At 36.4% G+C, this 144,179-nt stretch overlaps 8 protein-coding genes and 1 non-coding gene across 11 annotated transcripts in view; 5 read left to right on the top strand and 4 right to left on the bottom strand.

Annotated features, from left to right (window-relative positions):
* LOC134841683 (putative GTP-binding protein 6) overlaps positions 1-490 on the top strand; it is a 4,690-nt gene extending 4,200 nt beyond the window's left edge. Inside the window, exon 7 of the mRNA XM_063857719.1 lies at positions 47-490. Within this exon, the coding sequence (XP_063713789.1) occupies positions 47-458 (412 nt within the window). The 3' untranslated portion in view covers positions 459-490. The remainder of the gene's footprint in view (positions 1-46) is intronic.
* Positions 1-7,280, top strand: part of LOC134842670 (vesicle transport through interaction with t-SNAREs homolog 1B-like) — a 543,554-nt gene extending 536,274 nt beyond the window's left edge. Inside the window, exons 2-7 of the mRNA XM_063859117.1 lie at positions 5,031-5,198; positions 5,629-5,739; positions 6,036-6,122; positions 6,433-6,606; positions 6,897-6,958; positions 7,087-7,280. Of these exons, the coding sequence (XP_063715187.1) occupies positions 5,034-5,198; positions 5,629-5,739; positions 6,036-6,122; positions 6,433-6,606; positions 6,897-6,958; positions 7,087-7,177 (690 nt within the window). The 5' untranslated portion in view covers positions 5,031-5,033 and the 3' untranslated portion in view covers positions 7,178-7,280. The remainder of the gene's footprint in view (positions 1-5,030; positions 5,199-5,628; positions 5,740-6,035; positions 6,123-6,432; positions 6,607-6,896; positions 6,959-7,086) is intronic.
* A 19,817-nt stretch (positions 7,281-27,097) lies between these two features.
* On the top strand, positions 27,098-35,021 carry LOC134842033 (S-formylglutathione hydrolase-like). 2 transcript variants are annotated; one of them, XM_063858180.1, is made up of 5 exons: positions 27,098-27,184; positions 27,245-27,336; positions 29,024-29,247; positions 30,470-30,592; positions 34,562-35,021. In XM_063858180.1, exons 1-5 carry the CDS (start codon positions 27,114-27,116, stop codon positions 34,922-34,924), a joined length of 873 nt encoding a protein of 290 aa, XP_063714250.1. In that variant the 5' UTR covers positions 27,098-27,113; the 3' UTR covers positions 34,925-35,021. The 2 variants fall into 2 exon arrangements, with proteins under 2 accessions (XP_063714250.1, XP_063714251.1); XM_063858181.1 differs by having other exon boundaries at positions 27,106-27,169.
* A 21-nt stretch (positions 35,022-35,042) lies between these two features.
* LOC134842035 (S-formylglutathione hydrolase-like) lies at positions 35,043-39,238 on the top strand. Its single transcript, XM_063858182.1, has 5 exons — positions 35,043-35,162; positions 36,325-36,416; positions 38,022-38,245; positions 38,430-38,552; positions 38,763-39,238. Exons 1-5 carry the CDS (start codon positions 35,098-35,100, stop codon positions 39,117-39,119), a joined length of 861 nt encoding a protein of 286 aa, XP_063714252.1. The 5' UTR covers positions 35,043-35,097; the 3' UTR covers positions 39,120-39,238.
* Positions 39,239-77,016: 37,778 nt separating this feature from the next.
* On the bottom strand, positions 77,017-101,272 carry LOC134841682 (meiotic recombination protein SPO11-like). The gene is made up of 5 exons (XM_063857718.1): positions 100,906-101,272; positions 94,494-94,646; positions 88,204-88,462; positions 87,006-87,234; positions 77,017-77,433 (listed from the first exon to the last, which is right to left on the bottom strand). The coding sequence occupies exons 1-5, from the start codon at positions 101,270-101,272 to the stop codon at positions 77,017-77,019; spliced, it is 1,425 nt and encodes a 474-aa protein (XP_063713788.1).
* Positions 101,273-101,327: 55 nt separating this feature from the next.
* On the bottom strand, positions 101,328-103,444 carry LOC134841154 (uncharacterized). The gene is made up of 2 exons (XM_063856957.1): positions 102,793-103,444; positions 101,328-102,578 (listed from the first exon to the last, which is right to left on the bottom strand). The coding sequence occupies exons 1-2, from the start codon at positions 103,361-103,363 to the stop codon at positions 101,509-101,511; spliced, it is 1,641 nt and encodes a 546-aa protein (XP_063713027.1). The 5' UTR covers positions 103,364-103,444; the 3' UTR covers positions 101,328-101,508.
* A 50-nt stretch (positions 103,445-103,494) lies between these two features.
* Positions 103,495-125,553, bottom strand: LOC134841153 (uncharacterized). Of its 2 annotated transcripts, XM_063856956.1 has the most exons (5): positions 125,237-125,553; positions 125,109-125,162; positions 123,316-123,431; positions 108,505-108,791; positions 103,495-108,423 (listed from the first exon to the last, which is right to left on the bottom strand). In XM_063856956.1, exons 1-5 carry the CDS (start codon positions 125,549-125,551, stop codon positions 103,709-103,711), a joined length of 5,487 nt encoding a protein of 1,828 aa, XP_063713026.1. In that variant the 5' UTR covers positions 125,552-125,553; the 3' UTR covers positions 103,495-103,708. The 2 variants fall into 2 exon arrangements, with proteins under 2 accessions (XP_063713026.1, XP_063713025.1); XM_063856955.1 differs by having other exon boundaries at positions 103,495-108,791.
* Positions 118,581-118,653, top strand: Trnav-cac (transfer RNA valine (anticodon CAC)). Its single transcript has one exon. It is a non-coding gene; the product is annotated as a tRNA-Val (tRNA).
* Positions 125,554-138,787: 13,234 nt separating the features above from the next.
* Positions 138,788-144,179, bottom strand: part of LOC134841681 (nucleolar complex protein 3 homolog) — a 9,820-nt gene continuing 4,428 nt past the window's right edge. Inside the window, exons 5-10 of the mRNA XM_063857717.1 lie at positions 144,160-144,179; positions 141,455-142,267; positions 141,086-141,236; positions 140,548-140,727; positions 139,944-140,204; positions 138,788-139,151 (exon numbers count right to left, since the gene is read on the bottom strand). The exon at positions 144,160-144,179 is cut by the window's right edge and continues 548 nt beyond it. Of these exons, the coding sequence (XP_063713787.1) occupies positions 138,788-139,151; positions 139,944-140,204; positions 140,548-140,727; positions 141,086-141,236; positions 141,455-142,267; positions 144,160-144,179 (1,789 nt within the window). The remainder of the gene's footprint in view (positions 139,152-139,943; positions 140,205-140,547; positions 140,728-141,085; positions 141,237-141,454; positions 142,268-144,159) is intronic.

The following is a 144,179-nucleotide window of genomic DNA, read 5'->3' as shown; positions in this document are numbered from 1 at the left end:
TATTTAAGGAGGATTTTAAAGTCCGCTCCAAATGTTTGTGTTATAGCGAACTTGAAAGTCGCCTCTCCGATGATCTCATAACTGGCAACCAATCGAGTAGAGTAGTGACTTCAGCCACCCAGTTAAAAGGAGTCAACTCTCTCAAAGAAGCAATATTCTCTCGTTTATTATCAACTGGTTTTCTCAGAGAAGAAACAATAGTGATTCCCAACTACAGTAATGGAGAGTACGAATATCTGAATGAACATGCATGTATTGCCGAAGAGATAATTGAAGAACATTTTTCAAATGAGAATGAAGATTTTATCGCCGAAGATTCGATTCGATTGAAGATTTTTGTTAATTTCGTCGTTTTGAGAAAGTTTGCTTCCTTGTTTCCTGAAAACGAAATCAGCCAAATTGTGCTGAAAGAGATTGAGACTGAAAAAGTATTCAGCTGGGAAAATATTGGACCTTGAACCTGTTACCCCAATGTGCTACCTCAGGACATAAGCTTACTTCAAGTTAAATTGTATGCGGTATTTATTGTTAGTCAAAAAAATGTTTGTTACCTATTCAGTTTATGGAGTGAACAGAATACTAGGAAGTCGAAGTTGAACTTCTAGAACCTTCTTTTTTTTCCAACCTAAGTCGAAACCATTAGTGCGGCTCTTACAGATTTTTTGATAGTATGTGCTTTGACATTCGAATAGTAATTAGTTAACACAATTGATGCATTTTTATTTAATCAAATGAACTGAAAAAAGTGATTTGTTTCAAACAACCTAACAATAATGAAAACTCGATATCAGAAATTTTTAAACTCAATATATCTCGCAATTTTTTTTGAAATGCATAATTTATACATAATGAGGCTTTATGCTTTGCAATTTGTTGCATGCAAAGTTAGTGTGGATGCTTTCAGTTTGTTATATTCCCAATTATTACATGCTAAATTGAGTCTATTTGTATTTGGAGCCAATTTTGCTGAATCGCATTGGCAAGTTATTAGGATATCTAGCTGCTTTATCCGTGAATTGTGTTTATCGGTTGTTAAGCTTGCGTGGCTGAGTGGACAGTGCTTGAGACTCAAAATCCCTTGATTGCAGTAGGTCGCAGCTTCGAATCCTTCAGGTAGCCGAGTTTTTTGATAATTCGAGGCTTATTTCTACTTTTCTTATTTCACTTGATTGAGCTGCTTTTTGGTCGTGTTCTCGCAAGTGTTTGCCAAGCGCAGCGTCGCCTCTGTGTAAAATAGAAGTCTACACGTGTTGCAACTGCAACCCACAATCCAAGTGCACTTGTTTCTTAAACTTTCGCCGACCTTGTTTTGGTGCTAATAAATGTTGAGTTTTTTAGCACCCGACAAAAGCTTTAAAAAAACCTCAGTATGTCACTATGTATAACATCCAGAAATTAGAAAAATTAGCCAAGTTGCTTCTTTAAAATAGTTTCCGTGAAATCAGAGGTAGGGTTTTGTCGACTGTCGAAATTTAGTCGACCTTGTTTTGGGGCTGTAAGTTATTGAGTTTCTTAGCTTCTGCTGAAATCAATTGCAGTTAATCATTAGCTCGCCTCTACTATCTTTTGAGGATAACAATGCGGCTTAGTTTATGGAAATAATTCAAGGCAATCTGAAAGAAATTTTGGAGCTGTTTGTAGAGGGTAAACCAATTGTTACATTTTTTGTTTGCTCATTTTTGTAAACTTTGTTGTATTTTCTTCTTGTGCCTGGAGAGATGATGAAGTTCAGGTCCAGGAATTGGGCAGTAGATACTGAAACAATGAGAAGTGAAAATTAGATTGCGATGATCAATTGACCGGAATAGTTAGATATACAGCTGTAAATTCTGGAAAACCGAAAATTTCAACCAGTTCCTCTCGACAGAACTTTTTATTTTCTACGAGCAAACGTAATCAAATCAGACTATAGATTTTTTTTCGGGTTAACAAATTGTTCGATACCTTCACTTGGATAATTTGAAATGATCAAATCTTGAAAACTCAAATTATACCACTGGATTACTGCTATTACTGTACAGTTAAGTAATTAAATCAGTACTGTTGATAATGAAATTTTTTGGAATAGTTGAATTGTCGGTCTATTATCTGTCTGCTTAAACTTTTTTTCTGCTCAATTTCAACAACATGGACTTATTCAGATTCAAATTAATGTCACTAAAACTGATAGTCATTTTGATTTATTCCAGTTAATTATTTAATTGGCGTTTCTTGTGACACATGTTTAAGAAGTCCCTATGCTAACATGTTCAAGATAACTCACGTTTGCATGTTTAAATTTTTCAACGTATTATTTTTTGCATGGTTAACGAAAGTGTTTTTGCACGTTTTAGCTATATCGTATAATAAAACGCTTAAGAAATTTCATTTGGCACATGTTTGAGAAGTCCCTATCATGGTCTGTTTAAAGGCCAAAACATTTCAAGTGTTGAAAAGTTAACTCAAATCAGCGTTTCCGAATCTGTTGGAGCTCGAATGCTTTAACTCTTTCATTTTCTTTGCTTTTTTCGCAACGTAAAACTATCAAAGTTTATGTTTCACAACTTACTTAATTATTTTTGAATTTCTCAACTCAATAGTAGGGTGCTATCAGGGGCAACTCAAGGGCTGCAATTTTTGCGTCTAAGTATAATGGCTCCAATCTTTTTGGTTTTCGAGATATGGCGATTTTTTTTATAATTTTTAAATTTTTTCTGACAATAAATTTAGGTATAAAAATTAACCGAACAAGATTCTCTCAACCCTATAGTAGGATGCTATCAGGCTTTAATCAGGGGTTGCAAATCTAGCGTCCAATTATGACTGCCCAAGTCATTATGGTTTTCGAGATATGGAGTTTGTATGATTTTTCAATTTTTTAAAAGAAGTTTAGATATAAAACAACCAGCGGAACTTGAATTTCTCAGCCCTATATTGGAGTGCTATCAGGGTAAGCTCAGGGATTGCAAATCTGGCCTCCAAGTATGGCTGCTCAAATCTCTTTGATTTTCGAGATATGGCGTTTTGTATGATTTTTTTTTAAAACTTAGATATAAAAAAACCAAACTTGAAATTCTTAACCCTGTAATGGAGTGCTATCAGGGTACATTCAGTGGTTGAAATTTCAGCGTCCAAGTATGACTGCTCAAGTCCTTATCGTTTTTGACATATGGCGTTTTATGATTTTTTTCAATTTTTTTTTTCAAAAGGTCAGGTATGAGAAAAAACTAGCCCAACTTGATTTTCTCAACTCTAAAGTGGGGTGCTATCAGGGTACAATCAATAGTTGAAAATCTAGCGTCGAAGTATGACGCCTCAAATCTTTTTGGTTTTCGAGATACGGCGTTTTTTATGATTTTTCATTTTTTTTTTTCAAAAAACTTAGATATAAAAAACTAACCCCAAATGAACTTCTCATTCCTATTGTATGGTACGGCCAGGGTATAAATTCAGGGCTGGCAAATCTGACATCCAATTGTGACTGCTGAAATCCTTTTGGTATTCAAGATATGGTGCTTTCTTATGATGTTTTCATTTTTTTTTTCTTCAAAAAACATAGAAATAAAAAAAACTAATCCAAAATGAAATTCTCAGCCTTATAGTGGGTAGCTGTGCAGGTAAATTGAGGGGTTGAAAATCTGATGTCCAAGTATGACTGCTCAAATCCTTTTGCTTTTCGAGATATGGCGTTTTGTTTTTTTGATTTCTTCATTTTTTTAAACGTAGACAAAAGTAATTAATCTTGAAATTATCAACGCTGTAGTGGGGTTGCTGTCAATGTTAACTCAGGGCTTTCAAATCTGGCGTCCAAGTATGACAGCCCACATCATTATGGTTTTCGAGATAAAGCGTTTTAAAATTTTTTTTCAAAAAGTTTAGATATAAAAATTATCGAAATTGAACTTGTCAACCCTAATATCAGTGGTTGCAAATCTAGCTTCCATGTGTGACTGTTCAAATACTTACGGTTTTCGAGATGGTGTTTTTCATGTTTTTTTTTCCAAAAAACATAGATATAAAAAACTAACCGAATTTGAATTTCTTAACACTATTGTGGGGTTCTGTTAGGGTACATTCAAGGGATGCAAATCTGGCCTCTAAGTATGACTGCTCAAATCATTTTGGCTATCGACTATGGCGTTTTATGATTTTTTGATTTTTGCATTCGGCGTAGCAAATCTGCCCTTGAAATTTGACTGCTCAAATCGTTTTTCGAGATAGGCGTTTCTTATGAATTAGAAACGCCTGATACATGAGCCCAGTTCATCTTCATGGTCGCAATAAGTTTTTTATTACATGTTTTAGGAAGCTCCTCTAACGTGCAATGATCTATTTGAAGCACCGTAGGTGCGGGTCATGCGCTAGTTCCAGTTAATTGCAAATTTCAGAGCTTCGGTTCTCTATAAATTTCCGTTTTTTTTTCGCTACAAAATTTTATTCGGCCTAATAAAATTCGGCCCTGGTTTTTTTTTTGTCGCAGAGACCTCATATTGCGTGATTTTGGGGTTTTTGATAGATTTTAAAACCCGTGCATTCTTTGGGGTGAGGTGATGTAAATGATCTTATGGTTTATAGTTGCAACGCTTTGTTATAGCTAAATTTGTTTCGTGACAATAATTTTGTTTTTGTTTCAACAGACGTCTGTTTGAGTTTTTTTGGCTATTTACTGCTAACTAATTTAACGCTGGCAATTGTTTTTTGAATATCAAGTTGAAATCCATTTGTCGAGACATGTATAAGTTTTTGGCAGAGGCAGTTTTCCGCCTTGAGGCGGATGACGCTGGGACCCCTTCAACAGTGAATCCCACTTCGGTGAGTGTTGGAGGAATCCGAGTGTCATCCGCATTGAGCCGGACCGGGGGCTAATAAAAAAAGCAGTTTTTTCGATTTTTTGTTGATGTTATCTTTCTGCTTTGTAGTTCTCGTCTCATTTTAAGTCTCCTAGCTTGCCATGCCAATTTTAGGGTGTATCGCAGATGCCAAGGAAGCTCGTCTCTACCGCTGTGTGTAAGATTTCTCATGTTAAAAACGAATATTTTGTTTTCAGATTAACCATGTCTTCAGAGAATTTTGAGCGGACGAAAGAGAATGTGGCTTCATTTGTGGCAGACTACAAGAACAGAATATCTCGCAAACTCAAGTCCGCCCAGACATCTCCGGATGAATGTGAGAGACTGCTTGGCGAAACGGAACGAGGAGTCGAAGCTGCTTACAGACAAGTTAGTTTGTTTCGGGAAATAATTGCTCCGAGAACTTCTTGTATCAGCAATGAGTGTGATTGTCTTTGGTTGGTCGGCTGCTAGGCATGATCGTATTACAAAAGTATTTCTAATATCAATAACAAGTTTGTTCTACTAAGTTCATATAATGTGTTAAAGTTTGTAAAGTTTATGTAATGTCTTTAAGTTTTCTAACTAGGCAGCTAACTAGGCTGCATGCTTTTCTTCCAAGACGGGATTGTTGTATTGTTATGAGTTGTGTAAAAAAATCGAGTCTGTTCCCTTGTTGAAAACGAATTTTTTCAGTGGACTTGGTCTTATTTTTGAAGTTGTGTAGCTTAGTTAATGAAGTCACCGCTTTTTACTGCTTGCTTCTGCTGTGTCAGGGAGTCTGAAAACTATAAGTGATTAGACTGATTGTTTGTTTCAGCTGCAAAGCATGGAAAGGGAGGTGTCAGTGGCACCAGCAGAATACAGGACCATGATGAATGCCAAGCTACGCTCGCTGCAGAGAGACGTCGACACCATCAACCGAGAGATTGTTCGTGCATCTCTCTTTGATCAATCAATTTTTCACTAGGGCTCGTATGATGGGCCAGCAACAGCCAATCAACTATATGGGGTTTTCACTTCAGGAACAAAAGTTCAAAGAGACTTCGTCCTTGCGTGGCATAAATCATAACTAAAATTTTTAATTTTTGATGCTATTTTCAATCTGATATTTTTTTGCCTTATGATATGCTGATCGCTACTAACATTTACTAGACATTTCGAATGTCTGACATGCTTTCTGCAAGTGAGCAGGTGTTTTTAATTTGTGCCATTTTTATTTTGTAGAAGTCAGTGCGAACCAACCAGAGTATATCGAGGGGCGGAGGGTTTCCTGGAAGTAGCAGTATCTACGACCCAAGAGCAGACATTGCAGTAAGTCAGCTGAGAATTACTGCTGCTAAGTTTAGGATTGTCTATCTTCTCTCTTTCTACTGTGTTTGTTATCTCTTCCAGATTTGAAATAGCCATTTTTTAGTTATCGCTACTCGATTAACTCAATAACAAATTTTTCATTCCTTGAATGATTGGTTTTTGTGAAAATTCTGGTTGTGCGACAACTGAATCCAGAATTTCAAGCCATTTCATCGTTTTGTTAGAAACTTTTTCCATGTTTTGGGAAGTAAAAAAATCACTAGATACTCATGTCTTTGTTGAAATAAGCTACAAATGATGAGATTTCTAGACTCTTGAGGATCGACAGAGACAGCAGGTGATGTTTGGCACAGATGTGTTGAACAGAGCGAGCGAGAGTGTGGCCAGGACTCAGCGGGTGGCGGCCGAGAACGAGGAGATAGGCGTGGAGATCCTGGGCGAGTTGGGAACCCAGAGGGAACAGCTCCAGAGAACCAGTCGAAAGGTAAACTATAGTTCTTCATTGTTCTGGGTTGCTCGTTGTTTGAGGCTGAGTAAACATTTCCTTGTCCTGAGGAATGAGCTGATTGTAAATTTGTCAATCCTCTCGTATATGGCTCAGTTTCGTCATGGTCTTAGTTGAAATTTGGTACAATCATTTTCATAGTCGAGTTTTCAACCTCTGCAAAATTTTTTCCTTTCGGTTTTAATCATAGAGCACTATTGCTACAACAGTACTCAGATTATGAATAGAATAACTTCAAGGTAGTCAGACACGTTTTCTTTTTGCTTCAGCTGGATGACACGAAAGCCGAGTTGTCAAAGTCTCGCAAACTCCTTAACACCATGCACCGCAGGTTAGACAAAATGCTTCTTCATTTTGATTTTTCGTCGTTATCATTTTATAATTAACGACTCAGTTTGTAGCTGCGAACATTTTGACTTGATATCGAGATGTGTCAAACCGTGTATGTTTGTGTTTCAGAGTAATTTCAAACAAGTTGTTGCTGATGGGGATCATTCTGTTCGAAATCATCATCTTGTTCGCAGTTATTTATATCAAGTTCATCAAATGAGATCAGAAATTGTTAATATTTATAGCACAGAACAGTCGCAATCATTCTTCTGGATTTAGAGTTCCTATTTTCTGAATGTCAACAACGCTCTATTGTAGAATTAATTTTTATCCTGCTTGATTTTTTGAGTGCGAGACGGTTTGTTTAAACGAAAAGGACCGGCATGCAAGTTGGTCAGATCTATACAGCCAACCAGTGTTTTACCACATATGCGACACCGTTAGCGAACATTCTTTTGAAAACCGATCAGCGCTAGCTATTTGGTAGAAAATATTATGTACGAAAATTAGTAAAGAAATGCGTTCTGTCTTAACAGTTGATGAACGTACTCCAGTCTCGTATATAGGTCGCGATGGTTTTTTTTTCGTTTTTTTTTCCAGGAAAAGTCTTAAAACTTTTTCAGTCTCAAATATACTTTTTTCGCGGCTGGACTTTTAAATTTCTTTTTCAGTTCAGATCATTTACTTTGTTAAAAGGAAGGCAAATTCCACTATCGAACAGCAAAAGTGTAAAGGTCACGAAAAACGTGATCGACTTCTAGCTCCGAAAGTGGAATTAAATTCTCAGATTTCCCAGCGAAATAAAATTTTTACTATCTCGAATTTGGTTAATTTTATCAAAAAAAAGGCCAATAATAAATTGTTTTAGAAAACCAAAGAGCTTTAAGGGCATCTATTTTTTCTTGAAAACGAAAGTTTTTCAAAAAACAAGTCAGCTTTTTGTTTCCGTTTTTTTTGTGTTCATTGACTTTTTTCTAACTGTCTGTTGGCTATGTATAAGCTGAACCTCTAGTAGCACGAGCTCAGTTGCTCAAATTATTTTTTCTCTATGTCTACTAAAGTAATCTGTGGCCATAGTTTTATCCATGTAATTACCCTTGCGATAAGCAAGGGTATTGCAATTGGACGTTGGACTTTTTTTCCCGTAAATAACTTGGCACAGAATATAATTATTTTCGATTAAACGGTTTTGGTTTGTTTTATGGTATGATGAGCTTACATTGCGTTAATTCAGGGGCAAAATTTCCTGTTTGACAAAGTCAGCTATTATTACTCTTACGAGAGCAAGTGTCTTGAAATCGGGAATAAAAATTCCAAGTAAACATCTTTTATTACATTTTTCAACTTTTCTTCAATTGCTTTTTTTATTGAACCTTCACAACCTCCAGGTTCTTTTGCACTTGGCCTAGAGTTAACGTCGTAACCTTTGTGCTCAAAGATATGGGGTTCGACTCTTGGTCGGGCCTCGTTTTTTAAGTATGTATGCAATTGGAAAAAAATAATTGTAAAAATTGAATTACTAGACTTCCGTTTACATCACACACTTTGTTTGTCCTGTAGGCAACTTTCCTTGCAAGTGCAAGTGTTGTTCTTTGTAGGTCCAGGGAAGTGGACTTGAAAGTTTTCAAAATTTTTCAATCATTTTTGGCGCAACAGTTGTCTGCTCAAAGATTGTCGGCTTAGTTGCCACAACACTGATTTTTCTTTTCTTGTGCTGTAGGCAACTTTCCTTGTAGTTGAAAAGACAACTGTTGTTTATTTTAGTCTCAAGTGGGATTTGAAACCATATTTTCTTCTGGTCAACTTGTGTCGGGTAAGGTTTGTTCCGTTGCTAATTTAATACTCAAATTTCAGCCATGTTAGCCTTGACTGAACTTCTATCGAGGCTTACGAAAATTTAATTTTTGGTAGAACTAATTTTTTCGTTTTCCATTTTTTCGACCTCAGGGTTTGTATATGTTTGTGTTTAATCGCAAGTGGTGCGAAGCTCCGCTTCGCCTCTGTGTAGATTTTGTTGTTAATATACCACCAAGCATGTCGAAAACTTGGTTAACTTTTGGGTGAAAGATGCATAGATAGAGAAAAAATCCGGTTAAAGTTCAGTTGAAAATTGCTATCAGATTGAGCAATTTTGATTAGCCAAACATTTGTGGGCAACTTCTGCAGCCCCAGCATAAATAGAGAAACGTGTAGGTCCTAGACAGTTCCCTCACTCGGCGGTTCAACTCTGCAGTAGAACTTTCTTCTCTCACGTGCCCATATTTCTCTGTCTCTCTCTTCCTATCCTTCTTTTGTTACTACTTCTTGTTTTTAACCGTTGCCAAAGCAGCGACTCTCTCAACTTAGAATTGCACCCTCAGTAGCAGTGCTTGGGTCAATAGAGAGGACCCAAGTGCTAACGTAAGTCAACATAGATGTAAAAATTTACTACAGATAAGAACGGCATTCTACAGAGGCGAAGAGAAGCCTTTGGTCATAAAATTAGCGGTCTGAAAAAGTGCTAGTTGTTGCCTGCTTAAATTTGAAATAATAATTTAAAATTGTAGCAAACCTTCGAAACATGATCAGCATAACAAAATAAATATTTGGTAGACGTAGACTATACTGATTGTGTGTTTTTTTTTCTAAATAGGTTGCCTATAATTTTACTACACCCTTTTTAATACCAATTATTTCTAAGTTTCAGCCCATTTTGTTTGATTTTGAATTTTTTTAAAAGGTACATTAATAGCCAGATAAAAATCCCAAGACAAAACATCCCCGGTATGATGTAAGTCATAACTGGTTTCGCGATGTCGCAGCAATCAGGCTACCATGCTTGGCGGGCATAAGACTTGATTTGAAATGTATCTGGGCGCGTCAACTCATTCCTTAGAGGTAGAAGTCCCAAGAATGAATTATACGTAGAAATTTAAAGATCATGGCCGATAAAACTGAGGCATCTCTTGTTCCGACCCTCCCGATATCTTTAAATGGGAATGTTTTTTGCTCGTATGGAATCAACTATCGTAGTACCAAAACATGCATTTCAAGACATTTCGAAAAAGATAGAGAAGTCAATAAAATGGGTCGGTTTTTCCGTTTACACTAATTTACATTGAAATAAATACGGATTATTACACGGATTTTACACTTATTTCACAGAGTCATAATTAATTCTACTGCATTTGAAGCTGCATTTTACCCATAATCAGTTCAGTTTTGAAAATTATCTAATTTAATCCTCTCTCAGTGCTTGGCAAAAAAGTTGATTGGAACATTCTGTGCACAGCAACCTGCTATTGCTTTCTTTTTGAAATTTATATACCCTGGCTCAATCCTCCAGTTGCCTCATTGCTCCAAGCATGTGTTCCGGAAGCACTTCGGAGGTTTTTTTATTACACGCTAACTAAGGTAGCATAGATGGATGCTAGTTGAAGTCCAGTCATATATGTTCCAGTCCAAAGTATCAGTTTGTATACAGTTTCTCGGATCTGTTGGCCAAAAAATAGGCTGCAAATTGCTGTTTAGGCCGTTCAGAGTTGATGAATGTAGTTCAGACTCTTATATAGGTCGCGATATTTTTTTGTTCTTTTTTAGGTAAAGTCTTAAATTTTGTTCAGGTTCAAATTTACTTTTTAGCGGTTTGGTTGTTGTTTTCTTTTCAAGTTCAGCTCGTTTCCTTTGTTAAAAAGAAGGCAAACTCCACTATCGAACAGCAAAAGTTTAAAGTGCCAATCATAAACAACAAAATGCCAATCATAAATTGTTCTAGAAATTCAAAGAGCTTTCAGGGCATGTATTTTTTTTTTGAGTTTCAAAAAATCCGGTTAAAGTTCAGTTGAAAATTGCTATCAGATTGAGCAATTTTGATTAGCCAAACATTTGTGGGCAACTTCTGCAGCCCCAGCATAAATAGAGAAACGTGTAGGTCCTAGACAGTTCCCTCACTCGGCGGTTCAACTCTGCAGTAGAACTTTCTTCTCTCACGTGCCCATATTTCTCTGTCTCTCTCTTCCTATCCTTCTTCTTGTTACTACTTGTATTTAACCGTTGCCAAAGCAGCGACTCTCTCAACTTAGAATTGCACCCTCAGTAGCAGTGCTTGGGTCAATAGAGAGACCCAAGTGCTAACGTAAGTCATTATATAGATGTAAAAATTTACTACATATAAGAACGGCATTCTACAGAGGCGAAGAGAAGCCTTTGGTCATAAAATTAGCGGTCTGAAAAAGTGCTAGTTGTTGCCTGCTTAAATTTGAAATAATAATTTAAAATTGTAGCTTATCTTGGAAACATGATCAGCATAACAAAATAAATATTTGGTAGACGTAGACTATACTGATTGTGTGTTTTTTTTCTAAATAGGTTGCCTATAATTTTACTACACCCTTTAAATACCAATTATTTCTAAGTTTCAGCCCATTTTGTTTGATTTTGAATTTTTTTTAAAAGGTACATTATTAGCCAGATAAAAATCCCAAGACAAAACATCCCCGGTATGATAGAAGTCATAACTGGTTTCCCGATGTCGCAGCAATCAAGCTACCATGCTTGGCGGGCATGGGACTTGATTTGAAATGTATCTGGGCGCGTCAACTCATTCCTTAGAGGTAGAAGTCCCAAGAATGAATTATACGTAGAAATTTAAAGATCATGGCCGATAAAACTGAGGCATCTCTTGTTCCGACCCTCCCGATATCTTTAAATGGGAATGTTTTTTGCTCGTATGGAATCAACTATCGTAGTACCAAAACATGCATTTCAAGACATTTCGAAAAAGATAGAGAAGTCAATAAAATGGGTCGGTTTTTCCGTTTACACTAATTTACATTGAAATAAATACGGATTATTACACGGAGTTTACACTTATTTCACAGAGTCATAATTAATTCTACTGCATTTGAAGCTGCATTTTACCCATAATCAGTTCAGTTTTGAAAATTATCTAATTTAATCCTCTCTCAGTGCTTGGCAAAAAAGTTGATTGGAACATTCTGTGCACAGCAACCTGCTATTGCTTTCTTTTTGAAATTTATATACCCTGGCTCAATCCTCCAGTTGCCTCATTGCTCCAAGCATGTGTTCCGGAAGCACTTCGGAGGTTTTTTTATTACACGCTAACTAAGGTAGCATAGATGGATGCTAGTTGAAGTCCAGTCATATATGTTCCAGTCCAAAGTATCAGTTTGTATACAGTTTCTCGGATCTGTTGGCCAAAAAATAGGCTGCAAATTGCTGTTTAGGCCGTTCAGAGTTGATGAATGTAGTTCAGACTCTTATATAGGTCGCGATATTTTTTTGTTCTTTTTTAGGTAAAGTCTTAAATTTTGTTCAGGTTCAAATTTACTTTTTAGCGGTTTGGTTGTTGTTTTCTTTTCAAGTTCAGCTCGTTTCCTTTGTTAAAAAGAAGGCAAACTCCACTATCGAACAGCAAAAGTTTAAAGTGCCAATCATAAACAACAAAATGCCAATCATAAATTGTTCTAGAAATTCAAAGAGCTTTCAGGGCATGTATTTTTTTTTTGAGTTTCAAAAAATCCGGTTAAAGTTCAGTTGAAAATTGCTATCAGATTGAGCAATTTTGATTAGCCAAACATTTGTGGGCAACTTCTGCAGCCCCAGCATAAATAGAGAAACGTGTAGGTCCTAGACAGTTCCCTCACTCGGCGGTTCAACTCTGCAGTAGAACTTTCTTCTCTCACGTGCCCATATTTCTCTGTCTCTCTCTTCCTATCCTTCTTCTTGTTACTACTTGTATTTAACCGTTGCCAAAGCAGCGACTCTCTCAACTTAGAATTGCACCCTCAGTAGCAGTGCTTGGGTCAATAGAGAGACCCAAGTGCTAACGTAAGTCATTATATAGATGTAAAAATTTACTACATATAAGAACGGCATTCTACAGAGGCGAAGAGAAGCCTTTGGTCATAAAATTAGCGGTCTGAAAAAGTGCTAGTTGTTGCCTGCTTAAATTTGAAATAATAATTTAAAATTGTAGCTTATCTTGGAAACATGATCAGCATAACAAAATAAATATTTGGTAGACGTAGACTATACTGATTGTGTGTTTTTTTTCTAAATAGGTTGCCTATAATTTTACTACACCCTTTAAATACCAATTATTTCTAAGTTTCAGCCCATTTTGTTTGATTTTGAATTTTTTTAAAAGGTACATTATTAGCCAGATAAAAATCCCAAGACAAAACATCCCCGGTATGATAGAAGTCATAACTGGTTTCCCGATGTCGCAGCAATCAAGCTACCATGCTTGGCGGGCATGGGACTTGATTTGAAATGTATCTGGGCGCGTCAACTCATTCCTAAGAGGTAGAAGTCCCAAGAATGAATTATACGTAGAAATTTAAAGATCATGGCCGATAAAACTGAGGCATCTCTTGTTCCGACCCTCCCGATATCTTTAAATGGGAATATTTTTTGCTCGTATTGAATCAAATATCGTAGTACCAAAACATGGATTTCAAGACGTTTCGAAAAAGATAGAGAAGTCAATAAAATGGGTCGGTTTTTCCGTTTACACTAATTTACATTGAAATAAATACGGATTATTAAACGTAGTTTACACTTATTTCACAGAGTCATAACTAATTCTACTGCATTTGAAGCTGCATTTTACCCATAATCAGTTCAGTTTTGAAAATTATCTAATTTAATCCTCTCTCAGTGCTTGGCAAAAAAGTTGATTGGAACATTCTGTGCACAGCAACCTGCTATTGCTTTCTTTTTGAAATTTATATACCCTGGCTCAATCCTCCAGTTGCCTCATTGCTCCAAGCATGTGTTCCGGAAGCACTTCGGAGGTTTTTTTATTACACGCTAACTAAGGTAGCATAGATGGATGCTAGTTGAAGTCCAGTCATATATGTTCCAGTCCAAAGTATCAGTTTGTATACAGTTTCTCGGATCTGTTGGCCAAAAAATAGGCTGCAAATTGCTGTTTAGGCCGTTCAGAGTTGATGAATGTAGTTCAGACTCTTATATAGGTCGCGATATTTTTTTGTTCTTTTTTAGGTAAAGTCTTAAATTTTGTTCAGGTTCAAATTTACTTTTTAGCGGTTTGGTTGTTGTTTTCTTTTCAAGTTCAGCTCGTTTCCTTTGTTAAAAAGAAGGCAAACTCCACTATCGAACAGCAAAAGTTTAAAGTGCCAATCATAAACAACAAAATGCCAATCATAAATTGTTCTAGAAATTCAAAGAGCTTTCAGGGCATGTATTTTTTTTTTGAGTTTCAAAAAATCCGGTTAAAGTTCAGTTGAAAATTGCTATCAGATTGAGCAATTTTGATTAGCCAAACATTTGTGGGCAACTTCTGCAGCCCCAGCATAAATAGAGAAACGTGTAGGTCCTAGACAGTTCCCTCACTCGGCGGTTCAACTCTGCAGTAGAACTTTCTTCTCTCACGTGCCCATATTTCTCTGTCTCTCTCTTCCTATCCTTCTTCTTGTTACTACTTCTTGTTTTTAACCGTTGCCAAAGCAGCGACTCTCTCAACTTAGAATTGCACCCTCAGTAGCAGTGCTTGGGTCAATAGAGAGACCCAAGTGCTAACGTAAGTCAACATATAGATGTAAAAATTTACTACATATAAGAACGGCATTCTACAGAGGCGAAGAGAAGCCTTTGGTCATAAAATTAGCGGTCTGAAAAAGTGCTAGTTGTTGCCTGCTTAAATTTGAAATAATAATTTAAAATTGTAGCAAATCTTGGAAACATGATCAGCATAACAAAATAAATATTTGGTAGACGTAGACTATACTGATTGTGTTTTTTTTTTCTAAATAGGTTGCCTATAATTTTACTACACCCTTTTTAATACCAATTATTTCTAAGTTTCAGCCCATTTTGTTTGATTTTGAATTTTTTTAAAAGGTACATTAATAGCCAGACAAAAATCCCAAAACAAAACATCCCCGGTATGATAGAAGTGCATAAATGGTTTCCCGATGTCGCAGCAATCAGGCTACCATGCTTGGCGGGCATGGGACTTGATTTGAAATGTATCTGGGCGCGTCAACTCATTCCTAAGAGGTAGAAGTCCCAAGAATGAATTATACGTAGAAATTTAAAGAACATGGCCGATAAAACTGAGGCATCTCTTGTTCCGACCCTACCGATATCTTCAAATGGGAATATTTTTTGCTCGTATGGAATCAACTATCGTAGTACCAAAACATGGATTTCAAGACATTTCGAAAAAGATAGAGAAGTCAATAAAATGGGTCGGTTTTTCCGTTTACACTAATTTACATTGAAGTAAATACGGATTATTACACGGAGTTTACACTTATTTCACAGAGTCATAACTAATTCTACTGCATTTGAAGCTGCATTTTACCCATAATCAGTTCAGTTTTGAAAATTATCTAACTTAATCCTCTCTCAGTGCTTGGCAAAAAAGTTGATTGGAACATTCTGTGCACAGCAACCTGCTATTGCTTTCTTTTTGAAATTTATATGCCCTGGCTCAATCCTCCAGTTGCCTCATTGCTCCAAGCATGTGTTCCGGAAGCACTTCGGAGGTTTTTTATTACACGCTAACTAAGGTAGCATAGATGGATGCTAGTTGAAGTCCAGTCATATATGTTCCAGGCCAAAGTATCAGTTTGTATACAGTTTCTCGGATCTGTTGGCCAAAAAAATAGGCTGCAAATTGCTGTTTAGGCCGTTCAGAGTTGATGAATGTAGTTCAGACTCTTATATAGGTCGCGATATTTTTTTTGTTCTTTTTTAGGAAAAGTCCTAAAATTTGTTCAGGTTCAAATTTACTTTTTAGCGGTTTGGTTGTTTTCTTTTTAAGTTGAGCTCGTTTCCTTTGTTAAAAAGAAGGCAAACTCCACTATCGAACAGCAAAAGTTTAAAGTGCCAATCATAAACAACAAAATGTCAATCATAAATTGTTCTAGAAATTCAAAGAGCTTTCAGGGTATGTATAATTTTTTTGAGTTTCGAAAGTTTCAGAAGTGAATAATTTCTTTTCTTGCGTTCATTTACTTTTTTCCAACTGTCTGTTGGCTATGTTTTCGTATATCTCCAGACTCCAAACAAATCAAGTTTTTTAAAGTATTTGTTCATTTATTACTACTTAGATTTCGAAGCGGAAGTCGAGTTTTTGTTCTGTTTTTTTTTGGTCGGAAAATTGGGTACCAGCTGTTCTTGCTCTGTTTTCTAGCTCTCCTGAAATAGCCGTAAGTTGATTTTGGTCAAGTAGTTAATGGAACCGCTCAATTATGCGAGCAAGAAATCTTCAGCTTTGAACCCAAAAAGTTTCGAACTAAATTGTTAAGAGCTGTTGTTCCGAGCATGTTGTGGCTAGGAACTTCAGAGCTTGTTGTTTTTTTTCACGTTAAAGCAGGTACAGGGCTGATTTGAGTTATATTGACGCAAAGAAGAAAGATGGAATTTTAAATGCGGTTTTCTCAAATTTGGTTGAGATTGTACAAAGTGGTCAAAGCAAAAGTTGCTCAGATTTTTACCACAAGTGATATCATCACTTTATTTAGCGAAGTTCGGACTAGCATTTCACTCCGCTAAGTTTACTTGGTCACTTTCTGACCAAGTTATATGAAAATCAGGATCTTATTCTTATGTAGACCAATCACAATTAAGTGGAAATGATGTTAAAATTTGGAATTGACGTTCAAAATTGTTTTAAAATCTCAGATTGGTAGTTTGCATAGTCAATACTCTGTTTTGTGTCTGACAAACGAATTATTCGTAATAAAAATTATTACATGCTTCAAACTTGGTTGGTCTACACAGGAGGCTCACTTTGATATATCTTGGCCAACATATGTCCCGCATACACATGATATATCTTGGCCAACATATTTTCAGGGTAGTTGTTTATTTGGTAAAAGGAGCCTAAAATTGCCCATAAATTCTGGTAAAATACTACGCAGCTTTCGTTGTCATAATTTTGGTCCTAACTCAAGAACCCAGATTGAGAAAAAAATGTTTGAAGTTTGCAATTCGGTTTTTTTTGTCTGGATAACTTAAATGCGTTGATTAGCGATGAAAAACATCATTTGCGAGTTTTCAAATAATTTGGTAGCTAATTGGCTACAGAGAGTGTTAAGTATAATAGAATGTCATACCGCTACTGCAGTAGCAGTATTTATTATACGTATGTACATCTAACCTCTGGTGCTCAATCATTATTTTATGGTATTCTCAAGGTCATACGTAAGTGTTGACACTGAGATTAAGCGAGAGATCAGAGTACTTAACAATGATCTATCTCTCAGTACATAAGAAACCAAGAAAAGAGAAAATCTAAATTCAATATTCAGAATACAGTATTGAATTACAACTTGTTTTCAATTGATATCGCAACGCATATCACATGGCGCAGCCAGCAGGATTCGCAGCTCAAGACAACAGAACGGATATGGGAATTCCGGTATTTTGGGCATCAGCGAATCTAGACCCTCCGTGGCAATTCAAAATTTGGTTCGAACAATTTCTCATGGCGGTTACGGTCAAAGAAAATGTGAACCCAGAGATTATTTTGGAAGAACCAAAAGACATATTAGAGGAACCACCACCACGCCCGGAAACGCGCAGGGAAGGGGAGAACGAAGATGCGAGAAACGCTAGGATTCTTAGAGATAAATTAGCAAGCGACAGAGTAATATTGGAGAACGAAGAAAGAAAAACAAGAGGCCCACGAGTTGGACACAATGTCTTCTACAACGAAGTACAAAAGAAACTGGTGTCACGATTATTTCTATCTTTGGGCACAGAGGGAAAGAAGAGATTCCTACAAAAGAATCCGCACGCAGAAATATCGAAAATGACGTTCAGAGAAATAACAGAGTTGGCAGAAGTCTCATTTCAAAAGGTAAAATGTGTAACATACGAAAGATACAAGTTATTTACGAGAATGCAAGAATCTGGAGAATCTCTAGAATCATTCCACGCAGCATTAACTGCTCAAGCTGCTCGTTCAGAACTGGGGACATTGGAAAATGAAATAGTGCGAGACTTGTTCATCTCGAAAATGAAAAACATGACATTGCAGGACACGTTGACATTCGAAACTCTGAATCCAGAGGAAGTTCTAAAAAGGGCTATAAAATTCGAACATAGCAAGTTAACCACAATGGCATTTCAAAAGACTAATGCTGCGGCTACAGGAGGATCAAGTAACAATTACACATCGGGTGTGAGAATAAAACAGGAACCTGTAATGGCAGTTCGAAATTTGGGGGGGGAAAACCAAAACTCCAAATAGAAGAGAAACAAATAACAGACAGAATAATAACAAAACTCAAAACACGAAAACAAAACCATGTAATAGATGTGGAAGGACGTTTGAACAGGGACATCTAAAAAATTGTCCAGCGATGGGGAAGAATTGTAAACACTGTGGTAAACCAAATCACTTCGCCAAAATGTGCAGATCACAACAAGTAAGTGAAGTTGCGGAAGATTCGGAAGGATCGGTAGAGGAATGCGACCAGATCAGTGAAGGTGTTGGGTCATGTAGTGAATTTGAAGTTATGTCAATACAAACCTACCAACCGGAAAATGAGCGAGTTTCAAATTATGTGAAAGATCGAATCAACGAAATGAGAAAAAAACACAAACGGAAAAGTGATACGAGTTCAGAAAATAGATTCTATTCGCGATCCAACATTGAATCGCGTAAAATCACTAAAAGCCATGGTACGAATAGATAACCAGATAATTCAATTAACAGTGGACACTGGAAGTCCTGTTTCATTTCTTAACTGGGCCACGACAAAGGAAATCATGGAAAAATCAAACAAAGTGAGATTCATACCGTCCGACAAATTGAACTTACAAACCAAATTCGTGGATTACAACAAACAACCAATCAGTATCCTGGGAGCCCTGAAAACCAATCTGAGGTCAGCGGGCTGGGAGGTAAAGGGCGCAACCTTTCTGGTATCAGAACGAAAAACTAGATGCATCATGGGATTAGATCTGCAAGGACAAGTGGGAATAGTGACTACACAAAGACCGGCGCCAAAAGAACTCACCAGGTTTGACGTGCTCATGTGCGAGCATTCAGAAGGTTGGAAAGAAAAAATTTTCACTAAATTTAAAAACTTCTTTGAAAGGCAAGGCATTTCAAAAAATCACATTGCCAGTTCAAAATTCAAATACCCACTATGTCCGATTCAAGAAAAGGGGAGAAGAATCCCAATTCACATACAAGATAAAGTCGAAAAAGAAATCGAGAAGTTATTGACAGAAGGTCATATAACAAAACTTGATAAATGTACAAGTGATTGCTTTATCGCCCCGATTGTGATAACAGTAAAGTAGGACGACTCAATAAAATTGGCAATGGATGCAAAACCAATCAATAGACAATTGTTCAAAAACAAATACCAAATGCCGAATGTAGATGAACTTATTGATGGGGTAAGCCAGATTGTAACTGAAAACAAAAAGGGAACGCTATATTTTTCGGTGTTAGATTTGAAATATGCGTACAGTCAACTAAAATTGGCTGCTGATACAGCTAGACAATGCAATTTTAACATTGTGGGTGGAAAAGCAACTGGAACTTACAGATTCTTGACAGGGTTCTACGGTCTAGCAGATATGCCAGCTGAATTCCAAAAGGCTATGGATAGAACAATCAATCACGCTAAAACACGTTCTGTTTTCTGGATGACATACTTATTGTGTCAAAGGGAAGTGAAATCGAACATGCAAACTTAGTAGAAGCAGTACTAAAGAAATTGGATGCGGAAAACTTGGCACTGAAACTCTCAAAATGTGAATTTTTTAAACAAGAAGTGAATTGGTTGGGTCACCATCTCTCAGAAGAAGGGGTTAGACCGAAAATAACTAAAACGGAAGCCGTAGTAAACTTGAACCAGCCGAAATCCCTAAAACAACTAAGGTCATTTCTAGGAAGCATAAATCACTTAGCTAAATTTATACCTAACGTAGCCAGTCTGACTGAAAAATTAAGACCACTTCTTAAAGAAGAAAATCAAAAGAAAAAGTTAAAAAACATGAAACTCCCGGTGAAAAAATTCGAGTGGGGGGATGTTCACACAGTAGCATTTAATGCTATAAAAGGAGCTGTGGCAAATATTACGAAAGTGCATTATTACGATGCAAATCGTGAAACACGAGTTAAATGCGATGCTAGCCATGATGGGCTAGGGGCTACTTTAGAACAACAAAATGATGAAGGGTTGTGGGCCCCAATTTCGTTCGCATCCCGATACTTAAATGCCCAAGAAAAAAAATATTCAACAAATGAGTTGGAATTATTGGCAGTTGTTTGGGCAGTAGATAGATATAAACACTACCTTCTGGGGAAACCATTTACCATCGCAACTGACCACAAAGCGCTTACAACAGCATTGGATGTTAATCAATCGAACAAGACCTACCAATCACGTTTAACCCGATGGGTTGACCGGTTACTGCCATATCAGTTCAACATAGTTCACATTCCGGGAAGGGACATGGGCATAGTTGATTATTTATCGCGTGATCCTTTCAATGATCCCTGGCCCGAATCAGAATTAGACGAAAAGTTTGTAGTAGCGACAATAAACTCTTTTCATGAAGCGTTCGACTGCTGGAACAGTAGGCTTAAAGACTCAAGGTCGCTCAACCGGAACGAAAACGTTCTAGAATGTTCTAGAAGGAATGTTACGAAACAGTCATCAAGTAATGGTTGCTATAGCAACCAAAACGGTCAAAACCGAACAAGGCTCGACCGGAACGAGAGAAAACAGTTTCCACGACTGCAAAAACAGCTAAACACAACAGTTCAACAGAAACAAATCACTTTTTCGTCAAATCAACCCACTAAACAGTCAGTCTTAAATAATTGCAAAATCAAAAAACGACCAGTAACGAGCAAAATAGAAAAAACAGACTCAAGGATCGAGATGTCAGAAAATAAAAACAGAGCATACGACTGGTGGTCGAACTCACCACAAGAATGGCGGAATGAGGAGCGCGAAGAAAGCATAATGGACCCAAAGTGGAACCGATCACTTTCCACCAATAACGAACTCTCGGAAGAGGAGGAGATCACAGAGACAGTCCAACGCACGAGAAAAATAATACGAGGAGGCAGAAAAAATAGGGACAGCTCCGACAGCGAAACACGTCATGCACAACGAGTAAAATGGTCGTTGGAACCGGAACAACAACGAGTAGCGGATCAAAGACTGCTCTCATTCTGGCAGTTAATAGGCGGAGAAAACAATGTTCAGGAAAATCGAGAACTGGTGGCTCATACCCAAGAAGTCAGGGACAACTTGGAACACGAATCAAGTTCAACATCGCCAAAACCGAGCGCATCGACGGAACGAAAACTCAGTGAGGTGAATGTAATAGAAGTAGACCTGACAACCACAGAAGAGGCGGAGAGTGAGGAGGAAGTGTGCTCAATTCAACCGCCAAAGGGACTAGGAAAAACAGGACTGCAAAAGCAGCAACAAGTGGAGACCCTGGACAACCTCGCAAAACTGTTCGACAAAAACTTACTAGCAGAACTGACCACAGAAGACACGTGGCTCTCTCTAGCCTCAGGAGAGTGGTAGAGAGAGGGGATAAACAAGGATTCGAATTGATGGGATCCTATACAAATCCGTTGTGGTCACAGATGGCAGTTCAGGACGACTGCATCTTGGTGAATAATCGGCTCGCAGTACCAGTTCAACTACGACAAGCTGTCCTGAAACGAATCCATCGAGGACACCCAGGTCAGGAGGCTATGTTGGGAGCAGCGCAATATCTGTGGTGGCCACACATGAATAAGGACATCGTGAATTTGGCAGAGGAGTGTCGTAGTTGTACCAGATATGGTAAGAATGTAAAATACCTTATTTCAAAAAATTCGTCAAAACCATTGCCACTGCTCACGCAGCCGGGACAGGAGGTACAACTAGACTACGCGGGGCCTATAGAAAATCAAAAAGGAAAAAAAATCTATCTTTTAGTAGCTATTGATCGATTCTCAAAATTTCCATCAGTGAAGGTTACAAAGTACACAAGTGGAAAGAGCACAGTAAAATTCTTGAGATCATATATCGACACACATGGAGTCCCTGAATCAATTCGATCGGACCAATTTTCAGGATTTAAGGGAAAAACTTTTAAAAAATTCTGTTCGGAACTCAATATCGAGCAAAAATTCTGTCCGGTGGGGGATCACAGAGGTTGTGGTTTGGTTGAACGTACAATTCAAACAATAAAAAGAAGACTGGGAGTGATGATGCTCGATGGAAATAATAAATCAGTCAAATTATGCCTCAGCATTATAATGAGAGACTTACGGTGGAACAAGCAGAAAACAATTCAAGTATCTCCGTTCCAAGCACATTTCGGCAGACTACCAAAAACAGAATTTAAAATTGTGAGGGATAAATTTTTAAATAATTCTGATTCTTTAGACAAACAACACTTGGAACGCTCAGCACTGACTGCTTCTCAAATGAAACGAAGAATTGATCAGTCGAGAGAGAATCTAAAGATAGTGCGCAAGGGACAACTGAGCAGGGATACAAGCCCACTGCACAAGCAGCAGATAACATCGGACAGAGACAAAGAAAGAGCCAAAGCCCTAAAGGAATTGTTGGAAGCGAACGCCCGCTGGAACTACGAAAGAAGGGACGCGGCTAAAAATGACATCCGGAAATTAGTGGACGAGACAGGGCAACTCAATCCCGATCTCCGAAAGGAAATGATCTACTCTTGGGAGAAGGGATTTGTGGAGGACAAAATAGAAAACCAATGCAAGTCACCAACCAAGACTATACTTCGAAAGGACCCTCTCCGGAAAAGCGGACAAGCCTTAACCAGACCACTAAAGGGGAAAATCGTTTCAGAAACGGACTCAACAATTAGGACATCAGCCGGTTCGATCTATAGGAAATCGGATATAGCTCAATCAAAAACGGTACTGACGCAAGAAAACCAGCGAAGCACGAGTAAAAGTCCATCGCCAGAACCTACCAAAAAGTTTAAGCGAGTCAGCTCTCCAGAACGACTAGAGGAGCTGGGATCAGAGGACGAACTTCAAGGAGAAATGGAAATCGCTGATACAATGAATCCAATAGAGCGCTTTCAGAGGAGCCAAACAATAGTCACTTCAAAGGACACAGAAGCCGGGGGAGGCCTGAATCTTGCAGTCAAAAGAGCAAAACCCAATTTGGCGGGACCAAAACCAAATACAGAGGAAAATATCACAAACAAGCCGGAAAAGAGCGGAAAGGAAAAGAAAGGCCGAAGCAAGAAACAACAGGGGACAAATCAAGCTGCGACTGCAGCAAACTCGGAGCAAGAGCAAGCAACATCTAAGCCGGAATCAGACACAGTAGATACCAAAATTCAGTCAAGTTCTACGCCGAAAGCAAAACAGCGTCCGAAACTGAAAGGCATTCACTCTCACACTCCTCTTGAAGATATCGTGGACACATTTCACAATCGAAATTTGGCACCGTCTGAATGGGAGAAGTACGCGGACCAATTGTTAAAAAGAGGAGTGCAGCGAGTTGCGGATGAACTTCGAGAAAATCCTCAACAAAGCTCGGAACTGGACACAAACTTCGAACCACCACAAGGATTCTCGGACGAATCAAGTGCAGAAGAGTCAGGTATTAGACGAAGTTCGAGACAAACAAAAAACAAAGAACCCAAACGATTCGGAGATCCGATAAAACATTCAATCAAAGAAATATCTGAAAACCTTACAGGTAGAGGTCTTCTAAAGGAGGCACTTAGACAATACAGAAACGAACTGAGAGATTTTAAAGATCGGGACGACAGACCATTAGAATCGAAAGTGCGACGACTCGAAAGACATCTATTTATGCGAAAATTCGGATATGCTACCTTGGATGAGGGAGTCGATTGGAACCCGAGTTGGGAAATCGAGCTGGAGGAAAACTGAAAAATACATAATCTAAAATCGTCAATTACCAGAAAAAAAACTTTTCTTTGAACTGAGTAAATTGAACTCTTTAAATAAATTATCCTACTGATGTTGTATAATTTATTTCTTTCACCGTGGGGGGTGTGTCATACCGCTACTGCAGTAGCAGTATTTTTTATACGTATGTACATCTAACCTCTGGTGCTCAATTATTATTTTATGGTATTCTCAAGGTCATACGTAAGTGTTGACACTGAGATTAAGCGAGAGATCAGAGTACTTAACAATGATCTATCTCTCAGTACATAAGAAACCAAGAAAAGAGAAAATCTAAATTCAATATTCAGAATACAGTATTGAATTACAACTTGTTTTCAATTGATATCGCAACGCATATCACATAGAAGATGACACAGTATTTTTTTTTAGAAAAAGAAGATATGAAAAATATTTTTCGATATAAAAATTTTTATAGTTGGCTGTTTGAAGATGTTTGAAGACTGTTTTTTCTAAAAATCAAATTTGCTTAAAGATGTTTAAAGACGGTTTTTTTTTCTAAAAATAAAATTTGTTTCATCATGTCCAGGAAATTAATTTTTAGCATGAAAATTTACGAGTGCTTTAGTGATATGAGCAGTTTTAAGCGATAGCATGGCGGGATTCTGGCTGACAATTTAGCGTTGCTTAGCCTTGGGATTGCCAGGGATTTTATTATCGGGTGTTAGGTCTTTTTCCCGTGAACAACTTAGCTTACAGAATTCGCACGTGAGATGTTGGTGCTTCTTAATAAATTCAAACCTAATGACGGTATCTGCAAATATAGCATGGAGGTAGCGCGCATGATAGGGACGTCAAAGGTGGTTTTTATATAACCCCGGTCCTACTCAAGGCAGGACCATCCCTGGTGTAGGGGGATGTCATTAGTTTCGCCGTAGCTGATTCCCCCTTGAGGCGGCGAATGACACTGGGACTCCTCCAACTCTGACAAATGTGGGATTCGAACGGACTCCTCGTATTCAGACACGGGCTGTTTTCTATTCGCTCCCCCTCACTTTTCGAACTTTCTGTTTTTTACCGTTGTTTTACCTGTTAAATCGCTAAACGCCTGATGTTACCATGTAAAATATTAGGAAAAATTATGTCACATTGTTTTTTGGTCACCATGCCAAGTTTCATTATATTATTCAAAGGTGGAGGAGAAATTATTCGAAAAGAACCAAGAGACGTGTGCCTTACTTTACTCGGCCACGACAAAGGTTCTGGGATCGATTACTTGCAGAAGCCGATTTTTCTCGAAAATTGGAAAATTTTCTTGTTTTTATCGGACTATTGTTCTGCTGCTTATTTTTATCGGCTGTCTTTTCAATATTACGTATTTCTGATGTAGTAATATTTACTTCATTTGAAAACATGTAATTTCCTTTATATTGTAAATTTATCACCTATAATTATGTATAATGTCCACTTATGGTTTTGTAAATTGTTATAAAATATACTAAATTATGATTTTTATTTGCATGAGCAAGTGTGCTGTAATCGTCGAAAGTCTTTTTTCCCGTAGACAACTTTTCTTACGATTTTGTTAGAAGATGAGCTTGCTTTTTTAGTTAACCTTATAACTTTGAGTTTTATCCGAGAAAAATTGCTTTGTCTACCTATTGCTTGTCTGCTTATGTTTTATCGGCTAAATTACGCATCAATTTTTGCAAAAGTTCAAAAATTTAAACTTAATAGTTTAAAGTTTTCGGCCCGACGGTAATCTACCCAATTATTGTCGGCTTAATGAATAGTTAAAGCGTATTAAATGTTGGTATTTTTGTTAACGACTGTTTTTCTGAAGTTTTTCATTTGCTTAATGAAAATTTATTTTTTAGTTTTCTTTTCCGACTTAGTTGTTTCCGTCTTTGTTCGCTAGTTTGCACTGATATGCTTGCGTTGTATCGCAAGTGATTCGGAGCTCCGCTTTGCCCCTGTGTAAATGTTCACAAATCTTATAGGAGGTAAAATTTTAAATTTACCACCAATGATTTTCATTATTTCCTTTTTTTGCCCTAAAAATTTCTTCGGATTTAATGATGCTGAATTATATTAGATTAGTTAGATTGCATCATAATAGGTCATTTAAAATGCGAAGTATAGTCTCTAGCGTTTCTGATTCGGTGCAGGTAGTTTCAACGCTTTTTTTAAAGCTCATGACATTTTTTTTGGCTCAATGGTAATATATTTTGAGACTGCTCGATAAGTTTTGTTCCGATACTAATTTAACGCTGGCGATTTTTCCCTAACATGTTTTTCTCGACCGAATTGAAAATCACTCATAAACATTTTGTAAAAATTTTGATTTGAAAGTTTTGCTCGACATTTTGTGCATATTTTAAATGGCTCTTGGTTGTGTCTTTTAATTGATTATTAATTTTTAAGTGAATATTAGACCTCTTCGTTAAAATCTCTGTTTAGAGATAAGACAAAGCTGCATCAAAAACTTCTTGATTCTCGAAGAAAAAACGGAATAAAATTGTTGCTTTTTTAGACATTTAATTATTTTTCTGAATCTGCAAGAATAGCCGTAGCTGTTGGTCCTTTTTTTACTAGCACAGAATGTTAGGGACATGCAAACATTGCCAAATTGAGAAAAAAAGTTGATTTGTCTTTGAATAAAGTATACATATAAACATATATACATATATGCATATATACACATATACATGTATACAAATATACATATATATACTTCGCGTAAGCAGGCGTTCTTCGAAATTTTGAAACTGAAAATTTTGGTAGGTGTTTTTAGAAAAAAGTTTTGATCAATTAGGGATCCGCATCCCGCATGAACTTGCTTCCATATGTTAGCACATGACCACCTAAAGTTTTTCGTTGCGAATCCTAAAATCGCGAAACAACTGACCCTGGTCATTCTATCAGTAACCAATTAAGTTAGTTCATTCCGCTTGAAATCTGAATCGTTATTTTGAGAACCCCAAAAACGTAAATTCAGTTTCCACTCTTAAAAGTTGACAAAATTCAAAAAATATAATATTTTTACTCAAAACATCGACTATTCTTGTTCAATTCTGTCTTCAATCTTTTTCAATTGTGTAGGCTCGCATGAAGTCTCAGTGACCTGAAGTGCGATCAAAATAAAAAATAGTTTCATCTGAATGCTGAATCAAGAACCGCGCTACAGCAGCGTTTGAGCTAAGAATACCAAATTCTAGCTTGAATTCGTCCTTATTATTGCCTTGAGAGAAATGCTGCTATTCTTCAGATTGGTTTAGTTATGACCGGGGCCGAAGAAATAAGTTGCGAGAAATTCTTCGGAGGGTTGCAGAAAAAGTATACCGTGTTCAGGTTAGATGCTAATTTTTTAAATTGAATTTATGTATTTTGAATAAGTATGCGTTGTTTCAGCAAAGAGCTGTCCTTGAAAACTGAGATAAATTTTTACTTGCCACCTAAAGCAGTTGCAGGCGGAAAATGCCCAGTCATATACTACATAAGCGGTGAATAATTATGATTACTTTGTGAGCTCTAAAAATTTGATGTTTTCAGGTTAAGACACTATAAAGACCTATTGCCAAAACTTTTGAAGAAATGAAGAAAAGCAACAGGCTAAATTTGATTTTACCACTCAAAATTGGTATATATTGGCGCGTTCAGGAAAACTTAAGGTTCGGTTGGCCGAAAATGGATGGCGTAAAATAGTGCATAAGGGGCCGTAACGCGTCTAGGAAATCGAATCACTGAGGTGGGAGAATGGTGCATGAGGGATTCGACCGCCTCGTTACCCTAACCCCTGTGCGCCTAAATTGGCCAGATATTTTTAACCTATCTTTACTTTAAGTTTTCAACTACAGAGTGATCCAAAACCTGTGGACGATGTTTTTCGAAGAATACGCCATACTGAGTAGGCAAAAAAGCAAATTTACGCTAACAGATATTCGACGCGAATGGGAACCTTTCAGAGACAGGCTTTTGGGACAGGTTACCGGCAGAGGTGGTCTTTAAAGTTTTGCAATGCTAATTCTCAGTCTTTTAAGAATTCTCAGTGTTTTAAGCACAAAAGTTGAAAATTTTTGTCTTATGGCCACACGAGATCAAATTTGATCAGCTACAGCTTCAGTGCATGAACGCATAATTAAATTTCAATAAAAAAAAATGGCGGGAAACATGTCCAGCACCTTAAAGTGATTATTTTTTATGAGTTATCAAATTTCCACACCTCTTCTATAACGTGTTAAATTTTTACGGGTCTACGTCATATTAGTTAGAAATGACAGCCATTTCAAAAGTTCCATAGGTTTTGGATCAGCCTGTAATTTTCCTCCAAAAGTAGTATTCATTAAAAAAGCATTTGAAAGTCTCCTCTCAGTCTTCCTTCCGCTCAAAATGTTCGAAAACTTAATAATCCGACCATTGAAAATGGGAAGGAACTTAGTATTCAGGTGTTTTAGTTTCCTTTTTCCACGCATAATCAGGTAACACAAATAATCATCGGTCTGAATTGAGTGATACATCATAATCAAGCCCTTTCAGTCGTGATTTAAACACATTTAAAAATTTCCAATAATATTGCTCCAATCGATAAAAATTTCCAATCGATCAAAACGGTTTGAAATTTTCGGTTTTAGTCTATTTTGAGCGAGAAAAGCGAACGAGCAGGCTTGTTTATGCATAATTTAAGCTGTTTAAAATAAATTGGTTTTGCTTAATTTCAGTTTTACTCGAGTGAAGTTAGTTTTTGGAGTTTTTCAACGCCATTTTGGGAATTCGAAAAAGTTGAAAAAATTCGCAAAAAATGAAAAAACTTCTGAATTTTTCTATGTTCTTTTTCTAATCACTTTTCTTCAAAAATTGTTGTCCAATTTACCTATTTTACTATAACTGTCTAATTTCTAGTTTTTTGTTCAGATCCTTTCATCACACCACACAGAAATAACTACCCTATCTTGAAAAAAGATTTTTTGTGTATTTTTCAAAGACTATGGTGGGAACATTCTGTGCTTGTTGCAAAGTAAGCGGATATCCTTGTTTTCGTTTGTGGAAAATTAACTGAGGTTTAGAACCTTCAGTTCTAGTTTGACAACAAGTCTTTTTCTGTTGATAGTTTCATTGTATCCATAAATTTATCGTTTCATTGATAGCTTTTGTTTATCGTAAAAGTTATTAATCGCTTTATCTCGTGGCAAGGAATGACATGCGATGTCGATATTCATGTGCAGAGGGCGGGATACCAGAGATATGCTTCGGAACTGAATCTAATCATAGTCAGTCCCGATACGAGTCCAAGAGGGGCGGGAGTGGATGGAGAGGAGGGCGAGAGGAATCTGGGAACGGGCGCTGGGTTTTACTTGGACGCCACTGAAGAGAAGTGGAAGAAACACTACAGAATGTATTCATACGTTGTCGAGGAGGTGAGAATCATTTTTTTCATTATTCTATTCAGAAGGTCCGTTTTTTTCTAAGACACATAATATATTCCATTTGCTATATCTATTTTTGCATTAAAAATTTGTAAAGCAGCATAAAATGATCAGCTTCTCTTATAAACTCAAAAAAAAACTCTTTTTTGAGTTTTTCCTTAATATTGTTTCTTTTTCAAGTCCATCCAATATTTATTTCATTGTGTGGTCTCGAATTTTAGAGAAAAATTTATATGGTTTGCTTTCTTTTTATAGTTACCAATTTTCGTTTAATCATTTTTGTAAACCTTTTGTTTTTGTCCGATCGAAATTACTTTTGTTTCGAAATGAAAATAAGTAATAATTACCGGCTTCGTAATTTTTAAAATTAACGTGTTTTTGTTTGTTTTTTCTTAGTTGTGTTTTTTGTTATATTAGGTTTTTTGGGATTTAAAATTTTGAAAATGTAGTTACCTGATTTTGTTCAACTTTTCATTGCTAGGTCTTCATTTTGTGCAATTTACAAATTGTTTGATTGTTCGTCTTCTGAGCAGTTGATGCATTTCAGCCTAGTGTAAAATGGTCGTCTGGAATCATACTGAATCATCTTGCTTGTTTATTTTTCTTCGAATGTTTGTTGCCTCAATGTTGCAACGCGCGATAGTTTTCTTCATTTTTCCCTATCATGTACACCTTGCAGCATCGAAAATGGGTATTGTAAAACGGGCACATGAACTTTTTCCTGTAAAACACTTTGCTAACAGAATTCGTACGTGAAATGTTACGTGCTGTATAATATGTTCAATTTCAATTACGGCTTCTACGCATCAAGCCCGTAAAATTTTGGTTGATGTTTTTTGCAACATTGTATTTCAACATGTTTCTATTCAGTGGCTTTCGTCTTAAGAATTTCTGTGTTGCAGGCTGTGTCGACAAAAAAAACGAGGTTCTAGAGCATTTTTATTGACGGTTTTAACCGATAAATTCCTTTTTTGGTGCGCGCTCCCTCTTAATTGGTATTAGTCAGCCAAACATGGCTGTCGTATAATAGTATCAAACGGAGGACCCTTGAGAAAAATATAGCAAACTGAATTGAGGAGGGCCCCCTCGGCAGGCTATAGCTCGCATAGTAGAACATAATGCTTTTTCTGTTTGGATATTCATTCGTTGCAAAACAATTCAGAGCCGACCTCAAAGTTTCAATTTAACTGATATTAACTGGTATTTTCTTTAGTTGCCCGAGATAGTGAAAGCGGCTATTCCACAGGCTGACCTCGACAAAGTAGGCATCATTGGACACAGTATGGGAGGCCATGGAGCACTCTCTATTTATTTGAAAAACCCCGACAAATACAAAGTTAGTTTTGTTATTGTTCAGAACTGCCCCTAGTAGCGGGAAGGAGCTGTGGTTTAGGTAGGGCTTCAGTCAAGAAAATTTAGGCACTGAATTTTTGCTATAGAAACTCAGTTAACGGCGCGGGAATGGATGAGGCAGTGGCTTACAATGAAAACCATTAAAGTTTGTTTTCAAACTGCTTGTTGTACGGGCAATAATTCGACACACGGATCGCCAATTCTTGTGCAATTTGCACAAAACTATTTAAAAATACTCAGTAATTTAAGATAAACAGTTAGTTAATTAAAACATCAAAATTGCCTCTGAAATTCGGTTTAACCTGCAAAAATCACCTTGTCTTTCGAGTCAACTATTATTTGAAGGTAACGACAAATGCTCTGTGAATGTAAGGTTTAAGCAAGTTTTACTGTTGACAATTGTTAACAAAATGCGTTAAGGTCGACGTCTACCCGAAAAGCATGCATATTCTAGAAGTTTCTTTTTTTTTGTAGTCTGGTTTGAACTTGCGATCTTTTTTAGGTCAACGCCGAATGTCCAAACAGATTGTATTGCCGTCTTTACTTTCTAGATATGAATCACTAACGCCAAATCTTTCCCAACATAACTCAAACAGAAAATTTTGATCCAGACTTTTAAATAGAGCGTGTCGATATATATTCTTTTGTTCAATAAAGGCTCAGGGTCGGCAATCTGAAGGTGGTTCAAAATCGTTAACTTTCTTTCGCTTGGGTGATCTCAAACTAACCATCAAGGTAGTTAGAGCAAATGAAGCAAATTAATAAGATAAGAAAAAATTATTGAGAACAACCGAGTGGTGTATGCTGATTTCTTTAATTATACTCATTGCTCAGTTTGAGTGATACGACGGACTCTCCTCTCACACGTGCTTCAACTATGGTCAGCTCTATGACACTTCAAGGGTACAGAAGGGAAGCTACAATGGGATAGAGCCCTATTCTCGATGTGTTTAAAGATTTATCGAAACAAACTAAAAAGTTTCAAGGTTTATTGGTTGAAGGCTTCATTTTTTTTTAAAAAAGGCTTGCGATTTTATCCAATCTACCAAAACAACTACATTGGTTCAACCCTTTGATAGCTACCGTCCGGTTAATTTATTTCGTTGGACTCATCAAGCCAGCAAAGCAAAATTAAATGTAAATAAGTGATAGATAGTTAATTAAATAACTAAAGCAATGGTTAAATAAATAACTATCTATAAAAATTTTGAAGAGCTCAAGTTACTTTTTGTAACGATACACTCTCTTAATTTAGATCGGTAAAAACCGTAATGTTTCTCCGGGAAGCATGCTTTTGATAAATAATTGCTGAATACGGCCGGTTCTGTTCTGCATAAAATGTTTTTAGGAACCAAAACTAAGAAGATAGTTTAAACATGGCGAGATAGGTTTTTGATATAACATGTAATTTTTGAACAATTAAGAAGCCTATATTTGTTCAAGTTTTTGTGAGATGAATTTAGTAAGTTGATTTTAAAGAGTCAGTTGGTGCGAGCGAAATAAATTTTGTTTTCATGTTTCGGTTATTTGAATAGCTTGCAACAAGAAGCCAAATTTTTGCTTAGCGTTCAAAGCCATCAAAAACAACTTGAAATGTGCTAAAGTTTTTTTTGTTCGAAGTTTGTGAGTTTATAGCTAATCAAGTCATGTTTTTCAAGATTCCGCATGATTTTTTTGCTTCAAAAAGTAAAGCAATTACTCAATAATTTAAATTCTAATTTAAATTCTAATTAATTTCAGCAATTTTATGGCAAGATAGCTTAGTTTAACTTTTGAATGAAACATTTTACGCCTTCAAAAACAACTGAGTTGGTTCAAAGTTTTATCGCTTGAATAATTTGCTTTCAAAAACTATCCCATTTAATTGAATTGCTTCATTTTCCTGTGGTTGAATGCTTGCTTAAAGGTTCTTAGTAATTTACTGCTTACTTCAGGCATTTGGAACATCTCGAACCTTTGCTTTTTTATCGAAATTACTTCAAATATGTAAAAGTTTTTTTTTGCGTATCAGTTGTTCTACAAAACCATTCAGGTCAGCTGACAACTTAAAACATTTCAGGTACAAAGCTGCGTATTTGCCTCAGAAATTTTAAAGTTTTGGCACGCCGTTTTAGGCGTTCAGGACAAATTGAAGGTTGAAGTTTCATCGCTCGACAAGCTTGCTTGAAACTGTTTTTTTTTGCGAACAAGTTCAAGCCATCAAAGCAACTTTAAAACTTTCAATGTCTCATGGCGTGAATGTTTGCTGAAAAAAATCTTTGTTTATTGTGAGTTTTTGCTTGCTATGCAAACAGCTTGACAAATCCAAGTTTCCAATGCTTCAATTGAATGCTTCAAAAATGGAACTTTTTGCGAACCTCTTTGAGCCATTGAATTAAATTGAAATCAACTCACTGTTGGCTCTCTGATATAAATCAAGTCGAAAATTTCATAGGTAACCGGAATTGCTAGTATTTTTTGATAACAAACGGAAACGGAATTGCTAGCGATTTGATAAAAAACAATGTGTATCATTTTTTCTGTGTGCGCGGCAGAAAATTTTGGCTAGATTACGTTTTTGAAATGTTTATTCTTTACCCCAACCGACTTTTACGTTAAATTTAAAACCGCTATTACACATCAACGCTTGTGTTACGAGTTGGTCAATCAATTTGCAATTTCGGTTCATATTTTGGGATGTTATCTTGAGTTTTCACCGACTTTTTTTTGTGTTTTCTTGGTTTTTGAACTCATTTTTGATGTTCTTTTCTTTCAAACAAAGTCGAGCATTTTTGCGTTTAGTCTTATGTCTTCGGTTTGTGCACAATTCCGTTCCGCGTCGACAAATTGAAATAATAACAAGCATAGTTGGTTGCTGTGCATGTAGTACAGAATGTTCCGACCACATTCTCAGAAAAAAAGTTTTGTGTGATGATGCAACTATACGAACGCTTAGAAACTATGTGAGTTGGGCATAAATGGCTCCAATTGTCTTCAAAAAATAAGTTAATAAAAAACACGAAAACATTTTAAAAAATTTTTGCACTAAATATTCTTTATAAATTTTTTTTGCAGAGAAGAGCTGATGAAGCTTCTAAACTAGTTTTACTTTCAGTAAAATCAAGTTTTCAGACGTAATTGCTAAATTGCATATGTAACAAATTTTACTCGAATGCTTAATTCGTTCGAAATTAGACGAAAAATCAGAAATTTCAAACCAGTTTTTCTCGACACTAGAAACATTTTTTGGGAATTTTTATAAAAAATGTTTGAATCACGACTGATAAGATTTTTTAATGATATATCATTCACGGAATTATCGCAACAACAAGGGCTATATCTGCTTAATCAGTGTTCAATAGCTTCTGTTTTCACGGTTTGTGCAGAAAAATTTTATGGAGAAACGGTCGAGGCAAGTGGTTTTTAATCAAGAGGCCGACAGTTGGAACCCAATAATCGGAATCCGGTTTTTCGGGTGCTTACTTTCTTTGGGCTTTTTTCCTAATTTTTAGAAATCTTTTAATTGTGGTTTCTGCTATTCGCTGAAGATCTATGAAAGGTTATCCAACCTGTCTAGGTATAGCCCGTTTCTCTGTTCCCCACATTCCAGACAGATGTTTTTGTGAGAGAATTCAAGGCCGTTTTTTATCTAGAATTTTTATGTGGTACCACTATTGCAGTTAAATTGGGTCAGGTTGTGATAGACCTGAAGCTAGAAACCAAGTGAAAGCTCGTCCTCTCAAAACAGCGGAACTAGAGGGGCGGACAATCCGCCCCTGTCCTAACACACTATCATTGCCATGGCAAGGAATCGAGTACACGATCTGACTATTTAAAATGAACGCTTATGCCTCTTTTTTAAAATGTTTTTTGACTTGAGCGTGTAGACAGTTTTTCAGGCTTTGAGAGTAATCTATAACAATTATCGAAAAGTTAATAAAATTATCAAAGTATTGAAGAATAAATTTTTCAGAGTTGTTCAGTACTAGCTCCAATATTGAACCCAATCAACTCCCCACTTTGTCAGAAGCCATTCACGAGCTACCTTGGATCCGACAAAAGCACATGGGGACAATACGACTGCTCGGAGATTCTGAAAAACATCTCTGAAGAATCTTTTAAATTGCTGCGGCCGATTCTGATTGATATGGGAACTATGGACAAATATTTGATTGGTGGTGAATTGTTGCCTGAGCCATTCTTAGAAATAGCAAAGAAAAGAGGCCTGGATTTGAATTATAGAATGCAGGATGGTTATTACCATGCGTATGGACTTGTGAGCACTTTCATGGGAGAACACTTGGAGCATCATGCAAACCTACTGAGTTCAATATAATCATGAGCATCTGCTAGTCTGAAAACTATATTAATGTACATTTGTTGCATATCTGATTCATTTTGATTATTTCATGCTGTCATACAAATCAGTTAATTCTCATGGGACTAAATACATAGGAAGGAACCGTGATCGATAACTTGATTTTTCAGATTGATTTGTGTGTTGTGATTATGGCTGAGGAAACAAGCGTGGAAAAATATTTCGGAGGACTACAGAAAACATTCTGTGCTGAAAGGTTAGTATCACAATGTAACTTCAATGTTGAGCAATAAAGAGCTCAAACTTCTGTTCCTCCTGCTCATAACTTATATGTATAATTGCAAAACAAGAACCGATCACGGATCTACTTAACAATCCCCCCTATGGTATGGTGGGTATTCACAAGTACCAAAACGATGAATCAGTCCTATTTGAATCAAAATAAAAAATCATTTGCGTTAGTACCAAAAATATTCAATTGGCCAAAGACAACTGAGCCGACTACCTTAAGCTCTTGATTTAAGGTTGCCGGTGGGCGCGCGTCGCTGCTTCGCGGCGATAACCGGCTCTTATTTTCGTATAGAGTCCTACCCTCTGTTGACAAGCTCGCAACACGTTGGCGCGACTGCGGCAGTCACTATTCTGCTGTTTACTTTTTTCTGTTTGAACAGTAGAAAATTAAGGTAATAATTCGATGGTTCACAATTCGACCAATGAGAAATTGAGTTGAATATTTTTGGTACAAATGGGACCGATTTTTCATTTCGGTACAAATAAACCTTGGTACAAATGTGACTTCACCCTATGGTATCTACTACGAATTTGGTACTAGTTCACTTGTTTGATCCCTCAAAAATGCCGTAGTTCCTAATGAAAACCGAGGTACAGTATGTGGCTAATTCTAACAGTTAGCATTTTTATTTCTCTATATTGCTTTCAAAACGGGACTAGTAAGTCTAGCGGGTACGAATCCGGTTACCAACCCCAAGGTATAGGTTCAAATCCCGTGCTGGTTCTTCTTTTTAGAAAATTGGCGGGACCAATCATCTAAACTAGTTCTGTCATGGGACCAAAGAAGTAAACTAGTACCAAGAATTTCCACCCCTATAAATAAAAACAGTAAAAACTACTAGAGCGTTTTATTGAGAATTCTAATTTTGCTGCATTCTGATTGGTCGAGAATTCGACGAACTGAATTTACTTAACAATCTCTCCCTTTCTTTGAAAGAGGGGATTTTTAAGTAGATCCCCGATGCCTCTAAGGTGTGACTGGATGATTTTTTTAATATGGGCGTTTCATGAAAAATAAATTTTTAGTTGATGTTGATTTCCTAGTTACTGAAGTTTTAAATTTTGAATGCAAATCATGCACTTTTCGTATGGTGCCGGTGTTTTAAATATTGTTGGTTTTGTTTCAGCCAAGAGCTATCTGGAAAAACTATTTTCGGTGTCTATTTGCCCCCTAAAGCAATAGCTGGCGAGAAGTGCCCAGTTGTGTACTACCTTAGTGGTTAGTAAAATTGAAGGGTCTCATGCACTAAACGTCCCTAAATAAGTATTTCTACATCTTGATCTTAAGTCAATATATGGTTCAATCTGATTGGCTCATTTGCCAATCAAATACAAACAACATGGTCCAGCATCTAAATTGAAATTTAAAGCAGATAATAAAGCTATTGGCCGAAATGACCGAAAGGATAGAAATTTTTTCGCGTTGAAACTATTTTACTGAACTTTTTTTTTGGTATAATTTCACAAAAAAAAAACAAGAAATTAATTTTATTATTTGACTAAGATTCAGATTATCAGGTAACTCGGCTGATATTTTTTTTCTGCTGGAGCAGTTGATTGACATGCCTGACCATGTTGCTTGAATTTGATTGGCTAATATTAGCCAATCAAATTGTGCCGCTTTAAGTTAAGCAAAAAGATAGAAAGATTTTGATTTTGGGCCGTTTTTTGCATAAGACCCAAATTGAAATAGTGCTTTGCACGGTAAATTCGGGTCACAAACAATTGAAATGCCGTGAACTTTATCTTGACCAACGCTAAAGTTTTTTGTCATCATTATTGCCATTATATGATTACATTGAGGCGGAGAGCTTCGGTACATGTTCTCAAAAAACTTTTTCAGTTGCATACTTTTTTGACAAAAAGGTTATTTGTGTCTTCAAAAGCTATTTCCATTGGCCTGAAAAATTTTCTAAGGCTTCCTTCTCTACTAGTGAATCAGCTCTATCGATTCTATCTTATGGGAAAGAGGTGTCTAAAATCGGTCATGTTTACACTTGCGAAGCTAGTGTATTAGTACGATCCTTCTTTTTTTTCCAATCTAATTCGCAAATATTGGTGCCACTTTTCGTGCAGCTGTACAGCTTTTTCATAGCATGTGCTTTTACATTCGAATACTAAAAGTTAACACAGTTGATGCATTTTTAATTCACCAAATGAACCAAAAAAGTGATTTGTATGAATATTTGTAAAAATAAGATATGTAAGTGATTTATCAGAAATTTTCCAACTCAACATGTATCGCAACTTTTTGAAATGCATAATTTATACATAATGTGGCTTTATGTTTGCGATTTGTTACATGCAAAGTTAGTGTGGATACATTCAGTTTGCTATATTCCAAATTATTAATTGCAAAATTGAGTCTATTTGTATTTGGTGCTGAATCGCATTGGCAATTTGTTAGCATATGTAGCTACTTTATTCGCGACTAATGTTTGTCGGTTGTTAAGCTTGCGTAGTTGAGTGGATAGTGCTTGAGACTCAAAATCTCTTGATTGCAGTAGGTCGGAGATTCGATTCCTACACGTTGCCGAGTTTTTTCTAATTCGAGGCGCTTTTCTACTTTTTTTTAATTCACTAGATAGAGCTGCTTTTTGGTGGTGTTCTCGCAAGTGTTTGCGAAGCACAGCTTCGCCTCTGTGTAATTTTAGTGAGTAGGATGTAAGAGTTAGATTTACTGTTGCGTCGGAATCTGGGAGTACTGGTTTGTAATATTCAGTTGGTGTGCCTGTCTATACATTGACCTACATACATGTTAGTTACAATCAAATTATTGTTAGTTACTTCAGCTTAATTGATAATAGTTGATTCAATATTGTAGGTTTGACCTGCACAGAAGCGAATTTTATTCAAAAGTCTGGCTTCCAGAAATATGCATCTGAGCTGGGCTTGATAGTTGTGAACCCTGACACCAGTCCCAGAGGAGCCGGGGTAGACGGTGAGGATGAGTCATACGATTTAGGCTCTGGAGCCGGGTTCTATCTGGATGCGACTGAAGAGAAGTGGAAAAAACACTACAGAATGTACTCATACGTGACCAAAGAAGTCAGTTTTGGAAGATACGATTTTTGTATCAACATTTGTAAATAATTTTTGTTGAATCCTTAACTCTGTGAACATTTCGCTTATGGCTTTGAGCCAATGTAGTAGCAGGTGAATATGTCAAATAAAGCAGTACATAGCTTTAGTTTTACTACGTGCAGCATCAACAATTCTTTGCTTATTTTAGTTGCCCGAGATTGTAGCAGCAACTATTCCGCAGGCGGATATCAGTCGTGCGGGTGTCTTTGGACACAGCATGGGAGGCCATGGCGCTCTGACCATCTATTTGAAAAATCCCGACAAATACAGGGTATGCTTGACAACTTGAAGTTTTTAACACCACGCACCATAAGAAAATTTGACATTGAAAATGAGTTAATGCCAGCAAACTACCAGCCTAAGGGCAATTATTCTTTCATCACGGCTCGCCTTTAAAGTGCAACTGGGGCGGCAGGAGAAACAAAAGCGTTTTTGTTCATGCTAACTGAGAAACTAAACTGTATAAATTCTGTCATTTTAGAGTTGTTCTGCTTTTGCCCCGATTTGCAACCCAATCAACTGCCCATGGGGACAGAAAGCACTGCCGAGTTACCTAGGGTTGGACAAAAGTACCTGGGGACAGTACGATGCCTGTGAACTTATTAAAACTATGTCAGATGAAAAGCAAAAACTGTTGAACCCAATCTTGATAGACCAAGGTTCTGCTGACAATTTTTTGACCGGAGGTCAATTATTGCCTGAAAATTTGGTATCTGCAGCGAAGGAAAAAGGCGTGAAGGTTGATTATAGATTGCAAGAAGGCTATGGACACGCTTACTCGTTTGTTAGTACCTTTACTGGAGATCATTTGAAGCATCACGCTGACCTGCTCAGATGAACACCCTATGGAGCTGAAGGAAATTATCCATTGAACTGGACTTTTCAAACTACTTTATCAAAAACATTTATACATTTTTCTTAAGATATTATACGAATAAGTTAAACTTATAAGCGAGAGCAAGTGTGCATTTTTATTGAGACGTTATGTGGATAAGTTAAACTTATAAGCGAGAGCAAGTGTGCATCTTTATTGAGACATTATGTGGATAAGTTAAACTTATAAGCGAGAGCAAGTGTGCATCTTTATTGAGACATTATGTGGATAAGTTAAACTTATAAGCGAGAGCAAGTGTCCAAAAACATTTATACGTTTTTCTTAAGATATTACGTGGATAAGTTAAACTTATAAGCCAGAGCAATCGGGAACTAGACTTTTCTCTGTTAACAACCCAGTAAGTATACTCATAAGAAATTGATCTTGTTTTACTATAAAACCTCTATAATTTTCAGGGCCTTCTGACTTGTCTAAGATAAATCAAACGCCTTTTGGTCAATACATTTGCGAAGCAAAGTCTATTAGTACGACCTTTCTTTTTTTCCAACCTAAGTCGCAAAAAATTGGTGCAACTTTTGGGGCACCTTTACAGCTTTTTGATAGAATGCGCTTTGACATTCGAATACTAATAAGTTTACACAGTTGATGCGTTTCAAAATCATTAAATGAACCGAAAAAGCTATTTGTTTCAACCAACATAACTGTAATTACACAAGCAAAGCTTATTTTATAGCATGAACTCTCTTTTTCCCAACCTAAATCGTAAATATTGTTGCGACGCAAATATTGTTGCGACAAAATGTGTTCGTTTTGATCAATAGCCAGCTATTAAGTACAGCGAATGCTAAGGATACTAACACGACTATTATTATATTTCAAATAGCACTTTAGCTTCAAGGAATCATGGATTTGTAGCGTAGAGGTAGGGAAGGAGACTCAAAACAAAAAAAGACGGTTCAAACCTCTGCAGGGTCTGATGTTTTTAATGAATTTTTTCGTATACTAGTTAAAATGTGTCCGCTCTATAAATTGAGGCTTGTTAGTTTTTTTTTCAAATTGACTGTGTTGTTAATGCGTCGTAATTGGCTTGTGTCAATCAGCAATTATGTAGGCTCATAATTGGCGTGCGTCTTTTAAGAAATTTTGAAGACTCAAAGTCTTACTCATTCAGTTTTTCTCAGTAGCGTTATCGGCCATATCTTTGATTGCGTATGCGAGTGCAATTTAGCCTTTGTGTTAAAACTCAATTTCAGAATTTTTTAAACTTAATATATCTCGCAATTTTTCGAAATGCGTAACTTTTACAGGCTCGTTTCCAGTTCCCCACTCCTTTTATTTTTTTCTGAAAGTCTTCTTAAAATGACTTTTGACGTTATAAACGCAATAAAACGTGTCAGCGTGTTCAGGTGAAGAATTTTCTACAACATTTCTCAGTGTGCAACTTGTAGTGTGAACTATTTTCGAACATTTTTTTTAAATTTTACGAGGGGGATGGGAAACTGGAAAAAAGGCTTTATGCTTTCCGATTTGTTACATGCAAAGTTAGTGTGTATGCCTTCATTTAGTTATATTCCAAATTATTCATTGCAAAATTGTGTCATTTGTATTGGGTGCTCCTATGCTGCATTGAATTGCCAATTTATTAGCATATGTAGCTTCGCCTCTGTAATGTCTTAATTTCGAGTCTCAGCTCTTTTTGCCATGTATGGAAATAGAATTTTCTGCGCCAGACTATCGTTTTTCGTGTCAAACTATCGTTCGTCTGCTTATTGTGTCAAATTTCTGTTTTTCTGCTTTTTGTGTCGGCCTGTCTTTTTTCTTGTCGTTAATTTTGTCGGCTTACGTTATAAGAAATAATATATTTTGTTCGAAGCAACACATTCCTCCTGATTCAAGCAAATTCATCCATAACTGCACTTGCGATGGCTTTTTTCTCGTAAGCAACTTGCCTTACAGATATCATTTTTGGAGTTCGAGACCCGGCCGGACCTAACTGTTTTGCCATGTATGAGCGTATGCATACCTTTTTTCTGGAACCTTTTTTTTTATCTAGCAGCTCCCTTTAGACGTTTGTCTCTGAGAACATTTTGTTTTTGACTCAACTGGCGTTCAACCGAATATTGTTGACCTAGTCACTCCTGGGAATTTGGTTTTGAATGCTTGTATAATGGCCGCGATTGTGTTCATTGACATGTCTCCCTCCTTTAAAATGATTTCCTCAGCTTAGTAATTTCCCTCTCTTTTTTGATGCAAAGCGCTGTATAATTTGTAAGTTTTCTGTCATATTTTCTTTTTGGCTCAAGTGTCGTATACCCACGAAATGTCTGCCCATTAACTGCATCGAGATAAATTTCGAAAATTACTCATTGTTGTCGAATGTGTTTTTTGTTATACACTAATGAAATTTAAAATCATGCAATGGAAACGTAAAATTTCGGTGAATCTAGTTTTTTAAATCAATTTCTAGTCATAGTTGCCTCCATTTCACGTTTTGTTTGATGTCTTGCACTGCTAATTTTGTGCTGTATCGCAGGTGTTATGAAGCTCTGTTACGCTTTTGTGTCCACCTTATCTTCTATGGAAAAAACTAAAGTCGAATAATGAGGGCGACAAGGACCGAATTATCCACGAATAAATTTTTGAAGTTGGAAAAATTCAAAAAACCAATCATTAAATGCCGGTAATGTTTATCAATAATTGCAGGTGAATTTTTTTCAAGATCAGATTTAATGGTCGAAGAAACTAACTTGTTTTTGTACGGTCATATTATTTTGCCTACTGGTATTATTAATGTATCCGATTGCTTAGAAAGCAGATGAAAATACTTCATTTTTGATATTGATTCAAGAGAACAAATTATTTTGTATCAAGTATTTTTTTGAGAGCAGAAAAAATTAAAACTAGCTCGAAAGAAGATGCAAATTTTCTCAAATCATACTAAGTGTATGTAAAAGAATCAATTTTAAAATGAGCAAACCAGAAATGAATAGCCGGTCGCTGGGCAAGCAGCAGTGAAGGTTCGACCAAACTCATAAAACGTACAAACGTGATCAAAACAGTGCTGAAATATAACAGTGCTGAAATATCTAGACAACTAGCACATTTTGACTATCAGAATATCGTAGCGTCTATCGAGAGAATTGAAAAATTTCACTATGAAGGTCATTAATGTTACATTAAATTATTACTAGTTAATTGCAGTAATAAACGTAACTGTTTAAGCACGCAAAATGAAGCGCGGAAGATGAAACATAACATAGCCAAGCAAGGTGTAGTACACATTAAGGCCTTTTAGTCTTGATTTGACTGCAATTAAAAAAAGCTCTATGGTAAATAGTACAACCAAATTACAATGCAACCGGACATTACGTTAAAAAAATGAGCCGGTAAAATTTCGTGCAATTAGGGGGTTGAAAACACGGATGTACTTGAGAGGGTACAGATATTCAAGTCTCGAAGTTTTAGCTCAAAAACCTGATGGAAATAGTTTGGAAAATTGTTTTCAATAGTTAGCGAAACTCTTGTGATGTTTGCTTACCAAAATGTTTTCATTATATTTCTATCTATTTTCTCTTAAAAACAAACAAACATCGCAATTATAATAGTTAAGTTTTTTCAAATTTTTTGTGTTCGGAAAAAGTGTTGAAAAAGCTGCCAAAACAGTTGAAATAGTACAAAGAATTAGTAAGTCAATTTTCATAAATGATTTTTCATTTGTTTCTCAGATACGGTTTTCCAACTAAAATAAATTAATGGGCAAACTGTAATTTTCCCAAGTCGTAATCTATGAAATAAATTGAGCAACATATTCAAAAAAATTAAAACGTTTGTTTTGACATTACGCAAATAGCTGTCATACTGCTACTGCAATAGCAGTAATTGATTTGTGTACTACCAACCTGCGGTGTTATAGTTATTAACTCTATGGTGTACTCAAGGTCACAGTGTGTTGTGACATTGAAACTTAGTTGAGAGTTCAGAGTTTTCAATTCTGACTTATCTCTCAGTAACTAATCAAAAGAGAAAACAAAATTCAATATCTCAGAATACATTATTGAATTTTAATTAGTTTTCACACAATACCGCATAGGATATCACATGGCGCAGCCAGCAGGATTCGCAGCTCAAGACAATCGGACGGATATGGGAATACCCGTATTTAGGGCGTCAGCGAATTTAGACCCTCCGTGGCAATTTAAAATCTGGTTTGAACAATTTCTAATGGCAGTAACTGTTGAAGAAAACGTAAATCCAGAGATTATATTAGAAGAACCAATAGATATACTAGAAGAACCACCTCCTCGACCAGAAACACCATGAGATGGAGAGACTGAAGATGCGACGACTGCTAGGAATCTTAGAGACAAGTTAGCAAGGGATAGAGTGTTGTTGGAGAACGAAGAAAGAAGGACAAGATGTCCACGAGTCGGACACAACGTTTTCTATAACGAAGTACAAAAGAAACTGATGTCCAGATTATTTCATTCGTTGGGTACAGAGGGAAAGAAACGATTTCTACAAAAGAACCCGCGTGCTGAAATATCGAAAATGTCGTTCAAGGAAATCACTGAATTTGCAGAAGTTTCGTTTCAAAAGGTAAAATGTGTAACATATGAAAGATATAAACTGTTTACACGAATGCAAGAATCCGGGGAATCTCTGGAGGCATTTCACGCAGCACTAACTGCGCAAGCAGCTCGATCTGAATTGGGAACACTGGAAAGTGAGATAGTCCGTGATTTATTCATTTCGAAAATGAAAAACATGACATTAAGGGACACGTTGACATTCGAAACTCTAGATCCTTAAGAGGTCCTGAAAAGGGCGATAAAATTCGAACACAGCAAATTAACCACAATGGCATTTCAAAAGAAGAATGCTGCGGCTACAGGAGGAACGAGTAACAACTACACTTCGGGAGTGAGGATAAAACAAGAATCTGTAATGGCAGTTAGAAATTTGTCAGGAACAACAAAGAATCAAAACAGAAGGGAAACAAATAAAATACAAATTAATAACCAGAACCCCAACACGAAAACGAAACCATGTAACAGATGTGGAAGGACGTTTGATCAGGGACATTTGAAAAATTGTTCAGCGATGGGAAAAACTTGTAAGAATTGTGGTAAACCCAATCACTTTGCCAAAAGGTGTAGATCTCAGCAAGTAAGTGAGGTTGCGGAAGGATCTGTAGAGGAATGCGACCAGATAAGCGAAAGCTTTGGGTCATGTAGTGATTTCGAAGTCATGTCGATACAAACATATCAATCGGAGAATGAAAGAATCTCCAAATATGTGAAAGATCGAATCAATGAAATGAGGAACAAATCAAATGGAGAGACGATACAAGTTCAGAAAATCGATTCAATTCGAGATCCAACACTGAAACGAGTAAAATCACTAATGGGCATGGTACGAATTGATAATCAAATAATACAATTGACAGTGGACACGGGAAAGTCCAGTTTCTTTCCTAAATTGGTCGACGGCGAAGGAAATAATGGACAAATCAAGCAAAGTAAGATTCATTCCGTCGGAAAAACTGAATTTGCATACAAAATTCGTTGATTATAACAAACAACCGATCAGTGTATTGGGAGCTTTGAAGACGAACCTTCGGTCGGCAGGCTGGGAGGTGAAAGGTGCTACATTTCTCGTGACAGAACGCAAGACCAGATGCATCATGGGATTAGATCTGCAAGGACAAGTGGGGATAGTTACTACACAAAAACTAGCGCTAAAGGAACTTACCAGGTTTGAGGTGCTCATGTGCGAGCAGTCAGAAGGTTGGAAACAAAAATTTATCAATAAATTCAAAAATTTATTCGAAAGACAAGGAGTTTCAAAAAATCACTTTGTAAGTTCGAAATCTAAATACCCTCTATGTCCAATTTAAGAAAAAGGGAGAAGAATATCAATTCACATACAGGACAAAGTTAAAAAGAAATCGAGAAACTGCTGACAGAAGGTCATAAAACAAAGCTTGATAAATGTACGAGCGATTGCTTTATTGCTCCGATTGTGATAACAGTAAAAAAGCACGATTCGATAAAATTGGCGATGGACGCGAAACCAATAAATAGACAACTGTCGTAAATAAGTACCAAATGCCTAACGTCGATGAGCTCATCGATGGAGTGAGCCAAACTGTAACTGAAAACAAAAGTGGTACCCTCTACTTAACGGTGTTAGACTTGAAATATGCGTACAGTCAACTAAAATTGGCTGCAGATACAGCTAAACAGTGTAACTTTAATATTGTTGGCGGAAAAGCTACCGGAACATATAGATTTTTTACAGGGTTTTATGGATTAGCGGACATGCCAGCCGAATTCCAAAAACCCATGGACAGAACTATCAATCACGCTAAAAACACGTTCTGTTTCCTGGATGACATTCTCATTGTGTCGAAGGGGAATGAAAGGGAACATGGAACACTGGTGGAATCGGTACTTCAAAAACTGGATGATGAAAATCTAGCATTGAAAATATCAAAGTGTGAATTTTTCAAACAAGAAGTGAATTGGTTGGGTCATCACCTCTCAGAGTCAGGGGTTAGTCCAAAATTCACCAAAACCGAAGCTTAAACATTCAAGGTCATTTCTGGGTAGTATAAATTACCTAGCAAAATTTGTACCTAACGTAGCAAGTCCAACTGAGAAATTGAGACCACTTCTCAAAGAAGAGAATCAAAAGAAAAAGTTGAAAAACAGGAAATTACGAGTAAAAAAGTTCGATTGGGGGGATTGAGCACACTGCAGTATTTGACGCTATAAAAGAGGCAGTAGCGAATATTAAAAAAGTACATTACTATGACGCTAACCGAGAAACTCGAGTTAAGTGTGATGCAAGCCATGATGGTTTGGGCGCTACATTGGAACAACAAAATGATGAAGGTTTGTGGGTTCCAATCTCATTCGCACCCCGGTACCTAAATTCACAAGAAAAAAAATATTCAACAAATGAATTAGAATTACTGGCAGTTGTTTGGGCAGTAGACAGATACAAACATTATCTTTTGGGAAAACTATTTACCATTGCAACAGATCACAAAGCGCTCACATCAGCGTTAGATGGTAATAAGTCTAATAAGACCTATCAATCTCGTTTGACCCGGTGGTTTGATCGATTGTTGCCACATCAATTTAATATAGTTCTCATTCCAGGGAGGGACATGGGTATAGTTGACTACTTATCGCATGATCCTTTCAATGATGCTTGGCCAGAATCGGAATTAGACGAAAAGTTTGAGTAGCGACAATAAACTCGTTCCATGAAACATTAGACTACATGAGCAGTAGGCTGAAAGGCACTGGGTCGCACAACCGGAACGAAAACGTTCTAGAATGTTCTAGAAGGAATGCAGAAAAACAGTCAATAATTAATGGTTGTCATGACAACCAAAACGACCAAAAACGAACAAGGCTCGACCGGAACAAGAGAAAACAGTTTTCACGGCTGCCAAAACAGCTAAACACAACAGTTCAAGATAAACAGATCACTTTTTCGTCAACTCAACTCAGCAAACGGTCGTACCCAAAGAAATTGAAATTCACCGAGAAAACAGAATCCCAAAATCAGAAGAAGATAGAAAAAACAGACTCAAGGAACGAGATGTCAGAAAAATTCAGTAGATCTTACGATTGGTGGTCGGATACACCACAGGACTGGCGAAATGATGATCGAGAAGAAAGTCTCCTGGATCCAAAGTGGAATCGTTCAATGTCAAATGCAAACGAATTTTCTGAAGAGGAGGAAGTCACAGAAACATTACAGCGCACGAGAAAGATAATTCGTGGAGGCCGGAAAAATAGAGATAGCTCGGACAGTGAAACACGACACGCATCAAGAGTCAAATGGCAACTCGATCCAGAACAACAAAGAGAAGCAGATCAGAGACTACTTTCGTTCTGGCAACTAATCGGAGGAGAGAGTAACATACCGGGGAGCATTAACAGAGAGTTGGTAGCAAACACAGAAGAAACCAATGACAGCCCAGGAGACGGTCAAGGTCCAATTAGCATCAAACCAACTACACCGGTGGAAAGAAAGCTGAGTGAAGTGTAGGTAATTTAGGTGGATTTGACGACTACCGACGACATTGAGAGTGAACAAGAGGTATGTGCAATTGAACCACCGAAGCCGTCCAGTAAATAAAAACTGCAGAAGCAGCATCAAGAGGAGGCCCTCGACAATTTATCAAAACTGTTTGATAAAAGTTTGCTAGCTGAACTAACAACCGAAGATACCTGGATGGATCGCCTTAGACGAGTAATAGAGAGGGGAGATAGGCAGGGCTTCGAATTAATGGGACCATATACGAACCCATTGTGGTCACAGATGGCAATACAGGACGATTGCATTTTTGTGAGCAATCGCCTAGCGGTTCCCGTTCAGTTGAGACAAGTCGTTCTAAAGAGGATCCACCGAGGACATCCAGGCCAAGAGGCTATGTTAGGAGTATCACAATACCTGTGGTGGCCGCATATGAACAAGGACATAGTGAATCTAGTGGAAGAGTGTCGTAGTTGCACTAGATATGGTAAGAATATAAAATATCTTATTCCAAAAAATTCGTCAAAGCCACTGCCACTGCTTACGCAGCTTGGTCAGGAAGTACAATTAGATTACGTGGGGCCTATAGAAAATCACAAAGGAAAAAAAATCTACCTCCTAGTAGCTATTGATAGATTCTCAAAATTTCCGTCGGTGAAAGTTACGAAATCCACAAGTGGGAAGTGCACGGTGAAATTCTTGAGATCGTATATAGATATACATGGGATTCCGGAATCGATACGCTCCGATCAATTTTCAGGATTTAAGGGAAAACTCTTAAAATGTTTTGTTCGGAACTTAACATCGAGCAGAAATTTTTTCCGGTGGGGGATCATCGAGGCTGTGGTTTGGTAGAACGAACTAAACAAACTATAAAGAGAAGATTGGGGGTAATGTTGCTCGACGAAAACAATAAATCGATCAAATTATGTCTTAGTACCATAATGCGAGATTCACAGTGGAACAAGCAGAAGACTATACAAGTATCTCCATTTCAAGCACACTTTGGCAGACTACCAAAAACCGAATTTAAAATTGTAAGGGATAGGTTTCTAAACAATTCTGACTATGGAGTGTGTTTCCCCAACAATTCTATCAGAGGGTTTGACAGGGGGAGCGCTACTCAAGATGGCACTTCAAGAATATTGTAGAAGACTAAGGGATTTCAAGGAACGAAGTGATCGGCCCGTAGAATCGAAATTGAAGATGTTAGAACGACTTTTATTCAGGCGGAAATTTGGCTACGCAACGCTGGATAAAGGAGTGGACTAGAATCCGAGTTGGAAAATAGAGCTGGAAGAAAATTGAAATAGAAGATCATGAACTAACCTTTCAAAAACCAAATCATTGAACTGAGTGTATTAAACTCTTTTTAAGATAAATGAATCCATATATGTTGAATAATTTATTTCTTACCGAGGGGGGTGTGTCACACGGCTACTGCAATAGCAGTAATTGATTTGTGTACTACCAACCTGCGGTGTTATAGTTATTAACTCTATGGTGTACTCAAGGTCACAGTGTGTTGTGACATTGAAACTTAGTTGAGAGTTCAGAGTTTTCAATTCTGATTTATCTCTTAGTAACTAATCAAAACAGAAAAGAGAAAACAAAATTCAATATCTCAGAATACATTATTGAATTACAATTAGTTTTCACACGATACCGCATAGGATATCACAAGCTCGAAGCTGATAAGTTTTGGCATGCTTTCAAACAATTAGATTTAGAACTAAAAAAGTGAAAATTGTTTGTTTTGAAGCTGCAAACTGAAAAATCTTGGAATAAAAAATAAATCATCAAGGAAATTTCGTACCACATTTTTCTCCCATGAGAATTCACAATTTCATAAAGCAGCAGAAAACTGCATTATTTCTAAAAAACAAACAAAATCTTGCTTTTACAGTTTTATACTACTTTTTTAACAGCAAAAATCTTCAATTTTCTATTAGATGTACTTTTTACTAGTACTAAAATGGCTTTCAATACCTTTTTTTTGATGTAATGGATTTTTTGGCGATTTGCTCTATTTTGCTTTCAAGGGCTTGAATTAGTGTACAATGTTTGGTTTTTTTTTCTTTTCTCAGATATAGATTTGGTGCATTGTTTTTTTTCGATCAAATACCAGTTTTGTTCTCAAAATTTTCCAGAATAACGTGTTTAACTTTTAGCAAAACTCCTACAACTGGAAGTATAGTGTTCATAGACTGGAACACAACTCATTTTTAAGTTTCTTGATAACTGGTTGTTTGGTAAAAATTTAAATAAATTACGGTCTTTCTACACTTAGGCCCTGGCGTGGGGACCCGGTTATTGGAAAATTAAACGGTTAAAAGTATTAACGAATTAATCGATGATTTTTTTGCACATAGGGGAAACCTTTGTGTGTTTTTGAAGTACAGGGACATTTCTGCAAAAAGTATGCATTTCACGTTTGTGATCATAGTCAAAGAAAGCTGAGCTGGATATAGAAACACTTCTCCAGTGGGCGACAGGAAAGCGACCTACAACTTCTTCAATGCAAACTTTGCATTCTCCGTAGGCAACGATGCCCTTATATATCATGCGAAGAGCGTCCACAAGTTGTCAGGCCCTAACGCATCGACATTCACTCTCTTATCTGCGCCCACTCAAGTAAAACTCGATGCCTCTGGCAGATTGGTGAATTAGACGCCAGAAGCTGCAGGACTAGTTTGCACCTAAGAGAGAGACTGTTCAAGCTGAGCGAGCGCAGATTATTACGCAGTAGGTTGTGGACTGCGGTTCAGAATAGCTTCGGCCGCTTTCGTTTGGCAAAAGTTAACCGCCCCATGCACTATCTACACAAAAATTATTTTACAAAGAAAATCTGTTCACCGATAGGTGGTGCTACATAAGTTTCGAATTTTCCGGGCGAAAATTTCCTGAGAAAACTTTAAGATCCAAAAATTTTTAAATCAAACATTGTCCTTACAAGATGTTCGTTCGCCAATTTGAAAATCAGCGCAAAACGCTCCAGTTAGAGAGTTGGATTGCTTCTGTATTACGCTGTAAAATATTTTTCAAATTTCTGAATGTCCAACCAAAAATAAAAAAAAAAGTCCATTAAGGGTGCCCGCATCCAAGTTTAGGCGTAAGTAATCGATTATAACGGATTATTATGATGATTTTTTGACAATTATAATTGATTATAATTACCAAAATTAGGTGTTTAAAGGATTTATAATTGATTATAATCGTGATATTTTTAAAAGAGATTATGATCTCTTATAATCGATTATAATTGATTATAGTTCTTACAAAAAACCCTTAAAATCAATTATAATCGATTATAATCTCTTATTTTGCCGAAATGTGTCAATTCAAAACTATATTTGAATTATATCTTATGGGTTTTTATAATTTTTTTGTCAATAGGAAAATCTCTAAAAAAGAGATCTCATGAACACTTTGGCTCATCTGAACACAAAGTTTTACCACGAAACAAAAATTTCATAGAGATCCTTCCATATGAGTGGAAACGTTCCCGCGGTAAATGAAAAATAAATCTTCCGAATCAAACATGAAACTAAATTAATTTGCTGATGTTTTGGTGTTGAAAAAAAGCATCACAAAACAACTCTAATGGGGAAGAAATGAAAAAAAACTTATAAACTTGAATTAATTGGAAGACTTTTTAAAAAATTTCATTATTTTCATAGAAACCAACGTCTACGAAAAGCATAAAATGTAAGCAATTTAGATGCAACTTCAAAGACAAAATGGACAAACAAAAGAGATTGTAATCAATTATAATAGATTATAATGGATTTTTTGGCAAAAGAACTAGAAATTTGAATAAAAATAATGTATTATAATCAATTATAATCGATTATAATTGTATTGAGAAATAGATGAATAAAAAATTGATTATAATCGTTTATAATGAATTATAATTAATTATAATTTGATTTTAAAAAGAGAGATTATAATCGATTATTAATTGATTAAAATCGATTGTTTCTCAATTTTAGTAAGACTGGTACTACAATTGTAATGAAATGATACTAATTTTGCCAACAATGATCCTCCTCGCAATTTCTATATGAAACTTCAATGGCTAAGACGGCTCATTTACAACAGTTTTTGTTGCAGTTTTCATACGGAAAAAATCAACTTTGGTCATTTTATAACGACAATAAGCGATCGTAAAACAATAACATAAAAGTGAAACAAAGGTTAAGGTGAAATATTTTTTTTGAGAGTACTAGCCTATGCTAAGCACTAGTTAGTTGAGCCGTCAATTTAAGGCCAGGTAAAAACCAGCTTAAACCAATAAATATTCCGTTTTCTTCGAAAGTCGGAACAAAAAAGACAAAAACCGTCCGTCTATGGGGGTTAACCAGCTCTTGTACCAAAATTTTACTTCTTATAACATGAATATAGGTTGGAATCTAATCCGTCTTCGATATCTCTATACGCGAGTTTTTTGACGCATGAATATAATAGCTAAATTTTATAATTACCATATTAACCAATCAGAATCGAGATGAGAAAGCAAATTTACTAAATAAATAATTATTAATTATTCATTTCTTCCTTGTCTCGATTCTGATTGGTTAATACATTATTTGTTTAATTACTGACGAGTCTAAATACGCGGTTGTCTAAATACTGCTACAGTAACCATTTTTTGCGAACTACCTTTGATGGTTACATGACGCAGATTAAAATAATCCATATAACAATTAGTAAACGGGGGGCTGCTGAAAATCGGGGACCGATCGTTTAGCAGACCAATTTTTTAGCATAAAAATTGAAGAAGGAGTCTTTTAGCAGACCAACGTAATAAAGTGTTGGATGATTGATTGACAGAATTAAAAAGACGCTCAGTCTGGGGCCAAGCTTCCACAATTCAGGTAATTATGTCGCAATTTGTAAACAAAACTTTCAACTTCAAAAACACGACAGTCTAATTTAGCGGTAAAACAAAGATTAACGCGCACAATAACACTCGTGATGCCGCGTTTGAAGTTAGCTATCACACTTTAAAATTGTTCTGAGACTGCTAAAAAAACCGACCTGCTAAAATCCCTAGCACCCTGAAAATCAAAGCGTTCAATTGTAGATTCCAATTTTATCGGTTTGGTTGTAGAGCTTTTTGAATGTGGCATAAAATACAATTGCGTTCAATAGTCCGCTGTACCAATCGCAACTTGAGAACAGCAAAATGATTATGACAAACTACACGCAGGAGTCAATGCTCTACTGGCAAAAATATCTGTGAAACTGACAGATAAAAAATTTTATGAGTGGATGACGACCATCTAATTTCTAATGATAACACGACTGCTCGTATATCAAGGGAAAACCCTGAATGTTCCGACTGTCCCTTAATTCATATCGAATAGTTTTTGGGAAAAGAAAACGTTGAAAACCTATACATTTTGGACAATATCCAAGTGTTAAATTGATACAAAAAACTAGACTCAATTCAATTTGGAACGATTTTGTCGTGCGGGATAATTTGCCACGCATAAACAATTCGCGTCAAGCTATCAGCATTATGAAAAAACTCTTCAAAGCGTGCATAATGTAGTCCAGAACATGGCAAAATTGGCAATTTTCAAAATTTTCCAAACGCCAGAACTTTACAAAAAAAAATCGGAGGTGAAATATCTTTTTACATTTGCATTCAGGTAATTGATATCTTCATTGATGTAAAAAAATTTTTGAAAATTATTGTTTCGATCGGAGAAAATTGACTGCATTAAAAAAACACACCGAGCATAAATATTCCGTTTTCTTCGAAAGTCGGAACAAGTAAGCAACATTCGAAAGTCGCAGCAATATTTAATTTTGTCAAGCGCTTGATAGTATCAGTGGACATAATAAAGATAAACAAGAATGCTCGTATCAGGGCGAAGCCCTGAATGTTCCGACTGCCTTTTAAGGTTTATGGAGCAGTAGTAACATTTAAAAACTAAATAAAATAAAACAAAACGAAATTTTTTTCTTCTGAGATTTGAAATATTTTCAAACGCCACGCCATATAAAGTACAAAACGATAAATTTTGCTCCTTGTAACAAATCAATTATGGCAAATAAGCTTCTTTCAGCCAATTTGGAATGATTTCTAAGACGGATTAACTCTCCGCTTACGCGTTAATAGCGCGAAATATACCGCGCGTTAATTGTCCCAAATCGGCCAAAATGGCAATCTGTAAACCCCCGTAACTTTACAAAAAATGATCACAGGTAAAATATATTTTCAAATTTGAGCTCAAGACAACAATACCTTGCGAATGATGTTTAAAAATTCCGTCGAAAATGGCTAGTTAAAAAGCCGAAATTTGTCTGAAGAAAAAAAACCACCCGAGCACAAATATTCCGTTACTTTCGAATCGAAAGTCGGAACAATAAATCGCAATGCGGTGATTCGGTTCTACTTTTTTTGGTAGAAAACGTTGGTTTTCTTGCTTCAAATTTTTTGTTCAATTTCATTCAGGATAGATTCCAATCGAAAAAACTAAAAATTTTTTCATCCGCAGTTTCGAGTTTATTAAATCTATTATTGCTCCCCCGATCTACAAATTGGTTTTTTACGTGGCAGTAAACGAAGCTAAAATGGAAGGACTCAGAAATAGGGAGGAAAGAACCAATTTTTTTTAAAACTGTGAACAACTATGCAGGAGTGCTCGCACAACCTAAAAATTGAACGGCCGTTGTCCAAATATGCCATCAACATGATGTCAACTTGATGACGTTTGTCAAATTGGTCAAATTGATGACAATTTGCTGACCTTTATACCAGACCCAAGGTTCTCCGGGAAATGTAGACCGGCAGCGCTAAATAACTTTGTAGCTTATAAACGTCTATCATGAGCTAAACCTCGTGATTCAGGGTCAAAGACAACCGAAAGCAAAAGTACCGAGGTATTACCCTCGAAAGAAACCGCCACAACCACCAGCCCAATACGATTGCCACCAAACTCGATCCAGGAAATTTTTCAGCATTCGATGAACCGCAGGGGCCACAACAGTTATTCAAAGCTTTTGTATCGATGCCAAAATGGGCTAGCAGTGTGCAACATCGAGGAGATCGACATTAATACCAAAGCTCCCGACGATACCGCATCAAAACAAAATAATCCACCAACGGATTCAAAAAAGACCATAACGCCTCAAAACATTTTAAACGAAATCATCTGTACAAAAATCCAAATTGATACATCCACGCCAGAAAATGCGAGAGTCACACTTACAACCACAGAGCCCACATTGCCCACCCACTCACCACAAAGACCAACAAGTTCCAGATGTATTCTAGACAGGCCGAAAAAAAAACAAAGGAACCATTGAGCAAAAACTTCGAGGCAGCAATGAACATTCTGCAATCTATCTCCCCGGTCCGTGGAAATTCGATGAAGTTCCAAAAAGAACGTGAAATACAAACAGGACAACATGACAAAAAAAGAAAAATTTTCAAAAGCTATCAGCCACAAGATATTCCGAATAAACGATACAACGAAAAAAAAAACCTCGACAAAAAAGTACCAAAGGAGGACAAAAGCTCAGATGATCAGAAAGAAAACGAGATGAAAAAGAAAGGAGAGCAAATTTGATAGACTCAATTATTGAAAAAGAAGGAAAAACTATCTTTACGGATTTTGTAGTAGAATATCCAAAAGTAATGAACCATGCTTAAACAACCAATGGGTAACTCATACTTTGCTAATAATCTTTATTTATTAATAAATAAAAGTCTGATGATTAAATGAATATCTATTTATAAGCACAACCATATGCAATAATTTAAATAAGGGACTGTCTCTCAAATGATTTGAGGTCATCGTCAGCCGGACTTAAACATAGAGATTGAATTTAACTTGCTATTTGAACTGTCTTATTCAAAGCAAGGTTAGACGTTTCAGACTTAAATAGAGTTTACCTTTCACGGAACTAGTGAGGGTATAACAGATGTTTAAGGCAGAGAGGCCTAAATTATAATAAGATTTATTGGTCACTTTATCTTAAAAAATTTCACTACTGTCCGCGTTTGCAATTTTTGTGCTGTTAGGTTTTAAAATGGTCTGTATATTTACTTTAGCGATACGCAAATTCTGCCATAGCGTTTTTAACCTTACCGGTGACCAACTTTATCAATTTTTTTACCTGTCCACGGTGAGGTTGCGATTAGAGTCGTTGGCTTTTTTAAATTTCCACACCTCTCACACCACACCAGGATAATGCTTTTTAATTGCAACAACTTCCATTCAGGTAATGATTTCGACGAACAAAGACTTCGGCTAAATCTTGTTCGGCAATGGCCTTCAATCTGGAGCTCCATGAGGGGGAGGGTTCTCATGCTTGAAGGACCGATTGCTTGAAAAGTTTCAACCAATCAAAATCACTAAGCGTTCCTATTGGCTAAATGCCTTTCTCTCAAAATTGAAGTCAATATTAACAGAAAATGTTTTAAATCAGTGGAAAATAATCAAAAATATTACAAATTGCGGGTTACAACCGCAATACTATTCAGATAAACATCAAGATTTATGAGTTCAAGTTCATAAGAATTTTTCAATCTTGAAAAGTCATCTGCTTATTATCTAATCGATCAGTATTAACACTAATGGCCTGGACTTATTTTCTGACTTTGAGATTTTCACAATTTACTTTGAGATTTTGAATACTCAATTCTGATTGGCTGAAAGTAAACTAAAATAAATTTCAAGCATTCGGTCCTTCAAGCATGAGGGACGCCGCCCTCTATGAGTATGTGCTCTAGCTCATTGATTTGCAATAAACGACGGGCGTTCTGTACGGTACTGGAGAGAATTACAGCGAGTGAAAACTTAACGCCATGTAGTAAACGATTCACCCACTGGAAAACGCGTACGGCACACTAAATTGCCGAGTGCTTGCTGAAAAGCACGGAAAACATTATAGGACAGCGTGGGATGCGTAATATGATTATGTTGATTATCGTCTAAAAAAATTGGACCTGGAGTACATATGTACTCTACTTCCAGTTGGAGCCTATTCGGAGAATATATTTTTTTACTGGAGCCACTTAACCGATGAAATTTTTGATACAAATTTTTAACTTTCATAGATTGAAAAGGTTCTCGAAAAGCTTAACTTTTATAAGCAAGCTAATATTTTATTTTTATAGCAATATTTTTATTTATTTAATAGACCAAATCGGTTAGCGAAAAGCTGAAGTTTTTTCTAAGGAAGAGATTCCAGCTTTGAAACTTTAAAAAATTTTGAAGTTATTTCATAGACTAAATCGGTTCGCGAACATTTTCAGTTTTTGAATTGGAGCCATTCAACTGATGAAATTTTGAATTATTCAAAATATTTCAAAGTTCAAAACGTTTTTCGAAACGCTCAAGTTCTTCTAAGCAAGCTATTCAAGCAGAAGGTTTGAAAATATTCGAAACTACTTCATGAAAAGAGTCAGTTGGGAAACGTTTTTATTTTTTGAGCCACTGTTCAACCAATTAGATTTTGATGTAAAAACACCAACTTTTTTCATAAACTGAATTTGGTCGCGAAAAAGTTTTTTTAAGCAGGCTGGCCCAGCGATGAAAATTTGAAAGACGTTAAGCTTTTTCATAGCGCGAATCGGTTTGCTAAAAAATGGTTTCTGTAATTATGGAGGTTGCTGTTTGTAGGTGATTCCGTCCAGACTAAAATATACTGCATACGCATACTTTTGTTCAAAATTGGGCAGATACTGTCTAGCATTGAAACTGAACCAATTTCAACTTGTTAAAGAGTTTAAAATGATTGAAAAATCTTTAAAAAATCCTTTTAACGCCGCTTGAACATTAAGCACGATGTTTGCTCAGAATGATTCTTAAACATTTTGATCTAAGCGTTCTTAAACGTTGCGCCCGACAGAAAATTTAAAACATTGCGTCCATAGCGCATTCTGACCTTCAATTATTATATAAGATTGTCAGACACCTTGTTTTCATTGTTGTCTACGATTACCAACTCATGAAATGACGTTTCAGTTGTTGATTTGATATGGCAAAATCATAGTCACAGACAGTTGGACAAGAGTGAATGAAGGCAAGTACACAAAAAAAACTGACTTTTGGTGCCCATTGTGTTCTTTGAACTTCTAGAAAAATTTATGGTTGGAGCTCTATGATAAAAATCACTCGATTTGAGAACACTGGATCAATAAGTTGATTTTGAATTTTGCTGAGAAAACTCAAAAATAAATTCCACTCGCGAAACTGGAAGTCGATCACGTTTTTTGTCACTTTTACACTTTGTCTGTTCGATAGTGGAGTTTGCCTTCCTCTAAACAAAAGAATTGCCCTGAACTTGAAAAAAATCACAAGTCAAGTCCCTAAAAAGTTAAGTTTGAGCCTAGGTAGACTTTTCCTGAACAAAAACGAAAACAAAAACTCATGCGATCTATATATGAGTCTGAACTACGTTTATAGACTCTTAAAAACATAACTCAAAAAAATCTGGCTACTATATAAATTAATTATGGACCAATTGAGAAAAGAAGACACTTTTTGTGATTTTGTGGCTTTAAAATCACAATTATTGAAAAAAATATAATGTAAAATTTTTTGTTCAAATATTCAAATTTTAAGACCAAAAATTTATCACATCGCAGTATACACTTTTTTCGTTTAAGAAATGAAACAAGATGAAAAACACTGGAAATTTTTGATGCGTTTGACTTGTTTTGTTTCTGCAAGTATCTTGTGACATCCGGTCAGTAATATCACGTCCAAAAGCTGGAAGTAAAATTTTTTTCTTCTAAAATTAAGTCATGATTTAGGACAATTTGAGACCTAAATAACCGTTGGATTAGTTATAACAGTTAAAAATAGGTTCCTACAATTGAAATTAAAAAGTTTACAGATACGGTAACATTCCATAGCGCAAAGATAGCTGGTCTTAAACTGATTTGCCACCATTCTTAAGTGCAAGAGACTCGATTTTGGTGCAGTCTGAATAAACAAATCTACAGTAAAAAGGTTTAATTCGTTTGTAGTATACCAACGATTGTGATAATTTTTCAGGCTTAATTTCAAGTACCTATCGTAAAAACTTTTATTCACCTCAGTACTACGACATATACGTAGAATTCAAATCTATCCTTGCTTCTTTTTCAATTTTAAAAGATAAATACGCATTTTCAAGAAAACAACGCATTTTAAATTTTAGTTTAGTATTTTTATCGTTTACTCCCGAAAACCTGTTCAATGACTTTCTAGTCACAACAAAATAAAATCTTTTTTTTTCTGCTCGGATCAAGCGAAGCAAAAACCGAAAGTTTTTACATTCCACAAAAGAGGCAGGCAAATCACCGTTTTTATAGCCCGTGGTGACCAATTGAGTCCTAATTTACAAAGCAATATAAATTTTCAGGCTTCAAATAGAGATTTTTGAAGTTATACTTCATTCCGAAAAAGGTATGATTGACTAGTTTTGAAGATAGGAGATTATTTCAAACCTCGCTTAAGATGTCAAAAGATAACTAAGCAAAAATGCATCAAGAGGAAACTAATCCGACCAAGATTTTTTTAAAACTGAAATAGAGAAATGTGATTGGCTTGAATAATCCCACATATATTTCCTTTTGTTGTTTTTGCCCGTGGTAGCATTTTAAAAAAAAATCCATTTTTCCATCAAACTGCTTAAGACAAATAAAATGTTTTTACCGTTTTTCTCATTTTCTAACATCTCATGATTCCATCTCCTGATTCTACAAAATATTCCGAAGAAAAATTGCCTAAAACAAACTGAAACAGATCGCAAAAGATTAGACGGGAATGTCGTCTCACCGTTGGCCGATGGCGTTATGAAGCAAATTATTAAAAAAAGGAAATCCATTTTTTTTCATCTACAGTTCTGCAAAAAATAAGGGAAAAATTATTTGCACCAAACAAAGCGAAACAGATGTAAGATAAACAAATAGCCAGAAGTTTTGTCCCACAACTATTATTGTGAAGCAAGCTTCGAAACAAAATTTTAAAATCAGATTTTTTTATTTGTGTGGTATACTGTTGATTCTATGCATGCTATTACGTCATAATTATCTTATTCAAGTATGTTTCATTTGGATAACAAGGTCTCGGACGAACAAGGTCTCTGATAGCAAGATATCTGCCAAACCGCTACTTAAGTTGATGCTATTCTGTGTACTCATTCTCTATCTACATATGTACGATTTAAGTTGATATTAACGATTCAATTGTCATGACTTTTACTATATATCTATCATACTTATTTCTATATCACAAGATGAGCTAAAGTCTTGAACTTAGTTTTCCACTTTCCTCGAGGTACCACATGGCGCAGCTAGCAGTTTCGGTCTCGGACGACCGAACAGATTTACTAGGAGTAACCACATTTTGGCCCAAACCTACCTCGGATCCGCCCAGCAGTTGGGTGTTTAACTTTAAGAAGCAGATCAAAGAATCAAATCGAGATTTTTTCTCTAACTAAGTACCGAGGGCAGAAAACGATTCCTTCAAAATTATTCCCACACAAACCTCAGCGAAATTTCATTCCACACTGATTTTTTCTATGACTGTGAGTTTTTAATCAAGACTGAAAAAAACTAGATCCTTGAACGACTACAAGTCTAGAATGCAGTCCATTCAGAGCGTGAGAGCTTAGATTCGTTCTTTCTCCGACTGATGGGCCAGGCAGCCCTGTGCGGTTGAACGATCGCTCAAGAGAAGGAAGTAGTAAGAGACATATTCGCTGCTAAAACGCGCCTTGAGGATATACAGCGAGATTTGTGTATACGTTTACGTGTTACTCCTGGAGGGACTCTGAAGTCTGCCCTTTTTCCATCAAAAGGGTCACAAAACCGTGATATTTCCCAAGAGATTCTAATCTCTTATAATCGATTATAATTGATTATAGTTCTTACAAAAAACCCTTAAAATCAATTATAATCGATTACAATTGATTATAATCTCTTATTTTGCCGAAATGTTGTCAATTCAAAACTATATTTGAATTATATCTTATGGGCTTTTATAATTTTTGTGTCCATAAGAAAATCTCTAAAAAAAGAGATCTCTTGAACACTTTGGCTCATCTGAACACAAAGTTTTATCACGAAACAAAAATTTCATAGATATCCTTTCATATGAGTGGAAAGGTTCCCGCGGTAAATGAAAAATAAATCCTCCGAATCAAACATGAAACCAAATTAATTTGCTGATGTTTTGGTGTTTAAAAAAAGCTTAAAATATGCATCACAAAACAACTCTAATGGGGAAGAAATGAAAAAAAACTTATAAACTTGAATTAATTGGAAAACTTTGAAAAAAATTTCATTATTTTCATAGAAACCAACGTCTACAAAAAGCATAAAATATAAGCAATTTAGATGCAACTTCGAAGACAAAATGGACAAAAAAGGGATTATAATCAATTATAATAGATTATAATGGATTTTTTGGCAAAAGAACTAGAAATTTGAATGAAAATAATGGATTATAATCAATTATAATCGATTATTATTGTATTGAGAAATAGACGAATAAATAATCGATTATAATTGATTATAATGAATTATAATTAATTATAATTTGATTTTAAAAAGAGAGATTATAATCGATTATTAATTGATTAAAATCGATTGTTTCTCAATTGTAGTAAGACTGGTACTAAAATCGTAATATAATCGATAATTAACGCTTGAAACTGAATTCAGTGAGATTTTTCAAGCTTCTAAAATTTCGAGAAAAAAAATCGAAAATTGTTACTTGAATTATCTGGCTTCTCATCGACTTGTGTACGTCTTTCATTTTGGAAAACGTGCAAAAATAGTCAAATTATTAGTGTTTACACGTTTGCTCAAATAAATTAAAGAAACTAATAAGATCCAGATCACTGGGCATGTAGCATAAAACAATCCGAATGCAAACAATTGCAAGGACAAACTTTGTTCTCATTTGTTTTTAGCGTCTAATGTTTTGATTAGGAGAGGGGTTGCTTGGGTCAGTTTTCGGTTGTTTTCAATCACTGACTATTTGAAATTTAATACAACTCTGGTCATTTTTCGCTGCTTTAAGGGATTTTTTGCAGAAACGTTCTGAAATAGCAAACAGACCACTAAAAGATTTCGAAAAGATGCCAATTTCAGCACGGAGCAATTTATTTTGCGGCAACTAAAAATTCTGAAAAAAAATCCAATAAAACTGTTTCCAGTCAAAAGGAGTGGTCAAAAAAAGGTTGAAATATTGCGATGCTCTTAACTGGCTTTTACTAGGATAATCAACAAAAAAAGTTTTTCGATGGCAAATCATTGTAAGAAACAAATTAAACTTTTTTCAATAAAGATTCTATGATTGAGTTATGTCGAGTCAAATAGTAAGGTTTTGTGTGCAAACTTAAGCTTCTAATTGTGGAATTATGTGTATAAACCTGTCCAATCGTTGTAGTGCGAAGAGCTAAGGAATAGCAAACTCGAATGAAATGATACTAATTTTGCCAACAATGATCCTCCTTGCAATTTCTATATGAAACTTCAATAGCTAAGACGGCTCATTTACAACAGTTTTTGTTGCAATTTTCATACGGAAAAAATCAACTTTGGTCATTTTATAACAACAATAAGCGATCGTAAAGCAATCGATTATTATAAAAATAATAACATAAAAGTGAAACAAAGGTTAAGGTGAAAATTTTTGAAGAGTACTAGCCTATGCTAAGAATTAGTTAGTTGAGCCGTCAATTTAAGGCCAGGTAAAAACCAGCTTAAACCAATAAATATTCCGTTTTCTTCGAAAGTCGGAACAAAAAAGACAAAAACCGTCCGTCTATGGGGGTGAACCAGCTCTTGTGCCAAAATTTTACTTACCATAACATGAATGTAGGTTGGAATCGAATCCGTCTTCGATATCTCTATACGCGAGTATTTTGACGCGTGAACAAGTAAATTCTTCAAGTTCCAGGGGGTTACTTATTGCACTCACGGATACATACAAACATATTCAATTTCCCCCATTTCTGGGGCCAAGCTTCCACAATTCAGGTAATTATCTCGCAATTTGTAAACAAACTTTCAACTTCAAAAACACGACAGTCTAATTTAGCGGTAAAACAAAGATTAACGCGCACAATAACACTCTTGTTGAATTGAAGCGCAGCGGAGCAAGCGGTCGCTAACCGCCAATGCCGCGTTTGAAGTTAGCTATCACACTTTAAAATTGTTCTGAGACTGCTAAAAAAACCTGTCAAACCCTGAAAATCAAAGCGTTCAATTATAGATTCCAATTTTATCGGTTTTGTTGTAGAGCTTTTTGAATGTGGCATAAAATACAATTGCGTTCAATAGTCCGCTGTACCAATCGCAACTTGAGAACAGCAGAATGATTTTGACATACTACACGCAGGAGTCAATGCTCTACTGGCAAAAATATCTGTGAAACTGACAGATAAAAATTTTTATGAGTGGATGACGACCATCTAATTTCTAATGATAACACGACTTCTCGTGTATCAAGGGAAAGTACTGAATGTTCCGACTGTCCCTTAATTCATATCGAATAGTTTTTGGGAAAAGAAAACGTTGAAAACCTATACATTTTGGACAATATTCAAGTGTAAAATTGATTCAAAAAACTAGACTCAATTCAATTTGGAACGATTTTGTCGTGCGGGATAATTCGCCACACTTACAAAATTCGCGTTAAGCTATCATCATTATGAAAAAACTCTTCAAAGCGCGCATAATGTAGTGCAGAACATGGCAAAATTGGCAATTTTCAAAATTTTCCAAGCCCCAGAACTTTACAAAAAAAATCGAAGGTGAAATATTTTTTTACATTTGCATTCAGGTAATTGATATCTTCATTGATGTAAAAAAAATTTTGAAAATTATCATTTCAATTGGAGAAAATTGACTGCATAAAAAACACACCGAGCATAAATATTCCGTTTTCAATGAAAGTCGGAACAATTAAGCAACATTCGAAAGTCGCAGCAATATTTAATTTTGTCAAGCACTTGATACGATCAGTGGACATAATAAAGATAAACAAGACTGCTCGTATCAGGGCAAAGCCTTGAATGTTCCGACTGCCTTTTAAGGTTTATGGAGCAGTAATAACATTTAAAAACTAAATAAAATAAAACAAAACGAAATTTTTTTCTTCTAAGGTTTGAAATATATTTATGAAAATCATCCCCCCACACGCCATATAGAGTACAAAACGATAATTTTTGGACAATATGCAAGTGTAAAATTGATACAAAAAACTAGATTCAATTCAATTTGGGACGATTTTGTCGTGCGGGATAATTCGCCACACATACACAATTCGAGTTAAGCTACCAGCATTATGAAAAAACTCTTCAAAGCGCGCATAATGTAGTCCAGAACATGGCAAAGATGGCCACACAGCGCTTGATACGATCAGTGGACATAATAAAGATAAACAATACTGCTCGTATCAGGGCGAAGCCCTGAATGTTCCGACTGCCTTTTAAGGTTTATGGAGCAGTAATAACATTTAAAAACTAAATAAAATGAAACAAAACGAAATTTTTTTCTTCTAAGATTTGAAATATTTTTATGAAAATCATCCCCCCACACACCATATAAAAAACAAAACGATAAATTTTGCTCCTTGTAACAAATCAATTATGGCAAATAAGCTTCTTTCAGCCAATTTGTAACGATTTCTAAGACGGATTAACTCTCCGCTTACGCGTTGATAGCGCGAAATATACCGCGCGTTAATTGTCCCAAATCGGCCAAAATGGCAATTTTTAAACCCCCGTAACTTTACAAAAAATGATCACAGGTAAAATATCTTTTCAAATTTGAGCTCAGGACAACAATACCTTTCGATTGATATTAAAAAATTCCGTCAAAAATGGCTAGTTAAAAAGTCGAAATTTGTCTGAAGAAAAAAAACCACCCCGAGCACAAATATTCCGTTACTTTCGCATCGCAAGTCGGATCAATAAATCTCAATGCGGTGATTCGGTTCTACTTTTTTTTGGTAGAAAACGTTGGTTTTCTTGCTTCAAATTTTTTGTTCAGTTTCATTCAGGATAGATTCCAATCGAAAAAACTAAATAATTTTTCATCCGCAGTTTCGAGTTTGTTAAATCTATTAATGCTGCGTCTAAATTGGTTTTTTACGTGGCAGTAAACGAAGCCAAAATGGAAGGACGCAAAAATAGGGAGGAAAGAACCAGTTTTTTTTAAACCGCGAACAACTATACAGGAGTGCTCGCACAACCTAAAAATTGAACGGCCGTTGTCCAAATATGCCATCAACATGATGTCAATTTGATGACGTTTGTCAAATTGGTCAAATTGATGACAATTTGCTGACCTTTATACCAGACTCAAGGTTCTAAATGTAGACTGCTAAATAACTTTGTAGCTTATAAACGTCTATCATCAGCTAAACCTCGTGATTCAGGGTCAAAGACAACCGAAAGCAAAAGTACCGAGGTATTACCCTCGAAAGAAACCGCCACAACCACCAGTCCAATACGATCGCCACCAAATTCGATCCAGGAAGTTTTTCAGCATTCGATGAACCGCAGGGGCCACAAAAGTTATTCAAAGCTTTTGTATCGATGCCAAAATGGGCTAGCAGTATGCAACATCGAGGAGACCGACATTAATACCAAAACTCCCGACGATACCGCATCAAAACAAGATAATCCACCAACGGATTCAAAAAAGACCATAACGCCTCAAAACATTTTAAACGAAATCATCTGTACAAAAATCCAAATTGATACATCCACGCCAGAAAATGCGAGAGTCACACTTACAACCACAGAGCTCACATTGCACACCCACTCACCACAAAGACCAACAAGTTCCAGATGTATTCTAGACAGGCCGAAAAAAAACAAAGGAACCATTGAGCAAAAACTTCGAGGCAGCAATGAACATTCTGCAATCTATCTCCCCGGTCCGTGGAAATTCGATGAAGTTCCAAAAAGAACGTGAAATACAAGCAGGACAACATGACAAAAAAATAAAAATTTTCAAAAACTAACAGCCACAAGATATTCCGAATAAACGATACAACGAAAAAAAACCTCGACAAAAAAGTACCAAAGGAGGACAAAAGCTCAGATGATCAGAAAGAAAACGAGATGAAAAACAAAGGGGAGCAAATTTGAGAGACTCAATTATTGAAAAAGAAGGTAAAGCTATCTTTACGGATTTTGTAGTAAAATATCCAAAAGTAATGGACCATGCTAAAACAACCAGTTGGTAATCATACATTGCTAAAAATCTATATTTATTAATAAATAGAAGTCTGATGATTAAATAAGTGTCTATTTATAAGCACAATCATATGCAATAGTTTAAATAAGGGACTGTCTCTCAAATGATTCGAGGTCATCGTCAGCCGGACTTAAACATATAGATTGAATTTAACTTGCTATTTGAACTGTCTTATTCAAAGCAAGGTTAGACGTTTCAGACTTAAATAGAGTTTACCTTTCAGGGAACTAGTGAGGGTATAACAGATGTTTAAGGCAGGGAGGCGTAAATTATAATAAGATTTATTGTTTAAGGCAGGGAGGAGTAAATTATAATAAGATTTATTGTCCGCGTTTGGAATTTTTGTGCTGTTAGGTTTTAAAATGGTCTGTATATTTACTTTAGCGATACGCAAATTCTGCCATAGCGTTTTTAGCGTTACCGGTGACCCACTTTATCAATTTTTTACCTGTCCACGGCGAGGTTGCGATTAGAGTCGTTGGCTTTTTTAAATTTTCACACCTCTCACACCACACCAGGAGAATGCTTTTTAATTGTAACAACTTCCATTCAGGTAATGATTTCGACGAACAAAGACTTCGGCTAAATCTTGTACGGCGATGGCCTTCAATCTGGAGCTTTATGAGTATGTGCTCTAGCTCATTGATTTGCAACCAACGACGGGCGTTCTGTACGGTACTGGAGGGAATTACAGTGAATTGGTTGCGAGTGAAAACTTAACGCCATGTAGTAAACGATGCACCCACTGGAAAACGCGTACGGCACACTAAATTGCCGAGTGCTTGCTGGAAAGCACGGAAAACATTATAGGACAGCGTGGGATGCGTAATATGATTATGTTGATTATCGTCTACGAAAAATTGGACCTGGAGTACATATGTACTCTACTTCCAATTGGAGCCTATTCGGAGATTATTTTTTTTACTGGAGCCACTTAACCGATGAAACTTTTGATACAAATTCTTAACTTATTCATAGATTGAAAAGGTTCTCGAAAAGCTTAAGTTTTTATAAGCAAGCTTATATTTTATTTTTATAGCAATATTTTTATTTATTTAATAGATTAAATCGGTTAGCGAAAAGCTGAAGTTTTTTCTAAGGAAGAGATTCCAGCTTTGAAACTTTAAAAAATTTTAAAGTTATTTCATAGACTGAATTGGTTCGCGAACATTTTCAGTTTTTGAATTGGAGCCATTCAACTGATGAAACTTTGAATTATTCAAAATATTTCATAGTTCAAAACGTTTTTCGAAACGCTCAAGTTCTTCTAAGCAAGCTTTTCAAGCAGAAGGTTTGAAAATATTCGAAACTACTTCATGAAGGGAGTCAGTTGGAAAACGTTTATATTTTTTGAGCCACTGTTCAACCAATGAGATGTTGATTTGAAAAACACCAATTTGTTTCATAAACTGAATTTGGTCGCGAAAGAGTTTTTTTAAGCAGGCTGGCCAAGCGATGAAAATTTAAAAGACATTGAGTTTTTTCATAGCGCGAATCGGTTTGCTAAAAAATGGTTTCTGTAATTATGGAGGTTGCTGTTTGTAGGTGATTCCGTTCAGACTAAAATATACTACAAACGCATAATTTTGTTCAAAATTGGGCAGATACTGTCTAGCATTGAAACTGAACCAATTTCAACTTGTTAAAGAGTTTAAAATGATTGAAAAATCTTTAAAAAATCCTTTTAACGCCGCTTGAACATTAAGCACGATGTTTGCTCAGAATGATTCTTAAACATTTTGATCTAAGCGTTCTTAAACGTTGCGCCCGACAGAAAATTTAAAACATTGCGTCCATAGCGCATTCTGACCTTCAATTATTATATAAGATTGTCAGACACCTTGTTTTCATTGTTGTCTACGATTACCAACTCATGAAATGACGTTTCAGTTGTTGATTTGATATGGCAAAATCATAGTCACGGACAGTTGGACAAGAGTTAATGAAGCAACTAACTAAACAACAAATACTGACTTTTGATGCCCTTAGTGTTCTTTGAACTTCAAGAAAAATTTATGGTTGGAGCTCTATGATAAAAATCACTCGATTTGAGAACACTGGATCAATAAGTTGATTTTGAATTTTGCTGGGAAAACTGAAAAATAAATTCCACTCGCGAAACTGGAAGTCGATCACGTTTTTTGTCACTTTTACACTTTGTCTGTTCGATAGTGGAGTTTTCCTTCCTCTTAACAAAAGAATTGCACTGAACTTAAGAAAAATCACAAGTCAAGTCGCTAAAAAGTTAAATTTGAGCCTAGGTAGACTTTTCCTGAACAAAGACGAAAACAAAAACTCATGCGATCTATATATGCGTCTGAACTACGTTTATAGACTCTTAAAAACGTAGCTCAAAAAAGTCTGGCTAGTAAATATATTAATTATGGACCAATTGAGAAAAGAAGACATATTTTGTGATTTTGTGGCTTTAAAAAATCACGATTATTGGAAAAAATGTAATGTAAAATTTTTTATTCATATATTCAAATTTTAAGACCAAAAATTTGTCACATCGCGGTATACACTTTTTTCGTTTAAGAAATGAAACAAGATGAAAACACTGCAAATTATTGATGTGTTTTACTTGTTTTGTTTCTGCAAGTATCTTGTGACAACCGGTCAGTAATATCACGTCCAAGTGCTGGAAGTAAAATATTTTTTTCTTCTACAATTAAGTCATGATTTAGGACAATTTGAGACCTAAATAACCGTTGGATTAGTTATAACAGTTAAAAATAGGTTCCTACAATTGAAATTAAAAAGTTTACAGATACGGTAACATTCCATAGCGCAAAGATAGCTGGTCTTAAACTGATTTGCCACCATTCTTAAGTGCAAGAGACTCGATTTTGGTGCAGTCTGAATAAACAAATCTACAGTAAAAAGGTTTAATTGGTTTGTAGTATACCAACGATTGTGATAAATTTTCAGGCTCAATTTCAAGTACCTATCATAAAAACTTTTATTCACCTCAGTACTACGACATATACGTAGAAAGGACACTATAATTTTTTAGTTTCTTTCAAATCTATCCTTGCTTCTTTTTCAATTTTAAAAGATAAATACGCATTTTCAAGATAACAACGCATTTTAAATTTTTGTCTAGTATTTTTATCGTTTACTCCCGAAAAGATGTTCAATTACTTTCTAGTCACAACAAAATAAAATCTTTTTTTTCTGCTCGGATCAAGCAAAGCAAAAACCGAAAGTTTTTTACATTCCACAAAAGAGGTAGGCAAATCACCGTTTTTATAGCCCGTGGTGACCAATTGAGTCCTAATTTACAAAGCAATATAAATTTTCAGGCTTCAAATATAGATTTTTGAAGTTATACTTCATTCCGAAAAAGGTATGATTGACTAATTTTGAAGATAGGAGATTATTTCAAACCTCGCTTAAGATGTCAAAAGATAACTAAACAAAAATGCATCAAGAGGAAACTAATCCGACCAAGATTTTTTCTAAAACTGAAATAGAGACATGTGATTGGCTTGAATAATCCCACATATATTTCTTTTTGTTGTTTTTGCCCGTGGTAGCATTTTAAAAAGAAATCAATTTTTCCATCAAACTGCTTAAGACACATAAAATTTTTTTTACCGTTTTTCTCATTTTCCAACATCTCCTGATTCCATCTCCTGATTCTACAAATTATTCCGAAGAAAAATTGCCTAAAACAAACTGAAACAGATCGCAAAAGATTATACGGGAATGTCGTCTCACCGCTGGCCGATGGCGTTATGAAGCAAAATTATTAAAAAAAGGAAATCCATTTTTTCATCTACAGTTCTGCAAAAAAATAAGGGAAAAATTATTTGCACCAAACAAAGCGAAACAGATGTAAGATAAACAAATAGCCAGAAGTTTTGTCCCACATTTATTATTGTGAAGCAAGCTTTGAAACAAAACTTTAAAACCAGATTTTTTTATTTGTGTGGTATACTGTTGATTCTATGAATGCTATTACGTCATAATTATCTTATTCAAGTATGTTTCATTTGGATAACAAGGTCTCGGACGAACAAGGTCTCTGCCAAACCGCTGACGAACAAGGTCTCTGATAGCAAGGTATCTGCCAAACCGCTACTTAAGTAGATGCTATTCTGTGTACTCATTCTCTATCTACATATGTACGATTTAAGTTGATATTAACGATTCAATTGTCATGACATTTACTATATATCTATCATACTTATTTCTATATCACAAGATGAGCTAAAGTCTTGATCTTAGTTTTCCACTTTCCTCGAGGTACCACATGGCGCAGCTAGCAGTTTCGGTCTCGGACGACCGAACAGATTTACTAGGAGTAACCACATTTTGGCCCAAACCTACCTCGGATCCGCCCAGCAGTTGGTGTTTAACTTTAAGAAGCAGATCAAAAAATCAAATCGAGATTTTTTCTCTAACTAAGTACCGAGGGCAGAAAACGATTCCTTCAAAATTATTCCCACACAAACCTCAGCGAAATTTCATTCCAAACTGATTTTTTCTATGACTGTGAGTTTTTAATTAAGACTGAAAAAAACTAGATCCTTGAACGACTACAAGTCTAGAATGCAGTCCATTCAGAGCGTGAGAGCTTAGATTCGTTCTTTCTCCGACTGACGGGCCAGGCAGCCCTGTGCGGTTGAAAGATCGCTCAAGAGAAGGAAGTAGTAAGAGACATATTCGCAGCTAAAACGCGCCTTGAGGATATACAGCGAGATTTGTGTATACGTTTACGTGTTACTCCTGAAGGGACTCTGAAGTCTGCCCTTTTTCCATCAAAAGGGTCACAAACTGCATCTAGTCTGCAGAAACAGCTCGTGAACTATTCGCATTCGGGCAGTTCGACCTAACTGGGTCAAAGTTCCTCACAAAGTTTCCGAATAAAGCAGGAACCCGAGTAAAGTTTTCGGTACAAAGCAAGAAGCTTTCAGACAGGATCAATCAGGCGCACTCAAATCCAATTCTCCCCAAGGGATGGAATTTCAAAGACGCAGAACCATGTTTTTTATGGAAATAACTTCACGTCGAACCATAGACAGTCCTGTCCATCACAGAATTTGACGTTCCAAAATTGTAGCCAGGAGGTTCAGTTAACCAAATGCTGTTATTTCTAAAGTGTAGCAAACGTTGATGCAGAGTCAGACGAGACGACCGAGGAAGCTTATTATTTCATTGAATCCGACAGCGAGTCTAAGCTAGCCGTTTTAAATATCCACGGTCTTCCAAGACCCGAAACTCCCATTCCAACGCAAACTGCAACTGTTAAGAAACTGGAGGTAATTAACGGAGCGACTGGAAATGTCCGCTGTATTCAAATTCTTACCTTGTGCTAACATGTTTTCAAGGCGACGGTGGACACGGGCAGCCCCGCTTCCTTTGTTAGAAACCACACAGCGGAATTGATCTTCAACTCCGACCCATCCCTCCACATTCTCGATGAGCACGAGTGCCCAATAGATACAGAGTATGTTGACTATAATCGAAGACGAATTGGGTTATTTGGTACTAATTACCGACGTCTCGTCTTGTGCTGGAACGTAAAATCTGCCCAGTTTCTAGTATCAGGGAACAGTGACAGATGCATTTAGATGCATTTTTAACCTTGAGTCAAAATCAGGAGTACGCACAACGCGAGTCAGGAGGCAAAGTCCACATGTTGGCGTAGTCACCCTAGTGAGCCAGATTCAAAATTCTGAACACCTGAGAGAGTTTTATGACAAGAGCTTCGGACACATAATTTCGATCGCCAAAAATTCACCAAGTCTTCTCTACATTCGAGTCAACTCTAATCTCAATCCAAGAAAAGGGGCGCCGTGCTCCGCATATTCAAAGGAATGTGGGAGAAATTTGTGAAATCTTAAACGAATGGCATATCATGAAACTAAATAAGTGTACGAGCGAACACTTCATTTCTCTGATAGTGATTACGGCCAAACAGGATGACACGGTGAAGCTAGCTATGGATGCGAAACCCATGAATGACCAGATCCATAAAAAACCTATATGCCAAATTTTTTGGAGCTTTTGGACTCTGCTGCCAAAATTATTAGATCGAAAATGAGTGGTGATGTTTGGTTCACATCTTTGGATCATAAATAAGCCTTTAGTCAGATCAAATTGAGTGACGAAGTCAGAAGCCATCGTAGTTTCGAAAACAAATGCGGTAAACATACGGGCACTTACAGATTCAGGACCGGTTTTTATGGTCTTACATGCCCAAAAAATTTCAAAAGGCAACGGACAGTACAGTACAAGGATTCACAGGAGCTTTCTGCTTCTTGGATGACTTTCTTGTAGTTTCCAAAGGTTGATTAATTGAGCACAACCATTTAGTCGAGGAAGTTTTCGTCCGCCAAGATGAAGAATTGTTGTATCTCAAACTGTCAAGGAGTGAATTTTTCTTCATTCGTTTCTCCTGGTTGGGATTCGATATCAATTCAGAAGTTTATCGTCGAAGAGATCGAAAACAGATAGAGTTCTAGCTTTCAAACCTCCCAAAACCCTGAAGCAGCTCAGATCGTTTATAGGCAATTTGAACCATCTTTAGAAATTTCTACCTAAACTGTTGGTCCAATCCGACCAACTCCGTCCATCTCTGAAATGCAGTATCAAAATCAAATTCGAATGGGCGAAAGTCAAAAATCCGCTTTCAAAATCATTCTCGGGCTTATCGCTCACAGTGAGATGATGCATCATTACGACCAAAATAGCAGGACTGGAGTCAAGTGTGATGCCAGCCATAGTGGTCTGGGCGCTGCCCGTGAACAAGAAACCAAAAAAGAGGTATGGGAACCAATCGCTTCATTTCGCGCCTTCTGAACGACTAGCAAAAATTCAGCGAGAACGAGCTCGAGTTGATCGCTATAGTCTGTTCCTGTGAATAATTTTGTAATTACTTATGAGAATTCATTTTGAGATACTAACACACCATAAAGCAATTATTTTGAAACTAAAAACGAACAGGGAAAACAAAACCCACCAGTCTCGCCTGGTACTCTGGGCAAATCAATTATTACCGTTCAATTTCAAAATCACCCAACACTCGGTTTGTAAACTAGGAATACTTGGCTATTTATCCCGTTTTCCTAAATTCGAGGCACCATTACCAAGTAATTTTGACGAAAAATAATTGGTCAAGTGCATTAGCAAAATTTTCGATGCGTGCAATTTTCTAGACGTTTTCGTTGACATCATTCAACCAGAAGCCAATTGCCCCGTAACACTCTCATTCACGAACCAGTTATACAATGTTATAGTTGAAAGTCTATATCGATCGCTTCTCCAATTAATCAAAAGTCCAGTACTCAGCATAACCTTTGCCGGAACATAATACCCGATTCTGCAAACTTGGACCAATCAGGTGTCAGTATTCATACTGGTGCTATGTCGCCAGAGAGCGTCAAATATGATGTAATTCCTTTGGACTATTCAGATTTATGTGCAAACGTCAGATCGCTACAAGGGGGCTGCTTATCAAACGAGATTTTTTTCAACCAATCAGAGCAGAGTTATCCACAAGCCAAACTACTGTAACAGGGCGGGCTAATTTGTTCACGAAATCTTGTCCAATCAGACTGCAGCCTGCCTATTTTATGCGCAATTGCCTCTTCCCCAGCATGTTTTCGAAATTGCTGCCATTTTAGCAAATCCCTCTCAAGCTATCAGTCTCAATTTGCTTTCTCGTCTATTAGCGGATCGATTTCTGTATTTCACTAAACTTGAAGTTTGCGGCATCTTTTTCATTAATTTTTTTCCTTTGTCAGAGTGGAAAGTATCAGTCTGCTAACAGAGACGATAGCTTCAAACGCCTTTTAAATCAGTTCGTCACCTTGAATGGACCTAAGCCCACAGTGAACAGGTCTCGCCAAACAACAAGATCGGGGCAGTTCGTCCGCGGAGAAAGTCATCCGCTGATAGATCAGCAGCACTAAAGGTAGTGTAAGCCCGAATACTCGCCAAATTTCAATCACGCAGACTGATAGCAGGAAAGAGTCGCCCAGATCGCCGTCAATGGGAACAGGTGCTCGGCTTGGGCATCTTGAAGATTTCGATCATCGCTCCAGTTAGGATGTCGCTGTCAGGTCTGGTGGTAATCCTCGATGCGGACATGCTGGCAGAGATCACAGATGAAGATCCTATCCTTCGCCTGATGAAACGGGCTCTTATTAACAACGACTACGGAGGGTTCAGTAGGATTAATGCATATCTCAAGTCTTTCTGACAGTTTTCGACGGTAGTTGACAGATGTATTGTGGTGAATAATCGGATAGCTCTTCCGAATGTTTTGCAGAAGGTGATCCTGGTTCGACTTCACCGACCTCACGCTGAAAAACTAGCGACGGTCGATGCCGCTCAGTATATTTGGTGACCTCGGTTGCGCCAAAATATCATGCAAATAGGTAAAGGTTGCCCACATTGTACCAAATTCGGTAAGAACCTAAAATCTAATATCAGATTTGATTCCTATCAATCTCTACTTAGGATACAAGGACCGAACAAAGTAGTCCAGTTCAAATGAGCCAGTCTTCTACAAGATCCTTTAGGTATTTAAATTTACATCCAGCAATCGACCAGTTTTCCAAATATGCTTCAGCCATGCACACACGGTCGACTGGAGGTAAGAAAGTCATCAAAATTTCGGAAGGTTTTATCCCACACTATATTCTGGGTTTAAAAACAAGTTGGCCGAGTATTTCCCAAACCAATCAAAACATACCAATAATCTGGGTTTAAAAACAAGTTGACCGAGTTATGTCCTATTGGGGATCAACGGGGTTGTAGTTTGGTGGAAAGCTCAACCAAGACTTTTAACGTAGATTGGAGGCAGTTAAACTAAGCCCGAATTATATTAATACTCAGGATATTTTTTGACACATTATTGAAGATTTTCGAGTCACAAAAAACATGTTACGGGGTTTTTTCTATTTGAATTACCATTTGGTCGGAAACCGAATACGGAAATATATATCGCCGCTACGTCTATCATCACGTGTGGATGTTGATAATCAACAGTTTGAATGGGACTAATTTCGGCCAAACAGCGTCGAGAGCAGTGTGACAGTCGCGCCAGAACAAAAAAGGTCCGAAAGGTTCAATCCAGGCCATCGGTGTCCCTATAATTTGGAGGGCAAACTACCTCGGTTGACGAGACTCCTCACAACAAGGGTTTGTTGGAGAACCTGGCCAAATGAGCTGATCAATGGTTGGTACTCAAGAAAACAATCTCACATGATAAAGGACTTCTTACTCTCAAGACCCTGACCGAAAGGAGTCAAATTTCAGCCGAAACCCTCAGATCGAGATTATCAGCAGGGACATTAAGATTCAGACATCCAATGCTGGCTAAACAAAAACCGACGTCGTCGAGTATTAAACGTAACTTGGAAATTATAATATTTTCTTGTCCAAAAAAATCGAGAATTTCCCGAACACATGTTAGAAAATCGAGACGTGAACTATTCAAACCTCTATATCCCACGATAATTTAATGTCTTGATCTTAGTTTTCCAGAATTTAATCAAGGTACCACAGCTTGGACGCGGAGAGACTTTAAGATATGTTGACCTTAAGATTATATCACTCGCTTATTTTATGTTTCAAACACAGAACTTTGTGATCATAGCAATTTAGTAACAGAAAAAAATGGAACAGCAAAACCCTATTAATACCGATCGGAACAATAATCAATAATGTCAACTAAATAAACGATTGAGTTCAACGGTTTTTCTTCACACCTCATCTACGGCGGAGGGAACAAATAGCATTATGAGGCCAAACTGTGCACTGGATAGGAGCACAATTTTGTGTCTGTATGTTCCTGGATTCCAGAGACAAGTCTTAAAATATGTTCCAAAAAGTGAGTGGAGTCCACAAACAAAACTTCAGTGGATTCCGCATACATATACTTGTAACGTAATTTTTGTCGGCACAATTGTTTTGTTGCGGATTCCGCAACAAGCAAATATAGCTAGTTGTTCTGGATTCCGCAACTGTAAATGGATTCCGCAAAATGTACGCGGAATCCACAAATGTAAGTGGATTCAGCAAACTGTAAGTATATTCCGAGTTTTGTTCAAAACTGAACTTGCATATGAACAATTAAAAGCTGAGCTAGAATTCTTGTTTCTAGCAATGCGGAATTTAAAAGCAAAGACTTAACCATTGTCAGCGGAATCCACGAACAAGTCGTAAAACATTGGTTACCTAAATCGGTGTATGTCATCTTTCAGTATTTTGCAAACACAACACCGTACAATTTTCAAAATTTGGAGTCAATGAGTTGAGAGTGTATGGAACACACAGCATATCGACAAATTAGGTCAGTATCTGGGATTCCGTCAATACCAAATACTGATTTTTGAAGCATAACGCCCTATAAATGCAGTAATTGTAGTCATTGGGTTGAGAGTGTATGGAAACACAACACACAGCATATCGCCAAATTAGGTCAGTATTTGGGATTCCGTCGATCCCAAATACTGGTCAGTATTTGGGATTGATGAAATCCCAAAAATTAGAATAATGTGGAATAAATATGGAATATATCCATTATTTGGAGTCATTTGTTTGAGAGTGATTATAAACCCAACGCATAGCAAATCGTCGAATTAGTTCACTATTTGGGATTCTATCGATCCCAATTACTGGTCAGTACTTGGGATTGATGGAATCCCTAGTACTGGAATAATGTGGAATAAATAAAGAATATATTCATTAATATGGGGTCATTAGGTTGAGAGTGATTAGAAACCCAACGCATAGAAAATCGTCGAATTATTTCAGTATTTGGGATTTCATCGATCATAAATACTGGTCAGTAATTGGGATTCTATTAATCCCAAAAACTGATCCATTCTAGTAAATTTCTATTCTAGTAAATTTCTATTCTAGTGAAATCAAGTCATGTATTTAAAAGATAATTTTAAAGGCTACTACACATATAAATATATGTAAAGGGAATCCGCAAACAAAAATGCGGATTCCACTTACAATTTGCGGATTCCTCTTACAGTTGCAGATTCCGCAACAGCTCAATTTAACGATACAAATCTTTTATCATTTGCTCGTGGATGCCACAAACTGTTCTGGATTCCGCAAATACAGTTGCGGATTCCGTATATTCGCCTATTTTTCGAGCAATTTTGAGCGGTACAATGGTTTGGGTATTTGTTTGAGGAATCCAAAACAGCATAATAGATCAAAGAAAAGTAGCAATGTTGCGGATTCCGCGACAAATATGATTTTGGCTTGTTGCGGACTCCGCTTACAATGCAGAGAATGCACAGTTTGGCCTCGTAATGAAACAATTTTTGATGTTTATCGACGCGCTATACGCCACAGCACATTGCTGTTCATACTCTTTAAAAACCAGCGAATTTGAGAAAATTAGGATTATTCGGGACTGCTTTTTGCATGAATAAATAAGATCTGATCAGGTTCTGATCATTAGATAAGACTTGTTTTTAGGATTTTTTTGACTTTTCTTAGAAAACTTTTTCGTTTACTTCTGATAAAATTTCCTTAACTTACAATCAAATTTCATTACCTGCGATAACATAATCATTTTTGACAACCCATTACAAGAAGTTGTTTTTCAGCGAAAATTGATTTTACAAAATTTTAATTTTATTCTTTTGACTCATCACAAGAACCGTCAACTTGATATGATAATATCATGTCTAAATGATCATGGGTTTCAAACTGTTCGCTTGTATGATCATACTCGTCGTCTGATATTTCGTCTTGACTACCACCCCCTGATGACAGCAGTGAAGCTTCAGACAAGTCAGTGCCCGATGATGTGCTTTGCTGGTCTTCTAATAATGAAATTTTGTCACTTAAAGCTTGAGAATCACACTTTAGACTCCCAAATGACAGAGTTCTGATCTTGTCTCGAATGTAAGTGGCGAGGAAGTTGAAATTTGAGACTGAGGCAACCACTGCTTGGATCTCGACTTTGAATTTAATCTTCGCGAGAACTTCAAGTTCAGATTTCCACTCGCTTTCGTCTGACAAGTAAGGACGCTTCATAATGTCTTTTATCTAAATACGCTAGTTTTAAATAAATAATAAATTCAATCAGCATGTGTAGTTTTTAAGAACAAAATTGGGGGCAATTTCAGTCTGATAGGAGCTGGAGTTTTTGCTCCTGGAACCTGATAGATGATAGGGTTGCAGCAGGATAATTGGAACAGAAATGGGTTAGTTTTTTGTCAATTTTAAGGCTTTGTAGTATTGATTTTTTCAGAAAATTCGAAAAAAAATGACAGCAACGAATTATACAAACTTTAGTTTTTGCTCACAAATCTAGTTGTCTCGTCTTTTCTGCTTTATCAATCTCGTCATTGACCAAATTAGTAATACAGCCACCTCAGGGATTTGACCCCCTTTTTGTACTATTTGGAGATATCAATTTTTGGTAGCGGAATCTAAAATTTTCTAAGGACGCCTTAGGCGCGAACATTTATGAACTTGAGGGGGCAGCGCGCGCCAAAAAAACGCTATTTTTGGTCAAAAAATCCAAAAAGTCCCAAACAACGCATTTTTCGGCATGTTTTTTCACAATTTTGCCTGCGGCGCAGAAAGTTTGGCCGAAAGAAGGTCTTTTTAGTGTTTTGGAAGAGAGAATCAATTTGGTCAATATAAAAAAAAGGTCGGCGAAAATTTCGAAAACTTTTGAAAATCACCCCTCTCCCTCAAAAAAGTCCAAGATCCGCCCCTGCATCACTGCATCCCGTTAAAGAATTTCTTCGAAGTCCCAGAACCTTAATAGATTGACATTTTAGCGCGGCTAACTATTTGTAGATTTTATAATGTAGTCATTTTTCATATAAAAAATTTGGGTCGGTTTCAACTAAAAATCTATCTTAAAACTAAGAAAAGCCTTTATCCCTAGAATCTAAAACTTAAACTAAATTAAGCCTAGTTTCAGTTTTTGTCTAAAGTTTGTTTGTTGGTCGTAGTTGATGAAATTTGTTTCTGTTCAGCTTCGACTAATCGCACTAACTTATGATGCTTTGAATTGTTCACAAAAATGTTTAGATTGATGAGAGTTGTTCAAATGCCCATATTCTGGAGTTGCTAAATCGTGAAAAATTTATCAATATAAGTTGTTTGAATTATGGGAAAAATGTCATCAGTTATTCTAGAAGCCTTGAAAATAAATGAGTTCTTTTGAGCGGTTCCCGGCCGTTTAAATGACCGTCCTATAATCAAAGGAATAATTGGTGCCGCGACTCGTGAAAGTCTACAATTTTGGAAAAAAAAATTTTATTGAAAAAAAAATGTGATTTATGGGACAAAAAGGCGTTGAACAAAAAAATTGTTTTATGGGGTTAAATTGAAAAACGTTTTTTCTCTCCAAAGCTGTCCCGCTTCTCCAACCTCCTGCCAGACCCACTGCGCCCAAAGCAGCTCAGCTATTTAGTGTCATTTGATGCCTTTGACGTCTACAATCTTCAAATGTAGACAATTCTTCTACCTCTACATTCTTCTACGTCTAAAGTCGATTCTTTTACGTCTACAATCGTCTAGACGAGGACCCAACTGTCACTTCAAAGATAAAAGGCGTCCTTCAGAAATTTCAGAGCCAAGATGAATCAAAACATCAAAGATCAAACATTTTTTAGGAAGAATAAGGAAGAAAACTGTGAAACGTTGATTTTTACAACAATCTTCCTTGCAGTAAACTTCTGAACGATGCACTTTGAGTACAAACCCAAAACCCTACTCTAACTTTTGAATTCTCGTTGACTTAACTTGAACAAAAATTCCAAAAAATTAGAGATAAACTGCTAACAGGTTTTGTTAACCAATTATTAAAATTAGTTTCGAATACCCCAGCAAAAATTCAACCAGTCTCTTCGACCAAAACGTAATAAGTTACGAAAGTTTGAACTTTTTGTTTTCAAAAATCGAAAGCTGTTGCCTCCGTCCCGTCTTTCTATTTGTTGAGTGAGTTTTTCGAGCCGACTTCTTACCTCAGCTTTTACACCTAGAGGTTGTCTGAAACTTATAACAGTTCACTCAACTCGACCGTACTGTCCCAATTTTGTGAATCGGTTCATTACTAAAATCTCGCATATCGACCCCGCAAACGTTCTTTCAACGTCACTGCCCGCTCCTCGCCGTAAATGTGTGTGTCGGTTGAAAATTGAAATTCAGAATTGAAAAAAAAATTTAAAACAAAATGGTAGAAATCCATTGAAAAGCTTTTAAAAGGAAACAAGCTAACCTGGACAATCGGAATATCGCCATCTTCAATTCATAGACTCTGCAACAATTGTAAACATACTGTTTTTTTGTTTTCTTGGTCAATTAGAAAGAACTATTTTGAATTACTTGAAACTAAACTTTTTAGGTTGCTGGTACCATTTATCTGTTAATCATAGGTTTATAGACCAGATAAAGTTCCTTATAGCAATGCTTTCATTCAGCCAGGTTTCGTTTGAGTTGGCTGCACTAGGCAAACTTCTAGCCTCGGGTTTTCTCCCAGGGGTTGTCTAACGATCGTTATTTGATGGCTACGAAATTTCTTTTCATGCTTTGATCTAGCTAACGTAAGGCGGTTGTTCTTATCGCCAAGATCAGGCGCCAATGCGGGCGGAGACAGGGGGGACGTTAGCAAAAAATAAAGGCGGTTCAACTTTTGTTTTCAAAAATCGAAAGCTGTTGCCTCCGTCCCGGCTTTCTATTTGTTGAGTGAGTTGTTCGAGCCAATTTCTTACCTCAGCTTTTACACCTAGAGGTTGTCTGAAACTTATAACAGTTCACTCAACTCGACCGTACTGTCCCAATTTTGTGAATCGGTTCATTACTAAAACCTCGCATATCGACCCCGAAATTCTTGCTAAAACCCCACAGTACCTCGACGCCAAACAGACCCTGAAACACTTTGAAAGTTATAAGCCTCTAAGATCTGCGACCATAACATATAAAAGTCATGTCGAATATTCAAGGTACTTGTCTGCGTCAACGATTGCTACCCAAACAAGTCGAGTGCTGAAAACTGAAAAATTACGTCGTAGAGAAATAGAGCGACAAAACGAGGTTGAATTTTGTTGAAAACAGCAGAAAAAAAAGATGTAAAAGAGTTGGCCGAGTAAAAATTAACTAAATTGATCGAAGCCACCTTAACTGATAATTCGATTCTTGAAGAGATGAATTAGAAGTCAGGCTCGGTAGACTTGCTCGAGGAGAGTCTCGTACTAAATCGAAGGACAGAAAGCTGGGAGAACAAAAAATCGATAAAATTAAGTCTACACAAAAAACTAAACCATCACCGAGTGTTGATGGTTTCGATCCATTCCGTGTTAATCCCAAGCTCAATCCATCTTTCCAACTATCTGTCTTCACTTGTCAGTTTGATGAAATTATAAATAATATCAAAAATCTATTCTAGTGTAAATCCGCGATAGTTACAAACCAAAATTATTTTCAAAAAAATCTGCAAGTTCCGAAAACGTCCGTTAACCCTATGGTGCTGCCCGTGGATTTAAGTTAAACCAGGCAAACTAGCAAGAGTCTAAATCTAGCTCAAGCATCCACCAAAGTCAAAATTGGAAACATATCCAACCCGACTTTTGGTTATCCGATTTCGAATTTTCCATTAACCAATTTTCCATTAACGATACAGAAAAAAGAAGAGCCGCGTTTTAGTGTACTCAGGTACTCAGACTACGGCCGGTTTGTGAGCGCCGTTGACTTTGTGCGTTTGAGTGATGTCGTGAAATTGACATACTTGAAAACTCTTGTGATTGAGAAACCCAAAGGTGCCATCGCTGAGTTTGTGTATTCCCGTTTAATCTATAAGGATGCCTTCAATACTCTCACTCGTAAGCTTGGCCAGTATCAAACAGAATTTAATGCTCATTTCGAACATTTAAAATGTTTTCCACCATTGACATTTTCCACTAAAATATCGACAGCATCATAAATTTCGCTTCAATCATCTCAAACTTTGCTGATGTGCTTGAGTCACTATTCTATACCAAGGATTTGGAAGGTGTTGCTGTGCTGAATTAAACACAATGTAAGCTACAAGCGAACACAAAAGAATCATGAGTTCTCTTCACACAGTGAAAAGGAGTCTTCAACAACCATCTTTGCTGGTTGACAGAAAAAACAAAGGCGCATGAGCGCTTGCAAGCTAATACAACAAAGAATCTACCGAAATTTTAAAAAATCAAAGCAACGCTGGCCCTTTTAAAACAGAAACAAACTTTTTGTTGTCTAATTCAAAAGTGTCACACGAAAAACATGCAATTGGGACCAGAAGGTCTGAAAACTCCAGTGTCTTGAAATTCTAATCCTCGCTTGCCGAATTACTACTGCTCAGCATTTGCCCAGCTTAAGTCTTTGGAAAAGCGGTTCAAACATGATCCTTAACTGAAAAGTATCTACGTTAAAACTATTTAGAACGACTTGCATAATTTAAACCCAATGAGGTAAACACGCGCACCGACCGCGAGAAGTTTTTACCCTACCATCCAGTGGTAATCCAAAAAAAACTGGAAAAATGAGGCGTGTTCTAAGCAGTGCTTCGAAATTTCAAGGTGTCTCCTTGAACCAGTCTTTTTTGGTATTGCCTAATATGTTGCCGATCTTATTGAAAATGCTCTTCCGGCTCAGATAACGTAATAATGCAGTATCGGCTGACATTGAAGAAATCTTCCTTCAAGTACGGGTTAATCCAGCTGACCATCAGTCGTTGCTTTTTTGTGGCGGGAGGACTTCTAAAGTGGGGTAAACAATTTTAAAACAGTCGCCACATCTTCGGTGCCAGAACAACTTGTGCTCCACTTGTGCAATTTTTGACTCATCTACTTGAGCAAATGTCCCGCTCTAACAAACCACTCCAGCTGGAAGCAGTTACGACAAGTTTGAAGCAGTTTCTTCAGCTGTATTTGATAATTTTTGTATGGATGACTTCTTAGGTTCTATCGCCGATCCGAATGAGCAAAGAAATTGTAAGTTTGTTGTGTCTAGGAGGTTTTAGATTGATCAAGTTTGTTAGCAATGTCCAAAATTTAACAGAAACCTAAATTCTGAATACAGTAAGATTGACACTGTAAAAAACCTACATAAAAATCGAAACCGCAATGCACGTACTAGGTCTAAAGTGGGATAACAAAAAAGATACCTTAAACTTTAGTGTTTACGTGAATAGGTCGGTTTTCGAAGTAACCAGTATAGTCGCACCGTACACCGTTTGTACCCGGCTTTTACTGAAGGCTATCTGGAGTCTTACTGGCTAGTAATCGGACGAGCCATTGTCAGGCGGCCTTCAAGAAAAGTTCCTTGAATGGCATACTGGCTTACCAATACTTGACCGTCTAACATTTTCTCGCTGATTAAATATAAGTAAATATGTTTGGTGACAGTTCTTAGGACTTCTTTTGCACAGTAATTTTCGTGCGCGGTCGCTCCGTCTTCACTCATGAAGCCAAGATTGCTTTTGTGTTCGGAAAACATAAAGTAAAGCCCACGAAAACTCTTTCAAACCCAAGCGTAAATTGCAAGCATCATTACTGCAAGCAACCGTCTGGGATTTGAAATCGAGAAATCATTGGCAATCAAAATCAAAAGTTCACACATGTGGACTGATAGCACTACTTTACTGCAGTGGTCGAGCTCTACCAGCAAGTTGCCTGTTTTTATGACTCATCGCGGTTCCGAAGTTCTTGATACCACCACAATTGATGAGCTGTTCCTAGTGTCCAGCGGCGACGATCCTTCAGATTCCAGCAACCGCGGAAAAACTGCTATGACACTGAAAGAAACCCGTATGGTGAAAATTCCACAACGTTTAAAAACTATGAAATGGATTTTTACCAGTAGCTCTTACCAGCATTCGACTCGAAGAACCTTCATTTGATTTTGGATGAAGGTAATGAACAAGCTGCACTTTTCACTTGCACATCTGAAAACAACGATACAGTTTTTGTCTGGAATACTTTTTTCTTTTCCGGAACTCCAAAAAAATGCTGTTTTTATGCTGAGTTTATCACCTCATCACCGCCAAGATTGCAGCACTCGCTCGATAACCGATCAACTAGCTAAGCAAAAGCTATTGTTTCTGCATCCGCCAGAGTCGTTCCCCGTCGAAGTCGACGCACTTCACAATGAAAAAACCATTAAGAAGTTTAGTCGAACAGATTTTTTGGCCATATATTGGCCTCAAACGCGTAGTCTGTTCACTGGTCGTATTTGCTGTCTCGCTGGCGTTGAAATTAACGTTAAACAGTCCATCATATTAGCTAGCCGATATCTACTTGTAATTGTGCTACTAACAATCATTGACCAAAGGAATCATCGTCAAAGCGTTGATTATCTGCGTGCTGTTATACAGCTAGAGTATGTTGGGTTAGGATTCCGTCTTGCTCTCCGTTCAATAGAACACCCTTGCGTTTTTTGCAGAAAACAAAAGGCAAAAGTAAAAATGCCTAAGATGGCTGAACTTCCGTACTAGCGACTGTGTTACCGAAAACCCCCACTCGCTAACAGCAGAGTAGATTATATCGGTCCGTTCCACGTAAAGATTCGACGAAGCTCAGCGAAACAGGGGGTTCTTTTTCACGTGTATGACGACACGTGCCAATCATCTGGAGGTTGTCGCGTCGACCGAAACAAAATCCTGTGTAATGGACAAAGAGTGCTTCCTTGCTCGACGAGGAACGCCCTCCATCATCTGGTCTGACAATGGTACGAGTTTCGTTAGCTCGATCAAAGTGCTGATTTCGTGAATCGAGAGTTGGATTTGCCTAGCAGCTGTTATGCTCACTCATAAAGGCCATACCTCAAAATTCAATCCACTCAGTGATTTTCATCATGAATGTGTGCGGGAAAGACTCGCCCGGAGCACCAAAAGAGTTTTTTTATGACATTCTCGGATCACAGAAATTTACTGAGGAGACCACATAACCATGTTTTGTTTATTTGAGCAACCATCTCTAAATAACCGTCCACTCACATCCGTATTTTCCGATCCGAACGATCTCAAAGCGTTAACAAAGAATCATTGGCTCCTTTCCGCAACTAGATTTCAAGCAAAATTTCGATCATCAAAAGCGCTACACCGGGGCGCAATCCTATGCAAATACCATCTGGACTCTTTGGCTCCACGAGTACGTACCAAACAAACGAGCAAGTGTTTTTTTTCTCCAGAATTGCAAATGAAAAGAGGTTTTTACCCTTTATCGCGAGGCAAGTCGTTGAGCTACGGTAACGACGGCTTAGCGCGGTCCGCCGTAAATATATCGGCAATCGGCGAGTACGCCCAACCAATCGTGAAACTCGCACACGACCTCGCTCCTTTGGGGGCGGAAGATGTTAACGCGGCTAACCATATGTACGTTCATAATGTAGTCATTCGATCTTAAGCTATTTGGGTTAGTTTTAACAAAAAACTCATCATAAAACGAAGAAAACTCTTCAACCTTGGAATCTAAAACTTGAACTAAATTCAATTTAGTTTCGGTTTTTTTAAAACTTGTTTATTGGCCGTAGCTGATAAAGTTTGCGCGTTAATTATCCCAAATTGGCCAAAATGGCAATATTTGAACCCCAATAACTTTACGAAAAACTATCACAGGTGAGTTATCTATAAACTTAATGCTCAGGAGAAAAATGGCTCGATAAAAGTCGATATTTGTCTGAAGAAAAAAACAGTCCGAGCAAAATATTTCTTTTTTTTCGTTACAATAGTCGGAACAAAAACTCGGCCTCAATAATTGTCTTAATTTTGTTAATTGACTCTTAAGTTTTCCTGAAGGTTTTGTTCATAGCTGTTCAAAAGCTTGGACAAATTTTCAAAACAAGCTTTTTTGAGTAATCCAGGAGACCTCGTAACGTCAGCTTGGAAATATGGCTGCCTTGACACTCATTGATCGGAAAAGGGAACAGATTGATGGGGAAACGATGAAAAAGAAATATGGAGTTACCGTAACCTATCCGCTCGTTTTCATTTTTGAGCGCAAAAGGGAAAAGTCAAAATCAGGTGTGGACTTTTTGGGAAAAAACTTCAGAATATTCTGGCCTTCTCATGGATTAATTTCCGTCGCAAACTTCGGGCTATCCCGCTCAAAATCGCCTACAATATAAGAATTTTCAATGGACATAAAACGACCAAAAACCGTAGTAGTGAAGACTCTAAATTTATCCTTGCCGAAAAAACTGTTAAAAACAGATTTCTATGACAATACTATTTCAGCTGACTGAAAAGAAGCTAGCTTTGTTACTGTTAATTTCTTGAGCCGACATGTTAGTACAATACGTAATACGATATACCATTCAGTGGGAATATTCAATGAACGAAGAACTGAATGGTGTTTTAAACTGAACAAAATGTAGTATAAAAGCGACTGAGATTGTTAAATTGCAAGCAGGCTTAGCACAGCGGTTACTTCGCTTCTACAATTTGAAAAGTATTTCATCAACCGACATAGGTTACCAAACAAACCAGTACTGCTAGCGCAATTCTGCTATTGTCATTAAACTCTACGCCATGTCCACCCAACCTTCAACCTCGTCCAATTTAGTTATTTGCTGAGACGCTATAGGCCAAAAAGGCGATAAAATTTGTCGTTTCAAGTAAATTGGAAGCGACAGAGGTTCGAATCCACTCGGGCTGGATTTTTTTCATGCTGCAGCGTTAAAGCTTTTCCGCGCTAGAATTTCGCAAGAATTTTACAAAGTTCCAAAGCGACGTAAGATGATTCGTTGCAATGGCAGGTTTTTCATGCACAAAACGGCCCAATATAAGTATTTCTACATCTTGATCTTAATTCAATATATGGTTGAATCTGATTGGTTCATTAGCCTTCCAAATGCAAACAACATGGTCCGGCATTTCATTTTAAATTTAAAGCAGATAAAATAATGGCCGAAATGATCAAAACGATAGAAATTTTTTCCCGTTGAAACCATTTTACTGATTTTTTTATTTGGGTATAATTTCACAACAAAAAACGAGAAATAAGTTTTATTAATTGACTAAGATTCAAATTCTCAATTACTTCGGCTAATATTTTTTCTGCTGGAACAGTTGACTGACATGGCTGACCATGTTGCTTGAATTTGATTAGCTAATATTAGATATAAAAGATATAAAAAGATATAAAGATTTTGATTTTGGGCCGTTTTGTGCAAAAAACCCTTTTCATGTTTCATAAGTTCTTTATTTTTTAGTTCTTATTTAAGAATTGGGATATACTTAACAATCTCCCACCTATCGTTTTAGCTAAAGAATCCCCATCCCTATAAAAAAACGGTAAAGTTGTACTAGTGCTTTCTATTGAGAATTTTAATTTTGCAGTATTCTGCTAACTTAACTCGACTGACTTAATCTAATTGAACTAACTTAAGTTAATTGCCGTTAATTGAAAGAACCGAGTCCATTGGGAATCAATTCTAGTATTTACTTAACAATCTCTTTTTGCCTTGCAAGACAGCAGGGGGAGATTGTTAATCTAATTAACAATCCCCCCTATCTTGTAAGGAAAAGAGAGATTGTTAAGTAAATCTTCGTATTGATTCCCAATGGACGATCGGATCTCTTAATTAACGGCAGTCATTTTACGTACGAGGGGGATGGAACTAGATCTAAACGAACGTACTCTCACAGTGTCAGTTTCTGTCATTTCAATAAGGAACTCCTCTTTGATATTCAACTCCTCAATTTCTGAGGGGAACACCCCTAGCCAGTGGAGACAAGGCAGTGTGAGGTGGGGGTTGTTGACGGCTGTGGTGCGGGACCCGTACTTGTACTGGAGCATGATGTCAACCCCGTGCACATCTGCGTCGCACAAGACAAACACGGGGATATGGAGTTTTGACACCAAGTATCTGAAAATACATTCTGTTAAAAGATGGATAGTTGGGTCTTTAAAACATTGATGGGTGTCTGAAGGAATCATTAGGTCACTTGAAAATTGTCGGAAACAGTTTTTGCATGCGCATTTTTGCGTTTTTCAAAATCATTTCGAAAAATCACGGTATCCATCTTTCAAGCTCGCTTTTCTAGGGATCCAGCTATCGTACTTAGGGACCGGCCTATTAGCATGTGTGTCGATTAGCATGCCCATGTAAAAGAATGCACTTTGAAGATTCGCTTTTTTTCATGTTTTGTTAACTGAAATTTGCAATTTTTATCAGAGTGCACTGAGCCGAATTTTTAATCAGGCGAAATTTAAATTATTAATTTTTTAACAAATCAAGTGGTTTCCGAAACTATTTGAAAATTTAGGCAACTTTGTTTTTCATCTGAATGCACACCCAATGAAAACAATTATTGCATGCTAATAGGCACACATGTTAATCGCTACACCCCCATCATACATGTAACTAAACTATCTATAACAGAAAAACGAATCGATTTAATAAAATCTCATTGCAAATGTCGAAGCAATTGTAATTGAGGTTAACATTTATCCATGCTGAATTTAGCCATTCAGGTTGTCCTCAGTTGCAGAAACAAAAAAATGTTCTTAGGCGTCCTAAAAGTTGGTATATCCGTGTAAAGAACTGTGGTCAAAAATCCTGGTTTATTTTAGAAAACAACTCATGGCAGACATCAATACCAGCCGTTACTAATTTCATGATGGCCATCAATACCAGCAGTTGCTTTCAATTACAAAAATTTGATTAATTTTAAACATAAAAGTCCTACTTATTGTTCCGACTTTTTAAGTTTTACCGAAAAAAAAATAAATCTGCATTGCCATTTTTTGTATGCGAAATTCAGCTTGTAGCATTTGGTTCGCAAAACTTAAATTTGAAAAGCAAATTTTTTAGGATAACATTTGAATGACTGACCTGAGAAAAGCGCGACTGGCTACATCTGGATAGCCCTTGGCGGTGAACAGTATAAAAGGTGGCAACCAGCTGAATATCTTATTCTGAATTAAACTTTGGAATGTGGCGTCCTTCTCAATCACGAGTATGAATTGGGCTTCCGATTCGAGCTGTATGATGTCCTCAATAAGGTTTGGAACTAATTGGGGACTGATTGAACAGTCGATAGGGTTGTCGGGACAGTTTTTGAGGGTGATAGTGAGAGAGCCAGAGAGTAGCCCTGGAAATTATAATCAATAGGTAGCGGCCCAAGATACGAGCTGTTCAACTCTTTAAGGAGATATGCAGCAGAGTCCCTGGTTAAGAATGTCAAAGGCGACCTTTTAACCTCTATGATGTTTGCGTTCTATTTTCGAATTAGATAAAAACCTGCCAAAAGAACATCGGCTTTTGGCACAATTGATCTCTAGTCAGTGTTATCTTTTATGCAACCAATTCTCAATTGAACTTCTTAACTGAATTCATCTTTTAGCTAGCTTAGTTAGCTTAACCGACGTCTTAACCTAGTCTTAGTTTCACAGTCTACTAGTTATTTTAGTAGAGAACCCTCGTCTTAATAAGTTTTAAACTAGTTCTAGTTTAAACACACCGGTATCGTCATCTTTATCTCCCCTTTTATTTGGATCGAATTAACTTTTTAACATGGCGCAGTGGAACGAGTCTAACCTACGAGGTCTAGAGTTCTTTTGGAACAACGCATCAAGCGAAAACCATTAGGATTGGGAAAAATTGGCTAAAAAGTTTCAGTTGACAATCATTGCTAAAGATTCTGTGGATATCGAAGATGTGATTAATCCACCATCGAGACTCGAAATAACTTACCCTATCCCAGAAACATCGGAGCCTTCCGACGACCAAACCCGTCGGGCGCAAAAAGAGGAACGAAACCCTTAAGCATAACAAGCCCACAACGAAGAAGTGCGATGGAGGAAAGAATAAGACAACACAAAATATAACGGCCTACAAATTGGCGGCATCAATAAGAAGTTAAAATCACAATTATACTTCGCACTTGGTACAGAAGGACAAAAATGCTTTGCACAAAAAAAACTCTGGAAAAAGAAAACTTGATATGAAATTTACAGAATTCTGAGGGCTACTAAAAACTACGTTTCCTTAACTACGAACCTGACTTATGAAAAACACAAATTCTTCGGTCGAACATAGAAAGATCATGAGTCAGAAAATTTCATTCCTGGCAAAAAAGCTGTCAAAAATTTTAAAATAGACGATCTAGAGACTGAACTAGTCAGAGAAATTTTCTTACCATTATGAGGAATGTGGAAAAGCAGAAAAAAGTGTATTGAAAATCTGACCCCAGAGAATATATGTAGATTCGCTTTTTTTCATGTTTTGTTAACTGAAATTTGCAATTTTTATCAGAACGTAATAAATTTAAATATAACAGAACGTAATAAATGTAGAAATTGTGGCCAAGAACACAAAAAGCGACATCTTGTCCAGCAAGAGAGAGAAGTTGTTACAGCTGCGGTCGTAAAGCTCTTCTCGCTAAACATTGCAGAAGTGCAGCCAGAGCAAAATCCAAAACTTTCCGAACAAGAAATCCACCGAACTAGCCCGCAGGACAACCCCGAATTTAAAGTAGATTTAAAAGACTTTTCAGTCTTAATAATAGACAATGATAACCAAGTGAACGCTATTAAGGACAGAATCGAAGGGGGAATTATAACAGCTTTTTCCCACGAAGGACTCGAACTGAAGAAGACATTAATGGTATCAATGGGCAATCTGGAATTTAAGAGTACCAAAAAGTATCAAGAATATAAAATCGTTATTGGGCTCAATCAATTTAACAAATTCATCCCAAACTTAGCATCCTCATCTACACCTTTTAGTGAGTTAATTCAGAAAAAAAAAGTTCAATTGGTCGGATGTACATCTCGTTGCGTTCGAGAAAAGTAAGAAGGAAGCTTGTAATACAATGACAAATCACCATTACGATGTCAAACTTAAAATAAGGGTAAAATGCGATGCATCACACTTAGGAATGGACGCATCCCTCGAGCAGGACCAAGGGATAATTTCGAAAACAGTAGCTTTTCGCGAGCAGATTCCTTAAAAAACCCGAAGTAAAAAAGCACCAACGAACTCGAACTGTTGAGTTTAGTTTGAGCACTAGATCATTTTAAAAACTACTACTTGAGACAGCAACCAATTCAGCATGCAAACCTTATTCTTACCGACCAAAACACCCTAATTGTAGCGCTAAAAGACAATAGTTATACAAAAACAACTCAGTCTCGTCTCACCAGTTGGGCAGATAAACTTTTACCATACAATTTCACGGTCGAACATTTCCCATCGGGAGATCCCGTACCAGTTTTTTCTGACTACAAAAAATTGGTTATGGTCTCTGTAAATCATATTAGCCTCCTTCTAGGCTTTGAAAACTTGCTGCCTAGATATTCCCGTTCTCAAATAAGGGACAAATTCTTTTATCAAACAGTATCTCATGACTCAAATAACTGCAACGTGATTGGTCAATCTGTTAACAAGCTGACAAGACAAAAATCTGAACGTAAGAAACGAATTGAGAAAGCTGCAGAAACTTTGCAAACTTTATTTGCGCTTTCTTACCTTTCAGTGAGTCAAAAGATCACTCGCGTACATAAGACTGCATTCCATTCTGTCAAACAGTTGATTTTTCGAATAACTACAAAACTCTTAGAGAAAAGTCCGACCAAATAGATTCAATCGAATACATTGAAAACTAAACGGTAAATAAAGCCCCGCTTACTTTACACAGTAATAGCTCCCCTTAGGAAACCCCTCTACAGACCAGATATATAACAACGAACAAAAAAACCATTGAACATAAACTATTTCCATTCTCGTTGTCTGAAGTTTTTAAATTAAATTTCAAGGCGTTACTCACTAAACAAAACCTTGTTTTGAAAAAAAATATATAAAAGCTATTGAAGAAGACTGGAAAAAAGACGATTCACAGATGGAAAATTTTTGTAAAGCTCATATTATGAGTGGTGAACGGGGGAGTGGTGCCTCTTCTTCGACGGAAGAGTCGTGATACCGGCATGATTAAGGACCACTATCATACATAGACTCCATGAAGCACACCCTGGCCATTTTGCAATGAAGAACTTGGCAACCCTCTACGCCTGTAGTCAAAAATTTTTCTGAGAAAAACGTATCGAGTGTGTTAAAGCAGGTTAAAAATTGAAACCTCTAACAAAAAATGGGGACTTCGGAAAGCTCCCATCGACCGTACAACAAAAGCAAGAAATGGAGCTAGATTTTGCCGACCTGCTAACTTTAACTTGGGGAACAAAGAAAAATATTCTCATTTGCGTAGACCGATTATCAAAATTTCACTCAGCTCAAATAACATCTAGGACATCTGCAAAATCCGTCATTTAGTTTCTTAGAAAATACATAGCCCTTCATGGAATACCTAGAACTATTGAAACGGAGCAAGGGTCGGTATTTATTTCTAAAGAAGTTCGAGAGTTTTGCCAAGATCAAAGCATGAAGTTATATTTAACCCAGTGGGCGACCATAGATCTACATGTCTAGTTGAACGATTTATTAGAACAATTAAGGATCGACTTATGGTCATGGCACAAAAATAGTTCTTCTGAAAATCATAAAACGCTCAAGGACTGTATCTCAACAAATACTAAACTGAACTCCTTTTGAAGCACATTTTGGTAGACCATCAAATACTATTTGGCACAATCTCGTAAAACTTCCATCTTCAAAAAATTTGGATTGGAATATAACGCTATTATGCATAGATAACGAAAGAAAATTCATGTGCCGGGACAGATGATATGACTGGGCTGCGGCAGACGATATAGAGGATGGGCACCTGGACGACGACTCCTTCTCGTCGGATGATATAGCCAATATGCCACCAGATATGTCGCAACGAACTAAGGCTCCCCAGTGAAAGTCTTCTCACGCACAGACAAGCGAAAATCCCAAGGAGTAGCCAATCTCGTACTGGGTATCTCATCGGATAAGACCCTTTTCAATAGAAAAATTCAAATTAAAAAAAAAACCATACTAAAAGGAGCTTAAAGAAGAAATAGTGAGGGAATCGGACCATACAAAAAATCTTAAGAAAGGTGAAATAATTTGCAAATCTGATTTGGCCGTGGAAAGACCTACAGAACCGAGGAAGGTGAGTCCCAGAAAGAAGAACCAAATGATAAAGTTCTACGCCACAAAAGGACTTAGGAGGGTGATCAGGCACCTAAAAATGTTGCATTCAAAAGTTCAAAGCAACCATTAACAAAAAATACCTGCAGGCCAAATTTGAAGAACAAGATAATGCGAGACGTAATTCAGCCATGAACGGCTCGCAAGAAACCCTCTTACGAGAGGAGGAAGAAGAGAGGAAGCGACCCAGATTTCCTATTGGCACAGAGAACGACGTTTAACAGTTCCCGTCGGGCCAACCTAGTCAATGACAAACGTCAGACAAAATGGAAATAACACCCTTAAATACGTCGGTGGAAACCATATCTGATGACGACGCTAGCAACCTCATCCTGCTAAAAGAACTTAAGCCCCTATAAAGAACCAATCTCGAATACATACAAGATCGGACAGCCCAATGTCCAGCGAATAATAAAAATGAAGTTTCACAGGAACAATAGTTAGAGACAGTAAACGATCAAGCCCTATCACAAGATTTAGCCCAACTGAAACCGACCACCTTCAGCTCCGACTAAACAAAATACAACCAATCATTAAACTTGATAGTCAAGAGGAAACGGACAAAAGACAATTAGAACATTGGAATGAAGATGAGAAGACTCAACCGCAAATCCCGATATTAAACCCGAATACGATGGCACTTACGAGCATAGTTAGTACGGACCCCGAGATTCAGAGAATAGACCTCATTCCGACCCAGGGCTCCTCAAGGACAAAACCCACCGGAATGGCCGAAAGGTAAGCATCCTCGCCCATGAAGTCGCCGCTTCCAAGAAAACTGTCGGACCCTCACTAAACATAATACTAGACCTAAGCCTAACATAATACTACGCCTAACATAATACTAAGCCTAACATAATACTAGGCATAATACTAGGCCGTTAAACATAATACTAGGCCTATTAGATCCAGACAGCCTCCATCTCTACTCGGAGAATGGGTGTTCACGAGCTTTAGAAGTTTCAGATGACACACCGGGCGAACACTTCTAGACGTGTCTAAAGACACCTCTCCCCACCTCATCACTTGAAGCGGTTAGCATAGAGATAGAAAACCCGCCAGTAACCGTCGTGGATCTAACCAACCCAATTTTCTCTCCACTGAGACACTCGACCCCTGATATTTTTAGCTTTGATTTTCTTGTCACAAAGTTTGAGCGCCGTGTTTGGCGCTTATAGCTACTTCAATCAATTTTAGTTAGTTCACCAAAACTCTTAAGACTGGTACCGCATTTTGGTGGAACCTAATTTTTTTACTGCTAATTTTGCCTATCGGGCGCCTTTTCTTTGCCTTTTCTTTGTCATTTTGTTATCCTGCCCTCCAGGCGCCATCCTCGGGTGAAAAGTAAGTGTTACATTTCTTGTACTATGCTGTCGCTTTACAGCAAATGTTCGAGGGGAGTTTCAAAAGTGATCTTTTAACCTCTATGATGTTTACGTTCTAATTTTGAATGAGATAAAAACGTGCCAGAAGCTTATCGGCTTTTGGCACAGCTGATTTTTAGTCAGTTTTATGTTTTATGCAATCAATTCCCAATTGAGCTTCTTGACTGAACCTATCTTTTATCCAGCTTATTTAGTTTAACCGACGTCTTTCAATCTAGTCTTAGTTTAAAAGTCTACTAGTTATTTAAGTAGAGAAGCCGCATCATAATAAGTCCTAAATTAGTACTAGTTTAAGTAAAAGCGTCTAGTCGTCTATTAACCCTTTTATTTTGATCAATTTTTTTTAGCAAGGAATGGATGTTTTGCTTGTTTTTCTGAGTTGGGTAATTTCCTCTTCCTCAGGAAACGAGCACAAATCATGCTGTCGCTCGAAACAACGACCTTTCACTATCGCTCTTCTAGCTTTTAAGATTGACGGACAACACTGACAAGTCTTTCAAGTATCTTTTGTCAGTCAAAAGTTCCAAGCCATTGATCAGTGCCATTGCCAGCAAAAAATTTCACATTCATAATCAAATTTTTTGATGATAAATAACAATTGACTTTTCCTGGTGCAGCAACTCAACCCATACTAAAATTTTTGTATAGTGGGTTATTATTTTTTACCTTTGGCTGAGGACATGACGTGTAGGTCGAGTCTGTCCACCTGCAGAATTGAACAGATGGTGTCCACACTCTTGTCCAGGTTCCTCTGCTTCTGGTCGTATGTGTTCACATTCTGGTAGTACAAATCACGCTTGGTGCTGAAGGCGTCGCTTACTAAAAGTATAAAACAGTCAGATTCGAAATAGTTAATATTCCGAATATGTAGTATACTTATTCGGAATCTGTAGTATACTTATTACTAGATCCAATGTTTATTTTAAATTCCCTTATTCCTGTTTAGTCAAAATCAATCCTAAATTTTTCAGTTAAACATAATATTAAGTTACGGTAAATTACCATAATTCAGTTAGGGTGAATTTTACCTTAAAATTTTTTCAAGGCAAAGTTAAGGTAATGTTGAGGTAAATTTTACCTTATTTTTTTTAACCTCAACTCATTTAGGGTAATTTTACCTTAACATTTTTTTAGTGTAGTCGAAACATAGACAGCTTGCGTCGAGTCGGTCGAAACATATCGGGCCTGGGTCGAGACGTTCAAAACATACCATTTTTTGGTCGATTCGGTCGAAAGGTAAATTGCAAACTTCGACCCGGGAAGTCGCAACATATCTGTTTTGGGTCGCGCAAACGTTTGGGTCGCACAAAGTCGCAGCATACCCATTTTGAGTCGCAATGGTCGCAACATACCTTATTTGGGTCGCGCAAAGTAGCAACATATCTTGTTTGGGTTGCACAAAGTCGAATAAAGTTTCTTCGGTCGCGCTAAGTCGCAAGATATCCATTTTGAGTCGCAATGGTCGCAATATACCCAATTTGAGTCTCAATGGTCGCAATATACACATTTTGAGTCGCAATGGTCGCAACATAAGTCAGCGACCTCGACCATTAAACTTATCAAGTGCTACAATAAATACCATATGTTAAATTCAATTGGATCCTTGACGCCGAACAAGCAAAGCTAATTCCGGGTAAAAGCGAAAATTTTCCGATAAAGTCGAACAATGCCCGGTAAAGTCGAACAAAGTCGAACAATGTCCGGGATAGTCGAACAAAGTCGAAAACGGACATCGTTCGACTCAAAAAGTTGAAATTGGAATCGTTCGACAGAAAAAGTCAAAAACGGACGTCTTTTGACCGTTTCGGTCGAATCATGAGTCAAGACCTCAGCCCGGGTAAGAAAAAAAGAGCAGTCGGGTATTTTTTTCGTAAAAAATCAGCTATTACAGAGACACTTCGTGGGAGATTGCATATCTTAATGCAACGCTATTAGCCGTATTTCAGACTCTAATAAAGCACTCCGATTATTTTTTCTCAATACCGAGAATCGGAGGCGTGGAAACTTTGCTCATCAGATTGATGTCAATAGCTGAAAATGAAATTTATTAGTTTTTGACAATTACGAACGATATATATTCTTGTCTTTTTAGTGTCCAAGTAAACAGTAAACTCATTTAGCACAAGTAACGTTAAAACAGCATCAATCACAGAGGGTAAAAACTGAAAAAAATCTCTTTCTACCCTGAAATAACATTAGTTGTATAGAATTTACACCCAAAATCGGGTTGAAAATTGGAAGCTTGAGAACAGATGCTTTGTGCACGTGTGAAGTATACAAACAAAACTTCAAGATCCAATTATCAGGAGAAAATATATATCGCAGAAAATATTTTGGTCTTTCTGCTAAAAAAAAGTAATAAAATATATTGTCGGTTAGCTCTTGAAGCCAGATAGTTCCTGAAGTTTATCCATCCTTCCACCTCACTGAAAACTTTGACGCAAATTATCAAAAAAGTTAATTCGACTATGGTAAAAAACTATAGACGAGGAAAAAAATATGAGCAAACAGTTGTGCAAACCGTAGAAACTGAAGACGAACAATTCAGCTAAACAATCTTAAGCACATGCGTTCAGCGCACTAACACCAAAAAACTACACTAGCTAGTGTTTCTATGACATGCTAAACTCATCTCTACCGTAAAAACCTACAAGATTTTTCTAAAAGCCCAAAAATTTTTCTCAAAATAGCAAAAAACTATGAAAAAATTAGCAAATACGACCAGAGTAAAAATTCGAAAAATGTTGTAAGCAAGTTTCTAAAACAATAACTAATTAATAGTCTTAACTCGAAGTAAGAAGACGTTTTGCAATTCGCAGAGGATCTATGAAAGGCTATCCAGCCTGTCAAAACATAGTCAGTTTCTCTTTTGTCCCCACATGCCAGAATTAGTTATTTTGCTGTGTAATGCACAGCTTTTGCCACTCAATATCGTTTTTTAAGAATTTTCACGCGTCTACAACTTTCACGTGGTACCGCTATTGCAGCTGCAGTCGGTCAAGTTGTGAAAGACCTGAAGCTAGAGGTCAAGCGAGAACTCGTTCTCATATACTATCATTGCCATAGCAAGGCATCGATTACACGATCTGACGGTCACAATGTGAACTCCTTACCGCAAAGCTAAGTTCATCTTAGTTTTATCTAAGTTAAAATAAGATCAAATGAAGTTATTGCTTCTAGGGACTGGCTAGCTTTAATTTCAGATAGATACCAATCTGATCCAATAATTTGAAACAAAAACCAATATCAACTCTTCTGCTGCTAAGAAATGTTTTAACTGAAAAATATAAAAACAGTACAAAGTCAAATAAGTCAAAGGTAGCAAATGAAGGAAAAAATATCTAATCGATAAGGTATTCAGAAGCTATACTTTTCTAACACAAACAGCTATACTTTTCTAACACAAACACCAGGTAGATGAAGGCTGTGAAATATAATAGAAAAAAACATATGTCATTAATAAAAGTACCTGCAAGATAACGTATGATATTTCGATTCAATTTTTTTAACCAGTAAGGGAAAAAATCCAGAACTTGAAGTTTGTTTTGAATCATGTCCACACTTCAAGTCTACGGAGCCAAGAAGCTAAAATCTCAATATTGATTGGTTTAAAAGTTTCAAGCTTGATCGCGTCATTCAAATGGTGTCGTTTTTTAAGGATCATAGGTAACTCGTGTAAGGATTTACTTCAAGGATTTCAAAAGATTATAGGGTAACGTTTGTGAAGACCGATTCATTAAAAAAAAAATAACCAAACTTGCAGTGTTGTTTGAAAATGTGTTAAGTTTTCTTTGTCCGGGGTCGATGCTAATGTTCCTAACATGTTTATTATCCGTGTCAAAAGTTTTTCTAACGTTCAAAACTAAGTAATCATTAAAAATCCTTTTGACCAACTTCTGACCAGGCTATGACTACTCCGTAAAAATAATGTTTTTACGTGGTTACTTAAATAGATTGATCATCCGGCACAATACCGGATTAGGTATAATTATTTATAAATCTTGCAACTGGGTATTCGCATTTTAGTCTAGTTTTGCCGGAACGAATTTACCAGAATGTTTTTCATCCAACCAAACTTGTTTTCAGATTACTTTAGAAGAAATTTTAATACAAAAAATTTTAAACACAATTTTTTAAGGAATATTTGTCTAAAGAACAAAAAAGCTTTTCACTTAAATCTTTAAATTAGTGTTCGAATAGTTGAAAACTTTGTAAAAAAAAGCAAAAAATTGGACGGCTTTGTCTATAAAACAATCAGCCTACAGTAATAACAAATTCACGACAAATACTAATGGATAAAATATCTGATAGGTCTTCTCATTGTAAGCAATCTGTCAAAATGATGAACAAATCAGTGGGAATAAAATCCTTAGAAAAATTTTGACACAGAGGCGAAGTTGCACTTTGCATACACAAGCAAATATGATCGATAGCGCTTCTAGGAACAGCTGAATGAGTAAAGCTTGAAGTCTAAAAAATTTCCTATGTGACGCATGCCAATTATGAGTCTACATAATTGCTAAGTAACGGAAGCCAATTATGACGCAATAGCAATACCAGTCAATTTGAATAAAAATATTACCAATTAACATGCCTCAATTTTTAGATTGGACGCATTTTAACTAGTATACGAAAAAATTCATTTAAAACATCCGCCCCTGCCCAGCTTCGAACCCTCTTATTCTGACTGTACTTAATAGATGGATCGAAATGAGCACTTTCAAAATGAACACATTTTGTCGCAACAATTGCAACGCAACATTATTTGCGACTTAGGTTGGAAAAAATGCTATGCTTGTGTAAAGACAAAAAATTAATATGAAATGACTAATAAAAATCAAAAAAAAACTCGACGTGATTGCAAAATTAGAGGCTTTTAAACACAAAAAACAATAATTTCAGTTCCTATTTGGGTTGGACGCGTAGAAAAACAAACATAGCCAATCGAAGATTGGACAAGAGTAATGAACGCAAGTACACATGTTCTGAAATTGGGTTAATGTTACCAAAAAAACGCCAATCATAAATCGTTCTAGAAATTCAAAGAGCTTAAAGGGCATCTATTTTTTTCTTTGAAATCGAGATATTTTCCATAAAGAAAAAAATAGATGCCCTTTAAGCTCTTTGAATTTCTAGAACGATTTAAGATTGGCGTTTTTTTGATAACATTATCCAATTTCAGAAAAATGGATCAACAGGTAAAGAAGTTTTTATTCCGCTGGAAATCTAAAAACTAAATTCCACTTTTGAAACCAGAAATCATTCACGTTTTTTCGCGCCATTTGCGCGATCGTATTTGGAGAGTGCTATTTACGTCACTTTCAGCAGATGATTTTCAATTGAACTCAGAATGTGCATATATACTTATGTGCATTCATAAATACATCAATGTGTATGAATGCATATCTGTAGTTATTAGAGAATTTTAAGACTTTTACGGAAAAAAAATGAAAAAAATAGCAAGACCTTTATAAGAGTCTTCACTGCGTTTATCACTCTTGAAAACCAATTTTTTGGTAATTTTTTAAATTATGTTTTTCAAATTCGGAAGCTTTCAATAAGAATATATCATGAGACTATTATACCGGCTATTATGAGACTAGTATATTACTACCAAAATGAAATGCTGAGCATTTTCAAAAATTTATCACAAGAATATCGGTCTCCTTAGCAACTAAACATTGCTGCTTAAACATGGTGACTTTGACTTTAACTTTAATAGCATGACTGCTTGTACTATTCTACCTCTCTATCTACTCCGACTACCTTTTAATGTTTCTAAAGCAGTTTTTGGTCAATCAATTTTTAAATCCCCCACGAGCAATGTTAAAAACAAAAATACACACATTTGTTGCCTACTGACGCAAAAATTAGGACGAGAAGGCTCTGCAATTTGAAATTGGAAAAGTTTTCAAACCGGATCATTTTGTCGCTTAACCCACGCATGCGCCAAAGTACTTGATATTTTCTTTAATATTCAACATCTTATTTTGACCCGTTTGGTTATTTTAATGCTTTTCTGATAAAATAAAAATTTCTCATGTTTAAGGTAAAAAAACTTATAATTAACGGAGATAGGTGTGGAGTTACTTCAAGAACAGTCAGTTAAGTATACTAACCTAACCACAAGCGAAATAAAACAAAACGCATACCTAATTTGGTACGCAGTAATTATTTGCGAGCTACTTCTGATCTGTCTGTCAGTGGGGGGTCACGGGTCAAAAAACTTCTGTCTTTTTTCGAGCAAATAAACGAAAATCTTTCATGTTTTTGACGCTTTCTCCGCAAGGTTTAGACTTTTACCCATACATTTCGAAATGCACGACAGCACCTAGTTGGATCACAAGTTGAAAAATCCTTATTTAGTAGCTTTGTTATTACTGATACCATAACTCAAATAAATTCAAAGCTGTTTAGACTTTTTGTAATTTCAATAAAGTTGGTTTCAAAACTTTGTTTACTGGAATACTGATTAATCAAAAACAGCTGCCTGGTTTTTAAAAAAGTATGTGCTTGTGGTTCAGTTGGTTTGGGATATTTCATGCGGTAGTTTCAAATATTTCAATAAATTACCGAGTTTGTTATTAAATTAGTTTCATTCTTGAGCAGCAATTTAATTGTATAAGTTAATTTAGTTGTATGGCAGTTTAATTGTAGTAAGTGGTCATACACTTAGCATCTTGAGATTACGTTCTCTTAGACAGCGTCAGATCGCGATGTTAGTGCGAGATGAGCTCTCACTTGAATTCGAGTTTCAGGTCTAGTAAGTCTTCGAGTTAGCTACTATTACAGCCTGGCAGATTTTGGCGTGAAGCAAGAATTGGCGCGACAAATCGGCTTATATCTGAAAACACGAGCTTCGCTCTACAAAATAACTGTCTGTAATGTGAGCAAATTACAAGCCTTTCATAGATGCTCTGCGAATCGCAGGAACCACTTTATTTATACATTTTTATCTTTTTTTTGGAAGTACCACACATCATACAGACTCATAGAGACAATAGGCAAATAAATCTTTACCTGCAGGTCAATTCAACTTTTGGGCTTTTTAAGGACCGAAGTTCAATTATTTACTTACCCAACAAATCATAAATAACAGACAAAGTGTGCATCAAATGGTCCACTGTTGACAAGGAAGTTTCATTTTCTGTTGAAACTTGAACTAATTTTAGTTTGTTGAATTTATCTGCGTGTCGACTAACAATTCCAACTTCAGGGTCAAACACAAAATTTTCCCAACATTCGGGTGACGGATATTCGAACACAATTTCAGAACAGTTTGCCAGAGCTTCCATAGATTGTAGAACGAACTGCTCGATTATTTCAATCAGTTCAGCTTTTGATTTCTTGGGTCTATCGATAATCGAAGTTCTTATCATTAACGTCTCTTCCTTCAATTCTTCAAAATCACCAAAACCTTGATTAGTGTTATTATCTTCAGTCATCTTGAAATACTTTTTTTCTAGAAATGACAGTAAAATTGGCTGAACAAAATTGAGATACTAACAAAGATCAAATTACGATTCAAAAGCATCAAACCAAAAACACACAAATTAGCAAAAGAATAAAAATATCATCACTTGAACAAACGAACTCTACTAATCCAGTTTCAAATTGCAAATAAAAATGGAAGTTATTTCGTATAGTCTATACAGGCATATTTTCCACGCCTAGTCAAATCTCAAAAATCGTCGTCAAACTCGGCTGCACTCTGATTCAAAAACTGCAAGTCTTCTTGCGACAGCTCCATTCCCTCACTTTGAGTCCTCTGAATTGTAGAACTCATCCCACTTTTTTGAGTCATCGATTGCGACTCCAGTTCCTCTTTCAGTTGTTTCAGCTCATCAATACCCACCGCTTCAGTCGGGTGCACACCTCGCATTCGGTTAGAAACATTACCTGTAGTCGTGAACCGATTCGACTCCTCGTAATACTGATTCGGATGAGTCACAGCCGTGAACACATTTTCAGTTATACGATGCCTATACTCGAACTCTTTCGTGCACGCCATACAAAAATTTTTACTCGACACGAAACTCATTACGTCATTAATTTCAGTCTTATGTAATCCCATTTTGTCCAACTTTGCGGTTAGAACATTTGTCGGGTTATGTTTAAACGGACAACCGTGAAACTCATCGGCCGTACCAGGCTGGCTTCCATTTTGGATTTTCACACAACTATATGGGGAATAACTCGTCTTTTTACCCTCTTTTCCGTACATGTGTCTGAACAAATAAGCGTACTTCTTATCAAATGAGTCCGCGTCTCCATTTTTGGTCAAATATTTTCTCCAGAAAACCAGCGCGTCATCTGAGCTTAACCCTATAGCTTTCAGGAACAGTCCGTATTGCAACCTAGCCCAATGCTTAGCATGTTTCGTCTCTTTCAGAGCAAAATGAACAGAAGACATGCACAGTGGGAAAGATGACGTCACAAGTTGTTCAATCTGTTCGACTGACACAGCGCCTCCTGATTGGCCGAACTTCTTGCCCAGATATTGGTTACTAATTGCCACCAATCTCGGTGTTACACGTTCGTCTTCCATCAGAGATAGTCGCTGAGACGTTCGGGCTAACTCGAGGGATAAATGGGCTCTAAAATGTGTTATGACTATTGACGAGAGGTCTGTATGAGGGACATAGAGAAATCCAGAATGTACGAATGCCCGTTTGCTGCGAACCAGATCTAGTGCTTGTGTGAAGTGAACTTTGTAGAACTCAATTGCTTCGAAGTTAGAACTCTGGCTTCCTGAAATATATTCGAAATATATATGCAACAAATCTAGAGTCTAGATTGAATCTACTCTTAAAATTGTTTTAAAATACGTACCAAAGTTAATTTTCCTTCAAAAAATGTATTTCCAGCAAAACCATATATTAGATGTAAAATCATTTTATAGAATCGACCTATTGAAACTTCCTTTTTAAGAACCGTTAATCGACGTGTGATATGATTCACTCACCTAAACACAACTTCAGCCATTTCTCGTGTGACTTTTTCTCCCCAGATGAAACGACCTTCAAGTTCAGGTCAATCTTGCCTAGAAACTTGGACACTATATTCTTGCCATCTGGGTCATTCTGGAGCCTCATGAATCTGTACTTGAACAAATCTACCTCATGAGCTAACAGCCACTTTCTCAATTCATCAGTTCGACAGTAGGGCAGACGAATAAAGTAATGTGACACTATATCATTGCGCAACATCTTCGCGTAATTGTCATCGTCTCCAAATTTGAATGCAAACACTTTTTCAAAATCTTTCAGCTCCTTGAAAATAAAATCAGTCCACTCTGTTGTATTCTTCGAAAACTTCATATTAGCAATTTCAAATAGCCTCAGTAATTTGATTCTTTCACTCGTTAAATTTTCTATCTCTTCGATAGAAATTTCGCCATCGGGTGGACAGTTATAGAGAGAAAGGAAAAACTCCTGGCCTGATAAAAAGTTCGATTTCTCAGCAGCTGCCGAAAATCTTCCCATGGACTTTCGCGCGGCAAATGACGCATTCAGAGATTTTTTAGGGTTGAACATGGCCGGCACAATACAAAAAAATCAACAATCTGAAAAAAAATCCTTGACCATTCTGCTGGCCTAAATGAAACGCCAATATATTCCAGAAAATTTTGACACTAAAAAGAAGTCACTTTTGATTGATCTATTAAGCTAATATCACTCTAAAACTACGAAAATATCATTCAGAAAAAAACACTAAAACAATCACAAAAATCTACAACTGCAACAAAAACGAGGCAACTATGGACAAATAATTAGGCAATACTATTCTCAGCAAATATTTTCAAAATATTATTCCAGCAAACACAATTTCAACTGGCAAAAACAAGGAGATGAAAGTCAGATAAAAAACAGCAATCTTTTTCACTCAGATTCCGAGTCTGAATTATAACACTGACTGACCAAATTAATACCAGACAAACTATTATTTACACTTACTAAATTTGTTAAAAGTGGACAACTCCCATTGTTTGAGTTTCTTTTTTTGATTACGGGAGATAAAGGCGGAGAGCTGGTTGCACTTTCACTTTGAGATAGTTGAGATCCATCATCAAGCTCATCACTTTCTTTCACATCATCAAATGCCTTATCACATTTGTTTTCATTTGACGCATTAGCTCGATTCAAATTATTATTAGTTTCTACGATGTCTCTGTTTGTAAAATTATCTTTATTGATTTTGTTTTCATTCTGATAAACTGCTTCATTCGCAAATTCTTCACTCTTTGATTTGTTCCCCTTTCTTTCTAGATTTTCAATATCTTCAACCTCGCTTGGGTCTGAGATGTCGGTCACAATATCTAAAGCTTCCGAACTTGCATCACAATCAGATTCATCAATAGTCCCATTCAGGTCATCGTCTTCTGATAGTACACTTTCTTCTTCTAAATCTTCTTCATTACCAGATAAATCCCCAGAGAGGTGTTCGTGTTCATCTACACAGTCGAAATCTTGGTAGCAAAAATCCTTTCCACCAGAAACTTCACCACCAATTTCAATTTTTCCATCACTTTTTTGAGTGGTATCATTTTCAGAGTCAGTATGATACACATTGTCAAAAGTTTTTTTGTCTTTTTCATCGCTTAATTCTGTAACATTTTCTTCAAGTTCATCTTCAAGTTTATTTGCAACAGATCCAAAATAATCATCATGTTCAGAATCCTCAACTTTATTTTCAATTTTACTTTTACTTTTCATTACTTCATCGTAAAGTGTTTCCCAATGTTTTCGCTTCACTAGTTTATTTCTACTTCTAGCCCGCCTTTTTTGAATTTTACCATATTTGCCAATGCGACAACTAGAGTTTCTTAGTTTGTCCTTGAAAATTTGCAGTCTAGATTTCGGGTTCTTGCTAGTTTGGATTAGCGAACTATCAGCTTCCAAATCAGAACCATTTATGTGTTTTGCATTCTTTAGAAGCTTGATATATTCCGTACTAGTTTTTTCTTTCTTTTGTTTCTTTGGCGGCAATCTTACAACTGCAGCCTCATTGCCATTTTCGTCGGAACTGGTATCCAAAATTGCCCGAGATTGTAATTTGCGCTTGCAAAGTTTCCGCTTCCCACGAGGCCTCAGACCATCCTCACTATCCGAACTCAACTGATTTCGACTTTGCTGAGATAACGAACTCGATTTGTTCAGGGTTTCAAACATCTTTTCATTTGACATACAATGGCCAGATTGACTCCGCTTTTCCGTCCGCTCATTTGCGTCACGTGTAACTTCTAACATATTTATGATCTGAATGGCTTTTCTATTGTTCGATTCAACAGAGTTGGCTTCTGATTCTAAGAACTCAAATTGATCAATGGCACAATCATCGTTCAGGGGAGCAACAATAGTCTTTTCTAATTCATCCAAATCACCAGAAATCACCGTTTCGTGAGCAGGCTCAACTAAACAACTATCTATAAAGATTTCATTGCAGCTATTCGAATTTTCATTACACTCCCTACTGTATTCTGTTGACTCTTCCAACGTCTTTTTGATATCACGACAGTTTTTGGAAGTTCCCCTATCTCTATCGCCAATAAACTCAATGTTCATTTCTGGTTCGTTTTCAGTTGCACATGGAAAATTATCTTTTTCTGGTTTGCTGCAAAATGCGGAATCAGACGAAAGAGCTACCCTGCTATCGGGTTCATTTTGAGGCTGAGTGACTTCTCTTTTTGACAAGAAAGCCGAATTATCAAGAGAAAAGTCAAATAAAGTTTTTTTTTCCTTTGTATCGTCAGTCAATCCGGCTAAAATTTGACTGAGAGATCTCCAATTATTTTGACCCAACGAGATATCTTGTACATCGCCAGGATTAGACAAAACTTTGCTAGGTGATTTTAAATTCAAATCGGAGTCCAATTTTTGTTTAGATTTCTGAGAACTCAGACGCAGCCGCTTTGCTCGTCGAGTATTTTTAGAAGGCGAATCATTCATAGTTGCAGGATTTGTATATACTTTTAACGTTTGATTTTGTACACAAAAGGCGGGAAACTTGCTCTCCGCACTTCCATATAGATCAGAATAATTGTCTCGCAATTTTTCGCTTTTTGCTTGCCTTGTGTTCTTGGATGGCGAGTCATTCAAACGTCCAGGACTACAAATTTTCCATTTTTGCGACAATTTATCATTTTTTTTTGTCTCTTGCTCCGGCGATGCCATAGAAGTTTTCACTACCTTTGACGTCTTGATGAAATTTTTGGCTTGGTAGCATTGCTGCAACAGATGGTCAAAATCAGTCATTAAATTTTTCTGTTCGCTCTCAAAGCTGCTCAAGCTGGCATAGAAATAATCACAATCATTGTAATCAGCTTGGTACATGCAGAACAAATAGTTTTCCACAAACACTGATTCTTCTTCGACATTTGTGAATGATTCCCTACAGCCTGATGAACTGTTGAGCTGGTCCAATTTATTGTCCAATTTTTCCGATGATTTAAAATTATCGCCGATGTCTCCAATGACTACGTTCCCGTTCGAATCAAAAGTCTCAGAATCAAGATATTTCTGACCTGTTTTGGCAGGGTTCGAGAAATAATTTGAACTCAAATCAACTGGTTCACTACTAGGTTTTGAATCTAAACAACAGTCTTCGTTTCTAGGTTCTTCACTTTTAGTTTTTTCCAAAGAGACTTGAACAAGTTGTTTTAAGTGAAAACTTGAACCATTTTTTGAATGAGCTCTTTTTGGGGATTCCGAGTCACTTTTGACCTTGATTTTCGAATTCGATATCAAGCGATCTGTTCTGGTCGGAGTTTCTATCTCCTCTTTTATTTCCTCCTTTTGATCATCAGGAGTTTTTCTCATATTTTCCCGCGACGATAAGACTTTCTTCGCGGAAACACCGCCACTCGAAGTTCTGTTCGTACATCTGGATTTGGATCTCAACCGATCTACAATTCTATCGGAATAACATCTGTCACTTTTTCCTCGTTTACTATCTCTAACGTTTTCTTTGTCATCACGATAATCATCTCGACGCTTTCTTTTTGTGCGCTTCTTTTCATCCTCGCGCGACCTTTCATGGCTTCGTTTCCTTCTTGATCTTTCGATTGATTTCGATCTAGACTTAGAGCGTTTTCTGTCGCGACTACTTTTGTATCTCTTTTCGCGGCTAGAAGTTCGTTGGTATTTTGATTCGTGACGGGAGCTCGGTTTATCACGAGATTCTTTGTCTTTGCGACTTCTCGAACGAGACTTAGAACGGTCACTTTTCTTAACGCTTCTTTCTTCTTTTCTGGTCGAATTTCTTGATTTTTCATTGCGCTTCTGTGAACTAAACGATGAACTACTCCGAATGACAAGTTTATTCTCTGTAGCTAGATCGAATAACCGTTCTTCAGATTTTATACTTTCAACTCGCACTTTTCGACCTGGACCTTCCTCGTCAAAGACTTCTCCTTCCTCGGAATCATGATCAATTTCAATTCTATTTGTGTTAACTCTATTCTTCGCAACACTCAAATTTTCGTCAATTCCAGTCTCAATTTCAGGAATTTTTGTCACTTTTTCAAGACTTTTATTCAAATTTTCGATGATTTCATACAAACCCTCACTACTTCGATTCATATTCGCATGAATTTCGTTTAATTTTTCAGATTTTTTGTTCACATTTTTGTGAATTTGGTCAATCTCAGCCACTGATAAATTTTGACTGCTGATTTTAATTTCATTCAGATAGTCACCGCCAGAATCACATTCGAATGGTAGTCTATCACGTAGTAGTTTGAATTCGTCGACTGTGTTGAAGTTGGTACATGTTTCCTTCTGAACCTCATTCGAAGATTCCGCTCCTGCATTTATTTTCTCAGTTACTTCAGTCGAGCTTTGTCCACATTCTAAATTCTCTTTTGGTGCAGATATCCGACCTTTTATCTCTCCTATGTCGTCATCTTTTTTGGACTCAATTGTCAATGTTGTTGAAATAATCTCACTGCGAAGGGATCCAGTAACTTTTCCTTCAGACCCTTTAGTGATATTCGCGTCAGCTAGGTTATTAATGGCATCTTCACATGCACTAACATGCTTAACCGAAATAACATCATGGCTCGTCAGTAATCTGTTCGAATCATTTACTTTCTTCGCGGGAATTTCCAGTAACGAATCACAATTTTCGGTTCCACGACACTGTTTCAAAGACATTCGCTCATTTTCGGATTTTCTCAGATCAGACTTTGAATAACTCCTCAATTTTTCAGACGATCTTCCCGAAGAGCGCTCTTTACTTGAGAAGATTGGCGACCTGGCACGTTCTCTGTCACGAGATTTTTCACGAGACCTTCTCTCCCTTTTGCGCCTAGCTTCCCTCGGTCTTTCCTTTTCGTCTGCTTTATTCTGCCGGCTGTCACTTCTATAACTTGAACTGGCACCCTCTTTTATTTTTTCAAAGTCAACTCTATCAATTTTGTCACTTTTTGAATGGAAGTGTCTCGGTGCCTGCTCTTTTGCATTGAATTGGTCCGATTTTTCTTTACTTGATTGCGATTTATTAATTTCAGCTGTAGTTTTCTGGTGTAATACAACCGACTGAAATGTGTCATTGGCCTCTTTTGAAGCAGATCGTGCTCCTTTGAAATCGAAACCTTCTAGAAAAATATCATCAGTTGACCTCTGACCTTTCAAGCTATCATTTTTAACTTTCCTGAAATTCTCATTTTTACTGTCACCTCGCTTATCGCTTCCATCACTTTTATTAGCTGTCCGTTGTTTCTGAGAGCCACAAACTTCTCGGATACTTTGGCTCTTTGGGTCTGCTTTGTATTTGAGTTCCGCCCACCGTTCGTAGTACCACTTGTAATGTTCCCTGACAGAAGCTGGTGGCTTCATAAAATCAGGCAGAAACTTCTCTCTGTACGGATTGTCCGAGTACCCATCAAGGTCAACTCCATTTTTCTGCATTTGAACTAGTCGGTCTACTTGTTTGGATCCATACACACTCTCGCATACTGCGAGTCTAGACAAAACAAGGAAACTTTTTCACGCAGAGGCAAGAGCTGCACTTTTTGTCAGCAAAAGCTTAAAAAAATGGCAAAGGAAGCTGAAACTTCTAAGAACATAGCCAACAGACAGTTGGAAAAGAGTCAGTGAACGCAAAAAAAAGAGAATAACTGACCTATTTTTAAAAAAAAACTTCAATTTTCATATTTCACAGAAAAAATTCACATTCAAGATCTTACAACTTCTAGAAAAATTTATCATTGACTCTTTTATGATAAATTAAACAACTTTGAGAAAACTGGATCGATAAGTATTTTTGCTACTACTATGATAGAGTGGTCGCTTGAAAATAACCAGGTCCCTTGAGATTAAGACACCTAGAGCTCTCAAATCGTTTAAAAATTATGATTTAGCCACTCAGAAAGATTTTGCCGTATATTTTCAAACAAATTTATGTTTCGTTGCTTCGTAAAACAGGTAAAGTTTTTACTCCGCTTGAAATCTAAAAATTGCTTGCCATTTTCACGTTCGTAATTGGAGAGTACTATTTACGTCACTTTCAGCAGATGAATTTCAATTGAACTCAAAAAATGCATGCATAAATAAATGAATCCACATCTGTTGTTATTAGAGCACTTTAAGACTTTCCTGAAAAAAATATCAAGCGGATTGGAAAAAAGTACTCGTATTAAGATTCTTATAAGCAATCATATTTCTTTATGCTTTCTCGGAGACGGATCTGCATTTCGCAAACAAGCAAAAAAATATCAAGCGGAAAATCTTTTTAAAATAAAATGATCCCTCTACATTTATTGAGCTCTAATTTTTGCGAGTCGGGTTGATTGAAAGAAAACCCAGGTTATAACAAAAGAGTTTGATTATATCATAATACGCTTTCTTGATAAAATTAACAAAATATGTGCAAATCTTCAAATGCCCGACATTTTACTGCACCGGTGAAGCTTAAATACGAAAACTTTCTGCTCATTCTTTAGTTTAAAAAAATACATTTAGAAATGAACGCGCTTCCATTGAGTAGACCTGCTGTTTCTGTTAGCATGATGCCCAGAAAACATTCGGCCTATTAAATTGAAGAAAAATGGACTGGTAACTCTAATGATGAAAGTACGAATAAATTTACGAGCAAAAATGTGTAGAAATTGGCTAGCTTGGTTTTCAATTTTAATTTTTTAGGCTTTTTAATTTCTGATGATATATATTTTTTTTTTTGCATTTTCTATTGATAACAGCAGATTGTTTATCAACAAATATTCACTCCTCCACCCTAAAGGCGATTTCTGGGTAATTGTACAGATGATCGGCTAAACAATCAAACTGAAATCAATTTAACAGATGCCGCGCTGCAAACTGAAATAATAAACGGTAAAAAGTAGCTGTTAAAACGGCAAAGGTAACACGCAAAGTTGAAGCTGCGCTTCGCTAACACAAGCGAGGAAAATGAAAAGAGCACTAAACAGGCAAAACGAAGTGAAATAAGAAAAAAAATGTAGAAAAACCGTGAAGAAAAACTTTGAATATCAATTTTGAGACTAGGAGTATCACGTTCTCACATCTGCTCCAAGACCGCTTGTAATTATACTAACACTAGCCACCAATAAAGCTGCAAAAATTCGAGCAAAAAAACTATTTCAATGTTCCTGATTCGGATCTACGAACTGATGATTAGGAGTGCCATTCACGTACTTGCGTCTTCACCACGGTCACTTGGAAGAAACTAGTGGCCCAGCTAATGCTGGATGCGCCTATTTTAATATTTTCAAATATTGTACTAATACGGAAATGCGTAATTGTCAAAAAATGGACTTAACGCAAAATCCTATTTATTTCTCTGTTTAAGTAGGAGATTAGCTGCTTATTTGAAAGAAAAAATTACTACTCGCTCTTTCAATTGAATTCGTCATCTCAGACTTGACTGGGTAGTTTTCGAAAAAAGTGAAAAAATTCCAAAAACTGATCGAAAATTCAAAAATTAGACTTTTTCTAAATCGATTCATAAACTTTTCTTTACTAAAGAATAGGAATAGCCTTTTATGCAGGGAAAATCTCTACGCCCTGCATTTAAGATTGAACCCTTAATATCAGATTTAGTAGTTTTCGAGAATAGTGATGAAACTTTTCTAGAAAAAAAAATAGGGTGAAAAAGACTACGCAGGGAACATCTAAGCTCCATGTTAGTTTGAAAGAACTATCAACCTCAGAATTAGCAGGTTAAGTTTTGAAGAAAAAAAGTTTTCAAAAAACGGCAAAATTTCAAAAATTGGTCATTTTCTAAGGCCATAAGTTTTATCTGAAAATTTCGAAGGCAGTAGAATATGGGGAAAGTTGAAATGAGACTAGCAAAATACGCAGGCCCATGGAAGATCAGCCAGTTTGTCCATTTGTATAATTTTTTGAAAAAACGGTACATTTGTTATTGAGAAAAATTGGAACTTCAGCAAAAAGTGCAAAAATTTTCCAAAGCGTCGCATAAAAACAACTAACCCCTTACAATTTAAAAACACCTGTTTTTTCGAAAAGGACCTAAGACTAGCCAAAAAAAGCAACATATGCTATTAAAATGCCTATGCTTAAATAGGGTTAAATATGATTAAATAGAAATATACCAAAAGTGCTACCAAATGAGCACTTTTATTTGCGACTTATTAGAAAAAAATCTTCGTAATAAAACACCACGCTTCACTTGTGTAATAAAACCTATAAAAAAGGGTAAAAAGTAAAAATGAATAGAATAAACATAAAAGTAAATTTGTAAACTTATTGATAAACTTTTAAATAGGCTCTTTTTAATTTGGAATGATTATTTAAAGCGTCGGAATTGGGATTTATTTTCACCGCGCGCAAAGTTGCGTTTATAGTTTGAACATCATGAATAATTGGTTAAATGCAGGCATCTCAGGTTGTCAATATCTATTTCGATTAATCACACTATCTTCCACACTAATGTTTAGAAATGCATTGAGCAAATTTCTGATTTGAAGCACATTCCAATGAAATTTTGAGCACTACAACGAGCGTATAATAAGTGAAAAAATTCCAAAAACTGATCGAAAATTCAAAAATTAGACTTTTTCTAAATCGATTCATAAACTTTTCTTTACTAAAGAATAGGAATAGCCTTTTATGCAGGGAAAATCTCTACGCCCTGCATTTAAGATTGAACCCTTAATATCAGATTTAGTAGTTTTCGAGAATAGTGATGAAACTTTTCTAGAAAAAAAAATAGGGTGAAAAAGACTACGCAGGGAACATCTAAGCTCCATGTTAGTTTGAAAGAACTATCAACCTCAGAATTAGCAGGTTAAGTTTTGAAGAAAAAAAGTTTTCAAAAAACGGCAAAATTTCAAAAATTGGTCATTTTCTAAGGCCATAAGTTTTATCTGAAAATTTCGAAGGCAGTAGAATATGGGGAAAGTTGAAATGAGACTAGCAAAATACGCAGGCCCATGGAAGATCAGCCAGTTTGTCCATTTGTATAATTTTTTGAAAAAACGGTACATTTGTTATTGAGAAAAATTGGAACTTCAGCAAAAAGTGCAAAAATTTTCCAAAGCGTCGCATAAAAACAACTAACCCCTTACAATTTAAAAACACCTGTTTTTTCGAAAAGGACCTAAGACTAGCCAAAAAAAGCAACATATGCTATTAAAATGCCTATGCTTAAATAGGGTTAAATATGATTAAATAGAAATATACCAAAAGTGCTACCAAATGAGCACTTTTATTTGCGACTTATTAGAAAAAAATCTTCGTAATAAAACACCACGCTTCACTTGTGTAATAAAACCTATAAAAAAGGGTAAAAAGTAAAAATGAATAGAATAAACATAAAAGTAAATTTGTAAACTTATTGATAAACTTTTAAATAGGCTCTTTTTAATTTGGAATGATTATTTAAAGCGTCGGAATTGGGATTTATTTTCACCGCGCGCAAAGTTGCGTTTATAGTTTGAACATCATGAATAATTGGTTAAATGCAGGCATCTCAGGTTGTCAATATCTATTTCGATTAATCACACTATCTTCCACACTAATGTTTAGAAATGCATTGAGCAAATTTCTGATTTGAAGCACATTCCAATGAAATTTTGAGCACTACAACGAGCGTATAATAATGAGACATCTTTCGACAAAAGCCTGTCTTGATTTAGGGGAAGCGGGATGACTTTCTCCCTCAGGGATTTGTTCTCCTAGCCACCCAAAATTTTTTTACAATATCTAAATGTTTTTCAAAACGCACCTTGGGTGCTACTATACACTCAACTTAAGAGGGAGAGCGCCCGCCAAAAAACCGCAAACTGTCCTTTTTTGCTTCGTTAAAAAACACTAGTCAGAAAAACTTAACAAGAAGGGCTTTTATAGTGTTTTGAGAAAGCAATTTGGTCAAACTAAAAAAAAAACGACTAATCTTTTATGTTTTAACCCCCTGAGACATTTCTAGAGCTACGACTGGCATTAAACTTCATCGGAAGAAAAAAAAAAGTCTGACAATTTTTTTGGTTTTAAAGTGCCGGAACTTTTTTACCACCACCATCGATGCCGCCTCGACCTAAAATTCGGAAAAAGCTTCCGGAAATTCTAGCACAAGAACTCATGAATCCAAATAATTAATAAAATTAGCATGGGGCTTTCATTAAGTAAAAAACTTCAGGATCGATTAAAGTGAAAGAAAAATACACCTTCGATAAGAAAGCCGTAAGAATTGAAGCCGACACCTATTTAAATGAAAAACAACCAAAAATTTTCTACGAAAAACACTTGCATCTACCACCTGCACAACATCAATTTCTATACAACACATGGCAAAGGTAAGGTGTTGACTTTAATCGTCAGAACGTGTAATCGATCCACTACTATGGCAATGGTGGCGTGAGGATGAGCTTCCACTCGAATTCTAGCTTCAGGTTTACAAGCTGACCAAATTTGACTGCGATAGTGGTATCACGTGAAAGTCCTAGACGCAAAAAACCTGAAGTAGCAAAAAATAGCGGCGCTCAACAAAAAACTGTCTGGAATGAGGGTAAATAAAAGAACAGGAGTATCTTAGACAGGTTGGATAGCCTTTCATAGATCCTCTGCGAACCGCAGAAACCACAACTATTATTAAATATATGCAGACCGAATAGACCGAACAGTTGAAAAAAATTTGAAGGAGGATTTCTGTAACTAAATAACCACCCAAGTAAGAAAACATCTAGGAGCAAGCTTAAACATCTAAGAGCAAGCTAATCAAGCAATGAAATTATGAAAAACTTAAAGTTTGTTCACAACAAAAATTCGTTCGCAATAAATATTCCCGCAGCAGGCCAATCAAGCAATGAAAGTTTTTATAAGTTATGCCAGCAAACTTATCAAGCGTATTTTGAAATATTTCATTGCAATTTCATAACATGAACCGGTTTGCAAATATTTGAGTTTTCTATGCAAAATCTTAAAGCAACGCAATTTCGAGTTTTTACAATTACTTTAAAAAGTTATCACAATTTTGCAACAAACTCCACCGAGTGATAAAATTTCGATCGACTTTGCGCTTTTTTTTTTACTCTGAAACCCTTCGCAAAATTTAAATTTTCTGAGCAAGCTCATCAAGCAAGAAAATAGCATGAAGAGTTTCGTAAAAAATAGTTCTTTTAAACAACCTCATTAAGCAATGAAACTTTGAACTCTGTATAGTTATTGCATAGCATCAATCGGTTTACCAAAGTATAGTTTTTTAGGCTACCTCATCAAGCATTGAAAACTCGAAAAAAAAACAATGTAAGCAAGCTATTAAGCGATGAAACTTCAAAATAATTCAAGCAACCTCAAAGCATGAACCTTTCTCACTCGACCAGAAATTTCAAAGTTCAAGCTAGGCTATCAGGGTTTTGGCTATTTTACGACCAAAAATTAGCTATTTTTAGTTTGTTTTCATTTCTGAAACAATGAAAACAGTCACGAAATACTGTTCACAAAAAAGGTAGAAGTACTGTCTAGCCTTTAAGATCAACCGAGTTGCTCTGGTCTGAAACCATGACTTGAAAAACATTTCAAAAATTCCTGATTCAGAATGTTTGGTGTTCTAGAATATTCTAACGAAGCTGGGTTTTTTCTCAAACGATGCGCACGATAACCCCTTAAAAACTGCCTGTATGCTGAACTGATGCCAATTTTTGCTATGACTTTCAAAGAAATAGAGGAATAATAAGTTTGCGGTCTTTTTGGTTATTTCACTTAAAAACCAAAATTGCAAAATCTTGAACTAAAACTATTTTGCTTCAATCTGATTTTTTACAATTAACCAATCAAATTTCACACCCCCTCAAAGTGTTTTGTTCCTTATTACAAGTCGACTTATTAATAAGCCTGAATTTAATTCGCAAATAAGGTGCAGAATTTCAAGCAGACCAGAAAAAAACGCAGAACAGAAAATAAAATTAGTTGCAGGAAAAATGACAACCTTCATAGCAGCTCAAAATTCGATTTTGCTAGAACTCGGCCTAAGTGATCGCAATTACCTGAAAAAATTCAATCAAGCGATCAAGGTACTTGTTTCCGGCATTTAAACACTGAATAAAACAGTCCTGATTTAAACTTGATATTGGCTGGACTTTGAGTGAAAAACAATGGAGAATTTTAGCTCAATTGATACAATTTGTTGAACGAAATTCGAACAAAATTATGCCCCAAACATACATGGTCCAAAAAACTTTAACATAGGCGAAGCTTCGCTTCGCAAACACTAGCGAGAACAGGATAAAAAGCAGCTCTATACATGGCAATAAGAAAAAGTAGAAATAAGCCTCGAATTAATACAAAATCGGCTAGGTCTCGGATTCGCTCTTCGACCTAGAGATTATGAGTCTCCCACATTAACCACGGACGATTAATCAATCACAAACACTAGCCACAAATGAAGCAGAGAACAGATGCTATGAAATTTCCAATGCTACAGATCGTGATTATAGCAAATGCCACCCACCAAATAGGTGAAAACTTTTTATGAATACTTTTATTTATAGGTTAGAAAAAGGTTAGAAGGTTCGTACGCGAAGATAAAAAGAGTATACTATCATAAACACTGTATCAATTATTTATTTTTGTTGAATAGACAAAAAAGGCCGTTTTTAATAAACAAAACATAATTTTTCTTGTTTGAAAACAATTTTTAAACGTTTGGAGCAATTTTTTGGGAAGTATACCTTCTGAAAGTTTGTTGGGGCTCATTTTGATATAATTGTCATGATCGACCAGGTAGTTTTGGCGTAATTATTAATTGACTAAAAAGCAATAATTGACTAAAAAGCAAACAACACTCTAACTTTTTGGGTGTTTTTTTATTCAGACCGATTTTTAAAAAGTTGACTGCGTACGGCATCAATCCAGAAAACTTTGGATTCCCAAGCGAGTATGTTTGCACTAGACTAAAGTGCGGCTTGGCTGCTGGACTAATAGTTTGTTTCAATACGCGAATTATTTATGCGTGACAAATTATCCGCACTCATAATCGTTCGAAATTAATTTCAGGCAAGCTCATTGGTCTTATTAATTCCATAGGGGGGCGTTCAACAGTGCCGAAGTACAACAGTGCCGAAAAAGGCGGGAAAGTTTCAGAATAATTTACACGCATTTTCTAAAGAGCGGGAAATTACTGACGCTAATTATCAAAGAAAATCACTCCAATTTTGGCGCCAATATGTCTGCAACTGCAAATTGAACAATTATTTTGGCGTCAAAATGTCTAAATTGCAAACTTTCTGCTCAAAATCTTGAAGTTTTACTTAAGATTGTAAGCGATCGCTGTTCAATTTTTGATTGCCGCACTTAGTATGTTGAAATTTATTCAAAATTTTGGCACTGTTAAACAAAGTTTTCATTTTCGGCACTGTTGAACAAAGTTTTCATTTTCGGCACTGTTGTACTTCGGCACTGTTGTACTACCCCATTCCACAGACGATGCAAATTTTAACACTTCAGCCTAAAATTTGTAGCTTGTCAGTATTTCATAAACCAAAAACGATACGAGACCAATCAATAGGCAGTCGGAACATTCAGGGCTTTGCCCTGATACGAGAAGTCTTGTTTCTGGTACACTGCCCAATAGTTAATGAGCTTCAATTGATAATGAAAAACCCGAGGTACAAGTGTGATAGATGATTCCCAAGAAATTAAACGAATGCCTAAATATGAAATAGAGTGCCTCAAAATTGTTCCATTTCGTGTTTTGATGATATCAATTAAAGTGTCGAATCAGTTTGCGCGAATGAAACAGGTTAATTAGCTTTGAGAAAAAGTTTTAAAACGACCGACCGACGTTTGAGTTAGTGAATGGCGGGCGGTATTTGCCAAAAAATAAATGCAATTTGGAGCCACTCTCTCACACTTGTACTATCACACTTGTACCACACCCGATTCCCTCTGGCTACAGTTAATTTCAATCCATCAGAATCGAGCATAATGATCCATTTTTCAAAATACTAATTAAAAAAATTTTGGGCCGTACAACAGCAAAAATCACATTTCCCCCTTCAATTCTTACACCCGAAGCACCATCTATAGTTTGCCCAAAAATTTAGCTTAATTCTGAGAATATTAAGGAATCAATGACAAACAATGATTTCACGCCACCAAAACGGTGCGTACCCACGGAGCCGCATTCCCGGCTAGCCGAAAAAAATAAATCCCTCCGGTTTTAATTAAATTAAATCAGAAAACTCTTGAGACGCATTTTGATTGGGCAAAAAATGCCTCAAAATTTTGCAGCCTGTTAGCTTAGAAAATTCTGAACATTTTAAAGAGATTGGATTGGCTAATTTTTTTACTCTCATTTAATTAATTAACAACAAAAGTCCGCCTACTGCAGGGATTCAACACCCCTCACCAACCAGAGTCACCCCCCCCCCCCCCTTAATAAGAAATCGGTAGGGGGGTAATTGTTAAGTATATCCAAAATTTCGGCTATCCGGGAACGAATTTTTTTTTTTCGGCTATCCGGCTCTGTGACACGCCACCACCAAAACGTGCTACTAACGTTAAGAGTGGGCGAAATGTTCCCTATTCGGGCTCTTTTCTAGTTTCCCTCCTTTGATAGTTTCTGAAATTCAAAATTTAAGTCTATTTAAAATGACTTTTCACGTTATAAATTGCGTTAAAACGTGTCAGCGTGAACAAATTTGTGCAGCACTTATAACATGCAAAATGCCGTGTGAACAATTTTTGAACAGTTTTATTTTGTTATTTTACGAGGGGGATGGGTAACTGGAAAAGAGCCCACATTCGTTAAGGGGTGTGAATTTGGGGTCTCGGCCGACGAGACTTTACAAGCACCTAATGCAATAAAATTTGGCGTGGTGAACAAATCGACAACTGTGAACAGATTTGTTCTTCATACTTTACAGCGTAACATCACGCATTTAGCCGCAATAACACGTAAAACATACATAAAACAGGCATTTTCATAAAATTTAATCCTAAACATCATTTGGAGGATTAAAATTTATGAAAATGCCTGTAACAACTGAAGAAAGATCATGAAAATGGGAAATTCTTTAAAAAAGTTTTAAAATTTCATGACTTAATAAGAAAATTTACGGCTTGAAGGATTCGGCTTGAAGTCCGGTACCCGTGAATTTGTTATGGTAAGAGCAGATTCTGATTAATTGTGTTATGGTCCTTTACCATAAGGTGGATACAGAAACCTGGTCGAGTAGAGGACAGCATTCAAATACCTTTTCACGTTATAAATTGCGTTAAAACGTGTCAGCGTGAACAAAAGGTCTATATATGCAACAATTCCGTGCTAAACCAAGTCACCATGGTGTAGTGGTTATCACGTGTGCCTCACACGCACAAGGTCCGCGGTTCGAGCCCGCGTGGTGACAAATATGTTTTAGGTTTTTAGGTACTTTTCATCTTTTCAACCGTTTTACGGCTCAAGGGTATCACGCGTATTCATATTCCAAAATAAAAAAAATCAGTCCCATAGGTTCCATAATAACAAGCAGTCGCACAAGTTCCAAATCTTTTCAATTGGTCAAAAGACTAAATTAGCCGAGTCTCGGTTTAAGGTCGCCGGTGGGCGCACTACGCGCGCGTCGCCACTTAGCGGCGATAACCGGCTAAATTTGGTACATAGTCTTTCCTTTTGGTGGCAAGCTCGCAACACGTTGGCGCGGCTGCGGCGGTCACTATTCTACAGCTTGAGTTTATGCTGGTTGAACAGTAAACAATCGATCCACAAATTCGTTGGCTCAAATTTCAACCAATCAGAATTCAAGACGATAAATTTTGGAACTTATGCGACTGCTTTTTTATTTTGGAACCTATGAATATTGGAACCTATGGGAATTCACCGGCTCAAGGTACTTTACTAACAGGAAATGGCTCGTTTCCACCCCCCCCCCCTCACCTTTCAAGTTCAGTTTTGAAAAACCAATTTAACGTTGTCATAATGCAATGAAACTTGGCATGGAGAACAAGTGAACAATTGAGAACATCGTAATATCACGCGTTTGGCCATAATCACATTTTTTGAAAGATGGGGAAGTGAAAAAGAGTCCAGGAAAACTAATGTAAAAACAATGCCTCGAAATCGTTCAATTTATTGCTTCAACGATGTCAATAAGGCGTCGAAGAAGTTCCAACCCCTTTGAAATTAAATTTTGGAAAACCATTTCACCATTGTCATTATGTAATGAACATTGGATGTGTGGGATACCAAGCCGTCATAAATTCAGGATCAATAGCGAAATCAGAGACTTCAGGCCGAAAATGAAATAAATATTGGTAAATGTGAAAAAACGTGCTGAAAACGAGTCTTGTTATACGGCCCAAAAACAGTCTATTTGTTTATTTGAAGTTAGAACTTGATGGGTTGAAATTAATTCCAGCAAAAGAAAATCTGAATTGGCATTACAAACCAGGCCCCAAAGAACTCTGCTGCTGTATAGAGCAAATTCTGGTTTTTGTTACTTATTCCGCCCTAAAATCATTTTTTCAGCACTAGAACTGAATTTTTTTTCGTCAATCTGATTGGCTAGAAGTAGCAAATCATCCTTCATCAGGATCTCAAAATGTTTTATTTCAAATAAGTCTTAAGTTATACCCAGAACCAGTGATGTGCATTTAAATAATCCTTTTAAAGGATATTTAAAGGATCCTTTAATTTTTATGCCCTTTTTATACCAATCCTTTAAAAGGATTTCATTTAAATGATCCTCTAAAAATTACAACTTATTTAAAGGATTAGTCGCTTGCCTTGCGTCATAGAGCCAGTCTTTGTGCTTGCTTCTTATTGGTTGGCGGTTTATGTTGGTTGGTTTCTTATGTGTTTGCATAGATATACAGAATGTTATGCACGTAATTACGTTATGAACTAGAATGTAATTGGATGTTACGCTCTTTCAACTATTACTAGCAATGTTGGAGGAATGTTATGCACGTTGAATTGAATGTAACATTGTTTTAACTTACCTTTGCATCAATAAAGTACTTAATTACGTGAACTAAATAAACAATTTTGTGCGGCAACCTTGCTGAGTCCAAGTAAAGACAAAAGATCAGCACTGATGCCTTCTGAAGAAGAAAGAGCAAAGTTGTACCTAGAAGAAATGGGCCGAAGTTTGACGACTGAGGAACCCCACATTTTACAAGCTACAGTAGCCGAAAGTGAAACAATTGAACTTATTGACGATCCTATTGAAGACATATTTTAAAAAAATGTCGTGTGTCCCGAGAAACAGCACCCCACGTCTCTGTGTACGACATTCAATAAAAAATTTTCTGATTTTCTTGCTATCGATGAGGACATTTTGGCATTTGACTTCTTCAAACGAGAAAACAAACGTTTTCCAAGGTTGTCGAAAGTAGCAAAAGCTATTTTATCTGTAATACCCTCGCCTGCATTAGCGGAAAGAATGTTCTCTAAAGCTCAGAGTCTGACGGAATGCAGAAGAAATCGTCTAAAAACTGAGAACTTGAAACTTCGATTACAATGTTTACTGTAATGTAATCATTTAAAGGATCCTTTAAATAAAATTGTTATCCTTTTAATTTTTATTTTCCTTTAAAAACTGTTTAAATGCACATCACTGCCCAGAACAGAGAAAATCCAAAAAAAACTCTAAAAAAAATGGATCAACTGGTTTTTCACACAATAAATTTGCAGAGAATTTTATATCAACTACTTTCAAGATTAAACACAGAGGCGCATTACTTACTACATAAAGCCACCAAATCGTGAAAAAATTTGAAAAAAAAACACCAAAAAACAACACCCGAAATTGATTATCTGAATATGTTTGTCTCAAAATGAAACTCATTTTAATATGAAACCGGTGGCGGAACACAACAGCCAGCATTGAATTGGCATAAAAAGTAACCGAGCGGTAACTATGCAGACAAAACCGGGATAAATGGTCCTAAAAAATCTAAACGGATTTCTAAAACCAGAAAGCAAAAACTCGATGTGCCATTAATTTAAATCAATTAGCACGCAAAAATGTTCAGACACGACGAGAAATTAGGACGGAAAAGCTGCCTTGAACTCAGTCCAAACAAAAAAGATGAAAAATTATCCATAAGGAAAATGCTGGCGAAAAAACTGTCGCCAATTCGTTTTTTCACTATCATCAAGTTTTGGTAGGTATAAAATCGAATCATCAAAATCACATTAGTCAGCCTAAACTTGAACTGCAAAGAAAAAAAGTAGAAAGGAGAGGAAAACATAAATGTACAAGAAACAAATAGCAAAAACGAACAAAATTTGTTATTTAGAAATAGAAAATCACAAGCAAAACATGAATAACAACAATTAAAAAAAACTATTGATCTGATAGCACTTAAGACCATCTAACACTGAGTCTTTTTTGAGAATTTATCGTTCTACAAAAATATAGAGGCTAGAAAGCAAAATAAAAATCAATGCAAAAAAATTGATTGCAACTTACACCGACAAAATTCCGAATAAACTCATGACTTTAATTACCTTCGCCGAAAAGAATACGATAAAACAGCAAGACAATCATGAACTATCGAGAAAAAAATCCGAACAAAGTTTTATTGAAAAGTGAAAAAAAAACTAGATTAAAAATCCTAAAAAACCGAAAATTTCTAGTGATTTTAAAAGAAGTGATTTGAAACTTCCAAACATTACTCATCAAAGCTGCATGAAATTCAAACAAAAAGACTGGAAACAACTTAAAAAACAATAGGCAAATAAGTCGACAGAATTAAAGCCGACACTTAATAAGCTGAATAACAGCCGAAATATTTTCAGTAAAAATATGGATCAATTGAGCTATCTCCCCTCATCCTCGTGTGAGGGAGCGGGGGTGATAGCTTAATAGGTACATGAGATATGTTTTTAACCAATTGAAAATAGTTTGAATGTTATGAAATCATAAACCACAATCTCAAAAAATGTTGAACGCAAAAATTTGCAAAATCAAAGTTCCAAAATTACATTCTAAGCGAAAAAAAATGAATAAAACTGAGGCACATAAAGCGACTTTTTTCTGTCCTATATGGAAAAAAGCTATTACGTACAAAATTAAGCTGCTGCGGAGAACAATTTTTGATATTCAGATACAATGCTACAACACCAACCCTGGTAACTCGCTTTTCTCGAGGCAATGGTCGCCCAATAAAAATATGTAATTTTTTTAATTTCAATTTTTTATTTTTCAAAATTTTTCTAGATACTCAAGAAAATAAACTTTAGTCGGTCATTTGAAGGCGTGCAACGAACCTATCTACTATCTATTTGCGTTTGCTGACCTCTGTTTGTAGTGTTTTACCGTTTTTGCTTGGGCGGATAGCTCAATTGAACCAAAAGAATCATAGAACGATTTGCATAAACCCGCTAAAATGCTAGCCCAATACAAGCAAAACAAATACGGTGCATAATTTGCATATTTGTAATATTACCATTTTAAACTCTCTAAATATTTACCTTTCTGTGACCAAATTTATTCACGTGAAAAAACTCTAATACCCGATTGCAATAACCTTGCTTATTGCAAGGGTAATTATCGGAACATAATAAAAATGTCGATTTATGATTTGTAGACATCAAAATACGAATTGAATGAAAAACTTCATAATTATATTTAGCGCGTTTGTATGAAATGCTAATTTTAAACATAACTAATTTTCAAAGCTCATACATACTTGGGGAGGGGATTGTACGGTAGGCCACTTAGTGGTGAGAGATTGTACGGTTGATTGCGCTGAATAGGCAAAAAACCGAAAATTCAGCAGTTTATACAAATTTTTTTTTTGCTGTTCTATGAAAAATTTAAATTGATCATGTTGATCATTGTTTATTACAAAAAATTACTGGTACTAAGTAATTAAGACGACATGTTATTAAGACGGCAAATATTGGCTAAAACAATAAATTGAACAGTAAATTGAATTATTCAAAGTTAAGCGAATAATATTTTTCAGAAAAACAAATAGAAATTGCTAACAGCATCGTCTTGAGTCCCACCACAATAGCGGTTGTCGTTTTAACAGCGTTTGCTAGGATGTGAATGACTTACTTTTGGTTGAGAGTGGCGATGTTGTGTTGCTGGCGATGGAGGTTGTAGCCAGTGAACTTGTACAGCCCCGAGATGTTCCTCTCCAGCACCTCACACCTCTTCTTCAGAGAACACATCTGACAAAGCAACATCGAGTATAGTGTACAGATCAAAAATCATCCACGACTACGGCGAGGGCAGTTAAAGCAGATTCATTAATTTACCTAGATCCCTTTCATACCTACATATCATCCATTTGAGTTTTCATAACAACTAGCGCATGACTCGCACCTACGGGGCTTCAAATAGATCGTTGAACGTTAAAAGGGCTTCCAAAAAAATGTAATAAAAAACTTATTGCAACCGTGAAGAAGAACTGGGCACATATATCAGGCGTTTTTACTTCATAAAAAACGCCACATCTCGGATTTGAGCTGTCAAAATTAGAGGGCAGACTTGCAACACCGAATATGTAACGCCATATATCGAAAACCAAAAAAATTTGAGCGGTCATTTTTGGAGGGAAGAACTGCAACCCCTGAAAGTACCCTGATTGCACCCCATCATAAGGTTGAGAATTTCAAGTTCCATTAATTTTTTTATCTAAGTTTTTTGAAAAACAATAAATTCAAAACTCTTAAAAAACGCCATACTCGAAAAACAGAACAATTTGAGCAGTCATAATTGGACGCCAGATTTACAGGTTTTGAGTGTACCCTGATAGCACCCCACCATTAGGTTGAGAATTGCAAGTTCCATTGTATTTTTTTTGCAAGTTGCATTTTTTTATACCTTATTTCTTTTTGTAAAACAATAACTAAAAAAAACTCCATTCTCGAAAACCGAAATGATTTGAGCAGTCATACTTGGAAGCCAGATTTAAAACCCCTGCGTGCACCCTGATAGCACCCCACTATAGGGTTGAGAAATTCAAGCTCGGTTAGTTTTTTATATCTAAATTTGTTGACAAAAAAGAGAAAAAATCATGAAAAACGCCTCTCTGGAAAATCATAAGAATTTGAGCAGTCATATTTGGACGCTAAATTTGCAAACCCTGAGTGTATCCTGATAGCACCCCACTATAGGTTTGAAAATTCAAGTTCGGTTAGTTTTTATATCAAACTTTACTGACAAAAAAAATGAAAAAATCATGAAAAACGCCTATCTGGAAAACCATAAGATTTTGAGCAGTCATACTTGGACGCTAAATTTGCAACCCCTGAGTGTAACCTGATAGCACCCCACAATTGGGTTGAGAATTGCAAGTTCCATTAATTTTCCTTTGTATCTTTTTTTTTGTACAAAAATTTAAAAAATCATAAAAAACGCCCTTCTCGAAAACCAAAATGATTTGAGCAGTCATACTTGGAGGCCAGATTTAAAACCCCTCTAAGTGTACCCTGATAGCACCACACTATAGGGTTAAGAAATTCAATTTCAGTTAGTTTTTGTCTAAATTTCTGACAGTAAAAATAAAAAAATCATGAAAAATTTTTTATCTAAATTTTTTGACAAAAAATGAAAAAACCTTGAAAAATACTTGATGGCTAGATAGATAGATATATAGATGAATTGGGCCGCATAATTCATTTAATTAGGAATATCTACTCTTAAACGAATACAATCCTATATGCTGCAGAAGAATAGGGTTAAAAAGCGGGTCACCTCACCTCACCTCTATTTTATCTAGGTATGCTCCTACAATCGAGTTATCATAACCCTTGATTTCACGAGCAACAAATTTTGCTATTGCTAATTTAAGAAAATCAATATTTTAAAAAGCGAGTGATTGAAGATAATCAAGTATCACAAACCTCCAATTCGTATTCTTCCTTTTCTTCTCGAAGACGTCGGTTTTCTGCTTTCATCTAAAACGAAGTAGTAATTTCAGCTATCTTCCGTTTTTGCAAAAACAAACTATTTCAATCAAAAACCTATTTACTTGATAGATAAGTGTATCTTTTTGCCCATCTGCATTGAACAACTGTCCCAATAATTGGTTGTCAAGCTCTTCAATTGTTGGCCCACCAGAACCCGCTGGTTTCGATTCTACAGATTTTTCCTGATAAATTTGCCCTGAGACGATAGAAGATTTGGTACAAGTTTCAACGGGAGCAGAGTTCTCTCCGTTTAAAAAAGAATCACACTCCATAGAAATAGAAGAAATTGCTCTATTCTTTTTGTTGCTGCTAGGAGCGTGATGGTCCAAGCCTTCCTTAAATAGGTCAGCGTAAAGATAGCAGTCTTCACTACTCATACTTTACTTGAAAAATTCAAAAACTTTCCCAGTTGACAGTTAATATCAATATATTTGATTAAATAGCTCGATTAAATAGCCCAGTCAAATTGCTTCAGCGTAGCTTTTCAATTTCAAATATCGTCACACCGGAATACAAATTTACTGAAAATCATATAAGCACTTACTAAGTTATATCTTCGATGTGTTGTTAATTTTTTATTTATTGAGTAAAAACCAAGAATAACAGAAAACTCTAAGCAAAACTGCGCATCAAATCTAAGCTAAAACTAGAATAGCCGGTTGTTGCGCAGAAAACCCAGAAAGTTCCGACCACTAATATTAGGATTTTTTCAAAATACATTGCGTTTTGCTCGTGGTGTGATGAGAAGATCTGAACGCAAACCTCAAAAAATCGGATACTATAATTAATAATCGGAATAGGTGGAGTGATGTAGCATATTTAAGTCGTGATTCGAACGACATCAAAAAATTTTCAAAATCAGTTTTTTGGTCATATTCCGAGAAAGTAAATTGAGCGAGCATGCTTATGCTTATGCACTTTTTTAAAGCCTTTAAAACCTAGTTTTTTTTTCTTTGAAAGGGCAAATGAAGGGGAAGAAAAAAACGAAAGGAGCAGAGAAAAGTTTAAAGCACGTTGAAATTGATGTGAAGTGAACATGAGCATAGCAACCCTAATGTTCTACAAATTCCAGTTGATATATCCTGTTCGAGCTGTTGCTGCAGTTGCCATTGACACAAAAGGATTTAAAAACCATCAAAAAGCTTTTCAAAATGAGGGACGTAGAAAACTCAAAAAAAAATTATCAGAAAACTTTAGCGAGAACACGACAAAAAGCAGCTCTAAAAAAACAATAAGAGAGTAGAAAATAAGCCTCGAATTAGTAAAAATTCGGCTACATCTCGGATTCGATCTGCGACCTAGAGATTATGAGTCTGTCGAACTAATCACTCAGCCACGGACGCTGAATACATCACAAAAACTAGCCACAAATAAAACAAAGAACAGATGTTATGAAACTTCTAATGCTAGAGATCGTGATTATAGCCAAAGTTACACCAAATAAGAGAACACTTGTAATGACCACTTTTAATTGCGAGTTAGGCTACAAAAAAGAAGGTGAGTACTAATACACAAACGCTTGTAAGCTCGCAAGTTTAAACAAGAAAGAAACGACCATGTGAAGTAAAAATCGGCACATCAACCCCAACTTTGACCAAATTCTCTTTTGATTTTCCTTCATATTTCCTTTTCGAGCTGTTGTTTAATTTGTCTCGTCAAGGGGTATCGCTTGAGAATTTCCTCTAATTTACCTTCATCGTTTTGAATGGTCTGAAATTTCGTCTAAAATGGTTGACGCATTTGTTGAGTATTTCTGTGTACAGAATATGGTTACTTAATTAGGTTATTTCCAGATTACTTGATGCATTGTCCCGCCTAGTTTCCATAAAAATATCATGCTAGTTTTTTGAAAACTTTTCGAAAAATCTTTTAAAAAAAAGTGATAGGTTGGAAAGTACAAAGTTTGAGCAGATAAACTTGGATGCCAGATTTGAAATCCCTGGGAGTACCATGACAGCACAGCAACATATTTTTTTTTGTGAATTTCTTGATAATTTTTTTAAAATATAATTTCTTCAAAAAATCATCACAAAATACTACCTTGAAAAAATTGTCTAATCAACCTTACAAAATCATTAAAAAACAATCAAATCTACCTTGAAAAATCAATAAAGAACGTCATATTTTGGATTCTTTTATTTGAGCAGTCACATTTAAGAGATCATCTGTAACCCTTGAGAGTACAAAAGGTTCGATAGCAAAAAAATACTTTTTTAATTACCCTTGTGATAACCAAAGGTGCTGCAACCGGGTACTTAATTTTTTCCCCTTAAGCAACTTGGTTCCAGAAATCGCACGTAAAAAGGTTACAACTGAAATACTGCAGAAGTAGATGTAGGACTTTGCGTAGTTGCAAGATACAAGGATAGTAAAAACTGTAACCAAGCAATCTTGAAGTGCTGTCAAATCAAAAATTAGTGATATCAAAAATTTTCGATGCAGCTGTGAATTTACTCTAATTTTGAGTATTTTCAAAAAAATAAAACTTAAGTGAACTAACTTTGTATTTTTCGTTCGCTAAAAAAAATAAATATCAGATCTCACGTTTAGTTTATTTTGTTTTAACCTATTTGCACAGCATAGCTTCAAAAATATAGACTGTAGCTAAGTCATGTAGAGATAGCATATCACGCTTAAACAAGTCGACATAGCGGCGTCTTAAAAATGGCATGAAATTTCTCGCTCAATTAAAAAATAGATAGATTTCATTCAGAATTTTAATCAAAATGTATTTATACAGATTTAAGATTTAATTAAGAATCGCTGTCCGAGTAATTTTTGGTTATTCTTCGTAGTTTTAATCGTTTTCCTCCTGGAAGACACTAGGAGGCTCATTACATACAAGAAAAGCATCTATATATTTACAGGGATGGTCACTGAATACTTCTGGAACGAGATATTTTTTCAGTATAAATGTTTCGATTACTGGTCCACAACTCCAATCAACCTTCTCTTTGACTACGAAAGTCCCTTTCGCCATCTGGTTAAAAATAAGAGAGAGATTGGATTCCTTGCTCCACAGTACCATGTATATAGTCCCGGTACAAGATTTCAAATACGTTACATGATCTATTACGTTCAATCGGTGAACGGAAAAAAGTATCATTTCTGCAACAAGAATGCCATCTCTCCTTCTGATGGCGATTGCTTTCTTTGTCCTGGTCTCGAAGTACCCCAGATAATCCGAAGAAAAAGTAGAAAGGTGGTTATTCGGTTTGCTGCAGCATTTAATATGTGATTCATCATAGGTAGATAATAAAGCTTTGATTGAAGCGTCCCAGCAAATCCATTCAACTTTATTTGCAACAATAAATGGCGTAATGAAATTGGATAATAAGGGGTATGGGGCATGGATATCTTTCACCTCTTTGCCAGTTAAGCTACTAAGAAGAACAGTTGATTTATCTTCAAATAGAATAAGAATAAAAGAATCGTCGATATAATAAATGAAACTCACAAGACACATAGGCACAAAAGTGGCACTAATTTTCTGTTGATTTATAAGTTGAGCTCCAGAGTCTACGGAAAACTGACAGATATTGAAACCAATTTGGCTGCTTTCTATTAAGATGACATGCCCGTCCAGTTTAGAAAAGTAAGATCGATGAATTACGGCTGAAGCGAGACAAGATTTGCTAGAAGCAAAGCAATCCTGTTTTTCCCTAGCGGCCTTTTTAAGTTCTTTTTTTACTTCAACAAAACTTGTTTCAAAAAAAACGTCCAAGCATCCAGCATCAGGAATTTGATCATAATCATCAAATTTCAATATTTCGATCTGTTTATGCCGTTCAAGGCGATTGTCGAGTACCTTCAAAGTTTCCCCAAACTTTTCCACCATTGCACCTTCGGAGGTTTGAAGCAAACTTCTCAACTCTTGCTGCAAATCAACTACATTCAAAATATGATCTTCAATTTCCTTCATAGAATCTTCCAAGTCAACCAAATTGCTTTGAATTTCGCGAACAACATTCGTTTTCATTTCGTCAATTTTCTTTTCAATATAACTAAGCAGTTTTTCGACATCCTCCTTTTGACTAATGATAACTGTAGATACCAACTCTTTTTGCGCTCGTGCTGGTTTTTCATATAACTCCCATCGTGTCAAAGCTTCAAAGACTTTAGCTCGGATTTCCGTGGCCTTTTCTTTCAGAGGCTCAAATTCGTGCTTTCTATGGTCTCTGAGACATTTCACACAGCAAAGTTTTTCACATGTTTTACAGAATTCAGAAGAGAGTTGGTTATGTTCTCTGCAGACTGATGGTTCGAATCCTCTACTGTCAGCAAGTTTGTGGCTTTTCTTGACATGAGATTTGACGCAGTCGCCGCACAGAAGTTCCAATGGTTGTTGCGGATCAGCTACTTTATCTGAACAAGTCACACATTTCAAAATACTCTCGGAAGGAACGACGTCTTCGCAATTTGTACACGTTGACTCTGCATCCTTAGAGGCCATTTTGCTGAACTATCTTCATAATAATCTGAAATCAAAATTTTGTTCTTGATTGGTTAATAGGATAATCAAGAGCATCAGTTAATTTCAGAAATTTTTGCTAATATTCTACAGAGTAACAGTTTATGTGCAGAAAATTTAAGCAAATTATCCTAAAAAAAACAAAATTGCAAACAAAAATGGGCGAACTTTATGGCAATGAGGCAAGAATCGTACAACACTACGCTCGCAAGCTGGCTTGTTAAAGAATTACCTCATTATCATATTACTAAAAGAGACCATTATAAAATACAAATACAGAGGAGAAGCATCACTAGCATATTATGACAAGCTTAATTACTAAAACTGACGAAATTCATTAAGCTGAACAAGATGAAAAAGATATCGGAAAAAAATATTTCAAAAAATAAATATCACGATTTGCCGCGAACGAAATTTTTTATACGAGAAAAGCAAGTGCCAGAGTGAAATTAGGATAGAAAAAAGCCGACAATATTTGAGCAGACGCTCATTGATGTCATGAAAAAAGATGTCACAAATTAAACATAAACTGAAAATCTATTTCAGAAACAAATATTATTATGAAAATATAATTTGCCGTACCAACGACGAAATAAAAAAAAAATTCAGACAATAAAAGTCGGAACCAATTTAGCCCATTCGACTCAAAATCAAACTATACAAAATGGAAGACATTTCGGTCCTCTAGCATTGCACTACATAACTTCTCTTTTTAATTCCTCGCTCACTGAAAACAATCCTTTAAATGTAGAAAAACTCAAAAAGCACAAAGCTTTGCCCAAACCAGATAAAGACGAAAAGCTGTCAACATCATAAGGATACAGACTTGTATCAATTCATTGCACAGCAAATGAAATTTTATAGAGGCTCATCTTTCTAATAATCTAATATCTACCGAATGCCAAGCATGAACATGATTTCCGCCCATTTTAATCCACCACCACTGCACTGTCAACCCTTAAATTTTACATCACAGAATTGCCCCCATACGCAATGTCCTCGCTACGAATTCATCAAATGCTTTGGACGTGGTGTGTCATCGTGGACCGAGTTCACGACAAGCGGCACCCAAGAGGTCTAATGCACTGGCTCAGTAACAAATTACATGGGCGTCAAGCCATTACTTGCTTTCGCGAACAGTCATCCCCATTGAATAGTTCTTTGTTGAGTTCCCCAGGGTTGGAAATTATCACCCACTTATGAAAATGTTTACGTATATGACGCTCCTCCTCCATTTTCATCTCACCTCCCATGCGGACAACATCCATCCATTCTCCCGAAGCTTTGATATTGAGAAAGCATCAAACTCATCAATTAAAGGGCTACCTACAACATCTGTACTTTTTTCTTCTTAGAAACAAAGTTTTCCGTCCGTTTAATGATTAGTAACTTTTTGTCTGAACACAAAGTCTTCTTAATAAAGCACCCAGTGTGTTTTTAAACAATGAGCCTTTACCGCGGAGCAAAAATCATAAGATCTTAGGCGTTACTTTTGAACCGATCATTAGTTTTGCCACTCACTGCAAACGGTCCGCTGGCTTTGTCAGACGCAAGATAGGTGTCCTGAAAGCCTTAGCAGGTTCAATCTCGGGTCAAAGAAAAAACTCTACTCCCAACTTACAAAGCCCTCATTAGACCCATTTAAGATTACGCCTCCCTTGCATGATCCCATGCTGACAGTAACATTCCAAAAAACAACCGACAGATTACCCAAAATTAATCCCTCCCGGTTTTTACTAGCTGAACCATCTTGAGCTCCACGGCCCACCTACACGTCAAAGCCCACCTCTCGTTTAGCTTCTGAGTTTGTTTCTCTAATTTTCGTTCACATCACCAACAGTTGTTTCCAGACTCATCCCTGGTCCCTCATCAAAATCACCCTTCTATTCTGTACTGTTAAAAAAAAGAAACCACTGAAACTCAACTTAACTATTAAGCCCTCAAAGTTATCATTCCACCAAAAATTGAACCCTCACAACACTCGCTCTCCAGAAATAACCACTGTAAGCTCTTCCACCTCCGATCCGGCCAAAACAATTACTTTTCCGACTGGACAGCGCCGTTTCACATATTTGTCACTTTTTGAAGTTGCCCCCAAAACCCCTGCCTCTATTTACCCCGCATAGCTGTGGCATCGGCTAGATGCCTAGAAGTTTCTAGACCTGGAGACGGACGAGCCCAACCCGCCCCCGGCCTAACAACAACAAAAAACTTTTTCTGTAAAAAAACTTGGCTTCAATGGAAAAAATGTTTCTGTTACCGTAATTTGAGGAATCTGAAATTTTTGGGGCGGGAGACAAGAAATGAAGAAGAAAAACATGAAAGCGAGAGAAAAGAAATGAAAAATTATATATATGTATGTGGGAGAGCTGAAAACAATCCATTTGTCATTTCAGAGCAAGAGTGCTGATTAAAAATTATCAAGTCAAATGAATTAAAAAGATGTTACTCCGCACATTTTCTGCTACTCATATAATATAGCTAAGAAACACAAACAAATTTGAGTTAGAATAAACCAATTCTATGACTTTTCAACAGGCCTACATGGTAAATGGATCTCAATTCAAAAAATGTGAATCAAAATCAGGACAAATTCAAAAAAACTACACGTTTATTAGCTGCAAAATAGTCCATAAATTTATTCAAAATCAAGGGCCATATGACAACAGCATCTCTGATACGAATGGGAAAAAATCCAAAGATCACAAAAAAAACAACTACGATTGAAACAAAAAACAAAAGTACTCACCAAAACTTCAGGGGATTTCAAAACTTTCAACTGACTTAAAAATGTTACATTCGGGTCTCGGATTATCGAAACCTAGCGCCAAGAAGTATTTTCGGAAAAACAAGCTTCACTGAAAATGAACCAACTAGCCATAAAATGTACATACAAACTTTTTCGTTGAAATTCTTTCTATTTTGGAAAATATTTCGTATCTACACGGAGAAGACCTAAGCAGTCAAAAAATTTATCGAATAGTTTGAATTTAACAAAATAAAATCATGCTGAAATTAGAGCAGAACATGTACGCAACTTCAACAAAAGTAAGAAAAAAAAACAAAAATAAGAAAAAAAACGATCTGGCAATTCTTAATGAAGCGTAACGCCTTTATTTGATTCAATACAAAAAACAGAACTTCCTTCTAGAAATCGCACATTTAAAAACTTCAAATTTATACAATTTCTGATGAAAGTTCACAAAACTTCAAGCTACAGACTCTCATTGTATGTTAGTTAAAAGGTACTGATCGAGTATCAACCCAAAAAATCAGAAAATTCATCAAAGTACAGAGCGCCTACAGGCTTTAAGCAGACAAGAATCCATAACCCTAAGTTTGAAATTTAATCCGAAAAGCAATAGTACAGGGAAAACCCTGCAATGCCGATATATGAAGAAGTGCAGAAACACATGACCTCACATATAAGAAAGAAAACATTCGGAAACTAAGCCGCTAGATCCAAAACATGTCGAAAACCAGAACTAATCCGACAGACCCGACATATGACGAAAACTAGGAATCAGAAAATATGATCAGCAAAAAAAAACTTGTTTCATTATATAATGATTATATTACTAAAAATTAAGGATCCTTTACCCACATGTCAATTTCCAGCGTAATTTGACATACTATTATAGCTATATGACTGTTTTTGCTGTGAATTATGAACAAGAAACGTCTTTGGAATAGTCATGTGTTCTCCTTGCAAAAATTCAATACCTTACAGAACGTTAAATAAAGTTATATATATACGATGAAAAATGCAAGACCAAGCCGTGAATCGAAATATCAACATTCACCGAATAAGTTAAATACATTATCTCTTGGCCAACTATTCACTGTGAATTATGTATCCATAATAAAACAATCTGAAATTACCAATTCTTGATTATTCACCATTCCATGACCTAAAATTTTAACAAAAAGTGCCTAGTACCCAGTTGCAATATCCTAACTTATCACAATGGTGACAAATTCAATCTATCAGATACAGCATAATTTGAAAAACATGAGGTGAAGAACATAAAAAAGTCTCGACAAAAAATTTCGGGAATATTTTATTCGTAAATCTACATTATAATCGCATGCTTACCAATGGTTACAGGAATTTACAGTTTTGTTGCAATTTTTTTTTTACAGAAATTTAATATTCAATCATCAAATTGCTTTCATCGGCAAATTCGTTGCATTCAGGACGCGTATCACATAATAGAAAAATATCTACGTGCGTGTTGGTAGAGGTGCTGTATACTTTTGGAACGAGGTATTGTTTAAAGGTAAATGATTCGATTATCGGCCCACAACTCCAATCAACTTTCTCTTTGACTATCCAAGTCCCTTTTGCGCCATGGCTCAAAATAATTGAGAGACTCGATTCCTTGCTCCACAGTATCATGTATATAGTTTCTGGATAACACTTTTGGTACGATACACAATCTATTAAGTTTAACCGGTGAACGGAAAAAGATATTATTTCTGCAACAAGAATTCCATCTCTCCTTTTGATGGCGATTACTTCCTTTTTCCTGGGCTCAAAGTAACCAAGATACTCCGAAGAAAAAGTATTCAGTAGGTTATTTGGCATACTCGAGCATTTTATTCGCAATCCATCGTAGGTAGATTTTAAAGCTGAAGCGGCCCAGAAAATCCATTCGACTTTATTAGTACCTAGGAATGGTGTAACAACATTGGATATTGTGGGATGCGGAACATGAAAATCGTTCACCAATTCGCCGGTTAAACAGCTCACAAGAACAGGTGACGACTTCCTTTCAAAAAGAAGAAGAATATAAGAATTATCGATATAATAAACCAATTTTACGCAAAGACTGCGCAACGTGCCGGCACCAATTTTCTGTTGACTAACAAGTTGAGCTTCAGCGTCTACTGAAAATTGATAAATATTGTAAAAAAATAAAGAAGATTCCACAAAAATCACACGCCCGTCCAGATTAGAAAAGTATGACCGATCTCGACGTTGGTTAAACTCTAAAAATTTGCTGCCACAAACTTCTGCATCAGCTCGCCATTTTTTTTGCCTTGAGGCCTTCTTGAGTTGCTTTTTGAATTGAACACAAGTTGTTTCAAAAAAAGCGTCCAAACAACCAGCATCAGCTATTTGATCATAATTATCAAAAGTCATTTTTTCGATTTGTTTCTGCCATTCAAGGCAATTGTCAATTACTTTCGAAGTTTCTTTAAATTTTTCCACCATTGCACTTTCTGAATTTTGCAACAAACCTCTTAAATCTTTCTGCAAGAAAACTATTTTCATAATGTGATCTTCGATTTCTTTCTCAGAACTTTCCAAGTCAATTAGATTACTTCGAATTTCGCGAACAACATCAGTTTTCATTTCGTCGACTTTCTTTTCTACATAATCAAGCAGTTTTTTAATATCCTCTTTTTGACTAGTCATTTTTGCAGATACCATCTCTTTTTTCGCTCGCGCCGGTTTTTCATTCAACTCCCATTGTGTCAAAGCTTCAAAGACTTTCGCTCGGATTTCATCGGCCTTTTCTTTCAGAGGCTCAAATTTATGCTCGCTGTGGACTCTGAGACACTTTGTACAACAAACTTTTTCACAAGTTATACAGAATTCAGAACACAGTTGAAAATGTTCTTTGCAGACTGATGGTTCGAATCCTCTACTGTCAGTAAATTTGTGGTTTTTCTTGATATGTAATTTGATACAGCCATCGCATAGAAGTAGCAATGGTTGGTCCGGATCGGTTACTTTATCTGAACAAGTGACACATTTTAAGATGCTCTCGAAAGGAACGACGTCGTCGCAATTTGTACACGTTGACTCAGCGTCCTTAGTGGCCATTTTGCTGAACTATTTTCATTATGATCTGAAATCAAAATTTCGATCCCAGTTAAATTAAAACCACTCGGTAGGGGCTATTCTCATGGGCGAAGGACCGAAAAGAATGAATTGAACCATTTTCTTGCTTCTTTTATAACGAAACCCTTGAAATACATATAATTTGTTCCAATTCGCCGACACAGCCAGTGCGACTATTTGAAAATTTTGCGTGTTTCAGCCGTTTTTATATTCGGCCAATCCCTGGAAATGTTCACTTTCTTACGGATTTTCACGCTTTCTTTCCAAATTATAGAATACTAAAAACTGATTGGCTGATTTTTATTTTCACCAATTCGGTCCTTCGCCTATGAGGGATTCCAACCCACTCAGTTATTGAGAGCTGAGCATTTAATAACAAAAGATGTTGCCTAAAACAACACAGGCAGGCAATTAACTACACAGTCAGGTGAAAAAAGTTCAAAACACAACGAAACCGGAAAAAAAGCCTGATTTAAAAAAGTAAACTAATTTTCTGCCAATAAAAAACTTGAGCATATTATCTGAGATTAAGCATTACTTTTTACACAAGACAAAATTGGTGGTAAAAATGGAACGATAGTACAACACTACGCTCGCAAGCTGTGTTATTTGACAAATCCTTCATTATAATAATACTATCAGAGACACGTATACTATAAAAATTATACAGAGGTGAAGCAGAGCTTCGCGCCACTTGTAAAATATCTTAAACATAGCATGGCAAGCAATTGACAAAAAATGAAGAGAGCCACTAAATTCAACTAAATGAAATAAAACATTGGAAAAAAATCAGATCTCTGGAAAATTATCACAATTCGATTTAAATGAATTTATAATGCCAACGTAACATTAGCACAGAAAACAGCTGAAAAAACTAGGCTAGAAGCTCATTGATGTGATAAAAACTGATGCCATTATTCGACTTCGGCTGTAAAAAATGAACCAAATCCTTTTACAATTATTATTTTGTTTAAGATACATTTTGTCCTCCAAACAGGGCAATAGAAGACAACTAAGCCAACATAATGTAAATCAAAATTTAATAACCGGAATACACTTAATAATTGAAAAAAAAAACGCGAAAATCAAAAATTTTACAAAAACGGAGTCGGTAAACCTCGAAACATCATAAAAACGAATTTCGAATAAAGAGGTATTTGAAATGCAAACATGCTCATAAGATCTCTATTGGCAAAAAGGTCCGTTCAGCCGAGATGAGTCGTACGAAAAGCTGTTACGGGAAAAACTCAAGTACCCAATTTCTCGCCAAGCACCAAAACTTTTTGAGCATTTCATCATTATTTTGCTACAATGGCTATAAAAACTGAGAAAAACTTTATGGGAAAAAAATACAATAAAAAACTTTTTTTCTGTTTCAGTACTTGAGGAATGTCAAACTTTGGGAAGCAGGCGACAAGAAAGAAAAAAATGAAAGCGGCACACAAAAAAAATGAAGAAAAACTATGTAAGTGGAAAAGCTGAAAACCATTACTTTTTGTTAATGAAAGAATATCAATAAAATGAAATGAAAAATCAACTTCGGCTCACTTTTTCGCTAGTAAGTACAAATTGATCAGAGCTATAACGAGCCAATTTTATGATTTTCCATCAGGCTTCGACGGTAAATGGATCTCAATTCAACACAAAGACGCAGCACTACTTTGCACCAATTAACAAACATATCGCACAAACGGTACCGCATAAACATATCATGACAACCCAGCAAAAAAAATACGACTGAAGCCGAAAAAAAAACTTAGCCAACTGACAATTGTAAAAAAAGTAATGAACGCAAAGAAACAAAAAATGACTTGTTTATTTTAACTTTCGAAATTTAAGATTGATGCTTCTGTGATAAAATTGACCAAAACTGGATCATTAGATAAAACTATTATAACGCTGAGAAATGCGTGAGCAAATTAGAAAACTTTTTCCTGAAAAAAAACGCAAAAAGAAAATCACCAACACCTATATAAGAGCACTCACTACGATCATTACTTCAAATAATTGAACAACTCAACATCAATCAAAATTTTCATACGTTTGTCTCGAATGAAGTGCAATTTGAGGGCGCATGTCAAAAAACACAACCAACAGCCTTGATTTGCCATACGGAAAACATCAACCAGCGATAACTTGGCCAACAATACTTGGGTAGACACTGAAACGTTTTTTGAAACTCTTGATAACAGTATTTTAATGAAGGCCAAGCTTCACTGTGCAAACGCAAAAAACACGGCAGGGAAGCTTCAAAGATAAAAAATACAAAAATCGGTCGGAAAACAAAACAATATCTAACTTAGGGCAAAGCGAAGCAACAAAAAATGGCAAGGTAGCAAGCCGAAAAAAGTACAAAAACCACTAAAAAAATCGAATTAATTTTTTCATCGTTTGTCTTGACTGAATAACGTTTTTCTTGACTGATTATTTTCCAAAATTAAATTGGAGGAAGATGCTGAGAAACACAATTGCCAGAGTGTAGAGGACAATACTTGACTAGACGACCGTTGAGCAGAAAACAAATTTTGAGCTAGAAACACTTAAATTCCCAAATTTTATGCCGCCACCCACCTGAAGCCCAAATGAATTTTAAAATAATTTAATCAATCAAAGGACAATTACGAGGCAACAAAAACCGATAGAACATCAACCGAAACGATTTAAGCCTAAGAAATCATAAAGCGGAAAAAAACGAAACTTAATAAGAAGAGGAAATTAGAGTTGGTTTACATTTACTAAGAGTTAGTTCACAACAAACTATCGCTATAAAAAGCTGGCATACTCAGAAATTTCTGTTAGCCAGAGATTCTATCAAAAACAGATATGCTAATCACAAGTGTAACACACGAATTAACCAGTCACATCGTTCAACCCATCTCTAGCACATACCTCTAAGAATACGAGACGACTAGCTTCGCAACTCGTATAATACGTGAAAGTTCTAGACGCACAAAAACGGCATTGAGTCGCAAAAAAAGAGCTTCGCTCAACAAGATAACACAGTCTGGAATGTGGGGAAATAATACAAACGGACTATCCTCGACAGGACTGATAAGGCCTACTGATAGCTCCTCTGCGATTCGCAGGAACTACAATTATTATTATTATTATAATAACAACCAGCTAGCAATGAAATCGGATGATACCCATACAATTTAATTGAACACAAATTTGTATGAAATAGACTGGAAAAGTGACTTCATAAAATTGCATTTGTTTGAGTAAATAAACAATATCAAATTGGATGAAGATGCAGGGTCCTACAATTTCTGCTAGTGTCGATCGAAAAAACTAAGGTTCAGAATCTTTCAATTTAATCAATATGTTTTGGTCTATTAGGTTATTATGGTCTTTCAAACTAGCTCTCTTTGCTTTAACACTTTCGACCAAATTTTTGGACTTCAGTCTATCAAAATAAACAATCAAATCGTCAATTTTTCTTTCTTCTTGGGTAGTCTTACTCGTTTTCAGCTGGGCTAATGCTTTCACGTGAGGAACTAATTGGGCACAGTAATGATTGCGCATCGGGTGTAGTTCCCATAAGGCAGTATTTTGCACGTTGGCTAGGTCAGGGTCGTTGACGTAGGGACAGTACTTGCCACTTCCCACCGATTCCTCAGAAAGAAGTTGGTCTGTTTGACTGATTATTGTTTTGCTGGAACAAAAAAAAATAATTATGCCTGAATGGACATCTGGTAGCAAATCGGAGCCCAGACTGACTCTACTGTCTTTTGAAATATTAAAAGCTATTTTTGGCTAAACAATGTCGGATGAATCCAAGTCATCGAAATTTCAAGCCACCTCGACGCTCGCAAAATTTCAAGATTTGCATCTTGTTCCAAATTATAATTGAATTTTTTTATTTAGTATTGAGGAACTAGTTGGAACAGTTTTCTCCAATTTAGAATGGTTTTCAGCTCGCTAACAAAAATTAAAAAACGTCTGATTTCAAAAACTGAAAACAGAACCATACTTAAATTGCATATGTAGATATTTCGATCCACTCGTACATCACTAACATAGCATGGCATGCTAGCCGAAAGAAAAATTAGACAAGGGCAACGTAGTCGGAAAAATTGTTCGGAAAGGTCCATCATATTAGCATACTGTTGACTCGAAGTTCATTTCTAGGAAAACATGTCAAGAAAGACTATTGCTTCTGGCAATACAAAAGCATTCAAATTTTAAGAATCGGTAATTAAGCCGACTAAATAATTTGTTTGACTAGTTAACATCAAAAAAGTACGATCCGGTTTATTAACGCTTGCTAATTGCAAGCGTAATATAGCCAATTGACTTGCGCATCGTAGGTAGTTCAAGCCTGTAGTTCCGATGAAATGGTAATTTACCCAAATCCCTTAATGACAAGGAAGAAAATATCTGTTCTTCACAAATAAAATAGGTAGTGTAAAAACGTTGGTTAGCGTTGGAAATTTGGCCTACTCACTTGATAGTATTAAACATCCTGATTGCACTCTTATTATCAACACTCAACATCACAGTGCAGAGTCTCTTGGAGAGAGCCAACATCCTCACAGCTCGCATGTCCTTCTTCCTCTCCCTCAACACTATCTCTTCAATCGTGTTGAGAGACTGCGTGAAGTCTGATTTGTTCACCTGCGAGAGGGCTAAAAGGGACTCGTAGAGGTAGGAGTAGAACTGCTGCAGATCCACATTCACCAACTCCATGTCACATCCACTCATCAATCTAAACGCACAAACAGTTTAAATAAGTAAGACTTTTTACTGACCCCCTCCCCTGCTTTGCCCTCCTTCTTTTAAGTTAACTTCACAGGTCAACCAAAAGATAACTCTCAACACTTTTTCATATATTCCATCTTAATAACACGCATTTAGCCATGAAACCGTGTAAAACTACTATAAAAAAAATGAAAATTAGCAAAACAAAGTGTTTAATAGTGCCAAAAATTATTTGAAAATGACTTTTAAAGGAGCAGAGCAAAATAGAAACTCACTCTCTGACGAGAAAAAGCAGCAAAAACTAACTTGGTTAACAATGAGTAAAAAATGCCAATACTAGACTGACTGACCTGAATACAGATAGAACACAGTGCAGCCTCTGCTTATAGTTTAGGTCGAGTCTCTTCATGATGTCCTTGATGAGCACTAACAGGTCATCGTAGAACTCCACCCCGATCAGGTGTCCCAGTTTAGCCACACCCTCCAATACCACCTCCAGGTTCTTCGAATTAGTCACCCTCTTCAGGACCCTGAGAAAACGTCAAAAGCATGCCAGCATATTCAGTATACTGTTCTGAGCACAAATTTGATGAAAAAGAACCCACAATACCATCAGTTTCAAATATTTTGATTCAATGAGATTTTGATTTTTAAAAAAAGTATCGCAGCAGATATAGAACAGAACAATAAGTCAAAGATCGACTCCAGCTTGAATCGATCCTTGAAAAGCGTTCAACCTTAATCTACAATTTACCATCTACAAATATCACTTTACTTTAAATGCCTGATTTTTCTGAAGATAAATTCAGGTAGTATTGCAATAAATGGTACCGCCAGTTACCAAATTTTAATTCTTTGATTTATATTTTCGACACATAAATTTTTTACCTGAAGTAGCATGCGAAGACGAGTCCGATAATCTTGCCATGGACAAAATTGATGCGATCCTTGTTCTCTTTCAAATTCAGCTCGTCAAGTTCTCGCACCCACTTCTCTTCTATCTTGGACGCCTTTTTCCTCAAATTCGACTGGAGCTTCGCTAAAATAATTCGAATTTCAAAACTATCAAAAATAGATGAAAACAGAGAACTTTACAGAGAACTGTTTAAAACCAGTAGCAAAAAAACCCTATTCTTTTATATCAGCAGCACCGTACTTAGTAGACAAATTTTGGAAATTGCATTCAATTCCCTTTTAGGTTTGAGATTTTTTGTATTTATCTATCAAAAATTATAATGAAAATCCATAATAACTTACAATTTTTCTGCTTTCTCATTAGCTTTTCTCGCCTCTCCTTGACCTCAAACTCCCTTATCTTCTCATAATTCACCTCCGTAATCGGCAAAGATAGAAACGTCTTCAGACAACAACTGTGAACTGTAAACGCCTTACTGACCAAAATTTTATCCAAGTAAAACATAATCTCCAGAGATAATTGGCCCGTTCTGTCGTTTTCAAACACTTGCGAAATTGATGAACTGCCTATTTCGGCCAACTCTTTATGAGATGACGTTGAAAACGTACACACCATCCTGACCAAATTGGTCCGATAATTGAAATGTGAAATATTCGTAAGCAAAGAGCCAGTACACTGAGCTACTATTGGCCGCAATATTTTAGACTGTTTTCTCAAGAAATCGAGAGAAAACACAACTGAATCTTTTCCTTTAATAGCATTTTGCTTTTTTACACCGAGCGGACAAGTTCCTTTCAGAATACATTCCATGTGCTTTAAATATGACTGATAATCCCGTAACATAAGCTCTTCGAAAGTTCGTAATTTTTTCACTTCTTTCTTAACTCGTACCTTTTTCTCGTCTGAAGTAAGTTCTCGTATTTTATATCCCGGAACTACATCTTTAATTACTTCGCAAATGGAGAGCAACAATAGCTTCATCAGAATTGAACTTTTCCGGATTTTGGGTCGGTTAAGAAGTGAGACTAAATCAGTCAGCTGTTTGATGTTCGTTTCTGGATCCTCGCATATATTTTGGCACAGACATGCAATTTTCACTTTGGTTTCTGCTACAAACTGAGCATGTGAGATGAATTCCTTAATGCCGTTTTTACCTACAGAAACAGGAGAAAAAGTTACGCTAGAGTATCATATTAAGACCATTTATTTAGAAACAAAAACACCAAAGTTTGTGATTTCCAGCTCTTTTCGGACTGTTATCGTAACCCAGTCTTTACCAGAGACGAAAAGCAGAGCTTCACTTCCGATACATCTCAAACATAGAAAAAGACGCCGAGGCCACAAAGTCGGAAAAATCATTAAAAAAAACTATACCAACAAAAATTTCGTACGTTTGTCTCGAATGTTCAATTTGAGGAATATATTCCAAAAAATCATAGACAGCGTCAAATTAGCATTCAGAAAAGGTTATCGAACATCACCTACGCCGAGAAGCGTGCGTAGACGATAGCTGAACCGAAAACAAAATTACTATAGAAACTTAGAGCTATGGAGCTTTGCAGCGCTATGAAGGACTTTCCCCCTGAAACACAAAAAATTACAGAATTTGCTCACGCAATAAATAGTGACCAGTCGAAAAAAAACACTGAGCAAAAAAAATAAAAAATGAAGAAAAAAATTATACAAAATCAGAGGACGCAAATTACAGGAACGAATCAAAACGCCTTTCATTTCCAGCAAAACTTGCTTTAACCAAATGAAAATGTCATGACTGGGAAACTAAGCAGAAAGAAAAAGCAGACAAACAAAATTCCTATAATCGAAATTCCCCAAGAAAAAAATCGCAAAAACCGTTATCTTTGTTGCCTCAAGTATGGACGATACATCCTCATTATACAGGTCAACTAGTAGGTCAAACTTGATACACAGAGGCAAAGAGGAACTTTTTAACCCTTTGGGATGTAACACAAACACATCATTAAGAATTCACAGACAGAAAATGAAGCGGAAACTACAGAAATTCGGAAAACTTCTGGAATGACGATTTTGACGAAACTATGTCAAGGAACACAACCACCGCTTTAAACATACATTCATAATCATTAACCGAGCGGTCACTAAGCCAAAAAATACTTTAGTAGACACCAGGTGAACCGAAATCAAAATGAAGTCAGAAAAAAATTGGAATTTGAAGTTTTTATGGCCCCTTCTTTGAAGCAAACTAAAGCATAACAATTTTTTTGGCTATTTAAACGACCCAAAATTATGTAACTAAGCCAATCAGTCGAACCCATAGAAAATGAAAGACAATTACACCAAATCAGAGTGGGTATACTTACCAACTACAGAACGACGGTCAATTATAATTAAAATTGTTAAAATAAGAAAATATTGAGCAGACAAACGATAAACCAACAAACCATGTTTTTCAAAAAATTTATTTCCGCTCGTCGAAAAAACAAGGTCCTGCTGGGACTCAACCCTAGCCGTTATGATCCGAAGACGCGTGCTTTACTTCTAGACCAAGTAAGAGGGTCTCATTAATGTTGCGCTTCCATAATAAAGCAACGTCAGTTTATTACACAATTAAAAAAATTGTCCTCAAAGGTACACATATATACAAACGTAGATACAAGGTGAAAAAGAAAACACGGTCCAACTTGCACTCATGAAAAACCTGTATGAAAAATTGTTTACAGGAAAAAAGTCTTCTTAACGAATACAAGTCACTTGCTCTCGCGAGTGAAGTAATCTTAAAGTAAGCTAAACAAGTAATTCAGTGAGTTTGTTAAATAAGTAGTTATTACACCAAAAAAGTCTTTCGTTTTGATTACGAAGCGTAATCATTCGCCCATATGAACAGCTAAAAACACCATGAAGTAGAATTTCTGTAGCCTTGAAGACAAAATTACTGAAGAATCACAAATCTTAAGATACATTAACTTGAAAAGTTTTCCCATATCACCCTATTTTCGCAAATTCAAGCTTCTCAAAATTATATTTGTCACAAAAAGTTAGATAAGGGTAAAAGTATATACAAACAGACCCCTTCTATGCGCGGCAGAT

This window comes from Symsagittifera roscoffensis, chromosome 3, assembly GCF_963678635.1.
Source record: "Symsagittifera roscoffensis chromosome 3, txSymRosc1.1, whole genome shotgun sequence".
NCBI classification, from domain to species: Eukaryota; Metazoa; Xenacoelomorpha; order Acoela; family Convolutidae; genus Symsagittifera; species Symsagittifera roscoffensis.
The sequence above is the reverse complement of the archived record's forward strand: the minus strand, read 5'-3'. Positions and strand labels throughout refer to the sequence as shown.

What these genes read in the sequence shown, in the direction of transcription:
- LOC134842035 (XM_063858182.1), top strand. Translation starts at nt 35,098, where the DNA reads ATGGCTGAGGAAACAAGCGTGGAAAAATATTTCGGAGGACTACAGAAA. An exon ending in AAAACATTCTGTGCTGAAAG is followed by an intron (nt 35,163 to 36,324) that starts GTTAGTATCACA and finishes GTTTTGTTTCAG; the next exon opens with CCAAGAGCTATCTGGAAAAA. An exon ending in ACTCATACGTGACCAAAGAA is followed by an intron (nt 38,246 to 38,429) that starts GTCAGTTTTGGA and finishes TGCTTATTTTAG; the next exon opens with TTGCCCGAGATTGTAGCAGC.
- LOC134841682 (XM_063857718.1), bottom strand. Translation starts at nt 101,272, where the DNA reads ATGACTGAAGATAATAACACTAATCAAGGTTTTGGTGATTTTGAAGAA. An exon ending in TGTTATTTATGATTTGTTGG is followed by an intron (nt 94,647 to 100,905) that starts GTAAGTAAATAA and finishes TTATACTTTTAG; the next exon opens with TAAGCGACGCCTTCAGCACC. An exon ending in GCCAGTCGCGCTTTTCTCAG is followed by an intron (nt 87,235 to 88,203) that starts GTCAGTCATTCA and finishes ATGTATTTTCAG; the next exon opens with ATACTTGGTGTCAAAACTCC.
- LOC134841153 (XM_063856955.1), bottom strand. Translation starts at nt 125,551, where the DNA reads ATGAGTAGTGAAGACTGCTATCTTTACGCTGACCTATTTAAGGAAGGC. An exon ending in AAGATACACTTATCTATCAA is followed by an intron (nt 125,163 to 125,236) that starts GTAAATAGGTTT and finishes ACTTCGTTTTAG; the next exon opens with ATGAAAGCAGAAAACCGACG. An exon ending in ATCGCCACTCTCAACCAAAA is followed by an intron (nt 108,792 to 123,315) that starts GTAAGTCATTCA and finishes TGTTTTGTCTAG; the next exon opens with ACTCGCAGTATGCGAGAGTG.
- LOC134842033 (XM_063858180.1), top strand. Translation starts at nt 27,114, where the DNA reads ATGACCGGGGCCGAAGAAATAAGTTGCGAGAAATTCTTCGGAGGGTTG. An exon ending in ATTCATACGTTGTCGAGGAG is followed by an intron (nt 29,248 to 30,469) that starts GTGAGAATCATT and finishes TATTTTCTTTAG; the next exon opens with TTGCCCGAGATAGTGAAAGC. An exon ending in AAAACCCCGACAAATACAAA is followed by an intron (nt 30,593 to 34,561) that starts GTTAGTTTTGTT and finishes TAAATTTTTCAG; the next exon opens with AGTTGTTCAGTACTAGCTCC.
- LOC134841154 (XM_063856957.1), bottom strand. Translation starts at nt 103,363, where the DNA reads ATGTTCAACCCTAAAAAATCTCTGAATGCGTCATTTGCCGCGCGAAAG. An exon ending in ATGGCTGAAGTTGTGTTTAG is followed by an intron (nt 102,579 to 102,792) that starts GTGAGTGAATCA and finishes AATATATTTCAG; the next exon opens with GAAGCCAGAGTTCTAACTTC.